This window comes from Mustela nigripes, chromosome 16 (assembly GCF_022355385.1).
Source record: "Mustela nigripes isolate SB6536 chromosome 16, MUSNIG.SB6536, whole genome shotgun sequence".
Taxonomy (NCBI): Eukaryota; Metazoa; Chordata; class Mammalia; order Carnivora; family Mustelidae; genus Mustela; species Mustela nigripes.
The window spans coordinates 51362189-51491041 of record NC_081572.1 but is presented as its reverse complement, the minus strand read 5'-3'; the positions used below and the strand labels follow the sequence as shown (position 1 = coordinate 51491041).

The following is a 128853-nucleotide window of genomic DNA, read 5'->3' as shown; positions in this document are numbered from 1 at the left end:
CGTGGGAATGCAAGTTGGTGCAGCCACTTTGGAAAACAGTGTGGAGATTCCTCAAGAAATTAAAAATAGAGCTTCCCTATGACCCTGCAATTGCACTACTGGGTATTTACCCCAAAGATACAGATGTAGTGAAAAGAAGGGCCATCTGTACCCCACCCCAGTGGCCACGGTCACCAAACTGTGGAAAGAACCAAGATGCCCTTAAACGGACGAATGGATAAGGAAGATGTGGTCCATATACACTATGGAGTTTTATGCCTCCATCAGAAAGGATGAATACCCAACTTTTGTAGCAACATGGACAAGACTGGGAGAGATTATGCTGAGTGAAATAAGTCAAGCAGAGAGAGTCAATTACTATAAGGCCCTTTCAACTCAGGTGCGGACTTGGACTTTTCTTGAATGGAATAGGGAACTGTTGCAAGTTTTGAGTGAAGGAGTGACATGACCTACCTTGCATTTTGAAAGAATCCCTCTAGTCTCTTGAGAAGGCTGGAAAGAACAAGATTTATCCAATGACTGTAGTGATTCAAGCAAACTGTGACAGCAGCATCATTCTAGATACATTCTGGAGATGGAATCAACAGGTTTTCCTGTTGACAGATTGGCCATGGTGAGCGAAAGACAGAAAAAATAGAAGATGACTTCAAGGTTTTTGACCTAAGCACCTAGAAGTATGGACTTATAATCAGCTGAAGTACAGAAGGATGTGGGACGCTTGGGTAGATGAGTTGGTTAAGTATCCAACTCTTGATCTCAGCTCAAGTCTTGATCTCAAGGTCTTGAGTTCAAACTCCATGTTGCATAGAAGGATGCAAAGGGTATGGTCCAGCGTGACATAGATCCTGAGTTCAGTGTGAGAGGTGTTGAGTTGGGGATGCCCACTAGAGAGCAAATGAACAGAAATGTCAAGTAAGCAGCTGGAAGGGCCTGGGCTGGAGATATAGTTGGGAGTCTCTTAGTAAACAAAAGATACTCAAATTCACGATTCTAAGCAAGATCACCTAGCAAATGTAGATGGAGAAGAGAACCTGGATGTAGCCCAGGGGTTCTTCAACCACCACCCTTTACTACCTCTTCTGTTATACCCAGGTCCAAAACCATCATCGGCATTTCAGCTGCCCCCAGCCAGCCTCCCAGGTCCCACTCCTGCCCACCTCCAGCTTGTTCTCCACACTGTGACGAAGGTGGTCCCAGTGAAGCCAGGTCCTTACTCCTCTGCTCAAAAACACTGCCATGGAGAACAACCAAGATAACCATCATTGGACAAATGGATAAACAAAATGTGGCGTATTGATGCAGTGGAAGATTTTTCAGAAATAAAAAAGACCCAAGTGTGGATATGTGCTATCACACGGAACCTTGAACCACAGTGCAAGTGAAAGAAAGCCCATCACCACAGATCCCATATTCTATATCCCTTGGGTACAATGTGGCCAGAATAGACAAATCCACAAGGACAGAAAGTGGACTGCTGGTTGCCGAGGTTTGGAGGGAGGGAGGAATGGGCAGTGATTACTAACAGGGAAGGGGTTTCAGAAATCACATAGTGGTGATGGTTGCATAACTCAATGCACTAAAAACCATTGAATGGTAAATTTTAAATGGGTGATTGTATGGGACATAAATTATAGCTTCCATGACCATTTAGAAACCCTGCCACGGCTGCCTATCTCATGCAGACAGAAGCCTAGTTGTTCAAGGCCCCCCGATCCAGCCCAACGGTCTACTTTCTGATCTCTACACCTCTCACCCTGCCCTTGAACCTCCTGCCCCAGCCTTCTTGCTGTTCCTCGTATATACACACATCAGTTCTTTGCACCTGCTACCCCTTCTTCCTCCGTTCATCTGCATATTTTACCGCCCCCACCCCCACACAAGTCCCCATTCAGACATCACCTTGTCAGCTTGCCACCAGAGCCCTCCTTGGCACCTTCCTGTGGTGGCAGGGAACTCACTCCACTCCCTTTACCATTGATCTTGCTTCCTTTTTGTTCACTGTCCTTATCATCGAGCCCCCTATGTCCTTACCCATTTTTCTACTGCCTGTGTCCCAGCTGGAAAGTGAGTTTCCATGAGGGTAAGGATTAGCATTGGTTTTGTTCACGGCTGAATGCACGGGACTTAGAACAGAGCCTGGTATCCAGAAGGCAGTCAATAAGCTAATACATCTGCTGTGAAGAAATGATGATCTCTGTGTGCTGCCTTCAGATTTCTTTTCTGGGGTGTTTTTCTCCCTGCAAGTTTTCTACAATAGATAAGCATTACTTACATAGTCAGGGCAGGGGGTTGGGAAGGAGGTTGGGGTGGAATAAGGAAACAAAAAATCCTTAATAAGGAAAATAAAATCCTTAATAAGGAAAAAAAAAATCCTGCCACTGCTTTCTACTGCTCACAGGATGAAATCCTAAAGTCCTTAGCAGATCCTGGCTCTTCTAAATGCTAAACTCCCCATCTCCTCTTTGCCCTAAGCCAGAATGAGTCCTTTGTGGCTCTGGTTCCCCAAAATGAAAACAAATGTTTTATGAAAAAAAGAGAATGTTTCCTGTGCTTTAAAATGGTTAAGCAGGTTGTGGCTTGTTTGATTTTGTGTTGTTTAGCTAAGGGCCTTCAATATCCTTCTGAACATAGAACTCTAACAAGGCCATAGAGTAGCAAGACTCCGTGACACAGATGACCTACCAGCCCCTTTTCCGGTGGCTCGTCTCTAAGGACTCAGTTCTCTGGAACAAGTATTAGGAACACCGCCCTAGTCAAACAGGACTCGTGGCAACCTGAAAGCATCCCATGCTCTCTCCAGATGACGCTGTTGGAAATCTCAACCCATCTCTAGCAGCAGAGACCCTACTGCTGCTTCAGAACCCAGTGGCACAATGCCCTACCTATGAGGTCTCCCCCTATCTCACTGCCCTGTGTTTCAATAGAATTTTGTTTATACGATGAAAGCTCGTGTCATAGTCCTTGCTTGAGCTCCAAGCAACTGTTCAAGTGTCCATCTCCAACACCAAGACCGTGAGCTCCTGGAGGGCAGCAGTGCCACCTCCCCCACCTGGGATTCCCAAGGACCCAGGATGACACTGGGCTCTGGGAGTGTCTGCACTCCTAGAACTGGGTTTCTAGAGGCAGGTAGACCTCTCTCGGGGTGAGCAGAGCTGCAGGAAGCAAGCTGGAACACTGCATGTCCACCCTTTAACCCTCCCTCCTGGTTTCTGGTAACTCAGAGGTGAGTGTCCCAAAGATCTTTTTCTTAGCTTTTGTCGTTCTTTGTCTTTGGAATTTCTTTAAAAAGCCTGGGGGTTGGGCCTAGTTTTATTGAGATATAATTGATGCATAACATTGTATTCATTTTAGGTGTACAACATAATGATTGAACATTACGTTGTGGAATGATCACAACAAACCTTGGTAACACCCATCACCTCACATAGTTATAAATTTTTTTTCTTTTGATGAGGACTTTTAAGATCTACTCTCTTAGCAGCTTTTGAATATACAATACACTATTGGTAGCCATAGTCACCATACTGTCATGACAGCCCCAGGACTTAATTATTATATAACGGGAACTTTGTACCCTTGACCCCCTTTAGCCCCTTCTCCAATTCCGCACCCCCCAGCCTCTGGCAACTGCCAATCTGTATTCAATAGTTCATTTTTTTTTTTTTCGTATTCCACATAGGAGATCATTCAGTATTTATCTATGTCTGCCTAATTTCACTTAGCATCATGTCCTAAATGTCCTATAGTGTTGTCACAAGTGGCAGGATTCCTTTCTTTTCCTGGCTGAATAGTAGTCCATTCTTTTTCCAGGCTGAATAATATTCCATACAACAGAAATATGTGTGTGTGTGTGTATGTGTATGGAGATAAACATATATGCATATATATATATATATATATATATATATACATATATATCACAACTTCTTTATCCATTCATCCATTGATGGACACTTAGGCTGTTTCCATATCTTGGTTATTGTGAACAATGCTGCAATGAACATGGGCATGCAGATCTCTTTCTGAGTTAGTGTGTATTTCCTTCAGGTATACACCCTGTGGGATATACCTGTGGGATTGCTGGATCTCATGGTAGTTTCATTTTTTACTTTTTGAGGAACCTCCACACTGGTTTCCATAGTGGCTGTACCAGCTTACATTCCAACCTACAGTGCACAAGGAATCTTTTTTCCCCACATCCTCGCCAACACTCGTCTCTTGTTCTTTTTGATAATAGCCATCCTTAGAGGTATGAGGTGATCTCTCATGGTGGTTTTGATTTGCATTTCACTGGTGATTTGCATTTCCTGTGCCTGTTGTCCATTCGTATAAGAGGGTTATTTTTAAATCAGAGGATCTGGATTCTGGAATTAACCTGGTCTGGCTAGGATCATGTCACTGAACTGGGAGTCGGGAAGCTTCTGTTTATGTCTGAACATTTCTAATATTGTAAGGGTTTGTGTCAATCTTTTAACTCTTCTGAGACTCTATTTCTTCAGTTCCAAAATGAAAGGGTCTCGGAGATCCTTACCAGCTCTAAGACTAAAGATCAAATTAAAAGGAATGGCCATCAGGGTATGTATTTGCTGAGAACTTTAAAACCGTCTAATTACCATATAGTAGTGCCTCATGTAGTAAAGCTCCATGGTCTCCACCACCATCAGCAAGAAGAGCGACAAGTTTGTCACCCCCCTTTCTAGCCCCTTCAAGATGGTCTTTGAGGACATGTGCATCTTCTAGCTGGGTATCCCATTGGTGATCAGGTTGGAGAGAGCTTGACTGTGACTCACACTCACCCTACATGGCATCCCTGTGTTCAAACCCTACCCAGAAAACCCATTCATAAGGCCAACTTAAAGCATGTGGTCTTCATGTGCCACCAACCAGGACACTCTCTCCATCCAGGCATCTTGTCCCGATTTAGTTTGGAAAAAATCGTTGCTAGAATGATGTCTCTGCTTCTCCTGTAGTCAAAAAGCTCATGGGAACAATGAGTCGATTCTTCCTGGACTTTCAGGAGCCTCTGGGCAGAAGGAGGAGGACAGGGAATGGCAACAGACAGAAATCCTAGAGAGACAATCACAGAGCATTTGTCATGAAGCCTTTCATAAGACCCTCCCTATAGAGCAGTGAAGGGCCATTGATATGGTTGGGGGGAGGGAGTGGCTCTGGATGGGTGACATCTCCAGTGAGGGAAAGCACAGATGTCTGTGCTGGCTGAGATAAGAGGCTTCTCAGGAAGTCTGAGTCACCTTGGGCTGACTCTCAAAGCCTAGAGACCTCACAGCCCCACAGCCTGGAGGCTGAGCCAACACTTCCTCCCAGCCCAGGGGCCCTGGGAGTCAGCATTTCCTGTTGGCGTCCTTTGACCTGGGCGGCCACCACCCCTGGGATGTTTCCAGCCACCCTCACCATGGACTGCGTGAGCCTGGTGTTAACGGGTCTTTGTCTCTCTGCTCATCTTGCATTCGTTTCCTCTGGAATGTTCTGAGCCCCTCGTATCACCCTGTGCCCGGAATCTGAACATTCCAGGGTGGGTGAGGCTTCAAGTTACTCATTCCTCCATGTGATTTCCCAACGGAGGATCCAGAGTCCTGAATTCTGGTCCAGGCCTACAAACTACTGACCGTCAGGGTCAAGGCCACTCTCTGAACCTTGATTTCCTCATATGCCTAATTGGGGGAGAGGAGTGAGATGGAACAGTTTGGGGGAAACAGACTTTGAGGACTGGAATGATATTAGGACCTTTATACTTCTGCGAGGATTTGCTGGCTGATGCCTGCTGTTCCATCATCATTTGGAAAAGAAATACTTTAAGCTGTTATCATTCCCATATTCTTTAGTGTAAGCAAATGATCCAAGGAGATTTCTGATGAAAGCAGACCCAACAGTAAAGTACACAAAGACACTGGTTCCCTCCGGGGGACGGAGGAAGCCCCAGGAAGACTAGGGAAGGGAAGAGGCACAGAGAGATCTCAGTTCACATGTTTCTTAGGATGTGGCCTCACCGAAGGGACTTTTGGAGATTTTGACATCCAGAAACATGTGTTAGAGCAGAACAGTCGTTGGAAGCCAGTGAAGCCACCCTTGGTTTTCCACCCTTGATCTTGCAAGACCATGACTTCAGAGTCTTACCAAAATTTCAAAAGCCAGGAGTGTTGTCTGGCGTCTCCAGTTAACAGCGCACGACACTGGGCAAGCCAACCCCCTGAGTCTCAGTTTCCTCAGCTGTCAAATGGGGATGACAGAAGGATGATGGGGAATAACGGAGACCATACATGCCATGTCTGGCAATTGTTTAATTGGGTTTTCCTGAGATTTTATTTATTTATTTAATTTAGAGAAAAACTGGGGAAGGGGCAGAGGGAGAGGGGGAGAGAATCCCAAGCAGGCTCTGCACTGAGTGTGGAGCCCAAAGCGGGGCTCAGTCTCACAACCCTGAGATCATGACCTGAGCCGAAATCCCATGTCAGACACTTAACCAACGGAGCCACCCAGGCACCCCACCGTGTCTGACAACTGTAAGCCCGCAATAAATGGCAGCATCAAAAAAGAACAATAACAGCAATAACAACGCCACCCAGATGTCCCAACAGCTCCTCCTCCCAGAACCACTACTAAACCATCCTCCTAACCAATGCTCTATACACCCTTCTGAAAGATGTTTCAAACATCCCATTCCAGAATACAAAACTGTTCTTAAATGAACCTAACCTCAACTTTTCACACACCTGTGTCCTCAGATTCACCTGTGGTAAAGATGGGAAACCATCAGGCATGATCCTGCCCCCTCTGTAGGGGTCATCTTGGGGGTCATTCAGAGGAACAACAATGTTGGAGCCCCCGACAAATGGACTCTCAACTTCCAAGAGAGAAATGGGTGTGGCAATGTGATCAGACCACAGAGGGGATGAAGGGAAGCCCTCTCTGGGACGGAGCAGACCACCCCCACCCAAGCCTGGTTCTGGCTTAGAAGCCAATCAGCTGGAAGAAGGACAGCAGCTGACTGGGGTGGACAGCCTGTGCCCTCCCAGACACCAGAGAGCAGGGCATGGGGTCCGGGGACTGCCGCTGGGTGGCTGCCACAGACAATGCTGGGGGCCAGCTTCCACTGCTGAGCTGTCTGCCTGAGAGCACCAGTCTTTGTCAAAAGAATGGATTTGTGCAGCTCAGACCCCACAGGGCTTGGGCATTGTGGACCTGTCTGTCTGCATTTCAACGCCGGGCTTCACCCTCTGCTGAAAGGGATCCTCTGGTCACACAGGCATCCAGAGCGGAAGCTGCAGCAATATGCAGCCTCGCCCTCTCATGCCAAGAGTTTTGTACGGGTCAGGCCAGAGCCCTGCACTGGAGACAGTGGAGAGATCCATAGGAATCAGAAGACCAGCCCCTGTCTGCAGACAGCTTGCTGTCTAGCCTGGAGAAGGAACTCACAGCATCTAAAGTAACAAAGATAAGGCACTGTCTCTCCTGAGCTCTACCATTCTCGTACCTGGTAACTTTACACTCGCTCAGCATTTCCTAAAATGGGCATTGAAAACCAGAGATCCCCCTGCAGGCCAGCCTCTAGGAACCAGAAGACGGTCAAGCTACTGGTGCTATCCGGGGAAAATGTAATGGAACTGATCATTCACTACCTCCCACACATTTAAAAGGTAGAATGAAGGATATGTTCCTACTCGTCGTTACAACCCAAGTGGCTAAACCCAAAGTCTGTGTATAAGTTACACAGACTGCCTTAGGTTCTTCATCTTGGCTAATTTTCATTTGATAAGGTGTGGTTCAGCTCGCCTAACGTCTTCTCGTTATTTGCAGGTTTTTTTCTTTTTCTTTTTTTTTTAAAGACTTTTAAGACTAAATAAATTATTTATTTGACACAGAGAGAGATCACAAGTAAGGCAGAGAGACAAGCAGAGAGAGAGGGGGAAGCAGATCCCTGCCGAGCAGAGAGCCCGATGTGGGGCTCGATCCCAGGACCCTGAGATCATGCTGAACAGAAGGCAGAAGCTTAACCACCGAGCCACTCAGGCACCCCTATTTGCAGGTTACTTTTTTTTTGAGCCTTTCATAGTTTTATTTATGTATTTTTTATTTATTTTCAGCATAGCAGTATTCATTATTTTTTCACCACACCCAGTGCTCCATGTAATCCATGCCCTCTCTAATACCCACCACCTGGTACCCCAACCTACCACCCCCCCACAGGTTACTTCTTATAAGGTGTGTGTCTCTTTGTTCATTGTTGTTGTTGTCCCTACTGTCTCACACCATAGCCCCAAGGCACAAAAACAGATCAAGTGTTTAAAAGAAATTCACTGTGGCATAAAGGAATAAAAATGATGATGGAAGGAGTGACATAGAGCATAGTCAGAATGGCGTGATGGAAACACAGACGACATCAGGAAAGAACATCATAATCACTAACAGCAAGCACAGCCTCCGTGGGAATACGGACTGAGAACGGAGTAGGACTGTGACTAGGAAATCTGCAAATTCATTCATCTCCTATACGTTGCCAGAAAAAGAAACCCATGAACAGGAATTATGGCAATTTGTGTCTTAAAATCGAATTTCATAAAAAAAAAATATTAAAAAAAAAAAATCGAATTTCACTGGAACACTGACGGATCCACCCAAATCTCTAGGGGAAGTCTCAGTTAAGAAACTATTAAATCACTCACAGATCAATCAACTGAATTTTGTAAAGCACGTGCAAAATCATATTTTCCAAAGGGAAAAAAAAAAAAAGATTTTGTCACTAAAGATGAAGAAGAAACCAAGACGTCGAGGCATCGTTCTAAATTATACTTGAGCAGCAAAAACAGTTCACCCTATTTCCAGGATCCCAGTGGGGGTGGGGAAGGACTTATGGATAATGACAGATGTTGGGCTTAGAATGAAATTGCACACTCTTATTTTAATATATTAGTAAATTCCTTTATCAGATGATACTGCTGGACACCGTACTATCAGTGCATAGGAGCAACTGACATTTTCACTTGTAATTTGTCTAAACCAGTAGTTCTCAACTAGGGCCAGTTTTTCCCCCTCCCTCCCTCACACACACACACACACACACACACACACACACACACACACACATCAAGGGAACATTTGGAAATATCTACAAATATTTTTGGTTGTTATGGCTGGAAGTGGGGGGGTGCTACGAGTGTCTGTGTGTAGACGCCAAAGATGCTGTCCGACACCTCACAAAGCAAAGACAGTCCCCCACAACAAAGAATTATCTGGCCCAGAATGTCAGTAGAGCTGAAGTTGAGAAACTCTGGTGTAAACCACTAATGTGCAGAATATGAGTCAGCTATAGGGACAGAAAGAGAGAAAAAGGGAGGGGAAGGAAGGGCCATAAAGACTGTAAAGACTTTTTTTCTGTCTTTTCTTGAAAATCCATGCTTTGGAAGGAGATACGTGGTTAAGGATTATTTTTGATTCATAGTGTTCTCAAAGGATCTTGGTGTCCATATGATGAGGAATTGGACGTCCGCACACCATCCTACTTGATTGGCAGACTAGGCCAACAGGTCTCCTCCATCATGACTCAGTGTTGAAGTAAATCACAAAAACTGTGCATATGGTCAACTTGTGGTCACTGAAAGTTCATCTTTTAAGCTTTTCTCGTGAGGAGATGAGCCCGAGTTCGAGATTCTCCTTGTCCACCCTGCAAATCACAGGCGCTCGGAAAGAACTCCTTTCTTGAGGATTGGAAAGGAGTGTTTAAGTTAAAACTTGATCGAGGATGGATTTTCAGGGCAAAAGCTACATCCCCCTTGGAGCAAATAGGGTTTAGAAGCGGGCTTGCTGCCTGCCTTGGTCCCAGATGGCCAGCACAGGAAGGGGGCTCTCTCCTGTGGGATTTCCAAACCCATCTGGGGGCTCTCTTACTCCCCACCACCCCATGCTGTGGAGTTAATATTGTGGAAGAGGGCAGGGGGCCATCTTCTCTCTCACCTCTCTCCTCCATACCAAAGAGAGTTTCTAGTCTCCCCTTCGGTGAGAGTACTTCCATTCCCCAATGGGAGAGTGGCCGCCAGGAGGGTTGAGTTATCACTCCTGCATGGGGTGTCCAGACAGCTGAGCTCCTCATAGAGTCCTATAAACCCCAGGGGTCAGGGAAGCAGCCATATGCCTCCACGGGAGCAGACAGGGGACTGAGGACCAGCAGCCCGAGGTGTGAGGGCCAGGACACCTCGACGATGCCTCGACGTCTTGGTTTCTTCATCTTTAGTGACAAAATCTTTTTTTGTCAAAAACAGGCACAGGTCAAGGTACTGCATGACTTGCAACTGGATAGGGATGAAGATAGGACGTCCGTGGGTACCGGTGCAGATTTCAACATCCCTAGGACTGACGCCTTTCCCCACCACCCCCCTGCCCATGTTAGATAATGGATGACGGCACTCAGACTCCTTTCCAGAAAGACAAAGGAGGTGGGAAAACCATAGATTTGAACTTCAGAAAGAAAGAAAGAACCCCAAAAAATTCCTGACGTGATTGAGTGTACACTGACTCAGAAAGGTTGTGTTGTCTATGTTCAGGTACAATGGAACCTCCATTTCCAGAACTTAACGATGCCAGGAACACTAGTATAATGGTTACAACACACGGAGCTCTCTTGCTTGCAAAGCTAGGGACAAAGATTGAAAATGGGAGTTCCCCTAAGCCCCCGAGCTTGGTGGAAATGTAGAAGGAAGGTGTGGATTTCTTTCCTGTGGGGTGTGGAGAAGAAGGTTCAAGAGAGGGAATACTTGCCCTTGGGGCCCTGGCCATGCCCGACAGTTAAAAACCTAAACCTGGGGACAGCTGCTCTTGCCTTGGCTCTCCTCTCAACCACCACATGACCACATGCTCCACGCCCTGGGCGAGGAGTGCTCTGGCCCCGGAGACAATTGGAAAGCACTGAGAAAAAACATCTGTAATTTAGAACATTTCCTTGGAACAAATTATTTGGGCGTTGGGGTCTTCAGAAACGCTAGGATTTCCTTTACAGGAACCAGGAACTGGAAAAGAGTCATTCCACGGAGCCTGTGGGTTCGTCTCAACAGTCAAAAACAAGCAGTCTCCAAACCCATCCTGGAAGTGCCATCCACACGTAAATCCCCAGAAAGCAGCAGAGCTCCTTCCCTCTGGGTGAGCAGGAAGGGACAGGCGTAAAGATACAATCACAATATTTCCAAAGCCATCCTTTAAAGCTTACTCCAAAATTAAGCACACGCCCACATAAAACAACAGAGTACAATGCCCATCAAATGTGAGAGCCGAGATGTGCTTCCAAAATTATCCAGTCTGGCGACCTCATTCTGCAAATAAGAGCTCAGAGACCCAGAGACGACATGCCCTAATCTTTGTGACCAAGTGAGCTATTGGGAATAACACAGGGAATAAAACACCCATCCTCTAATTCCTAGTGCAGAACTGCTTTTTCTTCTTTGCGAACTCTTCTTCAAAATAAAGCCCATGTCAAATTTGTTTTTTGTTGTTTTGGTTTTTTGCAGGGTTTCTTGTTTATGTTTTTGTTTTTGTTTTTGTTTTTTCAGTACTGACCTCTTCCAGGATGACAGACCGCAGGACAAGGAAAGAAAACACAACAGTTTGATCTGGAAGGTGCCAGAAGGGGCAAAGGGATCCAGTCTGGTGGGCACTGGCCCCAAATGAGAAAGAGACCTAGTCCTGATAGGCTAAAGCACTGGTTTTTAAATGTTTTCGATCAGCTATCATTTAAAAGTTTGAGCAAATGACTTTACTGGATGGCTCAGTGGGTTAAGCCTCTGCCTTCAGCTCAGGTCATGGTCTCAGGGTCCTGGGATCAAGCCCCTCATCGGGCTCTCTGCTCATCGGGGAGCCTGCTTCCCCCTCTCTCTCTGCCTGCCTCTCTGCCTACTTGTGATCTCTATCTCTCTCTCTCTTTTTCTGTGTCAAATAAATAAATAATTCTTTAAAAAAAGGTTGAGCATCAAATTATAGAAAGATATACTGTACCAATATATTATATATATTAAGCAGGTGCACCAAAAGATAGAATGAATATATATATATATATATATATATATATATATATATACTATATATATTAAGCAAATACGCCAAAAGATAGAAAACTTTTTAGGTTAATATTTCTAAACAATAAATTTGAATGTAGGTTGACTTAGTAAAGTCTGACATTATAACAGATATCCCACAATTTCACTGGCTTGGCACAAAGTTTGGTCCTTGCTCATGTCATGGTCCCCCATTGCATGGTCAAGGGAGCTCTGTTCCTTGGGTTCACCCGAGAATTCAGGATCCTTCCATCTCGGGCCTCTTCTTGTCACCGAAGCCCAAGTTCATCTGCCCCATGGCTCAAAGGGCCAATACTCTAGAGACAAGTTTTGACTGGAAGGAATGTGAGTGTGATTCAGGTAGCTGGCCACCTGGGGAGAAGGCAGACTCTTGTCCAAAGGCCAACTCCAAGGCTTCTGCCTGGCTCAGAGATTTTTTTAAAGGGCTTTCATCAGTTAAGGGAAGGCAGTGATGACATTTCTTGAGTCCATGCAGAGTCGATGATGCGAGCTACAGAATTATCTCGGTGCTCAAGGGTGTGCAAGAAGTTCTAGTTTCTCGGTGCCCAGAAAGGGGGTTGCGAGAAGGTCTGGTTCCTTGGCACCCAGGAGTTTGTGCAAAAGTACTCTATTCTTCCTGCAAAGCAGAGCAAATTCTTCAGATACATAAAGGGAGGTCACTAAAGTCATTTGTATGACCTTAAAAAAGAAAAACATTTAGGTAAAAGATTGCTAGGCTAATCAGAAAACTAAGGGGGCTTCAAACAGACTTGCTGCCCTTGGTGGCTTGAGGACATTCTGGTCCTTCATTCTCCAAGGCCAGTGGTCTGCAAACCTCAAAGAAAGTTAGTTAGTTCTTACCTTTCAAGGGCTTTAAGTCAGCAAGCAAGAAGTGTGTTACCTTGAAGCAAGTTAACCCTTAAGACCAGCTGGAGCTACTATATTCCCTCTTCTGGGGCCCTGGGATTCTCTTCATTCTTCTACCAGCGGAGGGGGAGTGAAAGGGAGTCTTGAAGACTACTCAGTGGGGTGGAGGCTGGGGTAAGAAAAGATCCGGAAGGAGGAGCATTATGGCAGCAAAGCTGTCCTCATTCCATGGGCCCAAATGAAGTCACATGGTTCCAGCTAACCACAAGGGGAACTGGGAAATGTAGTCTAGTTCATGCCAGGGAGGAAAAGGCAATGGGGTTTGGTGAACACACAGCAAACTCTGACATAGAAGTTCAAGTCTCCCCACCCCCCATTATGCCCAAAGAGTGGCTGGTCACCCTGAGAGGTACATGTGTCCCCACTTCCTCATCAATCTAGAGATGTGGGTGAAGACTGACCCAGTCACCTCCCTTTCCTCTCCCACAGAGCAGGACCCCCAGAGAAGAGCCAGATTAGGGTAACATACGAAAACGTAAATAATAGCTAAGTACTGAGCACCAACCGATGACCCAAAGAGGTTGATGCTATTATTACCCCCATTTTTCCTATTAAAAAAAAAAAAAAAAAACTCAGAGAGATTAAATAACGTGCCCCCAAATCACACAGCAGCAGGGATGGGACTTGACCTCACAAACTGGTTCCAGAGCCCGGGGGAAAATGGAAGAACAAGCCCTCCAGGTGGGGAGAGGGCAGGGGAGGTGCAGGCTGGGGCTGGCGTGAGGTGGGTGGTGCAGGGAGAGGAGACAGCCAGGATGGGTCTGCGGCCAGATGCTGGGCACCAGAGAGATAAGGGAATGGAAGAAAGCAGGGATGAGCCTGCAAAGTCAGGCTGTTGCAGCTCACGGAGAAAGCATGTTCTCTAAGTCCAGGATTCTGGCCATCCGGGTAATGCCCTTTGTCTGCTAGAGCCCCTTTCATGTTGGTGCCTCTCCTTGATTAAGCTCAGGAAGACCACGGGGGAGTAAGGTGGCAGCCCAGGAATGGTCACGGGCTGCCCAGACTGCCCAGCTGCTCCCAGAGTCTACACTTACTGCGTCCCCAGGGCAAACTCAGTCTTTCCTCTGTCTTGAAACCCAGGGTGTGAGTTAGGATCCTTCAGTCTCAGCCAGCAGGAAGTGGCCTCTGGCTCTCCCAACGGTGTGGTACTTTAGCTGCCTTCTAAAGAGCCCACCCCGCCCTGGGACCTGCTCTTCCCAGGTGGAGAAGCCCTGGGTTGATGGCTACAGGGCAGTCAGCACATTCCCCTTGTTTTGGACTCCAAACCAATGAGTGTTTGAGTGTTGCTTCTGCTGTAACTGACTGTCCAACCTCAGACAAATCACTTTGAGGATCTGTGCCTCAGTTTCCCCTGGCAAAATGAGCTTAGAAATGTGATGACTCATACCCCTGAGGAGATTCCTGAATAACTCTGTGTCTCTTCACCTCAAAATCGCTGAGTCCTTTCCAAGTGGATGAATGGATCTCCCTCTGAGGATATGTCGGGTCATAATTTCCACTGAGACACAGACATGCGTGGGGTCTGCCTCCAGTGAAGAGAGGTCCATCTCTGCCAACGCCCGTGTGCTTGAAGACGTCACAGAAGCCACACTAACACCATCACAGAGCTTCCTTGCACTGACGGCTGTTAACTCCCCCCCTGAGGAAAACCTCTGCTGGTTGGAGCTGCCATCTTGTTCAGGGATCCCACCTGGACTATGGCCTCAGTTTTAAGAAAGAAGCCTTTTTGGCCTCTATTTTGATTTTTTGAATTGTCCCACCTCCCAACCCAGCAGGTATCATTTGCTTAAAACAATTTGTGTTGGCGACGACCCAAGTGGGTAGGAAGTGTAACGTCCTACGGTGCATCGGAATGCCATCGACCCACCCTAGTACACTTTGCCAGACTCTGTCACCCACGTAATCCCACTTAACGCCCCAGTAGTCCTGGAGGAGCTCTGTCCCCATCTCCACTGCATGGATCACAAAACTACAGCACAAAGAATGAGAGTGACGTGGTCAAGATCACAGAGGCCGTAGCATCAGGTTGAGCCAGAGCTCAAACCTTATCATCACTTGACGCCACGTTATACCTCATCTGGCCTCATCAGCAAGAAAGAAAGGTCCCATAAGCCAAGGAGAGGTGTGCTAAGTGAAAAGAAAAGGTAAAGGGTAAGTGAGGGGCACACAGCCATGGAAGGTCTGATGGTCCATGCCAGATAATGTGTGACTGCTATTAAGGTAGACTCTTCATTATTTGACCTCTTTGAACTTGCAGAATTGTGTTTCATTCTACAATTCATTCATTGCAACCATGAGAAGCTGTTGGAAATTATCGTGCGTGAAAATATCTTGCAAGCTCTCGAGGATACTTGCAATTATTCATCGTTAAGCCTCATGAGAGAAGATGTAAAAGACCCACATTGTGCCCTTTTGGAACTTCTAACTTGTTTAACCTATAGTATGTAATTCCTCTAAATTTCTTAACCAAGACTTTCTTCCTATAACTGAAACAGTAGGAAAGTGCAGGATAGAGCTGATGAATTTCTGTCAGGGTTTTCCCAGAGTCTGTCCCTGCTCAACCATCACTGCCCCACCCCATTGACCCATTCCAACTTGGGATTCACTATGATCACTAGATCCTCTTCTTCTGTCCTTTATTCCTCTTGGAGTTCATTCTGACCACTTGGAGATTATTTAGTTCCACATCCACGATGCCCACCTCCCAGTCTTGAGCTGACCTGGCAAACTATTGACAATTTCTATTTCATCTAATGTGTCTCTGGGGAGAGAGTTCGGGAACACCATACGTGTGGAACCGGCTGCAGCATGCCTCCAACTGGAAGCCTTATGACCTGCTACTAATAACCCTTGCTCAGGGAGTCTCCCGGGGAAAGTAGGACAGAAAAGAGGGCCTTACAAAAAGTCAGCTTAGCCTGGCCTGGTGGTTCGGCCTCACAGCCCTGCACCCTTCCTTCCCACACAATCCTACCAAACAGCTTCCAGGAACAGTAACAGAAAGATGAAGTTATCCACAGAGAGGCGGCCAGTAGCAAGCTTGAGGTGAAAACAATGGGATTTAGGTGGAAGGGTGGGAAACTGATGGGATTTGGGGGGCCACCCACCTGAGAACAGGTGTAAACACAGACTGCCCCCTTCCTCTCCATCTTATATCTATGAAGGTATTTCCTGCTGCAGGAGGAAGAAAGAGAACCAGACCTCCCTCCCCAAACCCAGGAACCCTCACCGCTTGAGGCATGGCCCCCCAGAAGGTGTGCGGGTGGCCCGTCCCCAACCCTCATCTCTCTCCGACCTCCTTCCCCACCCAGAGGGGTGTCAGACCTCATTTGCTGTTTGCAGCCTACAAGGCACTGAATAGTCAAATCCATCATCATGAAGGCCCAGAAAAAAATAAAATAAAATAAAATAAAATAAGGATGAAATCCAGGGTAGGAATCATAAAACACAGATCTTTTCTGGAATTGGACCCGGTCACCCTTACCCATGAGTCACCCACAGAAGCAAGGGTATGTCATTCCGTGAACTGACAAAATCACATGCAGAGGAGGAAGGTGGCAGGCCTCCACCCCTTCCCTCTTTGTCCCTGCCTGGAAGGGACAGGGATGCCAGGAAAAGAAGGACTGGCAGGCAGAGTTCTGGGGACCCTGTCATGCCATCCTTTGTTTGCAGCTTTCTAGTTCACCGCTTCCTTCCTCCAGGCCTTGTGGGGGGGGGGGGGGGGGCGTCCCCTCCCCCACCACCGCGGGCATGCTGGGGGCTGCTGGGGGCTGCACTGGCCTAGCTAAGGGCAGAGGCACACCTTTCCAGGTAATGATGCCTGAGCTGGGGGGCATCTTTTCTGCCCTCCTCCCCTCCCTAGTATTTCAAGCTCCCTCCTTCCTCTCTCTCTCTCTCTCTCTCTCCCCTTCACTCTCTTCCAAGGAGATGAGATTCAGATTTGTGGGCTGTTGTTAATGCATTCCAGATGCCAGAAGCAATCTTGGCCCCAGCTCAGCAGTTCTGCCATTGGGCCTCTCCTCCCCCCAACCCCGACCCCACCCCCACCCCACTCCAACACCCTAAAGGGCATGGAGGAGAAAACAGGCGGGCTGGCGCCACCTGCTGGCAGCAGCCCGAAGCGCAGAGAAGAGGAAGAGGATTTTAGGGTGGGGCTGAAGGTTTCCGGTAACCGGCTCAATTCACAAGTTCTGGGTGGAAGAATCCGGTTTATCTGATGAAAAGTCCTTGAGGGAAAAGATTATATAAATTAGGACACTTCGGTCCTTAGAAATGAACAATGAACGGAATTGAAGATTTATGGAGCGCCTGGACAACCCTCTTTGTCTCACTTGCCACTTTGTTATGTTCTATTTCTTTCTTTCCTTTTTTTTTTTCCATTCTGGAATCCCAGCTGGGTTGCCTCTAATGTCAGATCCTGCGAAGGGTGGAGATTTTTGCATCCAGTCTTGTGTTCCACAAAATAAGCCGCAAGAAGACTCCGTGCAAATGAACCAGAAAGTCTGTGGCCTGGTGAAATCCAGTAGGTAGGGGAGGAGGGAGATTTAGTGTAAATGAAGCAAGTGGAAATAAATGGCCTGGGATTGTTGGGACAAAGTGCCCGTGAGGATTTCCCAGGCTAGCTAGCTTCTAGGCCATTGTTGAGCCAGTCAAATGGGAGGAGACATTTCCAAGATGGCGAATTATGGCCATGTCCTACCAGGAGTGGAAACGACTGGGGGTTAGGATTCCCCAAAGCTCGAGAATAAAGCCCCCGCAGCCAAGGAGTCAGGTTCCTCCGGCAGCTGGGTGCAGTAGCGCAGAAGCCTAGACCCTAATTTCTCTGAGAAAAGGATGAAGAGTTCAGTCTTCCGAGAGTGCAACCTTGGCCATGTGTGCATTTCTCCTGAACATGGTCCTTCCTATCCCCATCCGATCAGGCCTGACCCAGGACCCTGAAACCACCAGACCAGCCAGAGAAGCAGGAGGCCCAGCCTTCCAAACAGTGAAGCGTCCCTTTTATTCATACATCTTTATTTATGCATCAAGGACAAAATTTCCACTGGGGAGGGTTTTCTGCACTCTTTCTGCCTTGTCTTCCCGTCAAGAGACTTCTGTCTTTGCCGGCTTGTCCCTGTGCCTTGGTAACAGAGAACGTGGACAGAACGGGCAACGAGAGAAGCATAACTGGAGCAGCGGTCACCGGCTTTCTGTTTCTGGCTAAGCCACCATGTACTTGGGTGATGATATGAAGTGGAGGGGTTACTTGGAGACAAGCGGCGGATGGGCAGAGCCTTTAAACAGGGTGTGCATGGAAGAGTCGAGAATGGGAAGGCTGGAGGTCTGCAGTAGGTCTGGAGACCAGTAATGTGGAAAATACTGAGAACACTTCAATGAGAGAAGAGATTTTTTTTTTTAAGTGATTTGTTGTGCATTTAGAATGTATTTCCTGGGGCACCTGGGTGGCTCAGTGGGTTAAAGCCTCTGCCTTCAGCTCAGGTCATGATCCCAGGGTCCTCAGATCGAGCCCCACATCAGGGTCTCTGCTCAGCGGGAAGTCTGCTTCGCCCTCTCCCTCTGCCTGCCTCTCTGCCTACTTGTGATCTCTGTCTGATGAATAAATAAATAAAATCTTTAAAAAAAAAAAAAAGAATGTATTTCTCTCCCCCATTCCCACCTTAGGTGGTTTCTTAAAGGACTAAACATCAGAATTACTTGTGAGCTGCCTTTATTCAGGGGGGAGAGAAGCAAGTGTTCCCTGTTTCTTTGAATCAGCATCATGGAAGATGGGGCCCCAGAGGCTCCCATCTGCATATAATGTATATATGTTCTCATATCCCATGTGATGACATATCCAATGTATATATGATCTCAGCCCTGAAAAAGCGTGGTAATAATAAGAGCTATAATCTCAGACCTTTTTTTTCTTTCATAGTTAAAGCAAACATGTCCAAAGGAAGAAAAACCATGACCATGTCAGTTTCTCGATCTATGATGTCTTCCCCAGACACCTGGAGGGAGACCTTTGGTCTGAGTTGCATAAGTGTTGATGAGATTCTCTGTGGGGTGGAGTTTATTAATGGGGTTTGAGGCTGTGGGATGTGTGGCAATGCTCTACCAATCTGGGCCAGTTGAACGTTGTGGTTCAGAGCACAGGGCCTTCAATTCTGCCCCCCCCCCCCCCGTCCAAAGCCCAGCAAGGTGACTTCTTCCCCATGTGACCCAAGCTAGTCATGTCTCTTCTTGGCACCTTGACTTCTTTGTTGCTAAGGTGGGGATAAAAACAGAACCGGTCCCTTGAAGTCAAGAGTCAGCCTAAGAAGTAAATGAGTGTCGTGGTGAAGTGGTTAGCACAGTGGCCACCATTTATAAGAACGTTCATTCAGTGTCAGCAGCTCGTGGGCACATGAGCTGAAGTGGGCACACTCCAGCCCTCCATGAACGTCTGTGGTCTAATTATTCACTTAGATCAACCCAGAGGCCATCTGTGCTTGTCTCGCTAGCTGACTGTGTCCCTCCACAGGGGAGCTCTTCTCTTGGGTCCAAGGAATGTCTGAATTGGGGGGTGATGAGGGGTCTGGCTCTGTCTCCTCGTCCTGAACCCAGTAACTCTGACTCTTTTCCACCTCCTGTAGCAGGTGTCCACTTCCCCTCATGTGAATGTGGGGAAGAGACGATGATGGCCAACTATTCTGGGCAACTGTGGTCTTTGCCCCCTTCCCAAAGCTTTTGGATGGAACAGAGAGATATCACAGGCCACTGATGTCCACTCAGAGCCCATGTAGGTGCCCCAGCAAGCCAGATTCTGCTCAGGCCCTAGAGTTGCCCACATGCTCTGCTCCAGCCCGGCCAAGGTCCCCTCTCATTTCTCGAGAGGCTGGGCTCCCACCTCCTGTCTGCTCTTCCATGGGGCTCCCAAAACCCAGGTTCCCTCCCTCTGGCTTTCCTGCTGCTTCTCACCACATCCAAAACTCCACCACCTTAGGGAGAAGAGTACCTATATGGGACCAGGAAAAATACCGCATAGTAGTTTACAAATGGATACGGCATTGTCGCAACCTTTCAAAATGCTTTCAGTGTTTTCAGACCTACTTCTTGGTCATGTCTTTTATGGCCATTTGCTGCCTCCTTATAATAAAAGGGTACATTCACCATCCAGTCCCCGCTCCTCCACTGTCTAGACAGCGAGCACCTGGCAAGTGGGGTGCACTCACCCAAGGAGGGGTCCGAGATGAGGCACTATGGTGTGGTCAGAAGATGTTCTAGCTTTGCTTTCCAGTTTTTTTTTTTTTTTAAGATTTTTATTTATTTATTTGACAGAGATCACAGGTAGACAGAGAGGCAGGCAGAGAGAAAGGAGGAAGCAGGCTCCCCGCTGAGCAGAGAGCCCGATGTGGGACTCGATCCCAGGACCCTGGGATCATGACCCGAGCCGAAGGCAGAGGCTTTAACCCACTGAGCCACCAAGGCACCCCTCCAATTGTTTTTATCTTATTTTTTTATCTTCCATTTTTACATCTGTTTTAGATTTAACATGGGAGAGCGGTGATGACTGTTTGCATGTATCCGAATGTGGAGGTACACAGTGTCAACGGTATGGTGACCTCTGTCCTGGCCCACATCTCCTGTCCATCATTCTCTGATCTGGCTCTAGATAATCTTTTCCTGCTTCATCAGCCCCCAGAGCGGTTCCCCTCCTGGCTAGGGTGGTATTTGCAGTCCCTAACGTCAAGCAGGACTAGGCACCAACCAGCCTTTGAAAGGACACCAGAGGCTCTGGTCTGAGCCTGCATTAACCCGTCAGTAGCTGGGCTGGAGAGATGATTGGGCTCCTAGTGGATGGAGGGGCAACCCAAGGTCAGGCATGCCCTTGGTGACTTGGAAGTATTTCAGAATGCTAACAGCAGCCCTGCGCACCCCCGACCCCTGTTCAGTGGCCAGTCCCACTGCAGCCACACCCTTCCTTCCAGTGAGCCCTGCAAACTCTGCAAATCTTGCCTGCCTTTGCACCGTTCCCTAAGAGTCAAGCGCCTTTCCACCTTCTCTCTGCCTGTTAAAATGCCACTTACCCTTCAAGATCTATTCCGGATTCTCCCGTCTCAGAGAAAACCCTGCGGGGCTCCCAATTAGGACCAAGCCCTCCTTCCCTTGCTCACAGCACACCCTCACATTTAGCACTTAACGCTTACGGTAATGTGTGCGACTTGTCGGCACTGGCTCTTGCTCACGCACGCGCTCTCTCTCCCCCCAGCCCTCTCTTCCCAGCTCGTACGCAAAGGAAACCCTATAAGCTCCTGGAGGGGAGCAGCTACCGTGTCTCCACAAGCCTAAGATGCATCATTATTTTATACCCCTCTAAGAAAGAGGTTGCCATTAGACAACATACCCTGATTTCCAAGATGCTGACATTGTTTTTAAGTGTGACGTAGAATGAATGAATGAAATGTGAGGGACGCTTGCTTGCGTGGCTCAGTTGGTTGAATGTCTGCCTTCAGTTCAGAGCGTGATCCTGGGGTACTGGGATCGAATCCCGCATCAGGCTCCTTGCTCAGTGGGGAGCCTGCTTCTCCTTCTCCCTCTGGGGCTGCCCCCCACCACCCCTAGTGCTCTCTTGCACTCTCTCTATGTGCATCAAATATATACATAAAATCTTTTTTTTTTTTTTAATTTTTTAAACAAATGGGAGGAGTGTCTGGGTGGCTCAGTTGGTTGATTAAGCATCTGACTCTTGGTCCTTAGTTCAAGTCTTCATCTCAGGGTTGTAAGTTCAAGCCCTGCATTAGGCTCCACTGGGCATGGAGTCTACTTTAAAAAAAGAGAAAAGGAAAGGAAAGGAAAAGAAAGGAAAGGGAAGGAAAGAAAAAAAAACAGGGGACACCTCGGTGGCTCAGTCAGTTAAGTGTCTGACTTAAGCTCGGGTCATGATCTCAGGGTCCTGGGATCTAGCCCGGCATCCTGCTCTCTGCTCAGCGGGGAGCCTGCTTCCCCCTCTCTCTGCCTGCCTCTCTGCCCACTTGTAACCTCTGTCTGTCAAATAAATAAATAAAATCTTAAAAAAAAAAAAAAAGAAAAGAAAAAAAAAGAAAAGAAAGAAATTCATGGAGCCCTCCTCACATGTCAGGTGTGGTTTGGGGAAGCAGTTCAGGGCGAAAGGACCCGAGATCCCAGGCAGAGTTCCAGCTCTGTGGTAGCCTGGATGTCCCCAGAGAGCTGCTTAATCCCTTTGACATTCCCTGGACTGAAGGATGACAAGCTGGTGACATTTCATATGTACAGACTGCTTATGACCACACCAGCAGTTTTGTATTTCTCTGTTTTATAAAAAAAAAAAAAAATACAAATGTATTTCTTAAATGGAAAACCAGCGTCCCTAGCCCCTTTGATTTTAAGGATAGTGGGAGGGGCGGCTCCCAACCCACCTCCCACCTCCATTCCACCTCTCACCCCCCACCCCACCCCCCACACGGGTCACATGACCTTAGACGGGACACTTTCTGCCTTTCATAGCTAAGGAAACGGGATCACAAAGTTGATCACAGGTACTCTGTCTACTAGAGGTATTTTATGGAGACAAACTGCAGGACTCGATGTCAAAGAGCTTTGGAAACCACAGAGCCAGACGAATGTGAGAGATTGTTATGGGCAAACAATGACATTACAGATTTGAAAGTGCTCGCTGCCCTCAAGAACAAGGACCCTATTCCACTCCAACGTATCCCCATAATAGACACAGAGTCCCTGCTCTCAGCATACGTCTGCCGCGCACGAAGCCTTCCGAAAATGTCAAAGTCATAAAGCGTTAATAGCAAGGCGTCGAAAAAGTTTCCCCAGCTTTCAGGAGCCCACTGGAACTGGTTTTCAATCTTAAAGAGTTGGCATCATTAAGATACATAAAATCCCAATCGAGTTTGCGGTGATCCAACAGTTCTGGCTCTCGGCACAGTTAATAAACTGGAAGACAGAGGCTTTTATCTAATGGGTCCCATTTTCCCATTTCTCTTGGCTCTGGTCAGAAAACTGGCCCAGTCCCTAAGCTTCTCCAAATCCGAGTAACCCTTGACTCCATTAGATGACTCAAGAACACCGTTATACTCTTCATTTTCACACTCGACAGTATTTTGTGACTCTGGAAAATGTAACTGGCTTGCAATGTCTAGCATGTAAAAGGTAGGCAATCTGCTATCTTTAAAGCGTAAGATCAGACTTAAATTACAGAAGCGAAAGGAAGACTCCAGGAATCCAGGATTATGGTTTCATGTGTGGTAATTCAGACCACTGGGTCTCCATGGACCACTTGTTAAAACACGGACTGCCGGGCCCCCATCCCTGAGCTGTTACTTAGCCCAGACTCTGGCAGGATACCAGAATCTGCCTTTCTGGAAATTTCCCAGTGATGCTGGTGCTCTTGGGACCCCTCTTTGAGGACAATGGCTGTTTACTTGCCCTGGCATTCTCCCTTGAGAATCGTGGTCTTCTTTTAAAACCAGACTCTGGGGGCACCTGGGTGGCTCAGTGGGTTAAGCATCCGACGCTGGATTTGGTCTTAGGTCATGATCTCAGGGCCCTGGGATTGAGCCCCACAGAGGGCTCTGCACTCAACAGGAAGTCTGTTTGAGGATTCTCTCTCCCTCTCCCTCTGCCCCTCCCCTGCTCACACTGTCTTGCTGACTCTCTCTCTCTGTCTCTCAAATAAATAAATCTTAAATAATAATAATAAGCCTAGAATCTGTCTCCCTGGGATTCCAAAGGGACTTTCCCTCTCAGGACCCAAAGAGATCTAGGTTCCCTGGGGAGAATCTGCTGATACCAATAACTACGACAGTGCGCACACACCCCTGCAATGCTTTAGGGGTTCATAAAAGAGGAGATGATGTCCTCGCATCTGGGGGTTCCCAGCTGGAGTGGGAAGTGATCTGCATTCCTCTAACCTGGAACTAGCGGGAAGCATTCCCTCTGTTCTGCATACCGATTATTGCATAAAAATTCTATACCCCTAAAAATACAGTTGACCCTTGAACAATAAAGGGGTCAGAGGCACAAACCCCCACGCAGCTGACAATCCATACATAACTTCTGACTTCCCCAAAACTTAACTACTCATAACCTACTGTTGACCAGAAGCCTTAGCAGTAATGTAAATGGTCAATGAACACGTATTGGGTATGTTCTGTGTACTGGATACTGTATTCTTACAATAAAGGAAGCTTAAGAAAAGAAACATTATTAAGAAAATCATAAAATATTGAAAATCGTAACATATCGAAAAATGAAAATATATTTACAGTGCTGTACTGATTTTTAAAAATCTGCCTAGAAGTGGACCCATGCAGTTCAAACCCACACTGGTCAAGGGTCAACTGTGTATATATGTGTGTATGTGTGTGTGCGTGTGTGTGCGTGTGTGTACATGTGTGCCATGTGTGGGTTTGTGTACGTGTGTGTGCACATGCATACATGTGTACGTGTGTGCGTTCATGTGTGTATGTGTGTGCATTGTGTGTATGGGTACATGTGTATGTGTGTGCGGGTCTGTATGTGTGTCATGTGTATGTGTGTGCATGTGTGTACATGTGTGCCTGTGTGTATGTGTGTATATATGTGCATGAGTGCATGTCGGTGTGAGTGCTGTGTGCATTTGTGTTGCATATGTGCACAGTCACGTGTCTCCACGTGTGTGTGTGCATACATATGCGTGTCTATATATGTGTGTACATATAACATACGTATAATACATATATTTATTAAAGGGCCCATCGAAGATCACAGAGACGTTTTCATTAAAGCAGCATACCTCCGGACACCTGGGTGGCTCAGTGGGTTAAAGCCTCTGCCTTCGGCTCAGGTCATAATCCCAGGGTCCTGGAATCGAGCCCCGCATCGGGCTCTCTGCTCAGCAGGGAGCCTGCTTCCTCCTCTCTCTTTGCCTGCCTCTCTGCCTACTTGTGATCTCTGTCTGTCAAATAAATAAAAATCTAAAAAAAAAAAAAAAGCAGCGTACCTCAGCATAGGAAATCCTGCGTGACACTCCTGCTTACCAACTCCTAAAACATCCTCTGAGTATCAAGCAAACCAACCCTACTACCATGACCAAAGTAAACGGGACCACAGGAAGGTGCCCAGGGTAGAAGCCACCCTGCATGGAGGAGAGCTGAGCCGACCGCCCTGCCTGGGGTTGCTGAAGGCGGGTAGGGTGAGACCCTGGGCACGTGCCCTCCCCTCCTGGGCTCTCATTTCTCTTTCTGCAAAACGAGGATGATGCAAACCTCCACTGGAGAAGGAGTGTCTTCGGGACCCCTGTCATGAACACAGTGACTTTCTGTTCTTCACATGCCACTCCTGGTCCCCTTTCCTCTGTGCTATGTGAAGAACTCGCCCGATCATCAGATTTGAGTCGGGGGTGGGGGGTGTCAGGTTCTCAGAAAGCCTGAGAACAGCCCCCCTAGGAAACCAAGGCAGACTCAGACTGTAGGGTCAGACTCAAATGGCAAAAGGAGCTCAGACAATGTCACATGGTGGAGTTTAAAAAGACGCATTTTTAAGAGCCTGGACTTACTGAGTCAGCGATCTGGAACATTCTCAAGAGACTAAAAATAGCCCCAAGAGTGGACTGAATTCTAAACTACGCCTTAAAAAACTTTCTGTGCGAAAACAATTGGGCATCTCTTCTTTAAAACGGCTCTGTGTTTTTCTTTATTGAGATGTTCACGACTGCAAATGAGAAGGATTTTAGGGGGGGCGGGGGGCGGTTCAAGCCTCAGGTGGGGCATGGAACGTCATGGCCCAGAGGGTCATCTGGTCCCAAGATTGTATCCAGCGGACCTTTGATCTCTCAAACAATTTACATTTTCAGAGCAAGACATTTTGAGGATTCTTTTTCAAGCATCAGCTTGGAGGACAAAGGGTCATCTTTAAGCAGCTGTTAGCAGCTGCCCCTGGCTTGGATCCGGGTATCACGTGCCTTCCTCGCACAAGAGATTTGTACCCAGTCTGAAGCAGGGGAAACAAGTATCTGCGTATCACCACCCTGGCCGCCTTCCCCCACCCGCCTCCCCTTTCCCCAATTCACACTAAAATACCCTTGGTCTCATGAAAGGCAGAAGTTCATGGTTCTGAAAATCTGAACCAGGTAAACCACTGTCTGAATCTCGGCATGAAGCAGAAGGACCTGGAGGGAAAAAGGACCTTCCCTGATTTTCCCAAGTATGCTCTGAATGCAGGGACAGACGGGGAAGGGGGTGCAGAGACCCCAGGTCTGTCATTAACAGGAAAACCCCAGCGATGGGAAGGGGCCTCCACATGCAACCAAGAGAACTTTCCTTCTGCCTTTCACGGGGTGCAGCACCTTATTGTGGACTAATGAACTTGAGTATGAACTCGGTGAAGGTGAGTGAAGTCCAGAGCCTGTGCATTCAACACCCACTTACTGAGCACTTACTATGTGCCGACCATGTGTTGGGTGCCAGGGATATGGAATAATAAGACAGGATACTGACCTTAAGGAGCACCCACTCAGTAGGGCACAAGGGTAGACACAGTACTGCAATTCACGGCAGGAGCTATAATCATAGAGGCACACAGGAGTGCTATGGGAGCAAAGAAAGAGCCCAAGAGCATCACAGTAGGCTTCCTGGAGGAGGTGGCATCTAAGCGCAGTCCTTCTTATTCATTATTTTATTGGGCTTTTTATTATAAAAGTTATAACCGGGGGTGCCTGGGTGGCTCTGTCTGCTCAGCATCTGATTCTTGATTTCGGCTCAGGTCACGATCTCGGGGTCGTGAGATCCAGCCCCACGTCGGGCTCCACGCTCAGCCCAGACTCTGCTTGAGAGTCTCTCCCTCCCGCTCTCTCTCTGCCCCTCCCCCGACTCATGCATACATTCTCTCTCTAAAATAAATTAAAAAACTGTTTTTAAAAACAATTGTAACTGGGGCACCTGGGTGGCTCAGTCATTAAGCGTCTGTCTTCTGCTCAGGTCATGATCTCAGGGTCCTGGGATCGAGCCCCGCCTCAGGCTCCCTGCTCAGTGGGGACCCTGCTTCTCCCTCTCCCACTCCCCCTGCTTGTGTTCCCTCTCTCACTGTATATCAAATCAATAAAGAAAATCTTTTTTTAAAAAAAGTTATAACTGGACTCAAGATACAAAAAGTAGAAAAATATACAGATTTATGGGGAAAAAAACGTATTAATCTTCCTCACACTGCCCACAGTCCCCACTTCTAATCTAATTAAGGTTAACAGTTTGGTAATCTGGTACAGGCCTTTGTGCACCTTTCACTGTGCTCCGACAAATCAACATGCACACGTTCTTTAAATTCTGCAGTAAAAATGCAGTTTGGTGCTGTGCACGTCACTCGGCTCCTTGGTCTTCCCAGGTAGCCCTATCTCAGCGGTTCGTCGAGAGGGAAACACGTGGGCCCAGACCTTCCTTTCACCGGCTGCACCCGGAGCAGCTGCGAGTCTTTCTAGCCCGTCTTTGCAGGCAGTGTTCAGGCCCCCGTGCATTTTCTTTACTTACTTGTATTTTTCACTCGCGTGTATTTCAGTTAGAAAGCTCACTCCTCTCAGGTGAGTGTGGGGGTCAGAAGCTGGACAGGGCAGCATACAGCCACCCTCAACTCAAGAGATCCAGGGACACGAGAGCAGACGGCCAGACAGGCTCAGAAGCGCACGCAATTTTTAATTCGCGCCTTTCACTGTCAGCCCTACAAATTAACGAGGTGGTTTTATGCAGCCCAGCTGGAATCTTGGGAAACACATCGATCTGATATGGGTAGGACGAGGTAGCAGACTGCCTTCCGGAGGTGGCAAGCCAGCCCAGCCAGTCCCTTCCCCATGCAGGTGGCCAAGGGAGGCGCTGGGCAGGTACACCTGTCTGGTCCGGGTGTGACCGAGCGCCGTGGGTCTAGCATGGCTAACCTGGAGTGGAAGGCGTCGGGCAGCTGGGGTGTGAGCTCTGCCCAGAGCAGCCTGTGTGATAAGACAGTCCGTATGTGGAGGCTGCCATTGTCCGTGATGCTCTGTCCCGAGCCGTCAGTCTGTCTGAGCCAGCTGGGGGTACACCTGACATTTTATTTCTCCTGGAGGTCATTGCCTGCCTGGATAAAGTCTTCTGCTTTGGCTTGGGCTGGGGATACCGGGCTCCCCTCACTGCTGCTGGGTCTTGGACCCCCGCATCCCCCCGGCAGTGTTCCCTTAGCTTGGCAAGAGGCCACGTAGCAAGAAGGTGGCGGACTTGAACCCAGGCTGCCCATTCCTGGCCGGCTCCCTAGCCCACCTCATACCAGTCCTTGCTATGCCGGTATGACAGGCAGGGTCGCTGCCCTGAGGAGCTCGCCCTCCCTCCTCTCAGCAAGCTCGTGGGACTCCTTGAGAGACAGAGACATGAGGAAGGGCAGCTGTGCTACATCAGACGTGAATTTTATGCTGAAACGCTGCCAGAGTCATTTCGATGCAGAGAAGGGTGGGAACGGAGTATTGTTTGGTTTTGTTTGTGGAGAACCAGAATCTAGAAAAGCCAGATGATAGAGGGCAAGTCTCCGAACGCCCAGCCAAAGCGTTGGGACGGTAACGATCCTAAAACCCAGTTTTTGTCACGCGCCTCCCTTGCTCTGGGGTCTCTCTGTCCGTGTGTCCAGGGTGACTGCAGACCTGAGCAAGGTGGGGGTTACAGATAAGCTGAGGCTCGGGGCCACCTCCAACAGGGGCACCAGCAAGGAGACAATGGCAAACGTGGAGAAGACAGCTCAGGGATTGTCGAGAAGGAAACCCAAAGGGTCTGGTAACTGGTGTGAGGTGGGATGAAGACGGTCAGCGTAGGAGTGTGCTCAGGCCCCAGTAACAAAGCAGCCCAGACCGGGGGCTCAAAAAACAGAAAATTATTGTCTCCGTTCTGGGGGCTAGAAGTCCAAGATCAAGGTGTCTGATAAGCAGCCCTCCCGTCTCTGGAGGCCTCTCTCCTTGGCTTGTAGACGGCCGCCTTCCCCCTGTGTGAGTCTGTGCCCGGATGGCCTTACGAGGACACCAGGCCTACTGGATGAGGCCCCTCATCGCTCTAACTTAATCACCTCCATAAAGGCCCTTCTCCAAAGACAGTCACGTTCTGAGGGGCTGGGGGTTAGGACTTCAGCCTATGAATTTGGTAGGGATGCGACGTGGTCCAGAAAAGCTAGCACGAGGACAATGGGCTCGGTTCCGGGAAGACCAGGTTTGAGACCTCCCCAGCATTCCAGCAGGCTGTACTGCAGATCTGGGCACAAAGCTGAGGTTGCATATACACCCAGAAGTTGCTTGTCTGCCCAGCTCAGCACACAGGCACGGCTTTTCACCCAGAGGGCGAGTCCAGAAATGCCACGTCTCTGTTCCACCGAGCTCTGACCAAACCCAAGTGAGTCAGTTCCAGCTCAGCAAACTGGAAAGAGACCGCTTCATAGGTGAGAGGGCCTGTTTAATAATTAGCCAGGCAGAAATCCCTGGAAGGCCTAATGAATGCCAGTCAGCTCCCTGGGATGCTCCTTCCTGCTGACCCCTTGGATTTCTCACCCCTGCCCCCATCACCCTGTGCCGATAAGAAGGGTTCTGTGGCCCCAGGACTGGGCTCCAGTCAATTTCACATCCCCTTCCCTTCACCCCTAAATGTACCTTTTTTTATTTTAGGATTTTATTTATTTATCAGAGAAAGAGAGCACAAGCGGGAATGGGGGGTGGGGAAAGGTGCAGAGGGAGAGAGAAGCAGGGTCCCCACTGAGCAAGGAGCCCAATGTGGGACTCGATCCCAGGACCCCAAGATCATGACCTGAGCTGAAGGCAGACGCCCAACCGACTGAGCCACCCAGGCGCCCCCATAAATGTATCTTACTAATATCTATATCCTTCCCGGCACCTAATACAGTTTCTTTCAGGCAGCAGTGGGCCAGTAAATACATGTTGATGGTCACACAGGCAGGACAGGCCTGGTCACTCAGAGAGGCACCACTGAGCCCTTAGGAGCTTGGCCTGTGGGTCAGACTTCCTAAGTCTGAGTTCTGGAGAATGAGCTGCTCCGTGCCTCGGTTCCCTCATCGTCTCAGATGAGCGCAGTACTCACCACAGCTGCTTCATACAGCCGTCACAGACATCAGTGGGGTGAGGCGTGTGTGTCCTGACTCCCATTCTCTATGGCTGCGACCTTATACACTGTATCAACATCACATCGACATCCATAAGGCATCCCTAGTGTTCAGAGCCCCTAAAACGTCCCCCTTGGCACCCAGCCAAACCTCCAGCATGCTCACCGTACCCCTGTAGCTCTGACGTCGGGAAAACAGATGACAGCTGGGCTCCCCAGCAGCTGGCGGAAAACACAGATCGTGACCAGACAGGTTATTACTGTGCCTCAGAGAATCGTGAGCACTCCTTCGGCCCCAGGATGGCAAATAGCAAGACACTATCAGTACTAATTCTGAATTGTCTCCGTTCTGGGGGCTAGAAGTCCAAGATCAAGGTGTCTGATAAGCAGAATTGGTGTTTCAGGAGAATTGCCATGGCCAAGGCTGAGCTTGGTGGACAAGAGCTCTGTGGTTGACTAGTGATGTCTGCCCGGGGCACGGCAGGGATGCAACACACCAGGCACTCCTTTGCAAACCCTTCTTCAGCCAAAGCATCCACGTCCATGCAAGTATGAAGAAGGCACCCAGGATCCATATAGTTTATTATGACATGGATATGACAGGTGTGGGGAAAGGCACACAAAAGGTGAGAAGTCCAATAAAAATATACATACTATTGATATGTGGGGGAAATTCCTGTTTTTTGTTTTTTTTTTTTTAAGATTTTACTCATTTATTTGACAGAGAGAAAGAGATCACAAGGAGGCAGAGAGGCAGACAGAGAGAGGGGGAAGCAGGCTCCCTGCTGAGCAGAGAGCCCAATGTGGGGCTCCATCCCAGGACCCCAGGATCATGACCTGAGCCGAAGGCAGAGGCTTTAACCCATTGCACCACCCAGGTGCCGAAATTCCTGTTTTAAAACCCTAATCAGTCTTGGAGACGCCTGGGTGGCTCTGCCTTAAGCGTCTGCCTTCAGCTCAGGTCATGATCTCAGGGTCCTGAATCAAGCCCTGCATGGGGGTCCCGGTTCAGCAGGAAGCCTGCTTCTCCCTCTCCCACTCCCACTGCTTGTGTTCCCTTTCTCATTGTGTCTCTCTCTGTCAAATAAATAAATAAAATCTTTTTAAAAAATTAAAAATAATAAAATTTTTTAATAATAAATTTTTTTAAAAGCCTTGATAGTCTGTTTTGAGTTTGTTGTTTTTTTCTATGGGGTGGGGTCTTCAGAGATTCTTACCTTTTCTCAATATTCTTCAAAACAGTCAGCTGGTGTCACCTGCCTCTATTTATAGAGTCCATGCTTTAAAAAAAAAAAAAAAAAAAAGCCATAGAAAGTCTTGAGAATGGGCCCCAGATGTCATTTAGCTCAGTCCCTTGGTCACGGCAAGAGCACTTCCGGCAACAGCCCAGCACACCTGCTCAGTCCCTACATCGGCCCAACGGGATAAGGCAGCTGGTCGAACCTGATCGACACGATTGCCAATGAGGTGTTTCCTTGGACTCAACCAAAGTCCTCTCCCTCAGATCTCTCACAGACCACCCTAATTCTGTCTCCCAGAGCCATCCAGAACATGAACACCTTGCTCAACATGACAGTCCTTCCAATCTCTGAACCCACGGGTACCCCGAGCCCCAGCCCCAAAACTTTCCTACTCCCTGCTAAACAGCCCCAGGACTACACCGTTTCCCAGGTCACCAGACGTCAGATCACCTGCTCGCCCTGGGCTCCCTTCTTTAGACCATTTTTGATCCCGGCTCTGTTCAGTTTCCTGCTCCCTGATCTCATTGTCAAAAGGGCCTCCAGGCAGAAAGCCAGGGCGATTATAAGGCTCACTTCATTTACTTCTCCGTTCTCGGGCACTGCAATTACACACTTCCTGATGTCCAATGCTTGGGAGGGGAAAAATGATTTCCTCTATCCTATCCAGTCTTCTGATGGTTTTCTATGGGAGGCTGAGTCTAGTCCTTGTTACCATATCATGCTAGAGGTGGAAGTCCCCAGAAAACATTTTTTTTTTCCCTACTCGTTTATAATATAAAAGTCTTCCTGAGGCTTTTTAGAGACTGGTCGATGTCAGGTCCCACAGACAATGCGCAGGAACGCCTGGTCCAGCAGTGTTCTGAAGGTTCTCCTCTGTCTGAATCTGTAGTTCTGTGCTCCCCAGGGCTCGAAACAGGTGGTCGTTTACTCCTACAATCCCTGCGAATCCAGCAGAACCATCGCTGTTTTGCAAACAAGAGAACCAGCTTGAAAAGACTAATGAGGTTAAAAGTGATCAAGGTGGCCTTGTCCTTCCGGGTGACACCAAGCAAGACGCTGATGCCTTTCCTGTAAGTCCCAGCCTCCCAAACACATGTAATGTTGAAGTTTAAACGGAAAAATACAAGTGCTTTCTGAAGTCACTGTGACCTTAACTGACCACATATCTTTTTCTAAAGCTTCAGTGTGATCCTTTTTCAAAACTGGGCAAAATGGGGCACCTGGGTGATATAGTCAGTTAAACAGCTGGCTCTTGATTTTGGCTCCGGTCGTGATTCAGCGTCATGAGATCGAGCCCCAGGGCAGGCTCATGCTCAGCAGGGAGTCCGCTTGAAGGTTCTTTCTCCCTTTCCCTCTACCCCTCCCCACCCCTCCACTTGTGCACTCACTCTCTCACTCTGAAAATAAATCAATCACTCTTTTAAAAAAAAAATTGGGGGCAAAATGGGAGAATTAGGGGTGCCTGGGTGGCTCAGTGGGTTAAGCCTCTGCCTTCAGTTCAAGTCATGATCTCAGGGTCCTGGGATCGAGCCCCGGGAGGGGCTCTCTGCTCAGCAGGGAGCCTGCTTCCCCGCTTCTCTCTCCGCCTGCCTCTCTGCCTACTCGTGATCTCTATCAAATAAATAAATAAAATCTTTTTTAAAAAGTGGGAGAATTATCTTCTAAAAATATAAAGAACCAAACAAACTCAAGAAGAGACAAGACATGCTTAAATTCTCAATTAAGAGCGGACACCCTTCTCTTGGATGTGGAGGTATGAGACAGATCACCTAGAAAGCTCCCCCCAAGGGAGTACACTTTTAACCTAATTTTTGGTAGATGCTTCTACCATCTGGGAGGCATCCACTATTCCATCTCTCCATTTTGTCTTGTTTTGTTTCTCTTCCAGAAGGATACACGCAGGGCTGGTCTTTCAGTGGCCATACAGGTACCAAGAAATCCACTCTTCCCTAATTCAGGCAGGTTTTGCTGCTTGGAAACCGTTGTGCCTTTGTTCCAAAACATGAAGTTGCAAATAAGCATCAATGGCTGAAAAGACATGCCAGCAGAAGCCAAAAATCAGACAGTAAGTACACGGTGTCCTACAAGGACCCCCACGGGTGGCAGCGCCAGCTGGCCATGACCATTGGTGGCTTTATCCTTATTTCCCACTGCTCCATCCCCCAAAGAAAGCCCCCTGTGATTTGAGAACACGGGAAATCTGCAGCCTAGCCCCAGTCCAGGCCTGAACACAGGACACGTATGTTCGTTCACTTTTGCCTGCGCTGCTAGCTGGCGGGTACCCAGTAAATGTTTCTTGCCTGCCCTGAGGTGTCCGGCCTGGGGCTATGCACTGGGAATATGAACGTGAACAAGGAAGCTAGGATCCCTCCTCCATCGAGTTTACAGACAACTGTTGGAGTGTGACGGTTAGTTTCATGTGTCTACTTGGCTGGGCTACAGAGACCTGTTATTTAGACAAACGTGATTCTCGGTGTCACTGTTGAAAGTATTTTGTACCTGTGATGAACATCTACAATCTGTTACCTTTACGTAAAAGAGATCCCCCCGGGGAACGGGAGTGGGTTTTATCCAATTAGTTAAAATGCCTTCAGAGCAAAACTTGAGCATTTCCGGAAGAAAGCTGGCCTGGAGCTTGCAACACGAGCTCCTGCCTGAGGGTGCTGGCCGCCAGCTGCCCTGTGGATTCGGGACTTGGCCAGCTGCTGCCAAGTGCATAAACAGCCAGTTCCTTGACATGCATCTGTGTGTATGTGTGTGTGTGTGTGTGTGTGTGTGCATGCGTGTCGTGTGCGTGAACTAGATACACAAACATCTATAGAGACTTAGTTCATGGAATGTGTCCTACTGTGTAGACATGGAGATGTAAAGATATAAACAGAGAGAGCGAGAGATGCACTGATCCCTTCTGCTGCTCCTGTTTCTCTGGAGAACCCTGACTGATCCAGGGAGACTCCCACGTACACAAGGGATCACTAGGCAGTGTCCTAAGTGCTATGACCAGGAAGCAACATCTGTGATCGTGGAAGCCTGAATCAGACGTTCCAGATGGGAACCTCGCATTCATCGTGTACCAGATGCACCATGACCCTGGGTCAATTCCTACATCCTCTAAGCCTCAGTTTGCTCGCGTGCAAACTAAGAGAGTATCCCCCTTGTGGGGTCGTCGCAAGATCAACGAGGGTAACACTCTTCCTCGTGAACACTCTCAGGCGGGAGTAGGAGGCCAGGATTTAAACTCAGGTCGGCCAGGCTCTGATGTGTGTACCCTTATTGCTCTGTCAATGCACTTGGGGGTTTGTCCTCCAGCAGACACTTTGCCGCAGACAACCCACATGTAGCCGTAGCTTCGGCTCTGCTCTGCAGAGATGCCTCTTAAATTTATTGTACTTTTGGCCCAATCCTAAGGTGGAATTCCAGGCTCCAATACAAGCCGGTACTTGGATGTGACCACTGAATTCAAACTCAATGTATCCTATCTATCCATCCATCTGTTTATTTATTTTAGAGAGAGACAGCAGGAGCAGGAGGGGCAGAGGAGAGAGAGACTCTCAAGCAGACTGTACTGAGTGTGCAGCCTGACATGGGGCTCAATCTTACAACCCTGAGTCACACCCTAAGCTGAAACCAAGAGTTGGATGCTTGGCCAACAGTACCACCTAAGTGCCCCAAACCAACGTATCTTAAATTCAAACTCCTCTTTCCCCACTGTGGACCAGTCCTAGCTTCATCTCTGTTTGTATGACTCTGGGAAAACCACTGACCTTCTAATCCTCGGAGTTCGATGTGGGGGAAGGGAAAAGTTGGCAATATAAGGAAAGCAGACACATCACAGATAGTTCTCAACGTTTCCTTGTGTCCACAGGACCTTATCTCTGTGTCTCGTACATTCTAGGTCCATTATTCTATTTACTCCCCCAGCATCTATTAATCAGCACTGATTTTAATTAATCGCACCACAGGAAACAGGGATTTAGTCTCAACTCACTACTTGCAGGCTAATTTTCCAGGAAAATCATCATTTTCCATTAAACCAAAATAACTAAGGCAGCGCTGCATTGGGACCGTTTCACTGACATTTTATGTTGATGTACTGCCATCTAGTGGGCAGTGTGCACATTACAAGCAAAAAGAGGGTGGGGCGCCTGGGTGGTTGAGTCAGTTAAGTGTCTGACTCCTGATTTCCACTCAGGTCATGATGTCATGGGTGTGAGACAGAGCCCTGCGTTAATTTTCTTTCTCTCTCTCTCTCTCTCTCTCTCCCCCCTATCCACCCTCCAACTCAAAAAAAAAAAAAAAAAAAAAAAAAAAGAGGGAAAATAGCGGGCAGAGAAAAGCAACATCCTAGAAGAAATGTTTACAGTTATCAAGATGAATCCATGCACGACATTGTTGGATTTCAACAACCATCTGAAAAATGTAAACAACAAGATGTCTTTTACATATAAATTATAAACGAACACGATAGCAAGTTGCCAGCTCAGATAATCTTATGATCCCTCTCTTGTTCTAAGCAAAATGGGAAATAAGAGATTCAGCATTCTTTCCTGCAACTGACTGCTTTGCTACATTTGAATTCTCTGCGCCGTATGTTGGATGGGAATCTAAATTAAAGAAAAGCCACTCAGCTAGGGATTAGAGTTCCTGACCATTCCTTTCACTAGCTAGGAACTCTGTTTTCGTTTCTGAATCAATTACCATTATCACATGCTTACCATGAGCTGGGGGCCATGCTGAATATTTTATGTGGATTATCTCATTTAATCCTCGTGACTCCCTCCCCCTGCTAACTGGAAGGGTAAGGTGATCTCACACATTAGACTCAGCTTACTGACTCATCTATAAAAATGGGGTAAGTGACTTGTTCAAAGTCAAAACCAGGACACAGACCTGGATCCATGCCGCAGGTGTGTCTGAACCAAACACAGGTTCTTTGTGATTACATCTGCCCAGGTACGACACTCCTGCACAACTCCAAGAATGTTGTGAGGATGAAACAAGTCACAGAAAGCACTTTTTGGGGAAAGCACAAAGTCTGAAAGCTTATACATAAAACACCCAAACCACCACCATAGAGTGGAACATGCTCTATGTTCTATTAGGATAACCATTACTTTACAGAAGGATTTTTCGGTTATGGATTGCTTTTTCTCAGTAGTGACGGCCCCTCCTTCATTCCTGGCTTCAAGTAATTTTAACCTTTTTTTTCTAGTCAGTTGAGCTGGAAGTTCGTCAATTTTGTCGATCCTTCCAAAGAACCCGTTTGGTTCTGTTGATTCTCTCTATTGTTCTCCTATTTTGTTTCTTTCCTCTCTCGTATTTCTTTCCTTGTTTTTTTTTTGGGGGGGGGGGTTACTTTGCTATTCCTTTTCTAGTCTCCTAAGGTGAAAAATGGGACTATTGATTTGAGATCTGTTTTCTTAAGACTTTTAGTTTTAGACTCATAGCAAAATTGAGAATATGCAAATACATTTTTCATAGACCCCCTGCCCTACAAATGCATAATCTTCCCCATGATCAACATCCCCACGAGTGGGATCTTTGTTACAGTTATGAACCCATACTGACACATCACCACCCCAGTCCACAGTTTTCCTTAGGGCTCCCTCTTGGTGGTGTACACTTTGCAACTGGGCAGATGTGCAACGCCGTGCGTCCGTCATTAAAGTACCAACACAGTACTCTGCCTTTTCCAGAATGTCATGGAGTTAGAATCAAAACGTGTCATCTTTTCAGATCAGTTTCTCTCATTTAGTAATATACATTTGTTTCCTCCATGTCTTTTTGTGGCTTGTTTCTTTTTAGCGATGAATAATATTCCATTGTCTGGGTGACTCAGTCAAGTGTGTGACTCTTGATTTCGGCTTGGGTCATGATCTCAGGGTCATGAGATCGAGCCCTGTGTCGGGCTCCACACTGAGCGTGGAGTCGGATTGATTCTCTCTCCCTCTCCGTTTTCCCCACCACGACACCCTCACACATGGATGTGATAACACGCACAGACACATTCTCTCAAAAAACAAACAAACAAAAAAATATTTTATTCCATTGTCTGGATGTACCACAGTTTAACCATTCATGTACCAAGGGACATCTGGTTGCTTCCAGTTTGGGTCAATTATCAGAAAAACTGCCATAAGCACCCATATCCAGATTTTTGTATGGACATGTTTCATTTCATTTAGATAAACATCAAGGAGCACATCTGCTGGACCATATGCAAAGAGTATGTTCAGTTTTATAAGAAAATGTTCAACTGCCTTCCAAAGTGGCTGCAGCATTTTGCATTCCCACGAGCAATTAATGAGAGTTTATAATTTGTAGTTATAAATACAGGGATTTATAGTTATAAATTTCCCTCTACCTACTATCATGGATGCATCCCATACATCTTGGTATGCTGTGTTTTCATTTTCATTAATCCCAAAAGTATTTTCTAATCTTCCTTGTGAGTTCTTCTGTGACCCACTGGTTATTTCGGTGTGTTAATTTCCACATATTTGTGAATTTCCCAAATTTGATTCTGCTGATTTCTAATATAACTCCACTGGGTAAGATAACATACTTTGTATGGTTTTAGTACCTTTGGATTTACTGAGGGTTGTTTTATGGCCTAACACGTGGTCTATCCTTAAGAATATCCCATATACGCTTGAGTAAAATGTGTATGGTAACTGTTCTTGGATGGAATAGATGTCTGTTAGATCTACTTGGTTTACAGTGTTCTTGGATTCTCTATTTCCCTGCTGTTCTGCCTCATTCATGTACCCGTTATTAGAAGTGAGATACTGGGGCACCTAGGTGGCACAGTTAAGCAGCTGTCTCTTGATTTCAGCTCAGATTGTGATCTCAGGGTCATGGGATCAAACCGTGTCAGCCTCTGGCCTCAGGAAATTCTCTTTCTCCTTCTCCCTTTCCCCTTCTCTCTCTCTAAAATAAATCTTTTTTTTTTTTTTTTTTTTAAGTGAGATACTGAAGTTTGCAACTGCCATTGTTAGACTTCCTTACCATGCCACCTTTCACTAGCAAAGCAACTCAAGTTTTCCTTCTAAGCAATAGTTACCATTACAGAGCATATGCCAAGCACCTGGGACTCTGTTGCATATTTCATATGAATTATCTCTTAATCATTAAAAATCACTAATAGTGAATATTTAACAATAATAATAATAATGATTGAATTGTCTATTTCTCCCTTCAATTCTCTCAGCATTTGCTTCATGCATTTTGGAGCTCTTGCCAAGTGCATATATAATTGTTATGTCTTCCTTATGGACTGGCCCTTTTATCAATATGTACTGTCCTTTGTCTCTTGGAGCTTTTTTTTTTTTTTTTTTTGGTCTTAAAGTCTATTTTGAATATGTCATCTTACAGCTTTCTGACCTCATTATTTCTGATGAGAAGCAAGCTTTTAATCTTTTTGAGCACCCTTTATATGTGATGGGTTGCATCCTCTTGCTGCTTTCAACACTGTCATTGGCTTCTGACAGCTTGACTATGGTATGTTTAGATGTGGTTCTCTTTAAGTTTATCATACTTAGGATTTGTTGAGCTTCTGGATATGCAGATTAGTAACTGTTTTTTTTTCCCAAATCTTTCATCAAATTTGGGAAGTTTTCAGGCAATAAATCTTCAAATATTCTTTCTGCCCCCTTCTTCTCCTCCTAGGACTCCCATAATGTGTATATTGGTATGCCTGATGTTGTCTCAAAAAACCCTTGGGTTATCTTCACTCTCTATTCTTTTTTCTTTCTGCTCCTCAAACTGGATGATTACAACAGTCCTATTTTCAAGTTTTCTGTTTATTTCACCTGTCAAATCTGATTAATTTTTCTTTTGGCTCTTTGAACATATTTAAGACAGTTGGCTTAAAGTCTTCTCCAGGATCTCTTTCGATAGAAAATGGAATACATAAGATTTCTGTTGAATTAATGCCATCGGCATATACTGAACTCACTGAGAACAGCAGACATTCCACTTAGGATATACCATCCAAGTGAGGAAACTGGCCTCTCCAATTTCACAAAATATCAGCGCTGGTTTCTGGACTATGGCATCTACCTCCCGATTAGAACATCAGAGTTCAAGGTCAAATCCATCTGCTCTTCAGCAGCACCGGAGTGAAGAGGATCTAAGGGGCCGACCGTCCGCTAATAACTGCAAACCAGTGTTTCTCACTCCTTCAGTACCACGGCCGCTTGTTATGACAAATATTTTTAAATGCCCTTTTCTTTATTCAAAAAAATGTACAGACAGACATCATATAACATACCTTAGGCGTTTTTTGAATCACTATGTCTAACTATAACTTGGGAGAAATGAAAGGAAGCAACTCATGGTGACATGTAATTCAATATGAAAATAAATGGTCACAACTTCTGAAGATACAGTAAGAAAGTAGTCAGAGGCTTACCCGTAGGTATATGTAATTACCATGAATGGGGCCACAACGGATGCTGACCAACGCAGCTCCACTGACGTCTGAGTTGCAACTCAAATGCTATGAGCAACGTCGCCACTGGTGACAGGGGTTTCCAAAATGGTGAAATACTCTTGCTAAAGTACTAAGCAAAGAGTACAACCTTCCCTCACTTGATAGTCGCATTTCTGGGTGAGAATCACAAAACTGCAGTAACAAAAAATGTACATTTTAGTTTATGTATGTACAATGGACTGAGCGTCTAGGCTCCGATCATTATTGTCAGTGTTCACCAGCTAGACACCATGGGAGACAGAGCTGTCGTCACGCCAAGGTGGGTTTATTAACACTCTTTGCACAAGGAAGATCCTTCGGATCACCATGGGATGCTCAGTACTGGGTGTTAGGAAGGATTTATTCTAGGACTTGGGCTTGTGTCATTTCCTTTCAAGAAGGGTTCCAGGAATCGGAGGTTCACTCTGGAGTGGGTGCTTGCAGAAAATGAAGCATGCTAATATGGGAGGTGGCAGAAACAGGGGCTAAAGCTAGCTGGCAAAGCAGCAGCAGTCAGTCACTCGTGGAAGCCAGGAGCAGAGGGTGTTTGGTCATTTTTTGTGGTCTGCGCAGTACTCTTGCTTCTATGCTCCAACATGATTACAGTGTCCTTATTTCTGCCTTGCTCCGTCATAGTCATAGAATGGCTCTGTCAGATGTTAGTATCGAATAAAACTATTTATGTTCAGCCGGACGCCGTAGGCTTAGCAGTTTGGGTTGGGGCAGCTTCCAGCCAACAGCTGTCAGGAGGTGATTTTTCTAATTATAAACAAAATTTTCATGTTTAATTGTTCAGGGGGAGATACAGACGTTATTTGAGATGCAGGACAACTGCTGGCTATAGAGGACTGTCCTATGATCTACAAGCGCCTGGCATCCCTGGGGTCCACACGTTCAAATATCACCCAGCCCCGTGACTAATCACTGTGTTAACCAACCCTTCCCTCCCCACCATCCCCCCGAGAACCACTGCTCTGAATATCCTAAGTCTAACCCCCGAATCACACCGAAGTCAGGATACACATTAAGAATACCTCAGACTACACCCCTCCCAGAACTATCTCACCAAGCTGTAGTGAATGGCTTTGCATCAAAAGTTGGCTACAGGGGCACCTGGGTGGCTCCGTGGATTAAAGCCTCTGCTTTCAGCTCAGGTCATGATCCCAGGCTCCTGGGATTGAGCCCCACATCAGGCTCTCTGCCTGGCGGGGAGCCTGCTTCCTCTTCTCTCTCTGCCTGCCTCTCTGCCTACTTGTGATCTGTCAAATAAATAAATAAAATCTTAAAAAAAAAAAAGTTGGCTACAAAAGCCGTCGAGATCAAGGGCTATTTATCACAGAAACAGCACTAAAAGCATTAGCCGCCAGCTGCAAGGGTCCTCCACATAAAGCCTCCCATGAGAAATAACGTAGTCAGCACTGCTACCCACTTACTTACCTAATGTCTCTTTCACTTTCCCCTACTAATAAAATCTCACTTTTAGGCAAAACAGCAATGTGCCTACTGAAGTACCTGCTTTTCCAGACTTCCTGACACCTCAGTGATGCCATTTTGGCTAATCCGATGTAACCAGCAGCAGGTCTCCTGTTTCTTTTTCTTTTTTCTTTTTTTAGATTTTTATTTATTTCACAGAGAGAGATCGATCACAAGCAGGCAGAGAAGCAGGCAGAGAGAGGGAGGAAGGGAAGCAGGCTCCCTGCTGAGCAGTGAGCCTGACTCGATGGAGAGCTGGAGCCCAGGACCCTGAGATCATGACCTGAGCTGAAGGCAGAGGCTTTAACCCACTGAGCCACCCAGATGCCCCTCCTGTAACTTCTGAGAAAGCTTTTGCTTTTCCAATAGAAGCAGACAGATGCAACTGGAGCCTATAATCTTCTTCCTCAAAAAGAGATGAGTCACCTTCAGCTGTGACAGTCATCTTGTGACCGTGAGGCCATGAGCATGGAGACAAAAACCAGCTCTCTAAAGAACAGTTCAGTAGCCACAGCAACACTAGCCAACGGGCCACTGCCAGACTTCCTTTGTGGAAAAACACACAGACCCTTTTCTTGTCTAAGCCATTATTATTTGTAGGACTGTTCGTGACTTGTGACTGAACAAATCATTGAGAGAGGAAATCAACAGTTACAACAGATATCTCATGGAATTAAAAAAAAGAGGTTTATGTTAAGCCTTTAATATAATAACCAACTGGACAACAAACAATGCTCAAACTATGTGTGGGGAAGCTGTGTGCGTTAAATCTTCATCTTTCCATAGCAGGAAGTCAAGGGCTGATGTATCAAGTTGAAAAGCCAAGAAACACTGTAAACACCATAAGAATATTATTTAGAGATATGGAGGTAAATACCCCAAAATATAGAAACAGAGGCACCTGAAGACATTTGCTTCTGGGAGCAGAATTGAGAGTGAGAAAAGCTGCTTTCCTTTGTAGCCTCTGTAATACTTGATTTTCTGACTCAAGAGGTTTTTGTTTTAGTTTTTTTTTAATTACTTGGAGTAAAAAGCTCTATGAGATTATTTTTTTTTCTTGGCAATAAATTGTAACTTCTTCAGGAAATCATATGCTTTCTCCTTTCTTATGTAGAATAATAAGAAGGTTTTAAGGAGTACCTCCTGCTTCTCATAAGAATTAGATAATACTTTGATTTTATTTGTAATTGAAAAGTAAACTTAACATCCAATTTTAGAATGTGCTGTTCAAAACCAGCAACAGACTAAGTTTGAAAATCACTGACTGCACTGTGGTAAAAACTGGCACAGCTGAATTTCACCTACAAATACATTGTTTGGCTTCATGTGTTTTCTTCCTTCTTCCTTTTTTTTTTTTTTTTTTTTCGAGAGAGAGAAAGAGCACACGCAAGTGGGTAGGGGAAGAGCAGATGGAGATGGGGAGAGAGAATCTTAAGTAGAGCCCAACTCGGGGCTGGATCTCAGGACCCTGACATCATAACCTGAGCCGAAATCAAGAGCCGGACACAACCAAGCCACTGAGGCGCCTGGGTGGTTAAGTCGGTTAAGCACCCAACTCCCAATTTCAGCTCAGATCATGATCTTGGGGTCCTGGGATCAAGGCCCACACCTGGCTTTGTCCCTAGTGGGGAATCTGCTTGAGGATTCTCTCCTTCTCCCTCTGCCCCTCCCCCTGCTCTCTAGCTCTCTCTCTAAAATAAATAAATCTTTTTAAAAAATAAATTTAATATTTAAGCATTAAAAGATGAGATTTCATGTAAACATCTAGGCTTTTCATTTCTCTTGAAAAATGGAAAAACTCGGGAACAGAGGGACCGTACTCCTGAGTGGCAACAACTATCTGGAAATGAGAAGCTTCTAGTCTCTTGGATGGTGTGTGGACTCTCCCAGTTGGTAGTTTTCACCTGGTCAGCTCCACCTCTCTGGTCCCACCCACACTACAGGATAAGGAATCCAATGTCTCTTCTTGTAAACAGAAACAGCATGGAACAATGCAAAGTATAGCTTATCAGCTGTGCCACCAGTAAGTCAAAGCAGGCTGGTAAGCCATGTTGTGGAAACAAATTAACCAGGTAATCAAATGGCTTTACACACCAGAAGTTTCTTTCTCACCTGCACTGTATGTCCCACAGGAATAGGCAAGGGGATTCTGCTCTACAAGTCACTCTGGGACTCAGGCTGGCAGAGGTTCTGCCATCTTGAGCACCATTGGTTGCCACGGAAGGGGAGGAAAGATTAGAGACTTCCCCTTCTTCACCCAGAAATTACACTGGTCACTTTCACTCAGATTTCATGGCCATAACTACTCATGGAGGCTCAGTTAATTAAGAGAGCTGGGAAATGTAGAACAAATGAGATACTTAGTAAGCATTACTATCTCTACCACATGCAACCTTCAGTAAATTATTTTACTTATCTCACAGGGCACCTAGGTGGCGCAGTTGGTTAAGCGTACCATTCCTGATTTCGGCACAAGTCATGGATCTCAGGCCCCATGGGAATAAGTCCCTTGTCGGGCTCCTTGCTCCGTCAGGAATCTGCTTCTCTCTCTCTCCCCCCGTCTCACTCTGTCCCGCCACCTGCTCACATGCACTCTCTTCTCTCTCTCTAAAATAAATAAATCCTTTTTAAAAATTTATTTTACTGGGACGCCTGGGTGGCTCAGTTGGTTAAGCAGCTGCCTTCAGCTCAGGTCATGATCCCAGCATCCTGGGATCGAGTCCCACATCCGGTTCCTTGCTTCGCAGGGAGCCTGCTTCTTCCTCTGCCTCTGCCTGCCACTCTGTCTGCCTGTGCTCACTCTCGCTCCTCTCTCTCTGACAAATAAATAAATAAAATCTTTAAAAAAAATTTTATTTTACTTATCTCGGTTCTAGTTAGGCATTTGTAACATGAGGCAATTAATGGTCTTTCCTCCCTCTTGAGGTTACAAGGTGAATCAAATTAGATCACACATGTTGGCAAGGATGCAGAGAGAGGGAAACCCTCCTGCGCTGCTGTTAGGAATGCAAAATGGCACAGCCATGCCGGAAAACAGCGTGGAAGTTTCTCAAAAACTTAAAAACAGAACTGTTCTACAACCCAGTAGGTCCCAGGGACCCAAAGGACACAAAAATACTGATTTAAAGGAGCACACACATCTCGATGGTCACAGCAGCTTTACCAGCAATAGCCAAATTATGGGAAGAGCCCAATGCCTGTCAGCTGATGAATGGATAAAGAAGATGTGGTGTATAAATACCATAATGTCACTCGGCCATAAAGAAGAATGAAATCTTGCTATTTGCAAGCCAGAGTGTTATTATGCTGAGTGAAATGCAGGGAAAAACAAATACCACATGATTTCACTCATATGTGGAATTTAAGAAACAAAACAGATGAACCCAGGGGAAGGAGAGAAAGAGAGAGAGAGAGACAGAAGCAAACAATAAGAGACTCTTAAAGACAGAGAACAGACTGAGGGCTGATGAAGCGGGTGGGCGGGGTACAGGTTAAATGGGTGATGGACATGAAGGAGGGCACTTGGGAGAAGCATTGGGTGTTGTAAGTGATGAACCACCCAATTCTACACCTGAAACCAATTTTACCATATATGTTAGCTAGAATTTAAATAAAAAATTGAAATTAAAAAGAAAAAAAGCGATCATACATACGGAAGAATCTTGATGAGCTCTAAAGTTATACAAATTCAAAAGGATCAGAGTCCCTACGCTATGGTGGAACATGCTATCAGCCCTACACACGCGCGCACACACACACACACGCGCGCGCTATGCATTTCACAGGTGTGGTCCCAGAACACATACTCCGGGAGCTGTAAAATGCAACGTTGCTTTCATTCTAATGGCACCATGCAGCCAGTTCACCTATGCTCCAGACGGACCCAGGGAACAGAAAAGAGAAAATAATGCTCACTGCCCTCCTCGGTGCCCCCCACATAACCTTTCAGTCTCGATGAATGATTAAAGCAGACGTGGCAGACTGTACTTCCCAAAGAAGGCTCACAGTCTCTCCCGGCCCACGTAATCCTGTTTGTAATGTAGTCCTAACAGTCCCCCCATCAAGCTTGGGTCCACCATGTACCCTTCCCTTGAACTCAGAGAGACCTTGGCAACCACGTCAGCCACCAGAGAAGAGCTGAGGTGATGTTAAGTGGATACTCAGACGAGTCATAAAAACACCATGTGCTTCTCCTGCTCTCTAGGGAAGCGCACTCTGAGAATCCAGCTGCCAGGTTGTGAAGAGGCCAAAAAAAGCCGACAAAGGGACTACAGAAAGACAGCACAAATGTAAGGTGTTCTTAGGGGCGCCTGGGCGGCTCAGGCAGTTAAGCATCCACCTTCGCCTCAGGTCATGATCCCAGGGTCCTGGGATGGAGCCCCAGACTGGGCTCTCTCTTCCGCAGGGGGCCTGTTTCTCCCTCTCCCTCTGCCTGCCGCTCTGCCTACTTGTGATCCCTCTTGCTTGCCATCAAATAAATAAATAAAATCTTTTAGGAAAAAAAATGTAGTGTTCCAACAACAACAACGTAGCAAAGGTCCTAGCTGCCTGCCAACACAACCCTCCAGACCTGTGGCTAAAGAAACCCCCAGAGTTTCCTGCCCAATGAGTAAAGACAGGGCTACAGCCGAACCCCAGACACTGTATAGCAGAGAAAAGCTGTCCCACCAGGCCACTTCCAAATTCCTGTCCCACAACATGTGTAAGCATTAACAAAGACTGTTACACCACTAAATTTTTATGCAGCAACGGCATCCGGAACCGCTAAACTCATCGGCACCAATAACAGTACCTTAATGACCACACATAGAAAACGACAACTACGTTTTTCCTGAATTATTACATCCTAAATGCTGTACTAACAGAAGCAATTGTGGGGGCTGCTAAAAATATACTGTACTGGTAAGAATTCCATTAGGTTACAGCAAAAGAAAAGCCAAAATAGTAACACTTGAACAAGAGAAAAATTTGTTTCTCACCTAGAAATTTGGACAGGCAGCTCAGGGCTGCTATCCCTGTCAGGGAGAACGCAATCTCTACCTTATTTCTGCTATTCATAAACAGGTTTCCATCCCACAGCCCTAGATGGCTGCTCAGGCTCCATTGATCACACGCCTACATTTCAGCTAGCAGGAAGGACAAAAGGGGATGGGATGGGTAGACCCCTCTTTATTATGTTTTTTCAAGATTGATTAATTGATTGATTTGAGAAAGAGAGAGTGGGAGGGGGCAGAGGAGAGAGAGAAACTCAAGCAGACGCCCTGCTGAGTGCAGAGCCCCAGGCAGGGCTCTCTCAGGACCCTGAGATCATGATGTGAGCCGAAATCAGGAGTCGGAGGCTTTTTAACCCCCAATGCCCCTCTTTTTAAGACAACTTCCTGCAAGTGCATCCACTGGCCAGAACGCAGTCACAGGGCCACATCAAGATGCAGGAAAATCTGAGGAAAGCTGTATGTTGCCATGTCCCTGCTAAGAAGCAGGAAATGGGCAGAAGGGGAAAATGGGACTTTGGGAAGTAAGTGGTAGATTCTGCACATGCATACTCCAAAATACAATTCCTATTTGGCTTAGGATTACAGGTTCAAATCATGACGCAGCTCTCAGAAACCATACCAATGTGGCCCCTGTCAGACGTCAGACTCTCAGCTCTAGAGCTTTCTGATTCAACACACGTCTTTACGCAGTATCCACTTTCCTCACCAGACGACTATAAGCAAAATGGCAAATAAACACTTAATAAATTAATGATTCCTAAGAAAGCAAAAGACATTCAGAGACAAATACTTCCTCTAAAAATCATAAATATCCTGGTGGGTCTTCCTGTCATCTGTGTTTCCTTGGACAAGGCACTCGATAAAACCTAAAATCCCGTTCCATCAGCTGTAAACAGGTATCAAGCATTACTGGTTTGTCGTCAGGATGGAAGGAGATTACACATGCTGAAGTGCTTTGTAAACAGGAGGGTTTTATACAAATATAAAGTTATGCACCTTCAAAGCAATCACACCAATAAAGACACTTTGAATATTAAACATTTTTGTAAAATTTTTAACAATGTATAAATACATCCCACAAAATAATCTGTTGGTTAAAAGACACCAACAAAGTTTACAGAACATACAACAGAATTTATAGACTCCTACAACTGCTTGTAGATTGTTACATATATTGCTTTAAGAAATACCAATAATACAAAGGCATGATTTACAATATCCCCATTATATCAAGAAAAAAAATAGATTCATACAATAAAATGTCTTTTAGGCATTTATTATGCCAAGTATTTAAATGATTATTCTCACTAGGACATAAGAATAATACTCTTTTAGTGATAAAAGATAGATTTCATTAGGCCAAGGCCCACTGACGAGTTTCCAAGAAGTTCTAAAGTAAAATCTGGCTATCCCTTCCAAAAAATAAATAGAACAGCAGCAATCTCTAAAAATCCCCTAAACAGAAACTGTGAAAATTCCATTTACATTAATAGGGCCTTAAGTACATGAGTTATTATAAATAAAAATAAAATTTACAAACTAGTTAACCACTAGCCCAAATTTGGTTTCTACCTGCCTGTGAGTGCCTAAGATAAGAAGTTTCATCATGAAGTATATATTAACTTGTAAGATTAACAATTATCTCTAACTTACATGTAAGCCAAAGTGCTTACTTTTACCACAGAAGCAAAACCTTCTTCTGACAATAATTTACAGAAATAATATGGACACACCTAGAGTTCTGCAACAGACCGAGAACATCCCCTTTATTCTACACATCCAGGTACAAATGTCTCCATTACATATGTACATGAACACACTTTCAGTCATTTGGAATCAACGGACATTACAGGACTACGTGCACACATACATAACCACACATACATAACCATAAACCACTTTTAACCATGAGCCACGCCATACTTCCACGCCCCAAAATGCTAAAAAAAGATTAAAAACTCTGTATGAAAACTACCTTCCCATTTTTTTAAAGTAGATTTTAGAATGGAAAAACAAACCCAACACTCCTCTTTGCAACGTGTACTGAGTTCCAAGAGCCTCAGAGTCAAGAATCTCTTCAGCTGTTCCCCAGTGTAAAAGGACACACAAGCTTGCTCTCCCTCTCTTCAGGAAGTCTGCTCATCTCCGGTGTTCTGAAAAAGAGAAAGAACTCCTTCAGACTGAGAATTGTTCTACTTGACATGCCAGCCTCCAAAGCACTAGGAAAATATTCCATGTCTGTAAGGAGGGCCAGATACTACACTACCTTACAGAGCATGGCCCAATGATTTTAAAAATGATGGACATGCAGGGCACCTGGGTGGCTCAGCTGGTTGGGCGACTGCCTTCGGCTCAGGTCATGATCCTAGAGTCCCGGGATTGAGTCCTGCATCGGGCTCCCTGCTTGGTGGGGAGTCTGCTTCTCCCACTGACCTTTTTCCTTTCATGCTCTCCCTCTCTCTCTCAAATAAATAAAATCTTTAAAAAAATAAATAAAAATTTAAAAATAAAAAAAAATGATGGACATGCGGAGAAGTACATCAAAGGATCCCCTGAGATGTCCAGCAAGTCTGTCTCATGTTAAGCAGAATACCAGCAGCTGCCAGGTAACTCTCCTGACCCTACCCGTGTTATGTCAGGGTCAAGGTTCTATTTCCCTGTATTCAGTGTCCCTCCCTGCTTCAGAAACACTAAAAATCCGAAGGGAAAAAACTATTCAATACGCACTTGACAATTACCATACAATGGACCCCTGCAACATCCTATCTGGGACTGTGCAAAAATACCTCAGGAAAAGAATCATGTCCCTACAACATTATTCATTTTCTGGACTTTTCATCATATACAAGAGAAACTGTACAGTAGAATGGAAAGAACAATGAATTTCAAAAGAACAGAGGTGGGTTAGGCCTTAGCTAAGTGTACTATATATATACATATATATTAGGCCTTAGCTAAGTGTACTATATATATATATATATTAGCTGTATATCCTTAAGAAGTCACTCAGTCTGTCAGAGCCCTAGCCATCTAAATGTAGTCCTAGGACCATGAGCATCATAGTCCCTGGACCACCACCCACCTGGGAACTTGCAAGACATGCAAATTGTAAGACCCTGCCAGGTTAACTCTGGGAGTAGAACTCAGCAATCTTTGTTTTAGCCCTGCAGGGGATTCTTAAGCAGGCTCAAGTTTGAAAAACCACTGTCCTATATAACATTACCTGCCTGACCTACTGCCCTTAACAAATGTGAGGTATCCCAGAAAGTACCCCGTCAAATCTCCCCAAGTGATTTAACCACAACTATTCACCTATGGATAGGACTTACTCCATTGAAACCCCTAATTTAAATCTTCATACAGGGGAACTAGAGTAAAACCTTTATGTTCTAAAAAACAATCAAACAAATCTGAGTACTCTAAAACAATCTTTAATGATAGAGTCTTATGTCTCTACTTGTTCTGACCATAAATCCAAAAATCATAACATATGTTCTCCGAAACTTCATTTAGAGCCACCAGAATTAATGGAAAGCTACTGAACTTAGGTAGTTTTTTAGAATTAAGTTGTTATCAATGATAGTTTTAAAATAATTTCAGGGCAGGGACCCTGGGTGGCTCAGTTGGACTCTTGATTTTAGCTCCAGTCACGACTTCAGAGTCATGAGGTCGAGCCCCGCATCAGCCTCTGTGCTGAGCATGGACCCTGCTTAAGATTCTCTCTCTCCAAGGGGAACCTTCCTACACTGCTGGTGGGAATGCAAGCTGCTGCAACCACGCTGGAAAACAGCATGGAGGTTCCTCAAAAAGTTGAAAACAGAGCTACCCTACAACCCAGCAATTGCACTACTGGGTATTTACCCTAAAGATACAAAGGCAGTGATCCGAAGGGGCACATGCACCCGAATGTTTATAGCAGCAATGCCCACAATAGCCAAACTATGGAAAGAACCTAGATGTCCATCAACAGATGAATGGATAAGGAAGATGTGGTGTATATATATACAATGGAATACTATGCAGCCATCAAAAGAAATGAAATCTTGCCATTTGCAACGACATGGATGGAACTAGAGGGTATTATGCTGAGCGAAATAAGTCAATCGGAGATATCATATGATCTCCCCGATATGACGAAGTGAAGATGCAACGTGGGAGGTTTGGGGGGTAGGAAAAGAATAAATGAAACAAGATGGGCTCGGGAGAGAGACAAACCATAAGAGACTCTTAATCTCACAAAACAAACTGAGGGTTGCCAGGAGAAGGGGGGTTGGGAGAGGGTGGTGGGGTTATGGACATTGGGGAGGGTATGTGCTATGGTGAGTGCTGTGAAGTGTGTAAACCCGACGATTCACAGACCTGTACCCCTGGAGCTAATAATACACTATATGTTAATTAGAAAATTAAAAAAATTATTAAAAAAAAAAGATTCTTTCTCTCCCCCTCTCCCTTGGCCCCTCCCATTTTCTTCTTTAAAAAATAATAAAAATAATACATAAATAATTTTCCAAAAGAAATAATAAAGAATGAATAAGATTTCAGGGCACTGACAATACATTTCTAGAAAGTCCTAAAAGTCAAAAATAATTAACATAACTTTATCATCATCATCTCAAAGTTTTTTAAGTATTTCCTAAAAATCAAACTCTGTAAGAATTAGTCACTGACCTTCACAACCAGAAAACACTTACTTGTCTTAAAAACTGCTTTCCAAGATAAGATGTAGCCATGTTGGTTAAATTCTTCCTGCTGCCCACTTTGCACCTGATGTAACCATACAGGTTGGCACCTTGTAGCACCACACCCATGATAACCACCGCCTGGGAAAGAAAAAATAATATAAATAAAATGCACTGACCTTCCTCTGTGTCAAAAAACAACAACAACAAAAAACACAACAAAACAAAGCAGACCACCATGGGAAAGAGAAGGAAAAGGAAACTCATGGGTGGGACTTGTGTCAATGAGACTCCTTAACCTGACAGAACAGACCCATCCAATACCTGCTGAGCACAAGGCACTCACATCCGCCCAACATATATTAATTACACACATATGCTATACACCAGGCCCCAAGCTGCCCCCTGGGGACGCAACAAAAGGACCATTCTCTCTCTAGGATTTTCCATGGGTCTGCAAATAAAGATACAAAAATAAGTAAGTAAATGAGATTCAGAAGAGGCTCAAACGTTAATTATTCCTTTAAGAATTGTGAAAGAATGGTCAGGAGATCAAGCTTTCTCAGTTATTAACTAAGCATGCAAAGGGGAATCTCCACTCTAGGCGAGCGTGCGTGTGTGTGTGTGTGTGTGTGACAAACAACCATCTTCCAGGAAAACAAGGCAGAGCTGGGAGACAGCAATCAATGGTTGTTGGCCTCCTGTGAGGAGCAGGATGCAGGGAGAGCACTAGGAGGAAACACACTTTGGCACAGTTGCTCCTTCCTTATAGCCACATCTGGGAACCTACCCATGACCCCACTAAGATCATTAAAGACAGTGAGTAAGAAACTCAAGCTTCCTCTTTAAGGATTACGGAAGAGGGGCACCTGGGTGGCTCAGTCGGTTAAGCGTCTGCCTTCAGCTCAGGTCACGATCCCCGGGTCCTGGGATCGAGTCCCGCATCAGGCTCCCTAATCAGCAGGGAATCTCCTTCTCCCTCTCCTTCTGCCCCTTTCCCTGCTTGTTCTCTCTCTCTCTCAAATAAATAAATAAAATCTTTAAAAAAAAAAAAAAAAGATTATGAAAGAAAAGTTAATTAGAATGTGAGGAGGTCCCACAGTTGCTCTAGAACAGGGGTGGGCAAAGTTTTTCTGTTAGAGCCTTTGCAGGCCATGTGATCTCTGTTGCAAACACTTCACTCTGCCATCCCAGTCCAAGAGCAGACACACACAACATGTAAACAAACAGGCAAGGCTGGGTTCCACTAAAAAGTTACAAAAGCAGGTGCTGGGCTAGATTTGGCACACAGGCCATAGTCTGCCAAGGCCTGCCCTAGAATAAACTCATCAACCCATCTGCTGTTAAAAGGGTCACCCGGAAAGTGTTTCTATGTGAAAAAGCAACACAGCTAAACAGAGTCTCTCGCCAATCCACACTTACTCTCCTTAACCTTTAATAAGCTATGCAGTTGATTTTAAGGACGTTAAAGGGTTTAAGTGTTTAATTAAGGAACAGATACAAATTCCTAGTAAAAGTGGAATTGCACTTGCTGTTTAAAACTTGTGTTTCAGGGTGTCTGGGTGGCTCAGTCATTAGGCGTGGGAATGAACCCCACATGGGGCTCCCTGTTCTGAGGGAAGCCTGCTTCTCCCTCTCCTGCTTCCCCTGCTTGTGTTTTTTCTCTTTCTCTCTCTCTCTGTCAAATAAATAAATAAAATTTTTTTAAAAACTTGTGTTTCACAGAAATAAATACATTAGAATTATACAAGGTTGTTAGTTACCTAAATAAACATAAAACTGTATTTTTATTTAAATAAAACTTCTCATGCTTCTCAAAGTGGGACACTCATAACATGCTAGGGACCAGCAATCACAGACTGAGCATGGGTCCTACAACAAATTTTAAAATCTATTTGTAAGTTCATTGGAGTGCCTGGGTGGCTCAGTGGGTTAAGCCTGCCTGTGCCTTCGGATCCGGTCATGATCCCAGGGTCCTGGGATCAAGCCCCGAGTTGGGCTCTCTGCTCAGTGGGGAACCTGCTTCCTCCTCTCTCTCTCTGCTTCCCCCTCTCTCTCTCTGCTTCCCTCTCTGCCTGCTTGTGATCTCTGCCTGTCAAATAAATAAATAAAATTTTAAAATCTATTTATAAATTAAAACAGCAGACATCTGGTTTAAGGTGGTGTAGTGAAGCCTAACATCCAGAGCTCTCTATCCCTAACACAGAAGAGATTTTAAAAATACACAGGTTAAAAAGAGATTTTTAAAAATAGGTTTGGGCGCCTGAGTGGCTCAGTTGGTTAAGCGACAGCCTTCGGTTCAGGTCATGATCCTGGAGCCCCAGGATCGAGTCCCGCATCGGGCTCCCAGCTCCATGCAGGGTCTGCTTCTCCCTCTGACCTTCTCCCCTCTCATGCTTTCTCTCCCCCACTCTCTCAAATGGATAAATAAAATCTTTAAAAAAAAAAATAGGTTTAAAATAAAAGGGAAATAAGCCAGTACTAATAAACATTTAAAAAGGGGGAAGGGGCTGGGGGTCAGAGAAAGAACCAACTTGGTTCTGCTCTATACAACTCCTCTCTCTCCAAAGACCCTCTAACGGAAATTTCAGCGATGATCACTGCCCCTCAATATGTTGGAGGCAGAAGTCCAAAGGATCCAGACAGCCCTGAGAAAAAATTCAGACCCCTGCCTCCCAAACACCCACCACGCAACACAGGCACCTGATCCCAGCAGCCCGCCACAAGATGCCCCCGGGCGAGGAGAAGCAATGTGGACCAGCCAGAAGGACCAGCCAGCATCAATCCCATGTTCTCAGCGGGAAAGGGGGAAGACGTTCCCAGAGAGCCTGAGTAATGGGAGCCCAAACCACCTTCCTTATAACCTTACCCAGCTGTTTTAGGAAGTGGAACCAGTGCTAGGGAAGGACTGGGCTGACTCCCCCAGAGTGCTAGGTCTCCGAGGCCTCAAGCAGGAAGGTAGCACCAGCACGGCGCACACAGCCACCCAGGAGAAAGAATCACACAACCTTAGAGAAGGCAAAACCCAAACAAGCTAGTATAGAGGAAGCCAGAGGCCAGGCTGTGCCCTCCACCTCACACCTACACCTCAGGCCGCCAAAGCCAGAATTCTGGCCTAGCTCAGAGCAAAGCCCAGATGTCTCAGATACCACCTGGAGGCGGTCAAGGAGAAATCACCCGCACGCAACCTGGAGAGGGGAAGAGGGAAAACACATCCATGCAAAACTACGAAGGAGGAGCAAGATGAAGATGATGATGGTGGAGGAAAAGAAAATAATAAGAAAGGAATATAATATGTAAAAGGTGAAGAATCTATTCCGAAAGAAATAGAGCCCACCAAAATAAAAGCATTTCTGGGAACACTGCACCCTACGAAGAACCCAGAGATAAGAATTCAAAGGAGCATGAAGGTTAACACAGAACAAGAGGAGATGAAAACGGGGCTGGCAGAGGTAAGGAACTACAGATGGAAGCTGCTGCCACACGCCCACTGGGAGTGGCTCAGTGTCCTCGCCCCTGTGTTCTCCAGCATGTTCCACCAGCATAGAAGCTCCACCAGAGCCTAGGTGGCCACCAACTGCACCTCAGGGCCTGGAACAGCTCTAACATCTGGAAGAGTCCTAAGAAGATTTGCAAACCGAATAAGCAGGAAGGGAAAAAATGAAAGATGGTAGAGGGGAACAGATAAAAACAACCCAACAGAGAGATAAATGGTCCCTCAGAATCCAAGAAGCCCAAAAATAGAATATAAATGAATGTAAACACTTGACAAAAGACAACCATCCTGATTCAAAGCAAAACCAGCATTGACATATTCGAAGAGTACACAGTTTCCAGAAAAATCAACATAGAAAGATAAATATAAGGATACTCTGGAATTTTTTTAGCACTCAAGAATTTAAAAAAATAATTTCTTCATTCGGGGAGAGAAATGATGCACTCACTTACATGCAGGTTAAGTGAACCTGGCCTCAGATTTCTCTGCAATATTCAATAGAAGAAAATGATGATGTAATGTCTTCTAAAGGCTGCAAGAAAGAACCTCTGACTCACCGTGCCACATCATCAATCAAGAATGAAGTCAACTGGGGGTGCCTGGCTGGCTCAGTTGGTAGAAAGTGAGACTCCTGATCTCAAGGTGGTAAGTTAGAGCCCCGCTTTGGGTGTAGACATTACTTAAAAATAAAAATTAGTAGTAAAAAAATAAAAATAAAAGAATGAAGCCAACAGATTCATATTCTTTTTCTTTTTTTTTCAAGTAGGCTCCAAGCCCAGCATGGAGCCCAAAACAGGGCTTGAACTCACAACCCAGAGATTAAGACCTGAACTGAGGTCAAGAGTCAGATGTTCAACCAAATGAGCCACCCAGGCACCCCAACAGGCTCATATTCTTAAATATGACAGAGCAAAAGGAAAATAGCACCTACAAATTCTCTGAAAAAAAATCACCCAACAAGGAAATTTAGCCAACCAGGAGGTAAAAGGAAAAGCTGCAGTTAACCCAACTGAATCAGTGTATTTAAATAGATCAAAGAATGAACACCCAGTAAGACACATCATTTCAAAAGGTCTAACTGCTAAACCTTGACAACAAAACTCATACTAGAGAAAACGCAACCCAGGCAAGAGGAAGGGAAGAAACAAGAGAAGGAACAGAAGAATGTTTATCTCCTTCCCTTTCTGACAGATTCTAGAGGTCAAGAAAGAGGTTTAAACACCATACTTAAAACAACTAAAATTAGCCTAGAATCATCAGAAATCCAAATGCGGAGGCAGGACGAGAAGTGGGAGAAAGCATGGCTGTTAACTCTGCCATCCTTCACAGCAGGAAACCAAGACTACTACGTTTCCCAATCCACAAAAGAGGGTGTGATACAAACATAAAGAGAGACCTACTAGAAAAACTAAAAATACACAATAAACCTCCCAAATCCCAAAAGGGAAAGTATGTATATGAATACACAAAGAAAAAAAAAGGCCTATATAGCAAAACAGACATAAGAAAATAATTAAAATATGGGAAAAAAACATAAGTAAAGCCAAAACATGCCTGGAATCAATAAATGTTAAGTGAAATAAACTCAACTATGAAATGAACAAGAATCATGGTTTGGGTCAAGTGAGGGATTATATTTTCCAAAGATGGTAGCAATGACATCTGTTCCACGTGCTTTTCTAGAACTTTCATATTCCCCCCATCAAGCAAGCTACATAGCTTAATCCCCATTCCCTTGAATGTGGATGGGTGGCAAAAGTGATGATCTCTGAGCCTAGATTGTTGCCATGGCCTGAGTTGCATCTTCCCAAAATTCTAGGAAATTGAAATACTAACCCTGCACCTCAGAATGTCACTGTATCTGGAGAAAGCATTTTTAAAGAGGTAATTAAGGTAAAACGGGGTCACTAGGGTGGAACCTGACCCTCTATGACTGGTGTCCTTGTAAAAAGAGATTAGGACACAGACACACTTGGAGGAAAGACCACATGAAGATATGAGGGAAAGACGGCCACCCACAAGCCAAGGAAAGAGACCTTGGAAAGAAGAAATCAAACCTGCCAACATCTTGATCTGGGGCTTCTCGCATCCAAAACTGTGAGAAAATGAAGTTCTGGTGTTTAAAGCCCTCAGAAGGCAGTACTTTGTTACAGCAGCTAGAGCAAACTCACACAGTGTAAAGGGCAATTCAGCTTGAACTAAGACACTCCCAATGAGAGCTGTGAACTGCCATGAGGCCGCCATGCTGTGAGGACGCGCTACATGACCATGCGGGGAGACTACGCCGAGAGGCTGTGGGACTTCACAAACAGGCGATGCCTCCAGCCATGCCAGCCACTGCCTGACTGCAACCACATGGACCCTAACCCACAACCTTCCAGACAAGCCCCACTCAGTCCTAGTTCCTGAACCAGAGAAACTGAGAGAAATAATCAAAAAAAAATTTTATTTTTATTATAAGTTACTTTATTTGTTATTTATACTTTATTTTTAGCTTGATGGGGGAAATAAAAATTTATTTTTAAGCCACTACATTCTGGGAAGATTTACGATATACCAACAGCCAGCCAGAACAAGTTACCAACTAATATTTCCAGAGAAGAGCCTTCTGTTAGTTCCAAACTAAGCTAAACATGTTTGACTGGAGCTTACTGAACATCCACCAAGATAATACTGTGATAAATATACAGTAACCTCTGTACAAGGCGGGTTAAGTCAAAATTTTGGAAGGCCCTAGGAAAATCAGTGAAAAATCGGTGTTTAAGAGGATTATGCTCTCCAGGTCTGAGAAAAGCAGAGTTGGAGAACAAAACTTGGGAAATGCATAATGGAGCTGCCTATTCAAGACAGGTCTCAAATGTTAACAGAGATGGTTGCTTCTGGTGATCACCCATCAGACACGATAGGGAATTAGTAGGGACATCCTCACAGATGGATACTCACCAACCACTTAACTCTGAAGGAGAAGAGCGCGCTAAAGGCAAATATGACCCACAGCACCGGGCAGGCAATGAGTCCTAACCAAAAGATTCTTGATTCAGCCTCGGAAACAGTTTTACTCTCTTGAGCAGACACCTAAAAAAGAACATGAACTTAATAACCAGTACTGTAGCATTTATCAGAAGAAAGTTTCACATTTTTCATGAAAATACCTAAGTCTAAAATCTGAATAAATTAATGAAGATGACCCAAGTCCCTCCCCCAACCCCAAAGAACAGTTGGTATATCTACCACTATTTAATTTTAGGAACTGGCTTAAATATGCTTTAACTCAAAAAAAATTTTTTTTTCAGGGCAGAATGGACAGTCTGTCATGACACAAGACATGGGTAAAGGTAAAGCTTGTTTCTGACAGGCTTCTATTCAATTCTTCCTGTTCTTGTACTGTTTATTAATAAGGAAGCTTTGAATCACACTATAAGAGCTAAGACAATCAAGACAATCAAGGCTACAGCCATCCTGGAGACAAAAGATCAGGTTAGGGGCCAGAGAAAGAAATGGAATCAGGGGATTTTGGATGATGCCAAAATGTCTTAGCAATATCCAGAAATTGTAAAGGGTGGTGAGTTGCTTCCATATAGATCTTATAATATAAAGGACCTGGGCTTATCACTGAACACAAGACTGCCTTCTCAGAGGTGGAGCCTGTCAAGGCCCTTCCAAGCAGAAGGCAAACAACTTAATTAGTAGTGTTCTCCAAGAATTCTGTCCTCTGCCTCCCAGCCGAATCCACAGGGAAACTGAATGTTTGCTACAGATTGGCAGGCTAACCCAAAACAGATCAGCTTCCCCAAGGGTTCCCAAAGGCAGAGGCTTAAAGAACACTGTTCTGGTTGATTCAGATTTTCTCTGTCTACTTGTAATCCCTCTTTTTCTTTTCCCTGCCCACACGAGGAAGTGGACCGTGCTTTGGAACAAGGACAGAAGGAGCTACTTTGGAAGCAGTTATCTGCTGACAGGGACAGATCCCTGGAGAGACCAGGCACAGCAACACAAAGCTGAGGGCCTTCAGAGGTCCTTTTATCAGCAGCCCCTGATAAGTAGCTTGGCACACAGAAGAAACTCGGACCCAAAATCCTTTCTCAGGGGCTTCTTTCCTGTACGCACCTTACTTCCAGTCTCAACTAGACAGAAAAAATGCAGTTTTAGAAGGCCATCTGGTTTAGTGCTCACAGGCCAAGGGATCTAGGGTAGTACTTTTAGTCCTTTATACTTCACCTATAAATACTCAAATGTAATCTGCACATAATTTATTGAATGAGATTTTGGAGGGGGAAAAAAAGGGTAGTTTACCTTCCTGGACTCAAACACCCAGTGGCTTTTTCCGTCTTCATCTATATGATTCCACCAACGCAGACCAACCATGAGTCTACCTGTGACATTCTGGTAAAGATTAATATAAACACATGCATTTTAAAAGCATTGTTTAAAGAACTACCATAAGGTCATATCTTAGTGCAACATTTCACAAACCAAAAAAATCTTCAGCTTTATCTCCCATAACATCCAGTTAACAAAGACCACCACACACCAGGCCTGGACAAAATAAAAAAAAAAAAGATAATGCAACAGCATGACCAATAGGGGTTGAGGTGACAGGGTAATAAGCATGTCACTAAGCATCACCCTTCCCCTTCTCTTGAACTCTTGCCCTTTCTTCCAATTCCCTAATGTGTTCCTTGGTTTTTTTTTTTTTTTTTTTTTTAAAGATTTTCTTTGGAGAGAGAGTGAGAGAAAGAGAGAATGAGTTCTGGGATGGGTGGGAAAAAATGAATAAAATGAAAAACTGGCAGTCTGGAACCCAGAGGAATGCCCTCACCAGAAGCTGACCATCCTGGCACCCTAACCTGGCACTTCTGGCCTCTAGAACATTAAAAATACATTTCTGGGGTGCCTGGATGGCTCAGTCGGTTAAGTATTTGCCTTCAGCTCAGGTCATGGTCTTCCTGCTCAGTGGGGAGTCTGCTTCTCCCTTGCCCTCTATGATCTCTCTCTCACAAATAAATAAATCTTAAACAAAGAAAGAAATAAAGAGAGAGAGAGAGAGAGGGAGGGAGGGAGGGAAGGGAAGTTCCTATCATTTATAAGCCACCAGACTATGGGACGTTAGAACATAGCAGCCCAAACCAATACAATGGTCACAGGCACTAGCCCTCATTTAATACCTCAAAGGTACCAAACCCCTTCCTCTTACTAATGTAACAAATTGCTCTGACAGCTCTCTCAAGGTCTATTTACTCAACTAATATTTATTGAGCACTTACTCTGTGCTGCTAATAAAAATGGTGACCAACAGGGAGCTCCCTGCCCTCAGGGAGCTTCAAGCATTATGTGGAAGAGAGACAGTCCAGCAAAACAAAAACAAAAACGCACTGCCACCAGCTGCGGTAAGTGTGGTGAGGGAGAAACGCAGGACACCTCAAGAGGCTAGCCGGGAAATCTGATCTAAACTGCAAATCAAAAAATGTCTCCCTGGGAGTCAACTTTGGGAACAAAATTAAAGGATAAGCAGGAATCACTCACTAATGTGGATTTCTGGTTAGAGGTGTTCACTAACAGATCCAAGGGTTCTGTGAACTTGCGTGAGGAAAAAAAATGCTCTCTTTATCTTCACTAACTTTGGGCTGAAATTTAGTTTGTCTTTAAATTATGAATGGAAACAATAAACCACAGTAGAATTAACAGCATGTGTGACTCAGACCAATAAAAACCACAGATATTTTTTACATTGTATTACACCTGGTACAGTTATCACAAAATAGTGCTTATGCGCATCACGGCTTGGGAAGCAATCAGATAGGCCTCTAGATCTTATTATTTAATGCATTCATAAAGAAGCACATCACACAAAATCAGAAATTTCTCTTTTTAATGTTTTCATTATATCTCAATATAAGTAACTTTCTTTGTAATCTTGTGCATTTTCTTTCAAGTATTTAAAAGCACTCATGGGACACCTGGGTGGCTCAGTCATTAAGCGTCTGATTTCACCTCAGGTCCTGATCCCAGGGTGCTGGAATAGTGCCCCGTGTCAGGATCCTTGCTCAGCTGGAAGCCTGCTTCTCCTCCCATTCCCCCTTCTTGTGTTCCCTCTCTCGCTGTCTCTGTGTGTCAAATAAATTAAAAAGAAGAAGTAGAAGGAAGAGAAAAGGAGGAAGGGGGAGGAAGAGTAGGAGAAAGGAATGTCAATAAATAAATAAATGAATGAACGAATGAATGAATGAATGTGCTTGGTAGCTTCATGAGATTGTGAAACCAGTGGCACAAAAAAGGTTAGGAATCCTGGGGTTAAGGTGATACAGCAGTGAGAACATTCCAGGACAAACCGTGGGCACAGAGCCCTAGGGAAGAAAGAAACATCTATGGATTTATGGGACTTAGTGACAGACCGGATAAGGAATAGGAAGAAGGGAAATCCTCCATCTCTTGTTTGCTCAGGTTAGACACCAGTGATTCGAGGCCCCAGGAAAGGGAGCTCAGGTGGAAGTGCGACATCTTGAGGCCAGAAGGAATAGTGAGATTTCCCACAGGCTGAATGTGAGGTCCTTCAAGACAACTCGCTAAGTGAAACTGTCAAGCAGACAGGTCTGCCCGGGTGAGGACAAGCCTGGACTGGAGATCCAGGTCTGAGAGCCACATGGCTCATGGACAAGCAACTAAAATCAGAAGCACAGATGGTACTGATCAGGAAAGGAATACAGAAAAAAGGAAAAAAAGGAGGTTTCATACCAAAATTCATATTGTAGAAATGCTAATATTGAAAAGCTAAGGAAGAGGAGAGAGTCGGTGGTAAAACCGTAGGGCAGCCAGAGGTCTATTTTACTGGCATTTTCAAACACCACCTCTTTTAATATTTTCAAACTCCTTTCCCATTTTCCCATTCTTTACTTTTCTGTTTTGATCACTAGATTATTTTCAAAATTTCTCTCTGGTTTATTGTTTTGTTTTTGAATCTTCTGGACCTCTAATTCTTAAAAAACCTTTATTCTACTGTTTTTCCTCTAAGTTCAGCCTTAGACACATTCTGAAAGTTTCAGTGTAGGTAATCATCACCACGAATGTATAAATAATCTGTATTTATAGTCTATTTCCTGTTTAAGCCACGAGCTTTCAGCAGGTTGGCTTTTATTTGTAATCTGGATTTTGAAAAGCATTTTTTTTGTTGTTAGTTTTTAGTTTTACTGCACTAGACTAGAAAATAGAGCTTTTCTGAGGAACGTACTTGGGTCTTCTTCACAGTGATACTTAATCAACTTTTTTAAGTGCTCCACAGGAGCAGAACAGGAAGGTAGTCTCTGTATGTAAAAAGTTCCACAATATTGCTATTGTGTTGACCTCCTCATTTCATTCAGATCCTTTAGACCTTATTTATTTTTGTTGCTTTGATCTGTTAGATTCACAATAAGTTTTTCCCACCTTATCCTAGTGCCTCTAATAGTTTTTCCCCCATACATGATCTGAAGGAATGTCATTCTGTGAATGGTCCTCAATGTGATTCATAAGATGACCTTCTTTGTTCCCTTAAGTATTATCTTACTTTCTATTTTGTCTGATAATATTACAATGCCAGGTTTCTTTCTGTTTCTATCAGGCTGATATTATCTTGTGTCCTTTTACTTTTTCTAATGCTGCCATTTTATTTCGATCTTTTAGTTGGGACTTAAGATTTTAAGACTTTATTTATTTATCTGTCAGAAAGAGAGCACAACCAGGGGGAGCAACAGGCACAGCAGGCAGAGGGAGAAGCAGGCTCCCTGCTGAGCAAGGAGCCCAATGTGGGACTTGATCCCAGGACCCTGAGATCATGACCTGAGCTGAAGGCAGAAGCTTAACTGACTGAGCCACCCAGGCATCCTAGGACTTTTGATTTTTTACCCAATCTTCAAATTGTTATCTTTAAAAAGAGATTTTAATCAAATTACGTTTACTGTTATAACTAATTTGCTCCTACTTCCATCACCTTGTACTATGCCTTGTGATATTTAAACTTACTTTGTTTTCCTTCTCTTGCTATGTGAACCATGCTTTCATTGCTATCCTCTCCAACACTGTGGGAGACACACAACTTACTTTAAATTTTACTAAGCATTATTAAAGTTCTAAAACCATTTTTTAACCTCTTTTACACATTCAGAAAAGGAATAAAACAAAAGCCCCATAGAAGCTATAACATTTAAAATTTTTTTAGTATTTTTATCTTTGGGGCACCTGGGTGGCTCAGTCCTTAAGGTTCTGCTTTCAGCTCACATCATGATCTCAGGGTCCTGGGATCAAGCCCCACTAGGGCTTCCTGCTCTGTGGGAGGCCTGCTTCTCCCTCTCCCACTCCCCCTGTTTGTTTCTGTCTCTTACTGTCTCTCTCTGTCAATAAATAAAATCTTTAAAAAATATATATGTATTTTTATCTTTCACTTGTCTCTTTTATAAGTTAAAATAAAATAATAATAAAATTAAAAATAAATCTCCTTCTGCCAAATGCACTGAGATTTATAATGATTATGATGTATCTCTGTTCTAACAAGGTTCTGAACTGGATCTACCTCTTTTACCAAATCCATTTAACAATCTCCCTATTCTTGACCTCTTCATTCTGCATTGTATCTCAATGACTGGGATACCTCCAAGTAATTCTGTCACAGATAAAAGAGTGACACTTTATAAGCCCTTTTTTAGGAAGGAAGGAAGGAAAGAAGGATAAGTTTATTAGAAAATATATTTTTGGGCCACATGTTTTAAAACCCTAAGCCCAGAAGGATTTAATTATATTGTTAAGAACTGGGAAATGACCAGGAAAACCAACCAAAGGCCCTGTTCTATTTGGCTAAACAGAAATTACATAATAACAAAAATGCACATTCCTCAAAACACAATTGTGACCAGGATACAGTAAACACTACAGAGCATAAAGCAACAAAAGAAATTCAAAGAAATGCAAACCAAAGACGGTACAAAAGAAAAGCCGGGGCGCACCTGAGTGGCTCAGTGGGCTAAGCGTCTGCCTTCAGCTCAGGTCATGATCCCAGGGTCCTGGGATCAAGCCCCACATCAGGCTCCCTGCTCAGCAGGAAGCGTGTTTCTCCCTCTCCCACTCCCCCTACTTGTGTTCCCTCTCTCACTGTGTGTGTCTCTGTCAAATAAATCACTAAAATCTTTCTCTAAAAAAAAAAAAAGAAAAGCCGAAATAAAAGAAATCTTTATTAAAATCCTCATTCTCCGTGTTTTGCGGCCTGTGGAAGCTGACAACCACCAAGACAGCCACTTCTGGTGTCTGAAAGAATCAGGAGGTCTAAAATGGCAGGGCTGGTGGCTGCAAATGGATCTATAACATCTTCCTGGTCTCTTAATCAATACACATGTCTCTGAAATCCCAAAATTAGCTTTGGCCTTTGTTGTTGTTGTTATCTTTGACTTTTTTTCCCCACCACTTTACTATGAAAATTTCCAAAAATAGAACAGTCAAATTTTACAGTGGCCACCCACATACCTACCACTAGAGTCTACGTTTAATATTTTACTAGTTACTAGTTACCTATTGAGGTACCTGTCTATTCATCCATCTTCCTACCTATCACTGTATTTGAGTTTAAAGCCATTTCTTACTACTTCCTATCCCTTCCAACAGGGTTTCTCCACCTCAGCGCTATGGATATTTGAGGCCAGATAATTCTTTGTTGAAGGGACTGTCCTGTGCATCTTAACATGTTTAGCAGCATCCCTGGCCTCTACCCACGAGATGTCAACAAAGCACCTCCCCCAACCCCAGCTGTGACAATCAAAAATGTCTTCAGACATGGATAAACGTCCTCTGGGGGATAAAATTGGTCCTGGCTGAGAAACACCTCCCTAAAACGCACAGCAGCCTTTGCAAAGGGTGCGCATTCCTTAAGAATTTGTGCGTGATCTATCCTGGGCCCTTACCCAGAAATCACACACAGTACACCTACAGGTGTGGTCTGAATGAGAAGCAGTATACAGACTTTGCAGCTGCTAGTCACATTCTGTCTGTTTAATTTTAAAGCTGACGTAGTCTGACATAGGCACAGACAAGTCACCAATATAATAACCCACATGTGATCTGATGATATTAACACAAAATGAGGGCTAAGGTAGACAACAAAAAGAAACATTAACACAAATCCAAATTGCTAAGGGTCATTTTTTTCCCCACAGTTCATGCATCATTCAATCTTATCGTATCAAACACAATTAAAATAAAAACGATCGAACCTACCTTGACTGCCCAAAAGTCACATGACAACAACAAGATAATTGTCACCATACAGGCAATAAAGCTGCTGCTGAACAATTCACAGAGAAGATAGACTACAATTGCACTGACGCGAAAGAATAAATGGAAAAATGATGCCACTGGGTGTCTGAAAACCAAAACATAACAAAAGAAATGCAATTACATTTCACCACAGGTACTGCAGACAGAGATGAACAACGTTTCAGCCATAACATAACCATGCAGAGTTTTGTCAAAACAAAAGAGATGACTGGAGGAAGAAGCAAATCGCCTACTTTTCTGTGTTTGTAAGTCCCCTTTTTGACTAGGCTCTGCTGTCACAGAAAATACACTAAGGAACCAGGACTTTAACATCTCACTGAATATAAACTTTCACAAAACATATAATGAGAAACTTTGCCAAGCTTGGAAAATTAAGGAAACTATACTCTTGGGATTAAATCCTATTTTCACATAAAAAACTAATTCAGGAGTGCCTGGCTGGCTCAGTCAGAAGAGCATGTGACTCTTGATCTTGGGGTCATGAATTCAAGCCCCTTGTTAGGCGCAGAGATTACTTAAAAAATAAAAATAAAAAGAATTCCTGGGCCCTCAGAAATCACTTCAGGCTTTAAGGCAAAGTAACTATCAGGTAGACTTGTTTTTGCTTTTTTAACAGCTTTATTGAGGTATAATCCACATACCATACGATCATATATTTAAAGTCTATACACCAGTGGTTTTTTTGGTATATTCACAGAACAGTACAATCATCACCACAATCACATTTAGGACTTCTTCATTACCCCCAAAGGCAACTGTATACCCACTGGCAGTCCCTCTTCATCCACCCCGAACCCTACTCCTCTCCAGCCATCAGCCATCACTCATGTCCCGCTGTCTCTACAGATTTGCCTATTGTGGACATTTCACATAGATGAAATCATACAATATGCAGTCTTTTGTGCCTGGCATCTCTCACTCAGCATGCTTTCAAAGGTCAGGTGGAATTTGATTGCAGTAAGTGACTTTCTTTAGAGGGAACTAAATTTGGAATAGAAATATGTCTGGCTTGACATGTTCATGTTATTTTATAGATAAAAGATGTGATTCTGAAATTCACACAATAAATCAAAACAGAACAGGTCTACAGAAACTAAAGAAATGGTGTGTTTCTATTTCTATGGCGCAGTTTAAAGTACAAACACCAGTGTTCACAAAAATGGATTCACAGATATGAAAACTCGGCACCGAGTACAATTCCATAGGCCAGTTATACTCAAAGAAAATCTGAAATGTCCTCTTTGTCTCAGACCAAAGCTCAAACGAGCCATGTCCACTACTCACAAGTATGTAACCACCACTCTGCCCTGAATCCATCGGCTGGCTCCCGCCTACACACTGAACAGCCCCGGGTACTCACACACTCTTACATCTTCCTACCTGATCTTGGATTTTTTTGGTCTGTTAGTTGTCTCCTCTTCCGCATCAAACAGGGAAACATCCTCGGTGTCATCATTACTGTCCTAGCAGGAAAATTGAATATCCATGAAGCAAGATGAAATTCGGTACTCGCGTGCCTCCTACACACAAGGCAGCGCGCTAGTCCAAATGGTGGACAAAAGACAGACATGGTCACGGACATTGGAGGATTGACAAGCTAGGGAGAGGGCACCCCGGGATCACCTGGCAACTAGCCATTGCTCCCCCGCTGCTGAGCCCCATGAGAAACCCCTGGGGTGTCAATGATGCTCCCGCAAACTTCCCCCGTGCACTCTTGGCTGCTCTCTCACCAGTCGCAGAGAAAGCAGAGACCATTGTGGGACACACCTGATGCTTTTGGCTCCTTCACGAAATCACCTGCCTGCACCCTTGTTTCCCTGAACTCTTCTCACCATTTGTATCCCACTCTATCCACAGTGAAAGCAACTGTTGGGCTTGGGATCTCTTCTTTTCCTGCCTCCTCGGGGGGGTTCCTCCATCAATTTCCCCTTCACTTACACTTTCTTGTATCTGCGGGTCTTTCTACTGCATCTTTCCAATCAGCAAATGAACTTTTTCAGAGATCATTTATTGCTTGAAAAAGATGTTTTAAAAACCCTGATCCTGATGTCTACAATAGCCATAATATGGGAAGAGCCCAGATGTCCATCAGCTGATGAATGGCTAAAGCTGTGGGGTGTGTACATACGTGTACGTACACACACACACACACACACACACATTACTCAGCCATCAAAAAGAATGAAATCTTGCCATTTGCAACAATGTGTACTGAGCTAAAAGGTATTGTGCTAAGCGAAATAAGTCAGAGAAAGACAATTATCATATGATCTCACTCATATGTGGAATTTAAGAAATAAAACAGATGAACACAGGAACGGGAAAAAAAAATAAGTCAAAAACAAAGAGGAAGAGTGCCTGGGTGGCTCAGTCAGTTAAGCAAGCATCTGCCTTTGGCTCAGGTCATGATCCCAGGGTCCTGGGACTGAGTCCCACATAGCTCTCCCTGCCTAGGAGGGAGTTTGCATCTCCCTCTGCCTATGCCCCTCCACACTGTACATGCACGTGGACTCTTTCTCTCTGTCAAACAAATAAATAGATAGAATGTTGAAAGAAGAGAGAGAAGCAAACCATAAGACTCTTTAACTACAGGAAACAAACTGAGGATTGCTGAAGGGGAGGCGGAGGGATGAGGTAAATGGATGACGGACATTAGGGAGGGAACGTGATATAATGAGCACTGGTGTTACATGCAACTGATGAACCACTGAATTCTACCTCTGAAACTAGTAATACTGTATATGTTAATTAAACTGAATTTAAATTAAAAAAAAAAAAAAACCCTGATCCTGAACCTCCCCTTTCGCTCTCCCCCCACAACATTCCTCCCTTTCATAGCCTTAGATTGGAAGGGTGGCTTACATCTCAACTCACCGTTTCAGCCTCAACCACAACAAACCTTCCTTGACACCAGACCTAGGGCCAACCACCCACCACTCACCTGCCCTTACCTCATCCCTGCCCAATTCCGGACCCTCATGTACCCACAGAGTCATTCTTCTAACAGGAAGGTCACACCATGTCATTCCCCTCTGCAAATGTTTTCAACAGCTCTCCTACATGTATCAGGTAAAACTTAACTCCTCCATGTACAGTACAAGACACGTCATGATCTTCTGACTCTCCCTCCTACCGGGCAGTGCCACAACACTGCTAAGACATGTTCTCTGAAAACACCATGGCTTCCCATCTGTCTGCCTCTCGTGTTTGTTCCCTGCCCAGAAAGCTCTTCCCTTCTGCATCCCCTACAAAGTTCACCGTCAGGCAACACCAGATCTAGCTTTCATATTTCAGATAAAATACTGAAAGAGCTGAGACACTCTCCCTGCAACCCCCAGGCCTCCCACTTCCCATGTTCCCTGAACACAGGACGAATGTCCACTTGTACAACTATGTCAGGGTATCTTCAGGTCTCCAAGGACTACCTCCATCTAGACTCCAAGCCACTAGAGAGCAGGGAGTGTCACTGCATTGTAGTAGTGTCCAGCAGAGCACGCAGCCAGGCAGTACAATATTTATCAAAGGCATGAGCAAATGCACAAAGGAAGCAACTGCAGGCTGTGATCAGAGTTGGGAGAAATACAAGTGCAAATGGGAGCACAGGGTTCTGGAGGAGAGTGTCTGCGCTGGGTGTGGACAGAGCAAGGAGGCCTCCTGCTCAGTCCAGTCCCTTGACTAGGTAGATTTTCAAAGGCAGAGAGTGGAAACACACAGGTATGTGCAGGGAATGGCCAAGGAGCCCAGAGACGCAGTGTGTGAGCTAAAGGTGTGTGATGTGTGACATATCTAAAGATGCAGATGTGTGAGCTGAAGCTTTAAAAGGAAAATGGGGGTGCCTGGGTGGCTCAGTGGGTTAAAGCCTCTGCCCTCGGCTCAGATCATGATCCCAGGGTGCTGGGATCGAGCCCTGCATCGGGCTCTCCACTCAGTGGGGTGCCTGCTTCCTCCTCTCTCTCTGCCTGCCTCTCCGCCTACCTGTGATCTCTGTCAATTAAATTAAAAAAAAAAAAAAATCTTTAAAAAAAAAAAAAAGGAAAATGGACTCAGAGACCTGAGACCAGTGGTTCTCAACTTTAGTTTACAGGCTGGAATTGCCTGGGGTGCTTTCAAAAAGAAAAAAAAAAGGAAAAAAAAATCCTGATGCCTTGGTCCCCTTGAATTACAAGATTCAGATGTAACTGGTCTGGAGTGTGGTCTATGTATCTGGATTTTTTTTAAGCCCCCAGATGATAATAATCTGCAGACAAAATTGAGATCCACTGTATGATCCAACGGACTAAAAAACTGAGACTTCTGCCCTTGACCCCAACAGTCCAATCTATACCCAGCAGCCAGGGTGACCATTCCCACTTAGATCATATCATCCTCCTACTGAAAACACAGAGGACTTTGACTGAAAAACTGACTCCCTACCTGGACCCATCATGATCTGGTCCTGCCCACCTAGAGGACCTTATCTCAGGCTGTTTACTTTGCCTTCTGGAACTGTGATGGACTGAATAATGCTTCCTCTCCCTCCTGCCAAAGACATCCTGGTTCTAATGACTGGCACTTGTAAATATGTAAATTTACTTAGCAAAAAGATTTTTTGCATATGCGATCAAATTAAGGATCTTGAGAGGGGAAGAACATCCTATTCTGTTGGGCCCAGTTACATCATTACATTGGTCCTTATAGAGGAACACAAGAGGATCAGAGAGGGCACTGAGATCCTGTAAAGCAGAAGATATCAGAGATAAATAGATTTGAAGATGCTGTGCTGCTGACTTTGAAGCTTGAGAAGACCATCAGCCAAGGAATGCAGATGGCCTCTAAAAGCTGGCGAAGGCAAAGACGAATCTAAGACTCTCCCCTAAAGCCTCCAGAAGAAACACAGCCCAGCCAATACCTTGATGTTAGTTAGCCCTTATGACGCATTTTGGACTTGTGACCCAAACTGTGACATGATAAATTTGTATGAAACAACTTAATTTATGGTAATCTACAGCAAAAGGAAAACTATACAGTATCTAAGCCCCTGCCAGACTAGTCTCTTTTAGTTTCTTAAACATACCAAACTTGTACCCCACTGGGTCCTTTTACATTTGTTCTATCTAGAACACTCTTTCCTCTCACCCTGTTCTTTGAAAGACTGCCTTATTCTCATTAAATACTGAGTGCCAGGCACGGTTTTAAGTGGTACAGCCTGAAACAAAAAGACAAATAGTTCTGCACTTCCGGAGATGCATTTACTAAGATGGGGAAGGCTATGGGCACAATATCTGGGTGAAATCTGGAGTCTGATTTTGGACATTTAAGCTGAAGATGCTGGCTTAAGGACTTTTTTTTTTTTTTTTAAACTGAAAAGGGTAACCGTTAGTATGTTCTGCGCATAAGACTATCACATTCCGGGGCACCTGGGTGGCTCAGTGGGTTAAAGCCTCTGCCTTCGGCTCAGGTCATGATCCCAGGGTCCCGGAATCGAGTCCCACATCGGCCTCTCTGCTCAGCAGGGAGCCTACTTCCTCCTCTCCCTCTGCCTGCCTCTCTGCCTACTTGTAATCTCTGTCAAATAATTAATTAATTAAATTTTTAAAAAGACCATCATATTCCAATTTAGGTGTTAAAAGGAAAATTCTGACTACTATATGGAAATTCTGGAAGGGAAAGGGAAAGATAAAGGCACAAAGCTGTAAGGATGGTTTGAGTGGCTAATCCAATAATGGAGCCAAGAAGTCATGGTATGGTCTAGTGTGGACACAGTGCGGGTGGTGAAACACATCCAGATTCCAAATGCATTTTAAAGTAGCAATGAGGGGCACCTGGGTGGCTCAGTCAGTTAAGCGTCTGCCTTTGGCTCAGGTCACGAACCCAGGGTCTAGGGATCGAGCCCCGCTCTGGGCTCCCTGCTCAGTGGGGAGTCTGCCTCTCCCCCTGCTCATGCTTGGGTGTGTGCACACGCTCTCTCTTGCGCTCTCTCTCTCTCAAATAAATAAATAAATAAAATCTTTAAAAAATAAACGTAGAAATGACAGATTTTGCTAATAGGCTGAATATGGGATAAGAGAAAACAAGTTAAGGAAGATTCCAAAATTTTCGCCCTGAACAGCTAAAAGTGCAGGCACCAAGACAGACTCTGAGCACACCAATATCTATAAATCAAAAAGATGAGAAGGAATAAGCACTGGGGTTGAAAAGGAAGTGCTCAGGAGTAGGAGCTGAACCAGGAGGTGGTGTCCTGGAAGCCAAGTGAAGAAAGTGTTTCCAGGAGGAAGATCAGATCAACTGTGTGAAATGCTGCTCACAAGTAGGATGAAAACCAGAGACCACTGTCTTTCGAGCGAATCATCAGTGACCACATTAACAGCAGTTTCAAGATGGCAGAGGGAAGTAGGAGAAAACCAGACTAGACTGGACACAAGAAAGAACACAAGTAAGAGACAAGTATAAATAAATCTTAAGGAACAAAAAATGGGGGGGGGAGAGTTGAAAGGGTACATAGAATGAAGTTTTTCAAGACAAGACATTAAAGCACATTTACATGTTAACTTAAACAAGCTTTTTTTTTTTTTAAAGATTTTATTTATTTATTTGACACACCAGAGAGAGAGAGATCACAAGAAGGCAGAGAGGCAGGCAGAGAGAGAGAGGAGGAAGCAGGCTCTCCAAGAGCCAAGAGCCCAATGCGGGACTCAATCCCAGGACCCTGAGATCATGACCTGAGCTGAAGTCAGAGGTTTAACCCACTGAGCCAGCAGGGCACCTTTTTTTTTTTTTTTTTTTTTTAAGTGGGCTCCACCCAGCAGAACCCAACTCAGGACTCTGAGATTAAGACCTGAGCTGAGATCAAGGGTCAGACGCTTAAGCAAATGAGCCACCCAGGTGCCCCTAAAGCTTTTAAAAATGGAAAAAAAAAAAAAAAAAAAAACACCTGATGCAGAAGAGCAAGGGGAGAATTGCTGGAGTACTGCCTTCCAGAGGACCAGAGTGCACACATAGAGGGCATGGCCTAAGGATAGAGCACAGACAGGAAAAAGAAGGCAGAGTCTATGGGAGATCATGAGCACAGATACAGGAGGCAGATGGTGTGAAATTCTCTTCTGATGCCTTCCACTTTTCCGGTGACATGAGAATTAGAGGACAAGGGGGAAAATGTGGAAGGTCTGAAGAATGAGAAATCTCAGGAGCGGCCCAGAAGGGTGGGAGGGTGAGGAGCTTATGGGACTGTGGTGATGACTGCCTGGCAACATTAAGAGACCGCGCATGTGAGGTTCACGGTCACACACTTAAAGTGGGAACAGTCAGTACGGTTGCGTGGTGCCCTTCAGCCTGGGTGCAGGTTCTGAAAGCCGCATCTAACCATCATTGGAACTTCTCCACTCAAGCGACCTCCTCAGTGGTCTTTCCTGATCATCAATTCTAAAGGTGTCCTACTTCTCAAATTCTTGCTATGACATCACTATGTTGTCGCTATCTTTACCTAACTCCGCACCCCAACGCATCCACAAGCCCCCAACCCCCGGCACCATAAACCTGTCTGAATCGTTCAAAACCCTATCCCAAGGCCCAGAACAGGGAGTGCCTGGGCCACAGCAATCCCTCAGTAACAAAACAAACAAACAAAAAAAAATAATAATACCTATACCCTTGAGGGAAAGTGCACTATAAACAGTAAAAAGGTTTTAACACGGGAAGGGATTAAATTTGTCGTACTCATCGCTGGTCGTCAACCTGTAAACTGTAATCAATTCTAAGGGGACAGACGTTTTCGCCGAAGTGATAAGCAATCACCACTAGAGTCACTTCGGCAACGGACACTTGAATGCTAGGGCCCTGGCGGGGTCTCCTACTCCCACAGGATCGCGGTGCACCCCTCAGAGTCCCCGACCGCCTGGGGAAAGCCAGACCGCCAGCAACTTCACTTTCCGCAGCAGAGCGCCCGAGCGACTCAGCGCCCCGCGTCGGCTGGCACTGCGCTCTGCACACACCCGTGCACACCCTGCACACCTGCGCTGTGCCTCCGACGCGCAGCCTGCCATCCTCCGCCTCCACAAAAGGTCTCCGGGCTGCAGGCGGCGCTCCCCAGACAGCCGCCCGCGGCCCTCCGCCCACACGCGCCCCCCCCCGCGCCCCCGGGCTCAGTCGGCTAGTGGGGCTGCGGGTACAATGGCCCTGGGCCGCCAGACTCGCACTCCTCGGACCCCGCGGACCCGGCGCCCAGCCACACCCACCCTCACAGAGCGCCCCCAGAACCTCACCTGCTGCAACATGACGGCCCTACGCCGGCCCCACTTCCGGGAGCCACGTAAGCGTCGCGGCTGAGGTGACCTGGTCGCCACAGGAGGGGAGGAGCAAAGCACAAGCCCAGCCCACTCCCACTTCCGCTTCCAGGTGCTTCGCGGAAGGCGAGGGGAGTAACGGGGGGGCGGGACGAGCTCGGGGCGGAGCGCGAGGAAGGCTGGCGTCCTGACGGCCTGGCGAGTTCGGGACGGAGCGGGAGGGCTAACAGCGGCCCCGGAACGGAGCGAGCATGTGGGCGGGGTTTCCGGGGTGGGACGAACTCAGAGGGCGGGGCGAACTCGGGGACTAGGCAAGCGCCAGGGTGGTGGGCGGTTCGGGGGTGGGGCGACGTGTGAGCGGGGCGTTCGGGGCGGGGCGGGCGGCCCAGGGGCGGGGCGGGGGCGGGCCTGGGCTAGTGCGTTTAGTGGGCGGCGAAGCGCGGACTGGTCCAAGCTGGAACCAAAGACAGGCTCGCTTCTAACAGCATCAGCAACGCTCCCCTACGCTCGGTCAACTTCAGGGTGAAAGCTTTGTGGTTTGGCACGTGGGGATGTGGTTGCTCGCATTGGTATACCCGAGAGCGAGGGGTGTGGGGAACGGGCCTTACTATAATACAGTTGCATTTTGTTTGAATGTTTTACAACATGTGTACCTGCATTATTTTATGTGTACCTTAAAGTATAGAAGCAACTTCGCTTCTATAATTCACATTATTTTATGTGTACCTTAAATTATAGAAGCAACTTCGCTCTTGCGAAGAGGTGGAAGGGCATTAAGAAGAAACCAGGCAGAGGACTGTATACGATGGAGAGTACTGTTTTGGTTTTTTTTTTTAAGATTTTATTTATTTGACCGACAGAGATCACAAGTAGGCAGAGAGGCAGGGAGAGAGAGATGGGGAGGGAAGCAGGCTCCCTGCTGAGCAGAGAGCTCATGTGGAGCTCGATCCCAGGACCCTGAGATCATGACCTGGGCGAAGGCAGAGGTTTAATCTACTGAGGCACCCAGGCGCTCCACAATGAAGAGTTTTATCGTGGGAGGAAAACAGGCCAGGAAACAGGAATAGAGGTTGAGAGCATGGGTTTGAGTCCCCAGTTTTCCAGGTACCCAGCTAACCTCAATGTACGTCTTCCCTCAGTTATAAAGTGGGGATGCTCATGGTATCTGAACAGGTTCAGTGTGCTTAGTAAATAGTGAATGTAATTCTTACTACTGTTTTAAGTTTAATCGCTGGAGATGTCATTTTGCTCCGTGAAGGACCTGACATTCAGGGACCTCATATCTTCTTTGAAACTGTGATTATAACAATGTGACCGTAGCAATATCCTGTCTGCCTGGCCCACATCAGAGGGCTGTTGGGAGACTCATGGAATAATGTGTGTTAGCACATTTCCTTCATTGAGGGGATCCTTTCCATAGAAATCACAATTTTTACATGGCTGTTTACTAGTGCTGCGTTAACTCTTTTTTTAGGATTTTATTTACTTATTTGAGACAGTGAGTGAATGGGAGGGAGAGGGAGAAAGACTCTGAAGCCAACCCCACACTGAGCCCAGAGCCAACCTGGGCTCCTTCAGATCTTCCTGAGTTTAATTAATTTGCTAGAGGGGTTCACAGAACTCAGGGAAACTTACATGTACCAGTTTATTTAAAGATTCAGATGAACAACCAGATACAGACACAAAGAGCCAGGTCTGGGAGGGTCCATGGCATTGGGGTACCTCACCCAGTACATGGATGTCTTCACTAACCTGGAAGCTCTCTGAATCCCATGATATTGAGTTTTTATAGAAGTTTCATCACGTAGGCATGAGGGATCATTAACTCTATTTCCAGCCCCCCTCTCTCCTCTTTGGAGGATTGGGGGAGCCATCCAGGAGCCCACTTTGAGTCCCCTCATTAAAACAAAAGATGCTCCTATGTTTCTATCAGTTAGAAATTTATAAGGATTTCAGAAACTCTATGCCAGGAACTAGGGGAAGAGACCAATATATATTTTCTATTATCCTACACCATCTGATGTTCATGCTGAACCACCAAGGAGAAGCTACCCCTTTGGATAGGACTTGAGCTCTCCAATGGGCTATAACTCCCATAGTGTGCGACACCCTTTTCAATTACCTGCCTGGTCCCTGACACCATCCTTGGAAGGTCTGAGTGGAAACATCAACACACTTGATATTAGTGTCCCTCTTTTTTTTTTTTTTAAAGATTTTATTTATTTGACAGACAGAGATCACAAGTAGGCAGAGAGGCAGGCAGAGAGAGAGGAAGGAAAGCAGGCTCCTTGCTGAGCAGAGAGTCGGATGTGGGGCTCGATCCCAGCATCCTGGGACCATGGGACCATGACCTGAGAGCCGAAGGCAGAGGCTTTAACCCACTGAGCCACCCAGGTGCCCCATATTAGTGTCCCTCTTTGAAGAAAAGATGAATATGGTCAATTCTGTTCCATAGACGTTAGCCCTGAGAAGGAAAAGAACACATAATGTTCTCAAATGCAATAGGTCTCCTTTTAGATTCTTAACTGAAGGGGTGCCTGGCCTGGGTGACTCAGTTGTTAAGCGACTGCCTTCGGCCAGGTCAGGATCCCAGGGTTCTAGGATGGCGCCCCACATCAGGCTCCATGCTCGGCGGGATGCCTGCTTCTCCCTCTCCTACTCTCCCTGCTTGTAGTCCCTTCTCTCGCTGCGTCTCTGTCAAATAAATAAATAACATCTTTAAAAAAAAAAAATAGATTCTTAAGTCATTGAGTTTCATCAGGCTTCTGTGCGAAAATACCAGGGAATTCCAGTGCATTCTTATTATACAATCCCATCAGTTCATTTGCTACCAGAACGATGGCACTAAATTGGTGGTGATGAGTGGTATCTAATTTCCAAAGGTCACTTTCCCATCACCCACCTGAAGCTGGATTTTCATAAGTTTCATTAACTGGTTACCAGTGGGACTACAGATGCCAGTCTCTCCCAGCAACACCCCCCTCCCTGCCTCTGTTTTCTTGATTTGATCTTACCAGTCTTTGGGCTTATAGGAAGATGATTAAGACCTACCTCCCACACGGCCAAGGGACAATCCAAAATAAACAAACAAACAAGCAAAACAAAAAGGACAAACACCAACATCCACTTGGGTTCTCTGTTTATTGTAAGATGTTCATTTCCCAAAGCTGGTTCAGATAAATACGTTTTGTCCAAGTTCAGGGGCTGCTGTCTTCCCTTGCTTCATGAAATGATTGATCGGCAGGCCTTTGATCTTCCTGATCCGGGCAGCTCTGCTGGCTTTTTCTGGACTGACCACGTCTCTGGGCTTTCTGGCCTGGAACTCCTTCATTTTGGCCTCCCTGTACTCCTTCTCCTCCTTTACGGTCAACAACATGAACTCGGTGTTCATTCTAAAGGGATCAAGGGTCGTGTAGAAGCGAGGTCGATCTTTCTTGATGGACTTGGTTCTCGTGCCCACGGGGGGAGCCAGCATGCGGTTCGGTTTAATGACCTGCAGGCTGGTTAAAGGGCTACAGCTACGCACTGTCCCGCCGACGGGGCCGGTCGCTTGGTCTTCTCCCTTAAGGCCACCAGCAAATCTGGGGTAGACGATCACAGGCTGGGGTATGGTGGACTGGACTTGGGGACTGTGCAAAGAGTTCTTCAGGTTGGGCTGCAGTTTCTGGATCTCCAGGGGAATACTGGTTTGCTTCACGTCGATGGGTGGGTTGCTATGTCGCAACCTATTAACTGCCTGTTGGACTGATATTCCTTTGAAATTCAGGACCTTCCTTGGGTGTGAAATTGAAGGTCCCCAGGCATCAATGACTTGGGTTCGAGGCCTCTGGGGATAGGCAAACTCCCCTGACTTATGGGCCCGCTGCAGGGCATTCACCGTGAGAAGGAACTGGTCGGGCGACATGGGGATTTGCCAGCGCTTTTTCTTTGAGCGCCTGATCAAGTCTCCAGGTGGAACTTTCTCCTCGTCCTCTGGGTTTTCAAAAATGAAAAGAAAACAAAAGCAAGTCAGAGTGTGCCATGAAAACTGGTAAGTAGTTATGCATGAAAGTTAAACCCATTCTTTTTTTTTTAAAGGTTTTATTTATTTTTCTTAAAAAAAGAAAGAAAGAAAGAAAGTCGAGTTTGAGGGAACACACCTCAACATAACAAAGGCCATATATGACAAACCCATAGCTAACATCATACTCAATGGTCACACACACACAGAGGAATATTACACAGCCGTAAAAAGGATGAGATCATGCCATTTGGAATAACACAGTAGACCTGGAGGGTATTATGCTAAGTGCAATAAGTCAGACCAAGAAAGACAAATACATCATTTCACTCATAAGTGGAATCTTTAAAAAAATGAATAAACAAATTTAAAAATCGACCTATAAATACAGAGCACAAACAGATGGTTACCAGAAGGAAGGTGATGGGGACTGAGCAAAATGGGTAAAGGGAAGTAGGAGACACAGGCTTCCAGTAAGGAAATGAATAAATCATGGGAATAAAAGGCATAGCATAAGGAATGCAGTCAATGATACTGTAATAGGGATATATATGGGGATACATGGCAGCTAGACTTGTAAACACACTATAATGTATAAACTTGTCAAATCATTGTGTTGTACATCTGAAACTGTTGACCTGTGTGTCAAATTTTTTAAAAAAGGAATTGTGATGACTCATTGTTCATTAAGATGTCTTTTTTTGTATAATAATCTATTGTGAATCTCTTTCCAAGTCACCGTATGTGGGTCCTCATGATACAATTTTTAGCTATTAGATAATATTCCACAGTATGAATTTTTCCATATTGACTTAGTCATTGCCCACTGGTGGACATTTCATTAGTGATCAACTTAAAAAAATGCAAATATCATTTTTACTTATCATATAAGCAAGCACAAAATGATTGGATAACACGTATTTGGGCATGGGTAGAGTAGGAGCTCTACGCATTGTTGGTGGGACTATAAATCGATATATCATTTTTTAAGGGTGACTATGGTAATATCTTTCTAAACTTCTTAAATTTTTATTTGTTTATTTTTTAAGTAACCCCCTCAAGGTGGGGCTTGAACTCATGATCCTGAGATCAAGACCTGAGCTGAGATCAATAGTCAGATGCTTAACCAATGGAGCCACCGAGGCATCCATCTAATTTTTTTTTAATCCAAAGAAAATTTATCAGTTATGCTAGTGTCCTCCTCTTTTTTTATTATTTAAAAACATTTTTAATTCCAGTATACTGAATATACAATTTATATTAGCTTCAGGTGTATAATACAGTGATTCTGTACTTTCCCCAGTGCTCATCACGTACCCTTGACCTATTTTACCCACCCCCCACCTGGTGTCCATCAGTTTGTTCTCTACAGTTAAGGGTCTGTCTGTTTTTTTGGTCTTTTTTTCTTTGTTCCATTTGTTTCATTTCTCAAATTCCACATAGGAGTGAAATCATACAACATCCGTCTTTCTCTTTTATTTCACTTAGCATTATATCCCTTAGATCCATCCATGTGGTTGCAAATGGAAAGGTTTCATTCCCTTTTCATGACTGAGTAATATTCCTCTCTCTCTCTCTCTCTCTCTCTGTGTGTGTGTGTGTATACACCACCTCTTTTTTTTTTCCAATTTTTTAAAATTTTATTTATTTGAGAGAAAGCATGAGTGGGAAGGGCAGAAGGAGAGAGAACCTGAAGCAGACTCTGCATAGAGTCCCAACACAGGGCTAGATCTCATGACCCTGAGATCACAACATGAGTCAAAGCCAAGAGCCAGCCACTTAACCAACTGAGCCATCCAGGTGCCCTATTATCTTCCAGATTTTTAAAGGCACTTTGGCTCAGCAATGCAACTCCTAAGACTTTACCCTACAGGCATACTGATACAGGTACATAAACATAGGTATATTCAAGGATTCCCATTGTTAGTACAGCCCTTTTAAAACTTAACTGTTTCACCCTCACCCTGAAGCTGGTCTCTCCAGGGAGTTTGATTCAAAGAACCACTATTATATTAGCCAAAAAATATTGGAAAGGCATTTTAAATCTATACCAAAATCTCTCTCAAAAACAACAAAGGGACACCCTATTCATGATGACACACCAGTCCAAGAAATGAGAAGTTTCAGTGGCCTGACATGGGAGGCAGGCTGTGAGCCCCAAACCGGAAAGGCACCTCTTACAAAGGTGTTCGTGCTGTGGCCTCAAGTTAATAAGGGGACAATTAAGGAAACCGCCCCCCCTTAAGAAAAGTCAGACATTTTATCCTTCCTGAATTCTCAAAGGGTCACTGATTTGCTGAAAAACTGGATGGAACAGAGAGAGTGAGCAATAGAGAGAGGGGAAGATGGGGTGTTGCCCCTGATCTGGAGTAAAATATCACCGTTCGTTGTATCTCCTGCGAGGGATTTTGCTTCCAAACTCTCTTGCCCACCATAAATGCCGCATACTTCCTTAGAAAGAGCGCTCACTCTCTTCTTGCCATCCCTCTGGGGTGATTTTGACTTTCTTTGACTTTTAGGTCCCTCTGAGAAGACTTCTAAATGAAGATTGGGGAGGAAATCATTGTAATTACATCATTCAATGAGGTCTAAATAATGGGGGCATAGCTGGTAATTTGGCTGATTCTCACCCAAACTGTCACCTTGTTGTTTGTTGTCGTATGACACTAGATAACCCAGCTGTAGCCTTTGGCTCCTGCCTTCCCTCTCACCCACTTTTTCAACTGACTGTCAAGCTTTACACATTATCTATACCAGCTGGCCTCTGTCCTCCAAAGAGAGCTGATCATTTGTCTGTGTAACATACCAGGATGTGACCTCTTGATGTTCTCTGTAGACCTGTGGATCGAGTTCCACATGCCAAATGCAGGACAGGTGAAAGGAAGGAGTCTGGATACTCTAGCCCACACCTAAATGATTCTTTGTGTCTTAAATGGCATCCCATATCACACACACACACACATTTCTGCTTCATACTAATATTTTCTGGGAATGCATGCTATCAATCAGGACTCTAGAGATAATACATTCTGCTTAGAACATTATTCTGTGGCATAGTAATAGCTTGTCTCTGTTCGAAGTAAATTATTATGTAATGTATGTTTGGATGGGGTGGAGAGTGTTGGTGGTTTCTGGTTTGAAAGGCAAGTACAAAGGATCAGTGTTATCTACTATACAAAGATTCTAGTATGTCTGGTAAACCCAGGCCTTGAAAATCAGGAGATTCTCTTGAGCCGGAGAACAGGATCCCACCTTCCTTAGTAGTAAGGATTTACATCATCAAGAAATCATTGGCTAAAATATCCTACAGAGAAGCTAGTCCCGCCACCACCACCACCACCACCTGCTCCATTAGGAACCACCGAGGTGGCCTGGGATTCAGCCCCCTTACCTGTAGGTGCCCGGGTGTCCTTCAGGAAAACTCGGGACCTGTATGATTTACTTAACAGGGACTCCTGGCCCACAGTTTGTTTACTGGACATCGAGTCCCTCGGGCTGAAAACCTGAGTGCTAGACCTGGAGGCGACTTCTGTGAGGTCATTTTCTTCCCTGTCCTCATCTTTATCTTTCTTCTTTTGTTTGGCCTGGTCCATGGAGTACTGCCACTTTATATTCTCAAACTGGAACATGAGAATATTGCTCTCAGTGTTGATCACCATCCTGGAACCGAAACAACAAGATGGCCCACAAAAGGCAAGAAGGCCACCACTGCCCAGCCTCCAAAAATGCATTTCCAGTACTGTCCCAACCAACCATAAGCCCGAGGGAACAGTGCCTGAGATGTGGCTGTACAAAGAGGGGGTGGAGGCTGTTAGGGTCTGGAGTGGTGAACGGTAGCAGTCTGGCAATGGGGGGGCGGGGAAAAGGGTCCTCTTGAAAATTAAGCAGGGCACGTATGTTCTGATTCCTTCACTTTTCAAGTTAAAATATTTTTTAAAATATTTTGTTTATTTATTTGACAGAGAGAGAGAACACAAGTAGGCAGAGAGGCAGGCGTGTCGGGGGTGGGGGGAATATCCCCGCCGAGCAGAGAGCCCAATGCGGGGCTCGATCCCAGGACCCTGAGATCATGACCTGAGCCAAAGGCAGAGGCTTAACCCATTGAGCCACCCAGGTGCCCCTCAAGTTAAAATATTTTTAAATGAATTTCTGTTCATAGAGTGAGTAACAAATCCCTAGCATACCCCAAGCAGAAAGGTTAGGGAATCTGTATATTGATGTCTTGAAATTCACTTTTTTTTTTTTTTTTTTTTAAAGCACAGTATCTAAACGCCATGTTTTATTGCTGTGATGGGGATAAAGAGTCTAGTGGGAGGGACTCTGCTCCCTTGCTGACCCTCCCATCTCTGTCCCTCTGTCCTTACACGGTCTCTGTGTATGCTCTGCATTTAAACAAAACAGCCATGCTTTATAAAGCAGGATGATTTCCATCTTTCTTAATGCACATGTTTATGCCCTGGTAGGAAAAAGAGTTCTAAACCTGAGCCCCCCAGCAGGGACCGCCAACCACCCACTGGTTTCTGTCATTCTCAAAGTTCACAGAACTCGTTATCTACCCTACTCTCTGCCTAGATCTCCTAGAAGTATAAAGGAGCAAGGGAGATATCATGTGTGGGTTCCTTTCTGTTCCAAAAGGCTGAATTTTAAGACCTTCACGGTTAGTGTAAACTCTCTTAAAGAGTGACTTGTTTGGGAATGCCTGGATGGCTCAGTCCATTAACCTGCTGCCTTTGGCTCAGGTCATGATCCCAGGGTCCTGGGATGGAGTCCCACATCAGGCTCCTTGCTCAGCAGGCCACTCTGCCTGCTTGTGCTCTTTCTCTAACAAATAAATAAATAAAATCTTTTCTTGATTAATTAATTAATTAAAAAGAAAAAGAGTGACTTGTTTTGGTTAGAAATGCTAGCATGGAATTTGGAGAATCATTCCGATGAGGATTCCCTTTCTGACTCATTTTTACTGAGGTCCAAAGGCAAATGTCTCTCTTCGGACGTCATAAAAAAGAAAAGGTCGGAGGTAAATTTTTTTTTAATGGCACTATTATTTTGAAACTGAAAAAGTGTCCCTTGATGGAGACTTCTTACCAGTCCTGCCCCTTTTAGATGGGAAATAGCCCCAGTATGGTTTCATTAAAAGGAATGCAACATGATTAGGAAAGATGGACGGATATCTCAAGGGAATGCAAAAGTTAATTCTATATGGGTATTTTCACATACTATCACCCTGAACCTAGCCTATGACAAATACAATATGACATACACATGGTCACAGTTCTAGTTTCTGTAAAACTCAGCTGCTCAGCTCTGCCTGCCCGGACACTGGACCCCCTGTTCCTACCATCCCACTTCCCACCTAAAGGTCTCTGTGCGTCAGAAGCGAGCATCAGAGATGGCTGGTCAGGGAACAAACGGGCTGCCCAGTTAGAGCAGAGCCATACCGTACTCACTGCCTGATTGTCCCAGACATCCAGAACAAATTCTGAGTGACATCACCTGCTTGCTAAGCTTTGTGCAACGTCCGATCTGCCCCCCACCATATGATTATTGACCCTTTTCCAGCCAAAATTGGAGGGTACCACGGCGCCCTCTCTCCTACTGCCAGCAAATGCAGGGCTGGCATCCCAGAGGAGAAGAAAATGATCCAAACGGAAGAGCTCACAGCCCTGACCTCCACACCTACCACCCTACCTGTTGCCCTGAATAAAGAAGGACAGCACAGGATCACCTCTGCCGTTGACTTTCATCACCTTCAGACAGTTCCCATTGAGGAAATTGTAAATGCGGATCTTGCCATCGGCACAGGCACTGATGACCCGGAGGAAGAGAAGGGCCACGTGGAGCACCTCCCTGGAAGGAAACAGAGCAACAGGCAGTACTTGTCTTCTGGGAAACTGCGTGGGTTTGTTTGTAGCTTGGGGGATTTTGTGTGCATGCCTGGGAACCATTGGTCATGACTGTGATGTCTGCCGTCACTTCATAATTCCGGATGTAAGCCATTAACCCTCAAGACATACTTGCGCCCTCTCCTCCCGTTCTGCTGTCACATTTCCTGCAAATTGGTCACAGTGCCCCAAAATGGCAACAGGCAAAGGTTTATGTCATCGTGGCTCTTTGTTTTGTTTTGCGGTGGTCTGATACATAGGCAGTCATGGTTTTTCCTCTTCCAGTTTGGTTCCTACTTACTGACTTCTCCAAAAGTCATGCAGAGAAGTACTTAATGTTGGGATTCCTTTTCAAATAGCATTATTGGGTAAAGAAAGAACAGAACAGGTGGGAAAATGATCATCGTTCTATGAAGCAAGAACCTGATATCTCAGCATTTTCTTTTGGGTCTTAAATTAGTGACTTTCAGGGACGCCTGGGTGGCTCAGTGGGTTAAGCCTCTGCCTTCGGCTCAGGTCATGATCTCAGGGTCCTGGGATCGAGCCCCACATTGGGCTCTCTGCTCAGCAGGGAACCTGCTTCCTCCTCTCTCTCTCTCTCTGCCTGCCTCTCTGCCCACTTGTGTTTTCTGTCTGTCAAATATATAAGTAAAATCTTAAAAAAAAAAAAAAATTAGTGACTTTCAGTCTTTCAGTGAAACATCCTGAAGAAACACCGTATCCAGGGATGAGACGCAGGTATTCCCTTTGGTAGTGACCAGCAGAAACAGAGAGAGGACCAGGAGACTTAGATACCTCCATTCCTACAACAGCTGCAGCCAAGTGGGACTCCAGACAGGCTGAAGTATTCAATTCTGCAAAATGTAATTACCCTATTCCTGTTAATGATACTAAAAAGTTGAATCTGCTGCCACCAATTAGTTGGATCTTAGTGCAAATCAAGTCCTTCAATCCCTGTCATCTGTACCTATCCAAGCCCCACTCACATGCTACCTTCTCTGTAAAACCACACTTAATCTCCATCTCCCCTTTCCCATACACACATGCACAAACTTCAGGCACACTGTAAGATTCTCTGGGGCAGAACACACATCCTCTTCATCTTTGCATCCCCAGCACCTAACACAAGGCCTAGCCCATAGAAGAAGGTCCTCAGTAAATATCTGTTGAAATAAATGGTGAGTATCAGCTCAATTGCAGAGTATGATCCTTGATACAGTGGGTTAAAAGCATGACATCCACCCCATACCATGTAGCCTTAGCCCTGATCAGATCCAAGAGCCAAATTAAGAAGTTTCAAAGACCCAACCACTAGCAAAATAGAAACAACAAAGACTTTGAAAGGCAGGAATATGCTTAGCATGTTCAAAGGACAGCAAAAAGGCCAATGTGGCTCGTGTGATGGATAGATCAAGTCATCAATTGATCACTCATTCTGAAGTGTAAAAAAAAAAAAAAAAAAAAAATAAGTGAAGTCCAACAAAGTTCTAGTTTTATTTCTAAGATGGAGATATAATACATTTATTGGTGTCTTAAATGCACTTTAGTTTACCTGTAGTTGGAATCCAGAGCTAGGAGAGATGGCCCTGTTGGTAGAAGGGTTTGACTCTCCTGTACCTCTATTGATTTTATGGAGCTGGACCTACACTTCTCATAGGCTCCTGTGGCATTTGATATTTCAGGCTATACCATTATAGCCTAGTAATATAATAGAGCACAGGCTTTAGGATCAGAAAACCTGGATCCAAACTTGGGTCTACCACTTGCTGGCTGCATAACCTTGAAAAAGTGACATGACTCTCAGTCTTTAGTTTTGTCTTCTATGAAAAGGAGGTAGTGATTTCTGCCTCAGAGGACTGCTGTCAGGATTAAATTAATGGAGGTATTTTTCAAACAGCCCAGTATCTGACACAATAATGGTTACTAGGAACCTGTCATAGCTCTGCCTGCATTCAGGTTTTCTCTCCGCCCTAAAAAGTCATTTCTTTCTTAAGTCTCCTTCTTTGTTCTTTCTTTATCAAAAGACACTGCAGAGGGGAGCCTGGGTGGCTCAGTGGGTTAAAGCCTCTGCCTTTGACTCAGGTCATGATCCCAGGGTCCTGGGATCGAGCCCCGCCCATCGGGCTCTCTGCTCAGCAGGGTGCCTGCTTCCTCCTCTCTCTCTGCCTGCCTCTCTCTGCCTACTTGTGATCTCTGTCTGTTAAATAAATAAAATCTTTCAAAAAAAAAAAAAAAAAGACACTGCAGAGAGTGATGTCAGAAAGAATGGTGGAAGAAGGAACTCCAAAATCCCACCCTTCCCTGAAAACAATGAAAAAACTGGCAAGAACTGTCACAATCAACTTTTTCAGAACTCTGGAAAATAACCAAAGGCTTGCAGCAACCCAAGAAGTACTCAGACAAAGAAGAATGGCTTTGTGTCAAGAAGAAGAATGAACTTTGTGGTATATTAACTTACCCAACTCCCATTCCCAACTCCCCAGCTCACTGGTAACCATGAAAATAACAGCCCACATTCCTGGTACTAGAGGAAACAGAACCAACCTCCTTCACAATGAATCATTTGACCTCTCTCTTGGCTTCCTGGAAGACTAGTTCAAAAAGCTTGTCTTTATTTTGCTTTAGTAGGAACTCACCCAATGCTAAAGCTGCTACCTGGGGAGTATTCTGTGAAGGCCTTGACAGTCAAATCTTGTAGTCACTGCTGCCTAAGGCAATAGACATCTGTTGGAGCAAGCAATACACTGACCAAAAAGATGTAATGTTAAAGCTGGGGAATAAAATGTCCATTAGGGCTTTGAAAAGTTCAGACACACTCCTGGGACTCTATGTGGCCATATACAGAGCTGTGCACACATTGAGGAAAGAACTCACTCTTAGCTGACCTTGATGTTCTCCGCGAACTAAAGTGAGAGCTAAGACAGAGTTGTAAACTGTCTAGCAGAGTGTTGAAAGTTTCCCTCAACAAGTATACAGAGCCCCTTGGCAAAAAAAAAAAAAAATGGGAGATATTTTATTTCCAGGTCTTCAAATAAACCTATTCCACTCAGTCACCACCACGGTAATAGAACAGAGACTTCAGAGGCCAAACAAGACAATACACAGACTCACTAAACAAACACACAAGAAAAGCCACAATAGGCAACAGTGAAAACAGACCCTGGGAATGGGGAAGAATTTGATTTCCAGAGATGTCCTATTAAAATATCCAAAATGCCCAGTTTTCAAATAAATATATAAAGTATAAAAAGATACTGAAGAGGGGTTTCAGTGGCTCAATAGGTTGAGACCTCTGCCTTTGGCTCAGGTCATGGTCTCAGGGTCCTGGGATCGAGCCCCGCATCAGACTCTCTGCTCAGCAGGGAGCCTGTTTCCTCCTCTCTCTGCCTGTCTCTCTGCCTACTTGTGATCTCTCTCTCTGTGTGTGTCTGTCAAATAAATAAATAATCTTTTTTAAAAATGGAGAAATGAAGATATTCCCAAATAAACAAAAACTAGGAGTTCACACTAGCAAGAAATGCTATACAGACTCCTTCAAGCTGGAGTGAAAGGACACTACTAGTAACTGAAATCCTCATGAATAAAGAGCATCAGTAGAGGTAACTACCTAGATAAATATAAAAGACAGTATAAATGTGGTTTATAGGTCTTTTCTTCTATCTCATTGAAAAGGCCACTACATAAGGCAATAATTATAAGTCTATGATGATGGATACACAGGATATAATCACCTATGTCATATTCAAAAGATGGGTACCAGTCCCATCATTAGAACTCTCCAGAAAGGCAATCTGCAAGTCGGTCCTCATTACCAGTCAATTAGAAGCACTTCCATGTGCACACCACTACTACAGATGAGTAGAGGAGGGGCCTGACAAACAAGAACATTGACCATGTCCTCTACATACCTATGGACTTGCTGTAAGTGTGAAGGGACCAAGGACCAATGTGAATGAGATATTGGGGCCGTCATTCAATGTCAATGAGAATGGTCTGAGAAGGTCTCATTGCTGAGGTGGAGTGGGAGGCTGGGAATAGATTATTTTCCAATAACTAAACTAAATCCTACAGAATCATGCTTGGAAGTCTACAATTTTCAAGTGATAATCATAAAGTTTGACTCTTGAATTTGATAATCCAGATGATATGCTAAGAAGCTCACTGATAATCACGTAAGGGTTGGATAATGCACCAAAGAGAAGCCTTGCCCAGCACCCACTCATCAAAGGTGCAGTCATACACACAATGAGTAAATATACACAAAAATGACCCAAATCCCCTTCCCACAAAGTCAGTGTGTGCTCAAGAGGTTCCTATGAAGATATGTGGAAATCTGGGGCCATATTTTACTAAATAACTATCCCAAATAGATCCCCTAGAAGATCCATTTAGTCTTCTAATCAATTAGCATAGCATTTTGTTTCCTAGAGTTTTTTATAGTGCCCTTAGGGGAAGAAGCATTATTCATGTAGTATATAAGAGGGACCCAGAGCAGCCGATAAAACCCATGCCCATGAAAGAACCATGAACTGACCACAGTATCCCTTCCAAGTAAGCTCATGTGACCTTAGACTACTTCTTAATTGGCTCCAAGCACCACCACCACCAAATTGGGACTGGAATTATAAAATGAGATCCATTTGCTGTCCTGGAACGGAATGTAGCCAGCAGACTTATAAGAAAGCTCCTTCTTTAAGCCTTTAAGTTACTTTTAAAAACCTTGGTCACCCTTGGGTGACTTTAAGCTTTTGTGAACACAAGCTTCCTGGGGTAAAGACCAACAAACTCCAAGTATTTTAAATTTCCTGGAACTGTCATTCTTTGGGACAGTTCTGCCAATATTCCTAAATTTAGTAGACAACGGATACAAACGTATCAGGTGTGTCACAAGCATAACATTTCAATAACTTCTCAAGATCCACATTGAGTACTGTTATTTCTTAAGAGAAATAAGTGATGGTGGGAGAGGGAATGGCCAAATGAGGGGGTGGGGCGGGGTGGGGATGGGGAACAGGTAGAGGGGACAAAAGGTCAGCAGAGCATGGAAAGGACTGATCTGCCAAAAACCAAAGTCTAGCTACGAGGGAAAAGGACAGAGTACCACCTTCATCAATGAGGACTTCCCTATACCTACTTTGGATGCTTGTAGGCCATGAGGCACCGCTCGTACTTTCCCACCATGCTCCAGGCCATAACCAGGCCATCAGTACTTCCCGAAAGGAGATGCCACTGGTCACAGCAGAGACACTTCACAGCTCCCTCGTGGCCACTGAGAGTCTGCAAGAAAAGAGGCCTTTTTTCAGCCCTCTTCAACTCAGATAGTGAGTCCTCCAAGGGCCCAAGCTGGAGGTGTCTTTCGAGGAACTGCAAAGCCACCCTCCAGCAATCCATGACTGCCACCTGAGCCGACTTCACTTTTGTTCTAAGAAGGCTAGTGGTGTCCATGCCCCTCCCCCCAGAGCTCCCTCTCCCCGCTGAAAGAAGAATGTGGTCAGGGAGAGGCCTTGCTCCTGGTGGGTCTTTGGCTGGGGCAGGCCTCATCTTCCTGGAGTACCAGAGGCCAAAATCCACCATCCTCTGCTGCCACACGGCATAGGGTCAGGCGTTCCATCCCTAGCTCCTTGCCAAGATCAGAGGACGCCTGGGACACCCCTGCACCTATAACTGCTGATTAGGCCATGGGGACAAGACAGATGGGAAACAGTCCATCAGCCAGGCCAGCAGCTTCTCATTTTGCCCCTGTGTTCCCGGTACCAACGGATCTCACCACCACCCACTAGGGCCATGGGAGTTCAAATCCAGAGATATTTTTTTACATGTGAACATTCAATCGTTTTCACGACAGCAGATGTTCTCTTTTTACCACAGAATTAAGGAGGAGAACCACTGTGACTTTCTCCATTCCCTTACCCATGCAAGAGTCAGGGTAAAATGTTCTGGAGAAGGAAAAGTCACTTTACTTCTGCTGCCATGAAAAGACCCTGAGTCCGTATACCATGCTGAGTCAGAACATAGCCTCTACCACCACCTCCATGACATGATCCCTGACACTCCACTGAGTCAGAATGCCCCTTTTTTGGGGGGAGCTCTTCAGGACCCTCCTTTTGGTGACCATAAGTTGGTAGCTTTATGGTGGTGTGGGGAGCCCTCTGGGGGAGACCCTAAGTTTCCTCCAATCCATCATCACCAGTACCCCATTGTTCCGAGAGCCCACCACCCTCTCACCTTTACCAACTGGGCCGAGACAATGTGCCACACTTTGACTAACCCTCGCTCACAGCTGCTCACGATGTAGGTGTCATTGATCTTGGTGGCCAAGATGGGGTCTTTGTGTTTAAATGTCTTCAGACACTTCCCTGTCTCTATATCCCACTCTGAGAGGGAGGCAGAAAGAGAAGGGGCATGAAAGCAGGTTACAGTGGAGTTCTGGACCCCGTCACCGAAGCCAAGCCCATCAAGTCAGACCCTAGAAGTCTGTCGCCTGGCCCACCATCCCTGTAGGCTCACCAACAGCTCCGTGAGTCTGCAACACAGAGCTCCCTGACTATGGGCTCCTGGGGAAGCCACCATTCATAGACCTTGGCTCCAACCCTAGAACTCAGTGTTAGGGTCCAAGTGCCAGACATCTCCTCCCTAATAAGGCTCCTTCTTGAGCCTACAAAATACTTGCTATTGAGTGGATTTCAGGAAAATCATGGCATATGTTCCGTGGCACCATGCTTTCCAGACGCTGTTCTCCTGACTCACCCCTTCTAGCTCCAAAAGCAAAGAAAGCTGTCTATCCTTATTTACATTTTAAAGTATCTTTGAATCTGACTCTTGGATTTTACTAACTGACAGATTGTTAGAGCTGAGCAGGCTTAATGGTGCTTCTACATAGACAGTAATAGGGCAACTGCCTAGCACACTGTAAGGGTTGGGAAGATATGAATGTAGCTGGGTAGGTGGGAGAACAGAGCTTAAAGGAAAGAACTGAAAGGAGGCACCACAGATTCAGGGATGAGACCACCAAAGTCAGCCTCGTTGGCCCCAAAGTACCTGTCAGGCAACAGAATGTATAACCGAGGACAAAATAATAACCATGACTGATCCTGACACGTAGCACACACAACGAGCCAGGCATCGTTGGGAGTGTTTGACATGCATTAACTTATCTTCCCAAGGCAGTTGCTATGATGATTCCCCACGGCGCAGATGAGGAAACAGGCATAGAGAAGTTGAGTAGCCCGCCAAGATCGTGCAGATGGTAAGCAGAATGAGCTGGGATTCGAACCCAGGGAGTCTGGATCCAGAAGCCATGCTCTTAACTGCAAATACTAGATTCATCCTAACTAAATAAGTATGCTTTTCTTCATGTGTTTTTTATATACACATTGGCCCTTTCATCTGATTAGAAAGGAGAATGCTGACAGGCATCTGGCTGTCTCACCAGAAGGAGCATCTGACTTCTGCTCGGGTCGTGGTCTCAGGGTCTTACGATCAAGCCTCATGTTGGGCTCCCTGCTCAGAGGGAAGCCTGCTTGTCCCACTCTCTCTACACTTTCCCTGCTTGTGTTCTATCTGTGTCTCAAGTAAATGAATAAAATCTTCAAAAAAAATTTTTTTTAACAAGTTGGGGGTTACATTTCAGGTCTCTAAGATCTCTTTTTCTTTCTATGGGTAACCGAGGGAGCTGGGAGGAGCCCAGGGGAAGCAAGCAGGCTGGGGATGGGGCTAGGATTAGGGTAAGATCTTTTGAAATTTTTTCGTCATGTATTTTGTGAATTAATTTTGACATTTTCAATATCGTTTTAAAATGTGTATCTTGAGGGCACCTGGGTGGCTCGGTTGGTTGAGCAACGGCCTTCGGCTCACGTCATGATCCTGGACTTCCAGGATCAAGTCCCGCATCACCTTGGGGAATCTGCTTCTCCCTCTGACCTTCTCCTCTCTCATGCTCTCTCTCACTCATTCTCTCTCAAATAAATAAATAAAAATCTTTAAAAAAAAAAAAAAAAAGTGTATCTTGAGAAGCGCCTGGGTGGCTCAGGTGGTTAAGCATCCACCTTTGGCTCAGGTCATGCCCTGGGATTGAGCCCCACACTGGGTTCCCTGCTCAGCAGGGAGCCTGCTTCTCCATCTGCCCCTCCCACCACTCATGCGTTCTCTCTCTCTCTCTCTCTCAAATAAACAAATAAAAAAAATTTTTTTAATGTGTATCTTAAACAAGATGGGATTGGGAGGGAGACAAACCATAACAGACTCTTAATCTCACAAAACAAACTGAGGATTGCCAGCGGGAGGGGGTAGGGAGAGGGTGTTGGGGTTATGGACATTGGGGAAGGTATGTGCTATGGTGAGTACTGTGAAGTGTGTAAACCTGGTGATTCACAGACCTGTACTCCTGGGGCTAATAACACATTATATGTTAATAAAAAATTTTAAAAAATAAAATGAAATAAAAATAAAAATGTGTATCTTGATTACTAGGAGTTTGGGGGGCCCTTTGCCTAGCTCCAGCTCTACCAGTAGCCATGCAAGACTCTCTCAAGTTTGGAGGCCTTGTCTGGCCTTCCAACTCCAAACCTTCTTCTGCTCCCCTCCTCAAAGCAGTCATGGCAAAGAGACTTTCAGGTCAAGGAGGGCAAAGAGGTAGGGAGTAAGGTTTCTTAAGCAGGTCTGAGGGTTTGCCTATGGAACAACACTCCATTCTTGCTTTCCAGAATGTTCTTCCTCCACCTACCCCCAGCATGATATGCTTTCCTGGGTCCCTTGCTTCTCTTCTCTTTTGACTCTTTCCTCTTGCTTTTCAGGGGACATCTCATCCACACCTGGAGCTTCCACCTTTCCTTATAACGGATAACCACCAAATCGATGTGTCTGGAGCCCCAGACCTGTTATATGGTAAACTCCCATGTAAACTCACACTTCCACCTGCCTCCAGCAATCTTCCCCTCGCTGTCCTCCAGAGTCCCATACCCGATGCCTTAGCTTTCTACTGCCACTATAACAAATAGTCACAATTGTTTAATAGCTAAAAGGAAGACAAATTTATTATCCTACAGCAGTCTGGTGTGATATCCCCACAAGGCAGAAATCAAGGTGACAAGAGAGCTGTGTTCCTTTAGGGAGATTCTGGGGCCGGAGGGACCCATTTCCTTGCCTGTTCTACCTTGTAATGGCCACCCATGTTCCTTGGCTCATGAACCCTTCCTCCACCTTCAAAGCCAGCAACGTTGCATGTTTCTGACCATTCTTCCAAAGTCACATCTCCTTTTGATCAGATATGAGAACATTTCTGTTTTTAATGATCTGTATGATGACCCACAGGCCCACCCTGATAACCCAGGATAACCTCCCCACTTTAAGGTCCTCAACTTAATCACATCTGCGAAGTCCCTTTTGCCATAAGAGATAGCATGGTCACAGGCTGTAGGGATTAGGACGGGACATGTTCGGTTGGCCATTATTCTGCCTACCACACTCAGCATGTCCAAAAACTCAGTGGCCTGAGTTTAAAGGTCTGGCCTCATTGTCTACACTTCTATCTTCCTCTTCCATACCCAGCTGATGGCAAAGTCCTCCCAACTGTCCCTATAGGAATCGCCCTTCAGTCTGTGCCCCCTCATGGAAACTCATATCCCCCTGGCTTTCTTCACGTCTGTCTGTTCTGAGTTGTCTGAAGATGCCACAGTAGCTCTCCAGACTGAGTCGTGTCTCCGCCTGTCGCTTGTCTGCATAGTCCCCCAACTCCAAATCTTCCTTCCACAGTATCACTAGTTATCTTTGTCAGGCACACAGTTGACCATGTCAGCCTGCAAGTCAAAGTGCATTGAGAGCCTCCTGCATTCTATAGGGTAAAGTTCAATTTCCTACCATGATGCAGAAGGCCCTTGATCATCTGGCCCCAAACAAACTAACCAGCTTTATGTCCAACACCATGTACTGCAGTCCAGCCATACCGAGCAAGGGGAAATTCCCTAAAGACACCATTTTCTTCAGCCTTCTGTGAATTTGCCTGTGCTGTGCCTTCTGCTTAGAACATTCTACATTCTCCCTCTGCTTATAGAACTACACATCCTCAAGCACACACTCAACCCTGGGACGCCTGGGTGGCTCGATCCATTAAGCATCTGCCTTTGGCTCAGGTCATGATCCCACAGTGCTGGGCTCGAGCCCTGCATCAGGCTCCTTGCTCAGTAGGAAGCCTGCTTCTACCTCTGCCTGCTGTTCCCCCTACCTGTGCAAACTCACTCTCTATCTCTGGCAAATAAATAAATAAAATCTTAAAAAAAAATAAATAAAAAGAAAGAAAGAGACACACTCAAACAGCACCCTGTCTGTGATGCTTTCCCTGTTACTCTTACTTCTACAGTCTCTTAGAATTCCACATGTGGGACGCCTGGGTGGCTCAGTCAGTTAAGTGTCTGACTTCGGCTTAGGTCATGATATCAAGGTCCAGGGAATGCCGCGTTGGCATCTGCACTCAGAAGGGAATCTACTTGTCCTTCTCCCTCTCTCTGTCCCTCCCCCTCCTTGTGCTTGTTCTCTCTAATAAATTAAAATCTTAAAAAAAAAAAAAAATCCACATGTTGGTTAGGAGCCCGTGATTTAGAGTCAGACAGCCCTGGATTTAAATCCCCACTCTATCACGTAGCAGCTCTGATTTGGGGCAAGTTGTTTTTCTCTTCGAGTTTTGGATTCCTCATCTGCCTTCACCACAGAAGCTTCTTGTGAGGGTTAAATTAATAAATAATATGTGTGGGGTGCCTGGGGTGGCTCAGTGGATTAAAGCCTCTGCCTTCGGCTCAGGTCATGATCCCAGGGTCCTGGGATCGAGCCCCACGTCAGGCTCTCTGCTCTGTAGGGAGCCTGCTTCCTCCTCCCTCTCTCTCTTTGCCTGCCTCTCTGCCTACTTGTGATCTCTGTCTGTCAAATAAATAAATAAAATCTTTAAAAAAACAAACAAACAAATAAATAAATAATATGTGTAAAGTACCCGTGTCAGTCACAAGGTTAGTAATCAGGAAGTGGCAGCCATTATTACTCATATTTATTATATCCTCAATTATATATTTATTATCTATCTCTGTTAAAAGATTGAGCCTCTTGAGGAGATAAAAAACCATATTGAAAGGGCCATATCATATTGTTTTTTTCCCTTAGGACTTAACACAGTGTCTAGCATACTGTAGGTATTCCACAGACAGTTGTTACATGAATGGATTCATAGATGGAAGGATGGATGGATGCGTGGTTGGGTGGGTGGGTTGATGGATGGATGGATGGATGGAAGAATGGGTGGAAGGATGGATGGATGGATGGAAGGATGGATGGATGCATGGAAGGAAGAATGTCTACCAGGCGCCTGGGTGGCTCAGGTAGTTGGGCAACTGCCTTCGGCTCAGGTCATGATCCCTGGGGTCCGGGGATCGAGTCCCACATCAGGCTCCCCCTGCTTTTTGGAGAGCCTGCTTCTCCCTTTCCCTCTGCTTGCTACTCTCCCTGCTCATGCTCTCTCTTTCTCTGTCAATAAATAAATAAAATGTAAAAAAAAAAAAAAGAACATCGTCCTACAGAAATGAGCAAAACAGCATTTTGACAATTCATGGGTTTGGGGGAACTTCTAAGAAAGGTCAAGGCATTTCTTTCTCACCTTTCACCTGGCAATCTCTTGCTCCAGATACGAGCCTGTTCTTATATAAATCCATGCAAGTGACTGTCCCCTGGTGGCCATTGAAGATTCGTATACAAGCCCCACTTTTCAGATCCCAGGATCTGCAGGAATCAGGCCAAAAAAATGTTTTTGAGATTTTTTTCTGAGGGCCCAAAGGGATCATACTATATACGACCTCCCTTAAACCAACAGTCTGTTGGAAGGCAGCAAAGTTTCATGGTCAAGCTCAGAGTCAGAGACCTAGATTTGAATCCCAGTTGCAGCAGCCATTAGGCATAACTTTGGGAAAGCTACTTAACTTCTACGTAGGCTTCATTTCCTCACTGGTAGATTAGAAATGATAACAATGATAGTTACACCTCATAGCAGTTTTAGCAAAGAATTAAATACACAAATGCAATGATTGTCAACCAGGAGTGATTACCACCACTAGGGTACATTTGACAATGCCTGGAGACATTCTTGGTTGTCTCCACTGGGGAGAGACATGCTATGGATATCTAGTGTGTAGAGTCCCAGGATACTGCTGAGCAACCTCTCAATGCACAGGACAGCCTTCACATGAAGTACTTTACAGCCCCAAATTGAGAAACCCTCCATTAATTCATGTAACATTGGAACAGTGATCAACATGTCAAAAATGCTTAATAAATGTTGGTTGGTATTAGGTGGAAGTTTCTAGAATTACCCCCAGGTTTAAAATCCATGGCACTGATTCAACAGAAGAGCTGATCTTCAAACAAGAACAATAGAACTATTGGGGATGCCCGGGTGGCTCAAAGGGTTAAGTCTCTGCCTTCAGCTCAGGTCATGATCCCAGGGTAGTGGGATCAAGCCCTGTATCGGGCTCTCTGCTCAGCAGGGAGCCTGCTCCCCACTCTCTCTCTGACTACCCCTCTGCCTGCTTGTGATCTCTCTCTGTCAAATAAATAAATAAGATCTTAAAAAAATAAAAAAGAACAATAGAACCATTTACTTCAATCACTTAGATCCAAAATATTTTATGTGTATTTCTGAGACATATCTAAGAAATACATGGAAGCATGTATGAGTCACATCATTTTTTAATAAGCAAAATTGCCCGAGGTCTCTCAGCTGTCTCTGATACAGACTTCTACATTAGCCAGTTTGCGTTTGCAGGGCAAAGAGTGATACTAAGATAGTGGGTTCTGGAGCCAGGGGGCCCCAGGTACCATCCCAGGTCCATCACTTATGAGCTGTAGGATCTTGGATAAGTTAGTGAACCACTCTGTATCCCAGTTTCCTCATATGTAAATTGAGGATAAGAATGGTAGTTACCTCATAGAATTCTTATGAGACTTGGCACACAATAAACAATTAATAAATGCTTCTTTTGTTTTTCTTTGAATGTGCTACCCTTTCCCTTCTAACATTCCCAAAGGTCCTGTGGCCTTAGTGGTTTGTCAGAGTCTGCTATGCGCCCACAGTGCATTTAAATATATCCCAGTGGCCTGAAGAAAAGCAGGTTTTGAATTTCTGTTCTAGCAACACAGCCAACCATATGTTCAGGTTGTTTTTCTTTAGTTAGGCAGAAAAGATATCTGACAAACATTTTTAGGAAAATAGGAATAGGAAGTCCTGGCTGGCTCAGTCAGAAGACCATGTGACTCCTGATCTCAGGGTCATGAGTTCAAACCCCACATTGGGTGTAGAGATTACTTAAATAATAAATAAACTTAAAAAAAAATAAAAAGAGGAACACCTGAGTGGCTCAGTCAGTTAGGCATCTGCCTTTGGCTCAGGTCATGATCGCAGGGTCCTGGGATAGAGCCCTGCGTCAGGCTCCCTGCTAAGCAGGAAGTCTGCTTCTTCCTCTGCTGCTCCCCCTGCTTGTACTCTGTCTCTCTATATATGTCTCAAATAAATAAAATCTTTAAAATAAAAAAAGAAAATAAAATTTAAAAAGTAGGAATAGAAGGAACTTAATGATTTCACAAACTTATTTTTAAAAAGTTATAACAGCAAGAATTATACTTAGTAAAACAAAAAAAACTATAGATGTACTCCCTTCAAAAAGGATAACAAGATGTCTGCTCTTACTGCTTCTACTTAACTGGAAGGCCAACGTAAAGTTAGAAAGAAAGAAAAAGAAAAATGTAGTATAAAAGTATGGGTAAAGAAGATAATTATTATCATTATTCCTGACTGGAAGACCATCTACATAGCACATATACTTTTTGTTAGTTTTTGTTTATTTATTTGACAGAGAGAGAGAAATCACAAATAGGCAGAGAGGCAGGAAGAGGGGGGTGCAGGCTCCCCACCAAGCAGAGAACCCAATGCGGGGCTCGATCACAGGACCCTGAGATCATGATCTGAGCCGAAGGCAGAGGCTTAACCCACTGAGCCACCCAGGCGCCCCAGCACATATACTTTTAAAACCAATGAGAGGTTAACAAGGTTGCTAGATACAAGAACAATCTATAGTAATCAACACCATTTCTCTATACCAGCAATAATCAATATGAAAATATAAACAAAAATAAGATACTGGGCACCTGGGTGACTCAGTCAGTTAAGCAGCTGCTTTTGGCTCAGGTCATGATCCCAGGGACCTGGGATCGAGTCCCATATTGGACCTTCCTGCTCAGCAGACATCTGCCTTCTCCCTCTGCCTTCTCCCTCTGCCTCCCTTCCCCTGCCCCGCTCTCTCTTTCTCTCTCTCTCTCTCTCTCTCTCTCAAATAAATAAATAAAATCTTTAAAACTAAAAGAATTTTAAATTTTAAAAAAATTTTTGAGAAAAGATACTTCGGGAGAATGTCTTTTGGACTTCCCCAAAGGGAGGCGTTTCTTAAACATGTCAAGTCCACAAAGTCAACTACCTTAAAGTTAAGGATTTCTGTTCATCAAAAGTCACCACGGTGACAAGAGGAGTCTTAAATTGGAAGGAGGAATATGCAACACAAAAAACAACTAGTATCCAAAATATATAAAGAACTCCAACAAATCAGGAAGAATAAATAAATTAACAGAAGAATAGGCCAAATGACAACAAAAACTGAACAGGAATTTCATAGAAGAAAAAGCACAAATGGCTCTAAAACATATTGTGATGGTTAATTTTATGGGTCAGCTTGAAGGCTGTTTTAGGTCAAGATCAAGGTTTAAACCAATGGATGTCGAGTAAAGCACATGGCCCTTCATAATGTAGATAGGCCTCAACCAATCAACTGAAGGCTTAAACAGAACAAAAAGACCAACCTCCCCCCATGCACTCCCAACAAGAGGGAATGCTCCCTCAAACCAGCTGCAGACTTATCTCCACCCCCAATTCTCCTAGGTCTCCCGGCTGCAGGCCCACACTGTGAGCCAATTCATTATAAAGAGATAATCAATCTCTTTATATCTTTTTATGCACACACACATCTCCCTGGTTCTCTTTCTCTGGAAAGCTTAATACGCACATGTGAAAATATGCCCAACCTCATTAGTAATCAAAGAAGTGAAAAGAGGTAGCAGCAGATTGGCAGTTAATGTTGTCAGTATTGAGCATCAAATAGTAAATATTGGTAGGGGTCTACCCCTGATGATGAGAGTAGAACCTAATATAACTGTTTAAGAAAACAATTTAGTACTCCTACCTAGAGATTTCATGACAAAGAATAATCCTTAAGAAGAACTCATGCACTGTGATAAACAAGACTGCATCATACCTTTGAAAGGTGCTGAGAGTAGATCTTAATGGTCTTATCACAAGAAAAAAAATTTTGTAACTATGAGTCGTGATGGATATAAGTAAACTTACTGTGGTAATCATTTTCCAATATATACAAATATCAAATCATTATGTCATATACCTAAAACTAATATGTTGTATGTCAATTATATTCAGTAAAAAAATAAAAAAATTTTTTTACTAATTTTTTAAGTAATCTCTACACCCAACATGGGGCTCAAACTCACAACCCCAAGATCAAGAATCTCATGTTCTACCACTGAGCTACCAGATGCCTCTGAAAAAAATTTTTTAAAAACTCAGGTACATAGGGCCACCTGGGGGGCTCAGTCATTATGCCTTCAGCTCAGGCCATGATCCCAGGGTCCTTGGATCGAGTCCCACGTCAGGCTCCCCGATCAGAGGGAAGCCTGCTTCTCCCTCTCCCACTCCCCCTGCTTGTGTTCTCTCTCTCACTGTGTCTCTCTCTGTCAAATAAATAAATAAAATTTGAAAAAAAGGAACAAACTCATGCACATAGATGTCAGGGGACACATCCAAGAACACCTGTAGCAGCAGATGTTTATTCTTTGAAAGAATAAAAAAATGGAAACAATGCAAATATCCATTGACAGAAGATGAAATAATTTATAATATATTCATCCAACAAAAGACAGTGTCTCAATGAAAATAAATTACTGCTACCTACATCTTATGGATAAATCTCAAAATCATGGTTCAGTACAAGAATCCAGGATAAGTAAAAATTTTTTTTAAAGATTTTATTTATTTGACAGACAGAGATCATGAGTAGGCTGAGAGGCAGGCAGAGAGAGAGGAGGAAGCAGGCTCCCTGCTGAGCAGAGAGCCTGATGTGGGGCTCGATCCCAGGACCCCAAGACCATGACCTGAGCTGAAGGCAGAGGCTTTAACCCACTGAGCCACCCAGGCGCCCTATAAGTGAATTTTTTAATGCAATTCCATTTACATAAGTTTAAAAATAGGCAAAAGTAATCAATATTTTTGGAGATCTATAAATAGTTAGCAAAATTATAAAGAAATACAAGGGAATAATTAGTATAAAATTTAGGGTAACATTACCTCTGGTTGGAAGGAAGAAAGCAAGGTAAGACACACAGTGAGATTTGGGGAATGGTAATGATCTATTTCTTGGCCTGAGTATAGTACATGGATGTTTACTACATTGTCAAAAAACATATGTATATATACATTTTTAAACACCATTTTTCTTCTATATCATATGTGATATCCACAGAAAAACACCTTTTCCTAAGGCATCTATAAAAGAACTATAAATTGTGCCATCATCTAAGAGCACTAAAAAAGGTACTTTCCAAGGAGTGCCTGGGTGGCTCAGTCTGTTAAGTGTCTGCCTTTGGCTCAGGTCATGATCTCAGGGTCCTAGGATCAAGTACCACATCGGGCTCCATGCTCGGTGGGGAGTCTGCTCCTCTCTCTCTCCCTCTCTCTCTCTGCTCCTCCCCCGCTCATTCTCTCTCTTGCTCTCTCTCAAATAAGTAAATAAAATCTTCAAAAATTAAAAATAATATACCTTCCAATTCAAAGCCCTCAACCAGAAAATAGACCTGATAATGGCTATAAATGAATCTCATTCGAAGTTTAAACAATATATAAATTATTGGTTTCTACCTTGCCAAATAAAGAAAAATATGTTACAGGTTATCCATATCATTTAGGAGAGCATTACTTAGGATAACTTTTCAATAAATACTAAGAGGAAAAAGTATGCAGGCTTCTTCCACAAGCTGACTTTAGGCCTTGGGTGGGATGGACCACAACTCCTTTGGACCACTCACCTGATACTCAGGTCATAACTCCCGCTCAGTAGAAAGTTCTCCTCCTCACACAAGAAGAGGGTGCGGACACTCCCAGCATGGCCTCGGAACTCAGTGGGTAACTCCTTTACTTGTATGACATCTAGAAGCTGGATTTTCCGGTTGGATGACACTGCGACCAGATCTCCCCCAGAATAGTGGATGACTCTGTTTCGGTCCCACCTGAGTTGCCGGGGGCAGAAAAAGATGGTCCATGAAAGAAAAGTTAGTGTCCTTCCAGAACTCCCTTCGTCTGATGACTGTCCCCTGCAGGGGTGGTATAATGGAAAGCAGAAGGCACACTCCTGGTGGACCCCGACCTCATACCATATCAAGTCACTTTAGGTGAAAACCTAAAGACAACAGGAAAACTATTAAAAAAGAATATACTAATATATGATAAATCATCAAGAGAGGATATTCTGCTGAATATGCATCATTTCCCAAACTTGTCTGACCACAGAAATCTTTTTTTATGGAAAACATTAGAGGAACACAGCTTGGAAGCCTGATGCCAACTGCATATCCCACTGTTTCTTTCTTTTTTTCCTCTCTCTTAATGAATACCCAATGAGTGTATGTCAGGTTCAAAGTACTGTGCTAAGAGCTACCATAGGAAATACAGAGATGAATCAAGATACGGATCTTGCCTTCAACGAGCCTGCAGTCTAGTAAAACAGGGTAAGTTAATTTTCCAGTCATAAGATTATTAGCAAATAGATAAAATATGAGCAAGACGACCAAATCATTTATTGTCCAAAACGAGACTTTTTCACTGTGAAAGGGGACACGATTATTAGTAACACCAGGACCATAGAGTAAAGGGGGATTTTTTTCAGCAAACATGGATGGAGTCATGTCTGAATACGAAAAGTAATTCTTGATATCTTTGTCCTCATTCCCCTTGTTACATCTAGAGTTCAGTCACCATCATCTCTTCCAAAGGGCACTTATCACCAGGCCATCTATAAAAACCCAACTTTGCCTTTCCACTATCTGCTGTGTCTTCCCCTTACTGACTGCTCAAGATGTAATCTGTAAGTAACATTCACAGTCAAAAATAAAATAGAGAGAGGCAGCCTCCACAAAACCTTATGAATAAAGAGTGAAATCCGAGGCCTAAACTATGGCAGAAAGTTGATTCCTGGGGCACCTGGGTGGCTCAGTGAATTAAGCAGCTGCCTTTGGCTCAGGTCATGATCCCAGGGTCCTGGGATCGGGACCCACATCAGGTTCTCTCTTCAACGGGAAGCCTGCTTCTCCCTCTCCCACTCCCCCTGCTTGTGTTCCCTCTCTAGCTGTGTCTCTCTCTGTCAAATAAATAAAATCATTTAAAAAAAAACTTATAGATATACATGCAAAGAAAATTCTAGAATATACAGAAGTATACATGAATATTAATAAAATGAATATTAATTTGTGTACTAATATACATGAAGATTATAGGAGGTCTTTGCCTTTCTCTATACATTTTATGGTATTTAGTGGATTTCTTCTTTGTACTAAGCATATATCACTTCTAAAATTGAAATAAAACCATACAAATATTTCCAAAAAAAGCAATGTTTTCATGCATGTGACTTGTGTGAAAGTTGGTCAGTAACCCGAAATTACAACAGGAAAGTGTCCTCTGGCCACGGGGAGAATGGTGCAAACATCCAGCCCTATTCTCCGAAGGGGATCTCATGTTCCTGCAGGACTTGAGCTTGAGGGGAGGAAGGATTGCCTTTCCAAGTGAACAGGGTCATGGAAATCCTATAGACGCCAGTGTGAGTAATTCAAGGGTCCCCGAAGACCTGGGTTCTGGCCCTGGTACCTACGTGTCTGAGAGGATACGGATATTATAAGTCCCACAGAAGATATTTCTCTCCTCCATTAGGACCTGCTGAGTTTCCTGGTTCTGGTATGCGGCCCACAGGTTGTAGTCATTCTAACAACGGAACACAAAGTCAAATCACAGCGGCAACTTTACCCCCCGCCCCAAACATGCACCCCCGAGGGCGCCCCCAGCAAGGACATAAGGTCCCAAGGATTCTTTTGCTTCAGGCTGTGGCTGCCACTGTGTGTGGGGAGGGAAGGACCCCGGAGCAGACCCCAAAGTAATCCAGGGAGAACCAAGGGTCCTGATTTGTCTTCCTTCTCTTTGTATTTTCTGTGTGTTCTGATTCCATGAATTGCTGATCGCTCAACTTTTCCCAAAAAAATGGGCTCACAAAGAGCAATGCTCACAAAATAAAGTGACAGGTGCCCTCTGGCCAGATCTTTTGCAGAAGTTGAGGTTCCATGGGCCTATTGCATTGACCTGAGGGTACAGAGCGTGCTGGTGGGAACTCAAACTGTATGTGAAGTCACAACTACACCCACTATGCATTTGGGCCTCAAAGTCTGCCCATAGAGGCAAGCTTGGTTCCTCCTTACAGCTGCCTCACGGAGGACACCATTGGCCCCACGAATTATTCTCATCATTTTGCAGGTGAGATATATAGCTGAGCCTCGGGAAGAAGAAACCAATTTTATCAAGTCTCAACAGGGGTGTTTTCCTTCCTTTTCTAAGACTTCCTTCCTTCCTTCCTTCCTTCTTTCCATCTTTCTTACCTTCCTTCCTTCTTCTTTTCTTCCTCCCTTCCTTCCTTCTTCCCCCCATCCCTCCCTCTCTCCATGGGACACTTTCTGAGCCACTGTGGCATGCCAGGTAGGCCAAATTCTGCTAGAGATGACTCAACCAGACTCTCGCTTATCACTCCTCTTTCCAGCCATACTCTTCCCCCTCAAATAGCAGGAAATGCCAACCATGCAAGCAGGAAACCAAAACACAGAGTGCCTTTACCATGAAAGCAAAGAAGACCACAGCAGCACATTTGGACCTGGGAGCCCTCCTGGGAACATCTCTTCAAGGCTTCCTACATGGCCTTCTTCTCCGTGCCTGTAGACTTTTCCTTGGGATGCCTGCGTTTCTGGACTCAACCTCCTCCTTGATCTCTAACCCAGTAGTGACGTCCACCTTAGAAGCCTTGCCCCTGAATCTCTCAACCTGCCTCCCCTCGAATGTCCAAGCATCTCTGATATCCTGCCTTGAATTCATCAAGTCTTCCTTGGCTTCTCACAGCCTGGGCTGGAGTAACTTGGCTCTTGGTCATTGGCCAAGTTTTGAGAGCCCAGAAGCTCCATGGTGGAGTCAATCAGGAAAAAGACCTGATTCAAATCCCAGCTCTGCCACTGAGCAGCTAGGAGACCTTTGGCGATTTTTGGAACCTCTCAGCCTCCACTTCCACGTCCAGAAACTGGAAGCGATGATATCCACCCAATCTACAGCAAAGATCAAGTGAATTATGTGTACAAAGCCCTTGGCACTATGTCGGGCACACCACTCAAACTCATTCCCCATGGCAGTCACCAGCCCTGAGAAGCACTCTCCTAAACTTTCCCTAGCAGACCCCTTAGCTTCCTCGTCTGGGTCTTCCATGTTTCTCGTCTGTTGTCCACAGTGCTTCACCTGTTTCTCTCTCTTTCCTAAAATTACAACATTTCTAAAATATCAAACACTGCCTGGGTCTTCCTTTCCAGTCAGGCAGTTACTAGCCATGTCACCCAGAGCAGGGTGTTAGCTCTGTTATACTTAGAGCACCGAGCTCAGGAAGAACGGGTCTGCGTCCTATTGTATCTCTGTCATTCTGTCAAGGAGACCAGAAACTCTCAGCACCTCAGTCTTTCCATCGGTCACACGAGTGAATGGGCCGATTCAAAGATATAAAATTCAGGTCTTGGGGCACCTGGGTGGCTCAGAGGGTTAAAGCCTCTGCCTTTGGCTCAGGTCATGATCCCAGGGTCCTGGGATCGAGCCTGGCATCGGGCTCTCTGCTCAGCAGGGAGCCTACTTCCTCCTCTCGCTCTGTCTGCCTCTCTGCCTACTAGTGATCTCTGTCAAATAAATAAATCAATAAATCATTTTTTAAAAAATAAATAAATAAATAAAATTCATGTCAAATGAAATTCACAGATGTGTTTTCTTTGGCTCCCATAGTTTTGGGGTTTTTTTAATGCTTTTAATTGGCTGCCCGCATTTAAGGAAAATGAGAGATGTCACAAGGTAATTCAGATTTCTGACTTTTCTTGAAAGCTCAGATGGATGGGGAGGCTGAGGTCCAGTCTCTATGGCCGTACCTCGTGGGAGCTGTGTAGCACCTGGCCCCTTCGGATGGAGAGGGAAGTCTCCAGCTCCTGATGGTTCTGACACACCCACTCGCACCCCCAACCGCCCTCATTCCTGTGACCTGCCCGGCTTCTGTGGACAGAAGAACTGGATGGTCACTCTGGTCCTTTCTATCCCTCGAATTCTAACTCATATACACAGTTGCCTTCGAGAAGCTACAGTCTGGATACCCCTTACTGAATATTCTTTTGAGGCCCGTGGGACAGATTTGAAAATAGAAGACCCTTGAGCAGAGAGGAGACAGCAAGAATCTGATGGTTTCAGGAATGACCACCAGGCCTGGATAAACTGTAGAGAGAGCTCAGAGCCTTTCTTCTGTCCTTCACTGTTGCCCAAGATTTGGTATGGGGGAGTCTACGGTTAAGTAACTGCGCCCCTTCATTCTAGAATAAACCTGGAAGTGAGAGGGGAGAAAGCATAATCCATTCTGGACCCTGGACATTCTAGACCCATCCTGGCCCTTCCATTCCCGAGCCACAGACCCTCACAGCCTCTGGATGCGTGTGGCCTGACGGGTGTTAAGGAAAATCCCAACCATCCCTGACATCCACTCGTTTAACAGATGAGGGATTTCAGGCTGAAGGAGAGGAAGTCACTTGCTTAAGGACACACAGCACCGAACTCTGGTCTCCCTTAGGGAATGTCGCCTCCTAGGCCCTAAATCCATGTGCTATATCCTATATCCTATATCCTCCCGCTTCCTCTACCCTCATATAACGACTGAGTCTGGACTGCAGCCTGGCTAAGAACAGGACGCCACGGTGACCTGCCCCAGATGCCACTGCTACTCACCTTTGTTCTGAGTTTCAATTTCTGATTTTTCACACGTATGCACTTCCCGTTATCGGTTATTTTAGGAACTGGGATAAAAAGCTTGTTGGCATAGTTAGGATCGATTCCCTTTGTGTAGGATCCCTGAGGGAAAAAACAAACAGAAAATGGTTATTACTCTTGGCCCTTACTCCCCAAGAGAAGGGGGGAAACTCGTCCTTGGCAAGGTCTGAATGGCGGGTAAACTCTGGCAAAAGAAGGCCCAGGTCTGGCCCATGAGGCTGGTAGTGTGCGCGGACTGGTATAAGGTGGACAAAACACATGGAGGGACCCCAGGAGGACATGGCCAGAGTCCTCCACTTCCCAGAGGGTGGTCTGCCTCACAAGGCCGGCCTCTTCATGTCTTCTTTTATCTATCTGTGCTGGGAAACACTCAAGCTACCAGCAACCCATGACATAGGGCAAGGCCAGAAACAGAAGTAAAAATGCCAGAGGTGGACACTATTCCAGGAGAAGAGCATCTTGACCCAAGAATATACTTTGTGGGCTTTGAAACATCTGGGTACCACGTGAGGCTGCTCCGGGAACACACTCACGGTCCTCTCATTGCCAAAGCCACAGTAAAGCTCTCTGGTGAAAACAATCCCCCACTCTGTGAGGTTTCAGGAAGGCTCTGCCTTATCTCCTCCTGAGAGGTTTCCATATATGTCCTCCCTCCTGGATGCGCTGACCATGGGGTGATTAATGGGGAGAACAGACACAAAGGAAGTCACTACTGAACCCTACAAAGCAACAAACACGGGGCAGGAGGCCAACTGAAGATCTAGGGAAGAGACCGGAAAGGCCCCCAGGCAGGCCAACCTCAATGCGGAAAGGAAGCGGGTCTCCAGATCGACCCCTCCCCCTCCAGACAGGAAGTACCTGCAAGAAGGTGATATGGCTCTGAATGAAAGGATGCATCGACAATTCCATCTTGACCTGCTGGACCAGCATGGCCCAGTGCTGGCTCACGGAGGCACACCTGTTCAGGCTGTTTTTATCCAGCATACCTGAAAAAAAAAAAAAAAAAACATGGACCTGGGAACCTCCCAGCCAGCCCGTGAGGCACCACGGTGTTTGGAGAAATCCCCCAGTACAGCCCAGCATACTTAGAATATATTTGGAGAGGTGAACGGGCAGGGAACGGATGAAGTCCCGGTATTTGCTGACCCCGGACGACAGGTCTTTGACGACATCCAAGTCAACCAACAGATTGGAGGGTGTGTATTCGGCCTTCGACAGGCCTGCTTTTCCGGAAAACAGGCTATTCATCTCTAAAATGCACTGGATGGAACTCTTCCATTGTCCATCTAGAGGAAAGTGAGAGAAAGGTGCGGGATGAGGCTGATTCTGCAATAACTCCAGGCCAAGAGAAGCCCTCCAGAAACCCTCTCCCCAGAAATAGAGCTCATCAGAATCCACCCTTTTAGACCCCTGGATTTTTATCGTTTCTTCTGCCAGAGTGGAAATAATGACCTCCCCAACGAAATGCACGAGGACTTTTTTAGCCTTCCCAGCTCAGGTAGGATACCTATAGCAGCAAAGCCTGCCCCACTCAGGTGAAATGGCCTTGTGCCTGGAATTTCCTTAGAATATCGCAAGGGGAAAAAATATATAAACAATTTTGTAAAGGGACAAATGAATGACATGAAGGGGCCAAGTATTGATAATTATCGAAACTGAGTGATGGTTATGTGCGTGGTGATTACGCTCTCTTATCTGTTTATGAAATCTGGAAGTTTCCAGATGAAAAGTGCCTGAGAATTGATGCTTTGTGTTTCTTATAATGAGGTCACATAGAGCTCTCGCCTCACACAAACCAGCTCAGGAAATCGTTGAGGCTATGCCCTACTTCCCCACTGCTTTTGCTTCCTCCTCAAGACTGAATCCAGTGCAGCAAAAGATAGGCACCAGTGGGCTGGCCTCTACAGGTGTCCCCTATGCCAAAAAGGGAGGGGCCAGACAAGGGATTGTGGCCCCGGGGCAGAGGGAGAACCCAAAGGAAACCCTCTTATAGTTCCCTTTCTGAGCTTTATTTTCAGGCATCTCTCAGAGGCACCAAGATGGAGAAGTGAAAACATGGGCTTTAATAAGGTTATAATGACCACCTTCAATTCTCGCTTCTCCCCTACTGGATGTGGGATTCGATTATGTAATAAGGATCGGTGAGGCCAACATACCACTGATGCCAAATGAATGTTCATCTCCAAAACCTGCCACCCCCAGACGCTACTGCCCTGTGCCCACCGCCCCAAACCCATCGGGACTTCCCGATCTCCCGTCTATTAGCTTTCTTGCTACAAGCTGACTTACCAGTATTAGATGCTTCGCCCCTCCTGTTTTCAAGCGAATTTTCTTTTCCTGAAGCTCTGGACAAAGGGAAGGATGCAGTCTTGGTGCTGGCTGCCCAGAAAACATCCGAGGTCTCATACGGCACGTTGTAGTCTTTCTCGGGAAAGAAAAGAACACATCACTAGTGTCTTGGTTGGGGCCTGAAATGCCAACGGCCAAGACAAGGTGGCTTTTGAAGTGGGGTTGTGGAGGAAAGGACATGAGGCAAACAGTTTTTTGTTTGTTTGTTTGTTCTTTAAAGATTTTATTTCTTTATTTATTTGATGAGAGAGATCACAAGTAGGCAAAAAGGCAGGCAGAGAGAGTGAGAGGGAAGCAGGCTCCCTGCTGAGCAGAGAGCCGGACTCGGGACTCAATCCCAGGACCCTGAGATCATGACCTGAGCCAAAGGCATCGGCTTAACCCACTGAGCCACCCAAGCACCCCAAGACGGTTTTATTTCTACTTGCCTCTCTTCAGTCTACACAAAACGGACCGGGCCAGTTATGTCTGGTTTTTTGGGAGGAGGGAAGCGGGAAGGGGGGCCTCCAAGTTTCCATATAAAATTTGCAGAAAGGGGTGCCTGAGTGGCTCAGTCAGTTAAGCTTCTGCCTTTGGCTCAGGTCATGATCCCAGCATCTTGGGATGGAAACACCATTAGGCTCCTTGCTAAGCAGGGAGCCTGCTTATCCCTCTGCCTGCGGCTCCCTGCTGTGTGCTCTCTCTCTCTCTCTGACAAATAAATAAAATCCTTAAATAACTAAATAAATAAAATAAAAAGCCTTCCCAGTGATTCTGATGCAAGCTGAAGTTTGAGAACTCCTCTTCAAGGTTGGATTTTATGCACAAGCAAGGAATATGGTGCAATGAAAGGGGAAAAGCCCTAAACTTGGTCCCCTTGACCCAGGTTCTGTGCAGGGCAAACTGAAAGGCAAACCAATTCAGAAGCCTCCCCTTTACGTCCCTCTCTAACCCTGTCTAGTCCCTAACGCACTGCAGGAACCACACCAGCAAAAAGCAGTAGTGGCACAGGCCAGCCACATCTGGGTCTAACTCCATTTTAAATGCCTCACAGTGGGGCCCCTGGGTGCTCAGTGGGTTTAGCATCTGCCTTCAGCTCAGGTCATGATCCCAGGATCCTGGGACCAAATCCTAGCATGGCATGGGGCTCCCTGCTTAGCGGGGAGCCTACTTTTCCATCTCCCGCTCCCCCTGCTTGTGCTCCCTCTCTCTCTTTTTCTCTCTCTCTCTCATAAATAAATAAAATCTTGAAGAAAAAGCTTTAAAATAAGACAAAAAATGCAAAATTAAATGCCTGACAGTTACAAGTTCTGCACTTCCTTCTGAGTGTGTATTCTATACTTTTCTAGAAGGAAGTCGCAGTCTGCAATTTCTCCTTCGGTAAACAGGGCTGCAGGTCAGGACAAGGACCTCTGTCGTGTATTCTGGAAGATCCCCGTCTCCCTAAGCTGGTCCACACCCCTGGTTCCTTGACAGGTTCCCCAAGTCCGGCTTCCCAGACCCCCTGGGGCCTCATTTACCCGCGACGTTGTTCCACTGTCTCAGAGACAGGACCCTGATGACATTGGCAGCGGTCAGCAGCAGCTTGAGGTCACACATCTGCAGGAGAAAGAGCGTGTAATTCGCCTTGGTCCGGTGGGTGCTTCTCGCAAACCAGGACAAGATCTCCCGCATCTTCTGCTCCACGGTTTTATCCAACATCTGGTTCAAGGAAGACCTGACGATCTTCCCCTCCTTCCTGCTGAGGTTGATCCGGGACCGGCTGTAGATGAAATCCTTCCCCTGCGTGGTCTGAAGGATATTCTGAAAATAGTGCAGCAAGTAGAGGCTACCCAGCTGCTCCAGGATGCTCACCAGAAACTTTCTCCGGGGCACCTCTCCTATCCTCCGGAACCACTGTTTGGTCGAGAAGATATTCCAAGCCAAGACACATGTTTCGCATTCTTGACACACGGGGACAGAACTGTCTCCCTTCTCACAACGGAAATACGGGGCATTCCTGAGCCTTGGGTCCAGGTTTTCCATGATTCTGAGATGACCAGCTCATTTTATCCTTGCCCGTTGTCAACCCCACCAAACATCAGAGGTACAGGAGAGGCGGACAGATATCCTAATTGAGCCTTTTCTATTATAAACATTTCCCAGAGGAAAGGTAAAGCCCTGCGTTGGATGGAAAGCTGCTCTCTCCCAGAAACTGCCGGTAGAAGTCTGGCTTTTTGTACTGACTTCCTAGGAAACATGGCTTTTACCGTAAATCTCCTAAACCGGGCACTGCTTAGTAGGTGGAGGCAGTTGCTGTATATTCTGAAAGAGCTGGTCATCCCATTTCTAGAACCACAAGAATAGCGTCAGTCCCATTGAAGTCATACATGGAACCCTCTTAAAGGAAAAGATATATATATATATCATATATCGTGAAGCCTGGCATTGAGCTTCGACTGTTACTAATGACTTGTAAATATTCATGATGTACTTCTTACGTTAATAGCTGTTTGGCTATAAGGTGGCTAGCCCAATGATCCTGAATATGTCTCTACTCATTTTTTTTAAGATTTTATTTATTTATTTGACAGAAATCACAAGTAGGCAGAGAGGCAGGCAGAGAGAGAGAAGGAAGCAGGCTCCCCGCCGAGCAGAGAGCCCGATGCGATGCGGGGCTCGATCCCAGGACCCTGAGACCATGACCTGAGCTGAAGGCAGAGGCTTTAACCCACTGAGCCATCCAGGCGCCCCTGTCTCTACTCATTTTCTAAAGTCATCGTTGAACTGAAAACAGAAATGTTTTCATTTACCTTACTACGAAGGTAAGTCGTTTCACTGGTTCAGAATGCTAATGAGAAACCCCTGCAGGGAAGCCCTCCCTCAGGGAAAAAATTTCACTCAGCCTCAATTACATGCTCCTCTGGGAGGCAGCACCCTGACTGAATTCAAGGGAGGGGGGCGTCACCCCTTGGGGTGCATTACATTGAATACAACCCAAGGAAGTGTTTGAAAGCAAAGAATTACTTTGATTACTTGGTGCACGTAAGGAGACAGATCACTCTCAAAGCACCGTCTCTCTTGGGGTTAGAACAGGAAGCTTTTATTCAGTGTAATAGGGGGTGAGAGCAAGGAGCTTGCATATTCATTAAGGAATTTACATGCTCTATTACTTGGGCATTTCTGTTCTATAGCTCAGACCTAGACCGCCCACAGGCTAGTATATACATTATGTTCAAAAGGTGGCAGAAAATTCCGCCTCTAGGTGGAGATCTTAGTACTATAACCAGATAAAGGTAAGTTCAGGACCAGGTTAAAGGGTGGGGACGGAATTGGTACACAGCTCTAAGCTTGCTCAAACTGGCTCCAGGAGGCGCTAGCCAGTGAAATATCTAGCCAGGGGCTATCAGGTGAGACCCCCAGCTGGGCAGCTCTCAAAACAGCACCTTCCTTCCTGGCTCTCCTGCATTTCCCATCTTCCGTCTGTTTCTAGCTTTCAGCCCTCTGATTCTGAGTACCTCCCCCATTGCATCCCAGCCAACAGTACAGCCAAGTGGAAAACAGTGAGGAGTCTGGGGCAGGACTCCTGGACCCCAGCCCAGCTGCTTACTAGCTCTGTGTGCACAAGCGTATTACTTAATGCCCAATGTGTCAGTTTGCTTATTTATAAAACAAAGACGATAGTTTTGACTTGGGGTGGGAGGTTGAGGATTAAATGAGATACTATATGCAAAGCACTTAAAAGATGGCCTGTTACCTATTCAGCCCTCCAGAAGTGCTAACAATTGTCCTGTTGTCATCATGGGTGTCATTGGGATCATTGTTCTGGGCAGCCAGGTAATCAATGCCCCCTCCAATCTCTACACAATCTCCAATCTCCATGTGCATACATTGAGATGCATTTTAAAAATGACCCTAGGCAGGCATTGGCTCAGTCAGTCATGCATCTAACTCTTGATCTCAGCTCAGGTCTTGACCTTGGGGTTGTGAGTTCAAGCCCCATGCTGGGCTTCACTCTGCATGGAGACGACTTAAAAAGAAAAAAAAAAAAAAAAAGAAGAAGAAGGGGGCACCTGGGTGGCTCAGTGGTTAAGCTGCTGCCTTCGGCTCAGGATGATCTCAGGGTCCTGGGATCGAGTCCCACATCGGGCTCTCTGCTCCGCAGGGAGCCTGCTTCCTTCTCTCTCTCTCTCTGCCTGCCTCTCTGCCTACGTGTGATTTCTCTCTGTCAAATAAATAAATAAAATCTTTAAAAAAAAAAAAAAAAGAAGAAGAAGAAGAAGGACATGAAACGTGGTATACCTATTTCATGAGGTCTTTACCATTTGCCGCGGCTATGATCCATTCAGGAGTGATGACTTGGGTCATTACAGGTAGCCCTCAGAGTGCACATGGTCCCACAGGTTTCCAAACAGAAGGCTTCTGCAGTCACTTGTGACCCAGAAAGAGATCAGGGGCTCAGTGGGCTTTTCAATCATTTTGAACAACAAAATCCTATTTGCAAATCGTCTTCTTCTGTAAAAGCTCAATGTGGAACATAGACAAAATGATTTATATTAGAATAAATCTATGTTGTAAGTTAAAAGTTCACTTGCTAGCAAGGCATGTAGGGAGAACAACTTGGCTATTTTGATGAAGACAAAACTTGGGAACCTGAAGTTAAAGATGACAGACATGCGGGACGCCTGGGTGGCTCAGTCGGTTAAGTGTCCGACTCTTGGTTTTGGCTCTGATGACCGTTGGGGCTCCGGGAGTGCAGGAGGAACAATAGAAATGACCTCTGAGTCCGCTGTCTTCCAGCCGCCTCCCCCTCCTTTCCTTCACCCTTGACTCTCCCGCCAAAAGGATGTATGCCCATGTCACATCTCCATGGGTAACCCAATACCTATGCAGGAAACAGATAAAAGACACACACACACACACACACACACACACCCGCCAACTCCCTCCCAGTGCGACTTCCCCCACTCTGCTTTCCAGAGTGACCCAACCTTGCCCGAGGGTGCCCACCTCCTCCCAGCGCAACCTTCCTGGCTCCCCTTTTCTCCTGAGCTCTGAAACTTCACCTGAGAATGCCATTAATAAATCTTGCCTTGCACCCACTTCGCCTGGTGTCGTGTTTATCTCACCTATAAAACCTTACCATGACGATCTCAGGGTCATGAGATCAAGCTCTGTGTGGGAGCCTGCTTAAGATTCTCTCTCCCTGGGGTGCCTGGGTGGCTCAGAGGGTTAAGCCTCTGCCTTCGCTCAGGTCATGGCCCCTGGGATTGACCCCCACATCGGACTCTCTGCTCGACAGGAGCCTGCTTCCTCTTCTCTCTCTGCCTGCCTCTCTGCCTACTTGCGATCTCTCTCTGTGTGTCAAATAAATTTTTAAAATCTTTTAAAAAAATTACAGCTTCCCTCTAGGATGAGATCAGATGTGTGAGACCAGCTGTCACTGCTCTTGTTGATGCTGTAATGATGATTTCCCTAGATTAAGCCAAAATGTTTGGTGTAACCAAGCATTTCTGGTGCCCACGTCTGGAGACTAGGCACAGTTAGAGAAAGTTATTGGGTATCACTGCCTGGCTCGGTGGCAAAAGCAGTCTCCCACAAGGGTCGGGGTTGAGGACAGGAATCAGGCTGGGAAGGAGATCAGTTCTAACAGGTTGGTCTCTTCTGCCTGAATCCGTATCTGGAGAAAAGGTGAAGGTGGGTTAGCTTCTAAACTCTTGGGGAGGGTGGCCAGGAAGAAAGAGCTCCCATACACATAGGGTTTGGGTCTCTATGCAGGAGACATACCACCAACACCCCAGAACTACTACAAACTGAAAGTAGCTCGTGTTTTTTGTTTTTCTTTGTTTTATTTGTTTTTACAGAGGGAGGTAGAGGGTGGGCTGGGGGGGTGGGGGGAAGAGGCAGAGGGTAAGAGAGAGAGAAAATATTAAGCAGCTGCACACCCAGCAGGGAGCCCGATGTGGGGCTCGATCTCACAACCTTGAGATCATGAACTGAGCTGAAATCAAGAGCCAGATGCTTAACTGACTGAGCCCCAGAGGCGCCCCTAAAGTGGCTGGTTTTTGAAGGTCCAAATTAATCAGTGAGGCTGATATACATCAAAGCAGTTTTGCCCACCCAGCTCAGTCTTGATTCCATGCTGAGGGCCAGCGGTGGCCCTGGGGGAGCACAAACCTGGGAGTCAGAGAGACCGGCTGGAACCCCACTGCTGCTCCTTACTAGCTGTGTGACCTTGAACGAGGTACTCGTGCTTCCCTGAGCTCCCGTTTTCTTATCTGTAGAAGACATATAATCCCCACCACGCAGGGTGCTGTCCTATGAGGACTAATTAATGAAATTAGGTGAGCATGAAATTTTTTTCTGCTGCCTCTGCATTCGACTCCCTACCAACACACACACACACACACACACACACACACACACACACACACACACATATACACAGCATCTTACCTGCAAGGTGACCGGATAGGATAAGTCAATGATGGGGTATCCAAAGAGGAAGGCAAATAGGTCTCATCAGAGTTGAGAAGAAAACATTTCTCAAAGGAAGGTTTTGGGGCTGAGAAGTCCACCTGGAGATTTCTCAGATATCCACGCTGCCAGCAGCTTGTAGACGTGCAAGTCCCCTGGCTTTCCTTTCTGCCCTGTGTTCTTCACGATTCCGATTAGACGGTCTTCCCATACATCCTCAGTCTCTACTTCTCTTTCCCACCTCTCACAGAGTTTGGAGAGCCCCAGGGAGCAGGGTTGCTTCACCCTACCCCGTTCGGCTGCCCTATCTAGGACTGCACCCACGGCCACCTGCCGGGCTCAGGCAGCAGAAGTTGGGAAAGGGCTGGGGGGCCAGAGTAGGAGGGTGTGGGGTGAAACCAGGCTGTGCTGCGGCCAGCGACTCGCCCCTCGATAATTCCCTTGCTGCACCCCTTCTGCAAAATGGAGCTCATACTTCTGCCTAGCTTGCGGGTGAGAGTCAGGGTCAAATGAAGGGATGAGTTTGAACAGCACCTCACAATGTGTGAAGAACTATCCAAGTGTCGTTATCCAGGAAAGCGGGGAAAACTCACATTTTATCATCTCTCCTTCGTGCGACGTTACAAAGTCGATTGAGCAAAGTTCCTGTTCCTGAGAAGTCCATCATTCTCCAGGCTTTCAAAAGGCCCTTTGACTTTGAAAGAAGCAGGTGGAACACAAGGGCCTTGGCTCGACGTTGTTTTATGATGCACGAGGGGGAGGACGGAGACAAGCACAGAAAAGCTGGAAGCCCAGCTGCTGGCAGTTGATGAGCAGAGCCGGTTAGGGAGAGAGAGATGCGAACCGTGGTTCCACACTTCGCGCGGGCTTCAGAATCGCCTCGCGAAGCCTTCATAAACCAGACTGCTTCCCCGGTCCCCAGAGTTTCTGATTCCTAAATCCAGGCTGGGAGCCCCAGAATTTACATTTCTAAGAAATTTCTGCATGGTGCTGATGCGGCTGGTGGGGAAACTGCGCTTTGAGAAACACAGCTGTGAGCTATGCTTGTGTCTAAGTCTGAGAACGGAACTTCGCTTTAAAAATGAACACGGGGGCAGGCACCTGGCTGGCTCAGTGGGTTAAAGTCTCTGCCTTTGGCTCGGGTCATGATCCCAGGGTCCTGGGATCCAGCCCCGGAGCCTGCTTTCCCCTCTCTCTCTCCCTGCCTCTCTGCCTACTTGTGATCTCTGTCTGTCAAATAAATAAAATCTTTAAAAAAAAAAAAAAAAAACTAATTTTTTAAAAAAAGTAAAAATAAACACAAATCCTTCATTCTTTCAGAAGTTATTACTGGGGGTGCCTGGTTACTCAGTCGGTTAAGTGGCTTTCTTCAGTTTACGTCATGATCTCAGGGTCCTGGGATCGAGCCCCGCATCGGGCTCTCTGCTCAGAGAGGGAGCCTGCTTCCCCTGCTCTGCTCTGCTCAGAGGGGGAGCCTGCTTCCCCCTCTCTCTTCCCCCTCTCTCTCTGCCTACTTGTGATCTCTCTCTCCATCAAATAAATAAAATATTTAAAAAAAAAAAAAGAAAGAAAGAAAGAAAGGGACTAAGCATATCCCAGCAAAGCCTGGATGACCACTCTACCTGAGCCGTAAACAGTGGGTGCCCTGCATGTGTGTATCAGCTGAACATGATACAGTGACCCTCCCTACAAGGCCTCCTGCCCTCCCACCACCGTGTCTCACAGTGGGTGCAGAGGGAGGGGAGTTGAACTCAGGGAGCTAGGAGAAGTTGGAAATGAGCATGCTACCATTTCTTCTATAGCTGTCTTTGGCGATCGGGGCTGGAAGGGTGAGCCCCAAAATGGGGGTAGTTGGTTGTAGAGATGGGGAGCAATCAGACAGATGGTCAGTCAATGACACAACGGAAAATTCAAGATGGGCTGAGAAGACATTACATTAGAGGCAGTACCTCAGACATGGGATTGAGGGATGTAGTCCATACTGCTTTGGCTGTTATTGTTGTGAATAGTAGATTCCTCTATTTTATTTTTTTAAGATTTTATTTTTAAGTAATCTCCGCACCCAGTGTGGGGCTTGAACTCACAACCTCCTAGATCTAGAGTCCCATGTTCTACCAGCCAAATGCCCCTTGAATAGTAGATTCTTATTTAGTTCTTCAGATTCTATCATTTTTCACTTAAATTTATTTTTTTAAAGATTTTTATTTATTTATTTGACAGACAGAAATCACAAGTGGGCAGAGAGGGAGGCAGAGAGAGAGAGAGAGGAGAAAGCAGGCTCCCTGCTGAGCAGAAAGCCCGATGCGGGGCTCGAGCCTAGGACCCTGGGATCATGGCCTGAGCTGAAGACAGAGGTTTTAACCCACTGAGCCACCCAGGTGCCCCGAATTTAAATCAGTTCCTTGGGGCTGTCATTGAAGCATCCAACTCTTGGTTTCCGCTCAGGCCATAATCTCAGGGTCATGAGATTGGGCCCCATGGTGGGCTCCGTGCTGAGCATGGAGCCTACTTAAGATGCTCTCTCTCTCTCTCTCTCTCCCCATCTACCCCTCTAAATCCTCTCTCTCTCTCTCTCTCTCAAAAAAAAAAAATTATATATATATATCAACTTCTTGTGATCAAAAGATACACATCTAGTTATGTTCTGGGTCACTGTTATCTTAGCATATTGGCTTCCATGTTATAAATGCCACATGTGTTGAATCAATTTCATTTTATTTCAGGACAGTCATTCCAAAAACATGCTGAACCCGGTTAGAGAAATAAGGGTTCCACAGTTGGGCCAAAATTCTTATCTCCTCATTCCATCATAAAGCTTGGGAAGACGTGGGAATTTACTCAGGTTCTCTAACATTCCTGGAAAAGAAGTCATAAGCACTTGAACTTCAACAAGTTGAGACAGGAATGAATTACATGGTGGCTAAAATTACATTCTGACTCCACAATCACAAGTGGTCTAGTAACGGAACAAAACAATCATGCACCAGAAGGAGCCCCTGATGAGTTCAGACTCTTTTCCCAAATGTGTCTACACAGAGCAAGAGGAAGTAAGTGTAGGTAAATACAGAGGGTGATGTGCACACACAACACACACACAGAGCTTGGGGGAAATGACAGAATATAAAATAGGCCTTTGTTCTCTTGCTTTATTTATTTATTCTTTAAAATTTGTTCATTTTAAACAATTTCTGTTTGGGGACCAAGAATAAGCAAAAAGATATGCCCGTCAGTGGAAGCAATGACAGACAGAAAGTAGGAGTTTCTAACTCTCAGTTTTGCTTTGGTCTTCTACATCAAAAAGGGAAGGTTGACACTGAAACTGAATGAACAAAAAAGGAGCTGGCAGGGAAATGAAGCTCAAGTCAGTTAAGGAGATGCCCAAACGGTCCCTTTATAAGAGCTCCGGCATTCTGATCTCAAAAAGCTACATCTCACGGCACGGACACTGTTGGCCAATGTGACCAAAAGCCAGGCAGTAATCTTCGAGAAATGAGGAAAAGTGATAGACGATGGGGACACACGAAACTGCCTCAGCTTTTAAAAAGAAAAGTAAGGTACGTTCTGGAAGCAAAAGACTCATCAACTTGATGTTAACTCACAGCAGAGAAACCTTAAAATGGTTTAATCAAGCATTTGGTGAGCATTCAGAAAATAAAGCAGCTGCACCAATAAACCACAGTGGTTCCATAAAAACAAGGGCAGGCCAAGGTGTTCTCCTTTTCTCTTCTGAGCGCCTTGTGAGACAGGTGGAATGAGGAAAGGCAGACGTGTCTTGGTTTCTCCCTTTGGAAAAGTCCTTCCTGGTGTCTGGTGGATGAAGAGCTAAAAGTGGGCTACCTCAGTGTACAGTTTTACCAAAGTGCAACTTACTGCAAACTCAAAAGGCATTGACTGGGGGGTGCCAGATTCCCTATTTGACCCTCCTCTCATCAACAGGTATCAATAAGATTAATTAGGAAAGTTGACCAGCTCTGTGGGGGACACCAAGCTAGGAAGGAGCACTCATCTACGGGCTCCAGAATCAAGAATCAAAAGCATCTCGGTGAGCAGAGCAATGAAATTTTAAATTCAAGTAAAAAAAAAAAAAATGAACTCAGTAAAATTCAAATTTCAAAACATCCAAGAAAAACAATTCAAATCCTACTCTGTATAAATCCTAGGACATGAACAGAGGGCAGGGTCTCTGGGAACAAAGTAAGCGACTCAAAGCAATGTACTCTTGAGAAAGGACCATCAGACAGACAGAGGAGGAAACTTGCCCGACACGGTTCCCAGGAAACGACCCAGAAGTTACGAAGGAAAGTGGAAAATGTAGTGTGAAAACAAGACGACTTTCCTGGAGGGTCCGCATGAGAACTGCCTCCAAGTATTTGAAGGGCGGTCCTGTGAATGAGAGATGGGACAAGTCCACATCTTGAGGTGAGACTCTCCCCTGAGGTCATGAGGACTAAGACTCCAACTCCGGGAAGACATTTCTTAGCATCGTCACTATCCAAAAATCCGATGAGCTGCGGGGTGAGGTAGTGAGGTCTCAGCTGCTCGGCTGGCCCAGACGGAGTGGGCGAGAAGGCACGGAGGGCTTAAGAGGCTCGATGTCCATGCTGAGGAGCTCATCATGTAGCTTATCCCCTTACACACAACACCCAGGGAGGAATGAGGAGGGCAGCATCGTGTAGTGGTTAAAAATCTCTGCATCAGCTGCCCAGCTTCCAACCCCAGCTCGGCCACTCGCTCACCGTGTGAGTGCAACGACTTTGAGCAAGTTCACTGACCATCCCCCCACCCCGGGGGCCACAGGTTCCCCAATCTGTAAACTGAGGATGATGGGAGCCTGGACCCCCAGGGAGCCACCGTGAAGTTGGGAGTGGATGGCCGTGCGGCATTAAGAACAGTGTCTGGGGCGTAGGCAACACAAAATAGAGTCTGCAATTGATTCTGATTACTCTGCAATCTCTGTGATCGCGCTGAAGATTCCTGGGCACCGAGCCTGGGCACAGTGTGACATTCACCTGAGCAGAGAGGAGAACATCACTAGAAGATGAGAAACGGGGTGTAGGTGCCTAGGGAGTAAAGAACACGGAGAACAGCACAGCAGAAGTAAAAGGGAGACCTCTGCTGCCAGAGACCTCTCCCCTCGTGCAGGAATCCACGTGATTCCTAAAGCCACTGGCAGACCTTTCCATCCCCAAGTCCCCTTTAAGATGCAAGCGGCTGGCTGGTCTTTGTGGTCAGCAAGAGTCTGGGGTCTAGGACACAGCCTCGGTGGATGCGCCGGGCTTCTCAGCCTACTGGCATGGGCTTCTCAGGCTCCACCCCCAGATCCACGATCCGGATGCTGTTTTCCTTCTTGGAAAGCCAGAAGGCAGGGTAGACCGGCTCTGAAAACTTGCACTCAAACTTGTGAATCAGAGTCATGGCATTGGGCTCTACCCCATAGAAGGAGAGGATCCCCCCCAGAAAGTCCACGTAGATCCCCAGTCTCCGGAAAGGGCTGGCTTTGAGCGGGGTTTCCGTGTCGCTGTGCCAGGCTGTGAACTCCTTCCCGTTCCAGTGGAGGCTCCAGGAGAAGTTGTTTCCAGAAATGCAACCATTGCGCTCCTCCCCTTTCCGGTCGATGCCTTTGCAGGTCAGGCCAACATAAGTGCCGGCTCCAGAGATCTCTACCTCGAAATAGTACCTGTGCAGGTAAAGGCTCTGTGTGGACAGCACCTGCCGCCAGTGCACGAACCTGCTGGGGAGGTCCGGGTAGGGGTGCTCCCAGGGCGTGGTGTTGGTGACCTTGCGATTGTCCTCCTGCAGCCGGAGATACCTGTGCGCCGTGTCCGGGTCAAAAGAGATGTCACATGCATCTGAGGGGATATGGGAGAAGGGCGGGGAGGCAGGTCAGGAAGAGACAGCTGCTCTGGACAGGACACCTTGAACCCATCCCACTTCCCAGGTAAGAGAAAAACATCTTTCTCCTCTGCTCTGTTTACCCCAGGCCACTGCTCCCCCCAGAAAAGCAGTGGGCGAAAACCAGGAGCAGAGAACACAAGTCGCGCCACTTCCTTCCTTTATGAAGTTCAAATTGCTTGGCATTGACTGTGCAATTTACGGAACTGAACCAAGAAATAAAACCCCCTGATTTAGTCATTCATTCATTCGAAAATACGTATCGAAAGCCGGGCACTCGTCTTCTTCTCAGTGTTGGCAAGGGTTTGTGGAAATAGGCACTCACATATCCACTCCTGATTCTTTTACTTTTTTTAATTTGACCAATATTTAGCATGGTAAACTCTCACCCATTCCCTCAAACATAATCATTTCCGAATCCCAGAGAATCAAAAACTAATGGCACCTCCTTGCGCCCAGTTGCTGGAGTCACACTGAAGTTATTCTGAAAATTTCTTTGCCCCCAGCCTCCCCCCCCCCCCCCCAGAACACACAGACAGCCCCAAGCCTGGTAGATCCCACTTCTGTGCAAACCACTGCTTCACCCCCAATCTAGTCCAGAATCATACAACGGGCTCCTAGCTGGCCAAGCTGCTCTGTCTTGACCCCCTCCCATCCCCTGTCCACCACAGAGCCATGGAGCAGGTTTCAGGGTACAGGCTAAGGTAAAGTATGTCACCCCAGCTTTAAGACCTTGGATAGTGCCTCTTGCCCACAGAATGCAGCAGTGGCCCATCACCCTGGCCTGCACAGCCAGGGATGACTGGCCCTTGCCTGTGTCTCCAGCTTTGTCTTCTGCCCTCTGGCCCTTGATGGCCATGGTCCAGACCTCCTGGCCTCAGGAACATGCAGCGCTGAGCCCACTTCGGGGCTTTAGCACAGACCATTCTCTCCATGACATCATCATCACCCTAACCTGAGCCTGGGAGATTGCTGCTGATCTTTCAAATTGTAGCTGAGAGCTCATGTCCTCAAGGAGGCCCTCGCCACCACTTTTTCTCAGAGCGCTCGGACTTCGTAAGGGTCATGGTACTCCACACAATGGGTATAATCTATTTACTTATGGGTTCGTTTCATGCCTGTCTTCCTTCTAATCTATAAACTCCACATTCCACATGGGACTGGATCTTGGACTTCTAGCTCAGAGACGTTCAGTATATATTCCCCAAGTGAATTAGCATATTCAAGTCTATTTAAAATCCATTAATATAAAAAATTATTTTAGATTAACCCCGAGTTTTCCAAACTTCTTTGTGTCTAGGGAAGGGAAATTCTTTTTGGTTGTTGTGGGATTTTTGTTGTTTTGTTTTTGTAAGGGAAATTCGTAGCAGTCAATGAATCACTTTAGAAGGAAAAAAAAAAGGACACAACAATCTAAGAAGTTAAAAGGAAAAATGAAAGGGCTGCTGGGTGGCTCAGTCAGACTGTCCAACTCTTGATTTCAGCTCAGGTCATGGTCTCAGGGTCATTGAGATCGAGCTCTACGTCAGGCTCTGCACGGAGTCTGCTTTAGATTTTCTCTCTCTCCCTCTCCATCTGCCCCTCCCCCAGCTCTCTCTCTCAAAATAAATAAACAAAATCTTAAAAAAAAAAAAAAAAAAAAGAAATGTGAATGTGAACCGAGGACCATAAAAAGGCATACAGGTGCTCACTTTGGCAGCATCTATACTAAAATGGGACTGATACAGAAATGAGCACAGGCCATGGACACAGGTCACATGCAAATTCGTGAAGCATTCCATATTTTTAAAGGCAGCCAAAGGTACAAAGTTTCAGCTATAAGAGAAGTCCAGGGGATGTCATGTACAGCATAGTACCTATCGTTAACGAGACGGTGCTGCAGATCTGAAAGTTGCTTAGACAGTAGATCTCAAAACTTCTCATCATTAAAAAAAAAGAATTTTGTAACTATATGAGGTGATGGACGCTAACCAACTTTTCATTTCACAATATAGGTGTATGTCAAATCATACAACTAGTATACGTTATATATCAATAATACCTCCAAAAATGTGGTTTTTTGTTTTTATGCATTTGAGAGAGAGAGAGAGAGAGCACAAACAGGGGGAGAGGCAGAGGGAGAAGGAGAAGCAGACTCCCCACTGAGCTGGGAGCCTGATGTGGGCTCGATCCCAGAACCTGGAGATCATGACCTGAGACCAAGGCTGATGCCTAACCATCTAAGTCACCCAGGTGCCCCAAAAAATGTGTTTTAAAAAGGCATATTTTGGGGGCGCCTGGGTGATTCAGTGGGTTAAAGCCTCTGCCTTCGGCTCAGGTCATGATGTCAGGGTCCTGGGATCAAGCCCCGCATTGGGCTCTCTGCTCAGTGGGGAGCCCGCTTCCCCCTCTGTCTCTGTCAGATACTCTGCCTACTTGTGATCTCTGTCTGTCAAATAAAGAAAATATATTTTTTTTAAATCCTTTAAAAAAAATATCCTTTAAACTCTTAAAGGAGGAAGAGTTGTCCTCCTTTAAGTTGGCAAGTTGGTCAAGTTGGCAATTTGAGCCACAGGACTTTGACAGGTCCAACAAGTGGACTCTATAAAAGCATCAAAGTTTGTAACAATCCCCAAAAACACAAAGTTAATATCGGGTGTGAACAAAGACCTCCGTAATGCCAAAGAACAGAGGTTATAATACAATACGTTTCATCTTTATCTTAATGTCAGGAATAAAGCGTGTTTGGTTTCTTGTATTCATTAGATCTGTGTATAACAATACAGATGTGCTTCTTTCAGGAAGCAGGAAAGAATACATAAAGGAAACTATGTGGAAGTGGAGAGGTCCTGAGAAAAAGTAGGAGCCATGGCAAAAAACAGGAAACGGTCTTCGGAACCTGGGGCTCCATGGAGAAGGAAGACCTGCACTTATCCAACCAGCAGTCACCCCCAGAAAACAAGCAGTAGCAGGATTCAACGGTGTATCCCAAAAAGATTAATTTGCCAAATGTCATAAAAATATGCAGTCCTGCTTCTCCTGGGAGATGAAAGCATATGGACTGGTTATGTCCTGATCGGAAACACAGTGTTTTATTTTTTAAAATTATTTATTTATTCATGAGAGACAGAAGGAGAGGCAGAGGCAGAGGGAGAAGCAGGCTCCCCAAGGAGCAGGGAGCCTGGTGTGGGACTGGATCCCAGGACCCTGGGGATCATGACTTGGCCAAAGGCAGACACCTAACCTTCTGAGCCACCCAGGCACCCTTGGAAACACAGTGTTCTAAAACATGCTAACAGACCAGGTCAGTACCACACAATGACAGGACAACAGGTTACCCAATTCTGGCCAAGCCAGACCTAAAAGGGAATCATCTGGTAACTAGCCAGGAGCTTCCGAAGTGCCAGGCTCATGAAAGACAGGCTAAGGGATTGGACCCAGGTTGGGGGAGACTAAGGAGGCAGGGAAACATCTGTGATCCTGGATCAGACTAGGGACCAGAAAAAGGACACCGGTTAGCACGCTGGGTGAAACACTTGGATAATTCTACAGATTGGTTAATAGTAGTGAACTGATGTTCATTTCCTGGTTTTAGTCAATTTACCATAGTTATAGAAAGTGTTAATGTTCAGAGAAGTCTGATGAAAGGTATACCAGAATTCTGTCCCATTTTCTCCAATGCCTTTGTGAGTTTGAAATTGTCTCAAACATAAAAAGTAAAAAAAATAATAATAAAATTCAAAAAAATTTAAGTATCCCATTTAGGGGTAGACTTGAGTTTGCAACAGCCTGAAACTTACAGGAAAAACGGTGTTCTTGCTCCAACAAGCCTTACACTGACATCAGTAAGTGGGTAAGGAAAGCTGTTTGCAACTTACATTGGAGGAACTGCTGCCTGGTGCTGGGCTCGGGTTTTGAGGTCCAATACTTGCGCTTGACAACAGCAGACACTTGAGTGCTGATATCATACTCCTCTGGAAAATCAGAGAGTTATGCATGCATACCTGTCCAGGTGGTCAGGAGAACCTAAGAAGCAGGGGTCCCCAGCCTCTCTTCCCTGAGCTTCCTGGGGAAGAAAGGGCTGGACTCTAGTCACATCAGAGAGAAACACACTCAACGGATGATTTCCCTGTGGGTGAAACAAAATCCACTGGAGAATGATCCTGAGCTGACTTGGATCTCACTTCAAAGTACAGGCATTAGCAACCTCGGAAACTAGTCAGGGAAATTCGAGCCAATGGCAGGATGTAACTAACTCAACTTCTCTGGGTTTGCATCATAAAATCAAATGATCAAGGTAAGTGCCCGTTAGCCACTGGTCTGGCCAAAGGACAGCTTTGAACATGAGCTATTCCCCCTGATTTCACCCTCTGTCCCCTGGCTCTCTCCCACTCTGAGAAACACACATTCCTTTGCCCACGGCGCAGACAGCTTTCCTCACCTTCCTTGGAGAAATCCTGGAGCTTCTCCTTGTAGTTTTGCAGCAACTGAACTAAGTGCACCGTGGAGTCTGTGATGACTCGGCGGATGCCCGAGAGCTTGTCCTTGAGTCCGATGTAAACACTAGGGAAGGCACTGTCCTCAGTGTTCTTAAACTTGCAGTACTCCTGCAGGAAATGAAACAGGGCAGAACTTGCCTTGGTTTCTGAAGTTCTGAAACTGGACTGCTCTGGTGACCTCACTTCCTACATCTGATGCAGCCAACACAAAGCAGGCATATGTAAACATGTCCAGCTCAGGACCTAATAACGTAGAAAGCATTTTTTTTTTTTAATTGGGAAAGAGGGCTTTTAAAAATCAAGAGGCACGCACAAAAAATAAACATAAAAAAAATAAAAATAGGGGCGCCTGGGTGGCTCAGTGGGTTAAAGGCTCTACCTTCAGCTCAGGTCATGATCCCAGGGTCCTGGGATCAGGCCCTGCATCCAGGTCCCTGCTCGGCGGGGAGCCTGCTTCCCCTTCTCTCTCTCTGCCTGCCTCTCTGCCTACTTGTGATCTCTGTCTGTCAAATAAATAAATAAAATCTTTTAAAAATAATAATAATAATAAAAATAAAAATAAAAATCAAGAGACACACACAAATTAAAATTAAAAAATAAAAATAAAAACCAAGAAACACTAGATGCCTAGGAACAACTCTAAGGCACCTCCCAGATTAGGGACCAAGGACAAGAACACCTTGTTTGCCAACAGTCCAAATAGCAACAGAAACATTCCTGCTACTTCCATTCCTTGGAGACTTTTTTTTCTTTTTTTAAGAATTTTTTTAAAAGATTTTATTTATGTATTTGAGAGACAGAGAGAGCATGAGCGGGTGGTGGGGGGCGGTTGGAAGAGGCAGAGGGAGAGGGAGAAGCAGACTCCCTGCTGAGCAGGGATTTCCCAGGACCCTGGGATCATGGCCTGAGCCGAAGGCAGACGCTTAACCAGCTGAGCCACCCAGGCGTCACTCTTTTTTAGAATTTAGACAGAAATCATGATATGGAAGGGAGGAATGGAGGTGGAGGTATAGCCCTAGGAAGACCCATGAACAGGTCCTCAGACAGGAATGCTACCTTGGTCCTGCCCATTCAGTCTGATACACAGGCTCTCTCATTCTTACACTGTGCTTTAGCCTTTGGAAGCACCTTCCAGTATAATCATATGAAGTTGTTTACGCTTCAAAAAAAGGCAGTGATGAGGAAAGGTTGCTCTCAGATGCAACACAGTATCAACATCCAAACTCAGCTGGAACATGGTAGGGCAGACTGGATACAGTAGAAAACTTAGCAATGGAAAGTTGTACCAGAATGGTTAGGCAGATTAACAAGAGAGAAAAAAAAGTCCAACCCAGAGAGTTGACAGAAAGAGAAACATTTTAACACTGCATACAGATTTAGTGCCATACATGAGAAAAGTGATATTTTAAATCAGTGGGCGGAAGGGGCACCTGGATGGTTCCATCAGTTAAGCGTCTGCCTTCCCCTTAGGTCATGATCCCAGGCTCCTGGGATGGAGCCCTGTGTGTGTGTGGCGGGGTGGGGGTGGGAGGGTGTTCTGTGCTGGGGGGGGGGGGGAATCCCCTCAGCGGGGATCCTGCTTCTCCCTCTCCCTCTGCCTGCCACTCCCTGTCACTGGGGCTCTGTATATCTCTTTCCAATACATAAATAACCTTAAGAAAAGGAAAGAAAGCTATTGACTTAGTACCTGATTGTCTGATAAATGAGGAATTTGAGACCCAGCAAATTTCAGTGACCTGGTTAATAATTACACAGCTATTCAGCGACAGATCTGGGATGATGGCATCAAAGTACCTTATTCCCCAAATCAGTTGTGGTCTCTCAAACCTCTCTACTCATGCGTAGGCTCTAACTGACTCTCTTTGGACACGACCTACTTCTCCTGACCCAGTTCCAGCCTCCCACTCTGGGAAGTCTGGCCTGCCTCTCCCGTATTCCTGCATTCTCCTAATACCCCCTTCCCTCTGTGTCCCGGGCTTCCTGCGCACCCCCATATAAAGGAGCAGTTCCACTCCCGCGGTCCCCACCTCCGCCACAGGCCTCTCCAGTGAGGGTGCTCCCTGGCACTAATGAACCTGATGCCTCTGCCTCCGTCCCTCCATGCCTCCCTCCACCCCACCCCACCCCACCCCACCCCCACCCACCTCCAGGAACAGGACGGTGTTGCTGATGGCAGCAATCCTCTCCAGCTCCTGCCGGCTCTTCTCCATCTGTGCACTCCGGTGCTCCAGGTGCGTCTTGATGCCGTTGGCCTGGTTCAGAGCCGCTTGCTCCTTCTCCTCCAAGAAGAGCATCACGTCGGCCTGGGCCTTCCTCATGGCAGCGAGCAGCTCCCCAAACTGCTCCTCGGCCACCGCCTTCACCTCTGACACCGACAGCTGGCGAGGGAGGGGGCAGAGAAGAGAAGGTTAGTGAGGCATGCAAGGTTCTGGAAGCTCAGCCCACAGGACCATAACCCCGAAAAGCCCATAAGTTAGGGAGCAATTTTCTATTATAAAAGGAAGATTTGGGGGTTCCTAGGTGGCTCGGTTGGCTAAGCATCTGCCTTGGGCTCAGGTCTGGATCTCAGTATCCTGGGATCGAGCCCCATGCTGGGCTCCCTGCTCAGCGGGGAGTCTGCTTCTCCTTCTCCAGCTGCCCCTCCTCCCTCCCTACACCACCCCCTCCAAATAAATAAATAAATAAATAAAATCTAAAAGGAACATTTTATTCTCCTATAAATCCTGGAGTCCTGAAAAAAAAGGGGGGGGTTACTTATCCATCACCATCAACTTCATCTCTCATACATCTGATGTCTACTTGTGATCTCTGTCAAAGAAATAAATAAAATCTTTTCTTTTTTTTAAAGATTTTATTTATTTATTTGACAGAGAGAGAGATGACAAGTAGGCAGAGAGGCAGGCTGAGAGAGAGGAGGAAACAGGCTCCCTGCTGAGCAGAGAGCCTGACTTGGGGCTCGATCCCAGGACCCTGGGATCATGACCTGAGCCAAAGGCAGAGGCTTTAACCCACTGAACCACCCAGGCACCCCCGAATTCCTGTTCTTTTTTTTTTTTTTAAGATTTTATTTATTTATTTGACAGACAGAGATCACAAGTAGGAAGAGAGGCAGGCAGAGAGGAGGGGAAGCAGGCTCCCTGCTGAGCAGAGATCCTGATGTGGGGCTCGATCCCAGTACCCTGGGATCATGCCTTGAGCTGAAGGCAAAGGCTTTAACCCACTGAGCCACCCAGGCACCTCTGAATTCCTGTTCTTATGCTTGAAATAAGCCAACTAAGAGTGAACCCATGAAACCCTAGACACCCACCTTGAACCCCAATAAAGGCAGACCCAGGTCTGTACTCTCTCCTTCCCTCTCTACCTGCAACCTTGCTGTGTGGCCTGTGGCCTCTGGCAGCATTCTGTGTCCTCCAAGACCTTTGAGTAGTAAATCTCGTTCTTCAAAATGCCCTGAGAATTCCTTGCTGACACACATCCCACAATTGCAAGTTTCTCATAGAAGCACAATACCACGAGGCTGAGAAGCAGGAGTCTGAAGAGAGACTTCAGGGTCCAAATCCCCTCTCTTCCACCAAGGCCTTCCTGAGGAAGGCTGGATAGATTGAGAGTTCAACTGATGATGCCATACTGACTCTTCCACTATCAAATGTAACCTCTTATATGGAGAAATAAATACTTGTTCCCAGGGCACCTGGGTGGCTCGATCGTTAAGCATCTGCCTTTGGCTCAGGTCATGCTCCCGGGGTCCTGGGATAGAGCTCCCTGCTCAGCCGGAAGCCTGTTTCTCCCTCTCTCTCCGCCTGTGCTCCCCCTGCTTGTGCTCTCTCTCTGTCAAATGAATAAATAAAATCTTTCCAAATAAATAAATAAATACTTGCTCCCTGCATAGAAATGGAATATGCAAAGGATATTTTTTACATAATGTGTAATGACAAAGAAAGACTAAAGAGAGGAGAGGCCACACGGGTAGCAAAGTATGGAAGCTAATGGCTTGAAGAGATTGAGGATGGTGCTTGCACCTATGAACATCTTGAGTTTCTTAGGTTGAGGGAGCAGCAATCCCAGGTTCCTGTTTCATCAATCTGGGACCCCCCAGACAAGTCTCGTCATCACTCTGTGTTCATGTCCCTCGTACATGCTGGCTATTGTGAAAACTACCTCCCCAAGTTACCACACAGTCATGAGAAAAGCTGAGTAGGGATCAAAGTGTCTGAAAAATAAAGGGCTAGAAAAAAGGCAGGATGCTCCATGTGGTTTTCTAGATTATCTTGAGCCTGGAAATCAACACTCGCCAAAGGTTTACAAGACTTTAAAAGGAAAATTATTTCTCTTCTTTTCATAAGATGATATGGGTGTGAAAGAGGTGTTGATCTTTCACAGCTAGTGAGTTGTAAACACTGAGAAGGAGAAAATTAAGTTGAAATGGATAACGTGTATCAGATGTGGGTGGGTGGATGGATGGATGGAAAGATGGAAGGAAGGATGGATGGATGAATGGATGGATGGAAGGAAGGATGGATGGAAGGAAGGATGGTTGTGTGGATAGATGGAAGGAAGGATGGTTGGATGGATGGATGGGTGGATAGGTGGATGGATGGATGGATGGATGGATGGA

The 128853-nt window shown here is 45.5% G+C and overlaps 3 protein-coding genes and 1 long non-coding RNA gene across 6 annotated transcripts in view; all 4 read right to left on the bottom strand.

Moving 5' to 3' along the window:
• Positions 1-12114: 12114 nt before the first annotated feature.
• LOC132003890 (uncharacterized) lies at positions 12115-13101 on the bottom strand. Its single transcript, XR_009400354.1, has 2 exons — positions 12918-13101; positions 12115-12693 (listed from the first exon to the last, which is right to left on the bottom strand). It is a non-coding gene; the product is annotated as an uncharacterized LOC132003890 (long non-coding RNA).
• A 34182-nt stretch (positions 13102-47283) lies between these two features.
• On the bottom strand, positions 47284-73197 carry TVP23C (trans-golgi network vesicle protein 23 homolog C). Its single transcript, XM_059380845.1, has 7 exons — positions 72948-73197; positions 66091-66173; positions 64651-64795; positions 58714-58803; positions 57364-57495; positions 50937-51065; positions 47284-48398 (listed from the first exon to the last, which is right to left on the bottom strand). Exons 1-7 carry the CDS (start codon positions 72957-72959, stop codon positions 48372-48374), a joined length of 618 nt encoding a protein of 205 aa, XP_059236828.1. The 5' UTR covers positions 72960-73197; the 3' UTR covers positions 47284-48371.
• Positions 73198-75940: 2743 nt separating this feature from the next.
• Positions 75941-109625, bottom strand: FBXW10B (F-box and WD repeat domain containing 10B). Of its 3 annotated transcripts, XM_059381136.1 has the most exons (14): positions 108933-109625; positions 107374-107505; positions 106170-106370; positions 105943-106070; positions 105043-105165; positions 101861-101970; positions 100023-100223; positions 94486-94607; positions 89076-89224; positions 87985-88127; positions 82657-82815; positions 80360-80628; positions 79350-79505; positions 75943-76940 (listed from the first exon to the last, which is right to left on the bottom strand). In XM_059381136.1, the coding sequence occupies exons 1-14, from the start codon at positions 109435-109437 to the stop codon at positions 76141-76143; spliced, it is 3198 nt and encodes a 1065-aa protein (XP_059237119.1). In that variant the 5' UTR covers positions 109438-109625; the 3' UTR covers positions 75943-76140. The 3 variants fall into 3 exon arrangements, with proteins under 3 accessions (XP_059237120.1, XP_059237119.1, XP_059237121.1); XM_059381137.1 differs by lacking the exon at positions 79350-79505 and having other exon boundaries at positions 75941-76940; positions 105943-106370; XM_059381138.1 differs by lacking the exons at positions 79350-79505; positions 80360-80628 and having other exon boundaries at positions 76728-76940.
• A 7369-nt stretch (positions 109626-116994) lies between these two features.
• Positions 116995-128853, bottom strand: part of TRIM16 (tripartite motif containing 16) — a 20486-nt gene continuing 8627 nt past the window's right edge. The window contains exons 3-6 of the mRNA XM_059381139.1: positions 126383-126616; positions 124181-124346; positions 123618-123713; positions 116995-119717 (exon numbers count right to left, since the gene is read on the bottom strand). Of these exons, the coding sequence (XP_059237122.1) occupies positions 119149-119717; positions 123618-123713; positions 124181-124346; positions 126383-126616 (1065 nt within the window). The 3' untranslated portion in view covers positions 116995-119148. The remainder of the gene's footprint in view (positions 119718-123617; positions 123714-124180; positions 124347-126382; positions 126617-128853) is intronic.

Excerpts from the sequence above, each read along its gene's own strand:
- TVP23C (XM_059380845.1), bottom strand. Across the intron at positions 58,804-64,650 it reads GTGACTTTTGGGCAGTCAAG|AATGTCACAGGTAGACTCAT; the intron begins GTAGGTTCGATC and ends AATCTTTACCAG. Across the intron at positions 57,496-58,713 it reads GGGTGTTTGAGTCCAGGAAG|GTGTCTGCTCAAGAGAGTAA; the intron begins GTAAACTACCCT and ends GTTCTTTTTTAG.
- FBXW10B (XM_059381136.1), bottom strand. The coding sequence starts at position 109,437 with ATGGAAAACCTGGACCCAAGGCTCAGGAATGCCCCGTATTTCCGTTGT. Across the intron at positions 80,629-82,656 it reads TTCTTTATTCAGGGCAACAG|GATGGTGATCAACACTGAGA; the intron begins GTAGGGTGGTAG and ends TTTCGGTTCCAG. Across the intron at positions 76,941-79,349 it reads CGCAGGAGATACAACGAACG|AGGACGAGGAGAAAGTTCCA; the intron begins GTGATATTTTAC and ends TTGAAAACCCAG.